The 144,179-nt window shown below is 43.2% G+C and overlaps 1 protein-coding gene and 1 non-coding gene across 2 annotated transcripts; one reads left to right on the top strand and one right to left on the bottom strand.

Annotated features, from left to right (window-relative positions):
* Positions 1-24,156: 24,156 nt before the first annotated feature.
* Positions 24,157-104,894, top strand: kdr (kinase insert domain receptor (a type III receptor tyrosine kinase)). Its single transcript, XM_078547963.1, has 30 exons — positions 24,157-24,485; positions 30,383-30,464; positions 31,966-32,171; positions 34,917-35,041; positions 39,864-40,032; positions 44,257-44,396; positions 45,874-46,045; positions 54,116-54,233; positions 54,915-55,090; positions 56,689-56,845; positions 60,325-60,457; positions 60,758-60,866; positions 64,664-65,014; positions 65,356-65,502; positions 67,040-67,171; positions 75,891-75,997; positions 76,451-76,586; positions 77,176-77,280; positions 79,985-80,098; positions 80,618-80,706; positions 82,241-82,394; positions 82,697-82,794; positions 83,344-83,466; positions 84,518-84,629; positions 84,754-84,853; positions 85,689-85,794; positions 89,450-89,595; positions 90,820-90,913; positions 93,041-93,126; positions 102,165-104,894. The coding sequence occupies exons 1-30, from the start codon at positions 24,422-24,424 to the stop codon at positions 102,361-102,363; spliced, it is 4,050 nt and encodes a 1,349-aa protein (XP_078404089.1). The 5' UTR covers positions 24,157-24,421; the 3' UTR covers positions 102,364-104,894.
* An 11,165-nt stretch (positions 104,895-116,059) lies between these two features.
* On the bottom strand, positions 116,060-116,131 carry trnad-guc (transfer RNA aspartic acid (anticodon GUC)). The gene has a single exon. It is a non-coding gene; the product is annotated as a tRNA-Asp (tRNA).
* Positions 116,132-144,179: the final 28,048 nt, after the last annotated feature.

Raw genomic sequence — 144,179 nt, 5'->3', positions numbered from 1 at the left:
GTATTGGGTCATCCTTGACTCTGCAGACAAGTCTGTCCCGCAGCATATCATTCCAGGCACCCCCAAACTCTCAGTGTTCGGTTAACTCTTTCAGATTTGCCACAAAGGTAGCAATGGACTCTCCTGGGGTACAAACTCTCAAATTAAACTTGAAGTGCTGCATGATCACAGATGGTTTGGGCTGAAAGTGCGATTTCACAAGTTCCGCAAACTCACTGTACGACTTAGAACTGGGCGAGTTCGGCGCAGTCAGGTTATACATTTTGCTTTCACATGCACTCAGCAGGATAGCAATGAAATAGAACCCAAGTCACCCAACATACTGATACTCCAATCTTCAATGTTAGCATCGTATGAATTGATTCTTCCAAACAATGCATGGCAAGTAAGTATTGCTCAACTTCGTTTTACTCACATCAACCACGGTGAACTGCATGGCAGAAGTTGGTTTTATCCACGTCGCCAAATGTAATAACTTGATGGAGCAGCAGGTTTAGTGAAGAAAAAGCTAAACTTTATTTAGGAGACATGTAGAGATGCTTGCACACCAGGAGCGATCACTCCTTTGGAAGCCCCACCCACAGGATCACCCATGCAATAAGCTTATTGGTCGAAACCCCCGTAATTGCATCACATGATGAGTGATTGACGGGAGGGAGGAACAATACATCTAATTACTACAGATATTCATCATAATTTCAAAATATTTGCTCAAAGAGCTGAAGGCAGGCCAGGTCCATATAGTAGGGAATATCTTGGGTTGGAAGCATGAGCAGCAGTTATTCTTTCTCAGTTGCAACCTCCATTTGTTTCTCATCACATTTGATGGGTGCTTCACTTGATTGCTGATGATACCTCTACATGAGCTCATACATCTGTTTAACATGCATAACAAGATCTTTCATGTAGCACATCACACACAAAATGAAGCAAAGGTCCAGATGCTTTAACAGTTGGGATGGCATCCCACAATACAGCTTGATCAAAATCTTACATATTATTGTGGTTTTCTGCTTGCTCCAGAACTTCACAGTACAATGAAGAATTCGCACAGCCTAAAGAAGGATGAATATCAACAAGAAGGAAGTATTCAGGAGGCTGAGTAAGCCAAGGATACATCAAATGAAACACTTTTTACCAACTGTAAGAGCTGTTTGTCAGGTTGTCATCGAGGATAAATATCATTATTAATTCCTCCACCCCTTGTAGAAATGGCTCACCCCACATCTTAGCCCTGCCTTCAACAGATGCCCCTTTACCTACATTTATTTTCACATCCTATTAAACTACCAAACTACCAGTTCTGTAACCTGCTGGTTCAGTATCCAACGCAATAACAAGACCAATTTCTAGGACGCGACAACTACTGCCGTACTTTGTTTTGCCTTTTGTTCTATGTGTTTTACTAGTGTTTTTTGTTGCATATTCTACATACTTCCACCAGGATTGGAATATCTGAGGTTTGTTGTCCATCGTGTGTCTGTGAGGACTGAGGGGGCTCTTGAGCTCTGTTAGCAGAAGTCTTCAATAGTTCAGCGAAGGTTCACCATGGCTGCAGCTATGGAGAGGTGAAAACTTTGCCTCATAAATGTAGTCCTCAGAAGTGGAAGTGAGAAGATCCAGATCATCCTGAGAAACAGCAGCCTCATTGTGCCTATTCCATTCTAGCTTTTCTACTGGACACTGTTTCATCAAACTCACCAAATTTGTGTGACAGCAAATGTGACATGTTAGTCTTGGTTCATTAGTATCACTGTCACATACGAGTCTGAAAGTCATGGTTTCTAGCCTAGCGCCAGAGTCTTGAGTGCAATATCTAGGCTGGCACTTCAGTGCAGTATTGAGGGAATGCTGCACTGTCAACAGTGCTGTCCTTGAGATGAAATATTAAATCGAGGTCCTATCATTTATTACATAAAACCTGGGCAGGGAGGGGTTGTCAACACTATAGCTCCCCTTCCTCTTCATCTTCCTTCACTTCATGTTGCATGTCCTCCTTCTCCTTTTCCTCTTCCTCATATTCCTGCTCCTCAGCTTCTTACCTGATAAGTAGAGGTAACTCATTATGGTGAGGTAGCGCAGTGACTCATTATGGTGAGGTAGTGCAGTGACTCATTATGATGAGGTAGCGCAGTAACTCATTATGGTGAGGTAGCGCAGTAACTCATTATGGTGAGGTAGCGCAGTCAGTCATTATGGTGAGGTAGCGCAGTAACTCATTATGGTGAGGTAGTGCAGTGACTCATTATGGTGAGGTAGCGCAGGAACTCATTATGGTGAGGTAGCACAGGAACTCATTATGGTGAGGTAGTGCAATAACTCATTATGGTGAGGTAGTGCAGTAACTCATTATGGTGAGGTAGCGCAGTCATTCATTATGGTGAGGTAGTGCAGTCACTCATTATGGTGAGGTAGTGCAGTGACTCATTATGGTGAGGTAGTGCAGTCACTCATTATGGTGAGGTAGCACAGTGACTCATTATGGTGAGGTAGCGCAGGAACTCATTATGGTGAGGTAGTGCAGTAACTCATTATGGTGAGGTAGCGCAGGAACTCATTATGGTGAGGTAGTGCAGTAACTCATTATGGTGAGGTAGTGCAGTAACTCATTATGGTGAGGTAGCGCAGGAACTCATTATGGTGAGGTAGTGCAGTAACTCATTATGGTGAGGTAGTGCAGTAACTCATTATGGTGAGGTAACGCAGTAACTCATTATGGTGAGATAGTGCAGTAACTCTATTCAAGAAAGGAGAGAGACAGGAAGCAGGAAACTATAGGCCAATTGGTTGAACATTTGTCATTAGGAAAATGCTAGAATCCATTATTAAGGGGGTAGTAGCAGGACATTCAGAAAAAATCCGGCAGTGTCAACATGGTTTTGTGAAAGGTAAATCACATTTGATAAATTTATTAGAGTTCTTTGAAGACATAACCATCAGGGTGGATAAACTGGTAGCAGTAGATATGGTGTATTTTGGATTTCCAAAAGGCATTTGATAAGGTGCCACACAAAAGGTTACTGCACAAAGTAAGAGCTCATGGTGCTGGGACTGATATATTAGCATGGATAGAGGGTTGGCTAACCAACAGGAAACAGAAAGTTGTGATAAATGGGTCGTTTTCAGGCTGGCAAATTGTAACTAGTTCAGTGTGTCAGTGATCAGTGCTGGGACCTCAATTATTTACAATCTCTTGTTACAATAACTTGGATGAAGGGAGTGACTGTATTGAAGCAAAATTTGGTGACAATACAAAGATAAGTAGGAAAACAAGTTGTGAGGAGGATAGAAAGAGCCTGTAAAGGGAAATAGATAGGTTAAGGACAGGATTTCACATCCCAGGGACACAGGCCCAACCCAATTGGGTATAAAATCATGCGTGAAAACATCAGGCGAGTGTCCAACATCATCGTGCACTCATGTGATCTTTGGTCGGCGGGCATGCGCAAGAGTCGGCAGCGTGCCCGCCGACTATTAAGGCCCTTAAGCAGGTAATTAATCTGTTTTTTTGCTGCCCGTCCAACTGTTCGGTTGGCAGGTGGGCGAATTTGCCAGGTGGTCTTTGGATTTTTTATGAAAGCTCATTCACAGGCAGGATGAGGTTTCCAGAAGTAATTGAAAAAAATTTTAAACATCACTGAGTAACATGTGGGGACATGTTTCTCTCGTTTTTAAAATGTTTGTTTTTGTGTCCACAATTCTTCAGCTCCCTGAGGTAGCTCTGTGCCCTCAGGCAGCTTTCAGCATGCGCTCCCCCACGCATGTGCAGACTTTAGCGCTCACACTCCTCCCGCCCCCACCCAGGGAGCGCTGAGCTTCTCAGAGCACCTCTTATGCTGGCTGGCCGTTAATTGGCCAGCCAGTGTGAAATCGCGGTTGGAGCCTGATCGCGGGTGGCGGACCGTTTCACGGCCGCTTCCGGGCCTGTCCGCCACGCCCACCCAATGACTGGAAAATCCTGCCCTAAGTTTGTGGGCAAAAATTTGGCAAATGGAGCATAATGTGGGAAAATGTGCTTTGCCCACTTTGGCAGGAAGAATAGAAAAGCAGAGTATTATTTAAATGGAGAGAGACTGCAGAATGTTGCAGTACAGAGGGATCTGGGGGTCCTTGTACATGAATCACAAAAAGTTAGCGTGCAGGTACAAATAATTAGGAAGGCAAATGTGGCCTTTGTCATTAGGGGAATCGAGTAAAAAATAGGGAAGTCTTGCTACAACTGTACAGGGCATTGGTGAGACTGCACCTGGAATGCTGTGTACAGTTTTGGTCTCCTTACATAAGGAGCATTATATTTGCATTGGAAGCAGCTCCAGGAACGTTGTCTAGGCTGATTCCTGGAATGAAGGGGTCATCTTATGATGAAAGGTTGAGCAGGTTGGGTCCGTACTCATTGTAGTTTAAAGGAAAGAGATCTTGTTGAAACATAGGCCAGAATTTTACGGCCCCTCCCGCCCGGCAGGATATTATGGTCACACTGAGCTGAATGGAGATTTGCTGCATCTGCTGGGGGTAGCGACGCCGCGGCTGGGCCATAAGATTCTAAGGGGGCTTGACAGGATAGGTACCGAGAGGATGTTTCCTCTTATGGGGAAATCTAGAACTGGGGGGCACCATTTATAAATAAGGGGTCTCCCATTTAAGATGGAGATGAGGAAGCATTTCTTCTCTCAGAGGGTCATTAGTGTTTGCAATTATCTTCTCCGGAGAGCGGTGGAGGCTGGGTCATTGAATATAGTCAAGGCTGTGTTAGACAGATTTTTGTCCTATGAGGGAGTCAAGGATTATGTGCATGACAAACTGGTTAGGGACCAGTAACATTTTGTTTAAAGTAGACAGGTTTGAAATCCCAGTTACCCACTAAGAGAATAAAGCCACAAGATTCCACGGTTTTCAACAAAATAAATTTTACAAAGTCAGAAAAGCAAAACATTTTACAATACCTATCTTATACTCTAACATTCAGAATTAACATGACATAAATATGAATTAACAGGCAAACTGTGGTCGAACACACCACACTGCACATTAAATGGCAGATGCGACCAAGACAGGTCCCATGGATTTCTCAGCAACCCACCCAGGGCCAGAGAGAGAAATCATGTTTCTCCTGTTTCCAGGCCCCTTATTCCCTTCTCCCCCGCCTTAACCCTCCCCCTCAAAAATATCAATCATGATATTTTTCCCCTTTCAAGATTCGTCAATCAATTCACCAAACAATCATAGAAAGGTCCAAGTAAAATGATAATGCCCAGTGTTGTCATCTGGCTAGAAACATTGTTCTAAAATTGTAGCGGTTTCACTTACCATTTTTCAACCAGGAGCAGTCTCAAGTCAGCACTCACCTTCAGGCAGCTTTATAGTTTTCTGGCAGGATTTTAAAAAGAAAATCAGAACCCCAAGGTTGCCTGAAGTTGAGGAGCAGCAGGGCAGCAATTAGTGAAGCTGACCTAACAGGCTGGCTTTTAAAAAAAGGAACTGTCAGGCTGACTGTTCCAAATTTTTTAAAGCCGGTCTTTCAAGCCTGAGTTTCTGGCTGCTCAGGCTGGGTGACTTGAAAACTCCATTTACAACACCAAGTCCAGCAGCCCCTTCTCCTGGGCCCTGAACCCACCCAAAGCGGGTCACTGTGAGTTACAAAATTGCATTAAAACTCTGTCTCCCTCACGAGGGATTTCAACTCTTCACTTTCAGAGATCTAGCCTCTGAGTTCCTTCAAAAGCTGGTCCAAATCGGATTGGCTCAGTGACTGCTCACCTCCTGATGGTTCAATCTGTCCTCCTGAGACTGCGTTCCATGGGATTTACAAAGATGCACTCCTACCTCTAATTTCCAGCACACTTCCAACTCTTTTGCAGACCACTAGCTTCACTAAGCTGGCACTGCCCCTGGGTTTCTCCGAATTCCAGTCTCCCAGCTGCACCAAGCTATACATGGCTCCCAGGGCTTCTCTGAACCCTAACTGCCTAGCACGGAACCAGTGACCTTCCATCACCTTCTCAGCTCCCCAGGACTGCTCTGAGCCCTAACTGCATAAAGCCTGCTAACAGCTCCCAGAGTTTCTCTGTGAGCTGCAAACCACATGAGTTCCAAACTGCAACCAAACTCCCTCACCCAGCAAGCACAGAGATAAATTGAAACCAGAGAACCTTCTGAAGCTCCAACCATCGCCATGACAATGTAGCCTTTCAGGGTTCACTGAATGCTTTTAAACTAATTTAGCTCTAACTCCCAAAGCTAAACATCTCTCTGTACTCCACTTCTTTGCAAGCAGTTTAAACATCCTATCTCCAGTTCTCCAGCTAAGTCAAAATGTTACTTCCATTTCAGCGTGCTATCAGTTTTGCCAATTATCTTTTGTTTGGAACCTCAGCAAATACCTTCTTGTCTACAATCAAGTAAATTGAGCAGAAATCAGTCAAAGTCTCCAGTTTAAAGCAGACAGTATCCACTTTATCCTTGGTCAATAGCAGAGGAATTACTTCCTGTAAGAATGAAGGGAAGCCTCGCACAAAAAAAATATATGAAAGGACAACAACCAGTTGGGTGATTTAAGAAACGGTGAGAATTTGAAAGTATGCCACAAACCAACTGATAATGCAGAATGAGTCCTATTAAATGGCTAGGTAAACAGACCAACACTTAAAACATTGTTCAAGGGAAGAATACGGAACTGAAATCCATTCTATTTAAGGCTCAGCTGTGATGGGCTGGTCATTCTCACAACACCAGGTGGGTGGCTCCCTAAGGTCGAGCTTTACTCCCAGTTGAAAGAAAGAAAGCAGAAATGTCAAGAAGGAAAGTACAAGGTTATTAGGGCACACTGAGGGGAAACATTAACCATTGTAACATCACTTACACCTTATGGGAAAACATCACAAAAAACAACAAAACCATCGTTAGAGAATTGCAACTCCAGGAATCAATTAGTGCCAGTTTCAAAACATCTGAGAATTTTCAGAAGAAGGATGCAAGAGAATGAATCACAACCATGTTATATCTCAAGTTCACACTAGATAACTTTTTCATTTGCTGTATGTGAAGAGTTTACTTCCATGGACAAGCCCACACTCCTAAAGAGTCAAGATGTTACGTGGAAAGTAATCTGGGTAACAGGTCAGCCAATGAACCAATTTATTATTATTGGATAGCATCTAGAAAATTTTATTCATCCTCAGAATATGGGAGTTTCTAGCAAGGCCGTTATTTATTGCCCATTCTTAGATCCCTTTGAGAAAGTCGTGGTGGGCTTTCATCTTGAACTGCTGTCGTCCATGTGAGGCACACTCACAGAGCTGTTAGACAGGGAGTTCCAGGATTTTGATCAGATGACGATGAAGGAACAACAATATAGTACAGGTACAGTGACTTGTTTCAAAAGCTGGATAATATCAGTCATGCTGGGCGCTTTGGCAACAAGCTGAACTATCAAAGTAGGTTTATCTCTTGAGTTATTTATAGAAGAAAGTAATATAAACGAGTTATGAAAAGGAGTCCAAAAACAGAAGTTTGGACCCAGTTCACAGGGGGTTAAAGAGATGATCTACGCTGTTGAATTTCGTTTAAAATTTCCTTGCAGGGTATAGGATAAAACAAATACTTTCACAGAGAGATAGCGATCTGATTCCTTAGCAGACTGATCTAGTGCAGACTTTGCAGGATTGTCTCAGATACATTTAAAGATACGCGTTCCAACTCATCGTGAGATGAAATTGAACTGAAACCCAAAATGTATGGGATTTTTATACTCGCAAAAACTCTTTGAAGCCAGGTACTGATGCTTAATGTAAAAAAACTAGATCTATTTTATAGGCCATTGATATAATCTAATGGCATCTGGATCAAAGCAAGCATCCTCCTGGGTTGGGTAGAGCGATTTTTTTTCTCATTATTTTTGAATCAAAATATTCATATAATGAAGATACCAGACTGGAATTCCTAGCAGTTATGGTAATATCATGGTAGAACATGGATGAAAACTGCCCGAATGGTCTGCGTGCTCCGCTGGTAGTCAAATGTACGGAGATTGAGTGACAGTTGCTGTCAGTTCTAATAAGGGGCAAAATCTCCATCTACCTTTATACAGGCATTCATTGCCCCTTTAAGGAGTTATCACTTTGATTTGTTTATTTGTTAAGTTGCCCATTCGTTAAAGTTGTACTCAAAAAAGTATAAAGAGAGAGGCTGCTAATTTGTTCATGGCCAAAATTTTACGCTGGTTGTGCAGGCGCGTGCCCAACCCGACAGCACGTGAAATCGCGCAAGGAGAGAGTGGGTGCACATCCCAACATCATCACGCACTCACACAATATCTCGCTTGGTGGGTGCGCACAGCAGTCGGAAGCATGCCTGCTGACAATTAAGCGGGCAATTAAGCCCATTAAGGAGGCAATTGAAATTGATTTTACCTGGCCCGCCCACTTTTATGGTTGGTGGATAGGCCAATCAGTCAGGCGGCCTTTACATTTTCACTGAAACCTCGATCCAGGGAGGGGTGAAATATCCAGGGTGAAATATAATTTTAAAAAGATATCCAGGGACTGATAATTTTTGAGCCCTGCTGTCAGGTGCTTGAATGTGCTGCATAGACACAGTTTGCTGCAGTTTTTCTTGTCATTTAATCTGTCCAGATCTCCAGCTACCTGAGGCAGCTCAAAGCAGCTGCCTGCCTTCAGGGGGCTCACTCGAAGCGCCCACCTGCACCCTCACTTTTGTCATGCCTGCCCTGAAGAAGAGTCATACGGACTCGAAACGTTGGTTCTGTCTTTCTCTCCACAGATGTTGTCAGACCTGCTGAGTTTTTCTAGCATTTTTTGTTTTTGTTTCAGATTTCCAGCATCCACAGTATTTTACCTTTATAAACAGAGACCACCTCTTTAAGGGACAATAACTTTAATTTGATTTGTTTATTTGCCAATTTGTTAAAGGCGTACTCAAAACGTATACAGGCACTCATAACAGTGGCGCAATAAACGGGAACCTTAATTTACGTGGATTCCAAGTTCCTAATTTCACAGGAACCTGGTAAAAGGTTGGAACCCAGTAAACCTGAATAGAATAAAAGCAAAAAACTGCGGATGCTGTAAATTCAAAACAAGAACAAAAATACCTGGAAAAACTCAGCAGGTCTGACAGCATCATTTCGAGTCATACGGACGCGAAACGTTAACTGTATTCCTCTCCGCAGATGCTGTCAGACCCGCTGAGTTTTTCCAAACCTGAATAGAAGGCAGGCACCAGCCTCATGAAGGGTGAAAATCAGCCCAAACAAAGGAATACAGACAATCTTTATTACAAGTAATTTTTTTTAATATACTATGTAACTGCAGCCCCTGTGCAAAGGATGCCATTTGAAGGTGAATGTCTGTGTGTCTGGGGAGGCCTCAACATCACCCCACTGGACCTGACATGACTGGCTCCCTGGCAGCTTGGGGCAATAGTGCATGTGCCATCAGCTGGTGTTCTTTCCTGACACTGCATGCTCCAGTGGGGTCAGTGCTGAAAGGCAAATGAAGTCTTGACGTACATAATGGAATCATGGCCAGAATTTTATGTTGAATGAACAGACGCGCGCCCTACACAAAACCACATTAAATAGTGCTAGAGGATGTCAGGCGCATGTCTCGATGTCTTCGTGCTCGCACACAACATTATGGTCGGCGGGCGGGTGCGAGAGTCGGAAGCATGCCCCCCCGACAATTAAATGGGCAACTAAGCCCATTAACAGCCCAATTGATCCAAATTTTATGTTACCCGTGTGCTTTAGCACTCATCGCACAGGCAACACAGGCAGGCAGCCAATCCGGTTTTACTCATTTCTCATCCAAGAATGGGATAAAAGGGGACGTGAGCATTGGCTGTGTGAATTGTTAGGGGTTCAGGTGAGAGTTTTCTGATGCTTAGTGCTGGGATTTCACACATTTTCTGTGGTTTCTGCTGAAGTATTTGCTTTGTTAGCTGTGTTTTGAGGACTCTTTTGTTTTGTTGACTCTCTTGGAAGATTTCTGCCGAGTGCACCCTTCAATGCCCAAGGCAGTATCATCAGCATTTCAGCAGATGGGGGCTGTCTATTCCACTGGTGAGACCTCCTCTAAAGAAGAAGCGAGGGGCAGAAGGGAGAGAAGCCAGATGTCCAGAGGCAGCATCCCAGGGAAAGATCTGTGGGAGGGGAGGCGCAGACACAGTGGGTGCAGGGCCACCAAGGCAGAAGGGGCGACAGAAGCTGCACTGTTCTGCTGCCAGATGTACAGGCAGCGATCCAGCTACCTCAACATGTTTGAGATCCAGTGCCGCAGGAGGCTCCACCTTTCTAGGGACACTGTGACATCCATATGCCAGAAGTTTGGGTCAGAGATCACCTCCAACTGCGTGGGTGGTCACCCAATGCAAGAGGCTCTGAAGGTCACTGTAGCCCTTATTTTTTTCACATCCGGATCTTTCCAGGGGTCAATGGGGGATCTGTGTGGAGTGTCCCAACCAGCTGTCTACAGTTACGTCAAGCTGGTCATTGACGCTCTCTTCATATGGGTCATGACATTCATTCATTACCGGACAGACGAAGCCGGCCAGGCTGAGCGAGCCAGAGGCTTTGCAATGATTTCTGTGTTCCTCCACATCCAGGGTCCATTGACTGCACACACGTGACCATCAAGGTGCCATCATGTCATCCGGGTGCCTTCTTGAACAGAAAGGGCTTCCACTCCATGAACGTGCAGATAGTGTGTGATCACAAGGCACAGATTCTGCAAGTTTATGCAAGGTACCCTGGCAGCTCCCATGATGCATACACCCTGCGATACTCACAGGTGCCAAGGCTGTTCATGGCTCTAGCTCGGCTGGATGGTTGGCTCCTGGGTGACAAAGGATATCGCTTGAAGATGTGGCTCATGACACCGATCCAGCATCCTAGGACAGAAGCGGAAGAGAGGTACAATAGGAGTCATGTCTCCATAAGGGCGGTGGTTGAGAGGACCTTTGGTCTGCTGAAGATGAGGTTCCGCTGCCTGGACCGATCAGGGGGTGCACTGTAATACCCGCCAGAGCGCGTGTTGCTTACAGCCGTATGCTGTGCTCTGCATAATTTGGCACTGGCAAAGGGGGACCAACTGGAGGATGAGGATAGCAAGGCAGCTCCACACGCCTCAGAGGATGACTCTACAGATGGATCTGACGAGCAGCCCGGGCAGGCACAAGGTGAGGACGTGGAGGCAGACTTAAGGAACCTTCAGGGACGCAGGGGCACCAGGGAGGCCTTCATTCAACTAGGCTGCTAAGGCATGGCTTGATCCCATGACAAGGGTGCCGCCTCCTTACCACACATTTCTGAGGAGGCAATCCCATGACCCCAATGTCGCTTCACAACCTCTGTAATAAAGTTTGTTGCCCCTGCCATCTATCATAAGGCACTGATGGGGCCTGCACTTATAGAAAACATGAGGGACACTCAGGGCATTGAAACAAAATTTAGACTTATATCTTTTCCAGTGTTGCAAAAAAGGAATATAGCGTAAGATGGTTGCTACTGTCACGCAAAAACAATACATAAAATTGATTAAATGAAAGAATGTCACCCATGAAAACCCCATCTTGTGCTCACGCTTCCTTAAACTTACGCTTGTGAGTGCTGGGTCCTGGTGCCCTCCCCTCACTGGCAGCAGCATTGGAGGCAGATTGCTGACTCAGTTGTCATGTCGACCCTGATGACCTTGGCAGTTGTCCTCTGGCTGGTGGGGCCTGAGCAGGCTCTGCCTGCAAGGGTGCAACCAGCTAGGCACTCCTCAGTCGTCCTGGTCTCATCAGATGCCAAGGGGTGGAGGAGCTGCCACCCTCATCCGGAGCGCCATGAGAGGAGTCCACAGGGACGACTGACAGCTCATCTGCCTGCATGAGGTGCATTTGCACTGCCTTGCTCACCATTGATGGATGACCACCCAGCAGAGAGACTAGGTGCCTCATCCATCTTTCACACTGGCAGTGACCTCCTGCGGTCACTGCCAGCGTGTGGGAGTGCAGGTCCAAGCACAGCCCCAGGAATCACTGATTCTGTTCCTGGAACTGCCTCTCCACGAGAGTCACCATTCTCACAATGAAGGAGGCATTGCGCTCAGCCATGAAGGTCAACGCAGTGCTCATGCTCCACATGGACTCCTCCACAACAGAGACCATGGCACGCCTACCCTCATGGATCTCTGCCAGGTCTTCCCACGCATTCCACTGGACATCCAACATCTATCGCCTGATGGACGACTCCAGAGCTTTATCATCTGCCTCGGACTCAGCATCGTTCTGGTCTTCAGCAGTCCTCCGTCTGTCGGTGCCTTGGGCTCTGTCTGCCTCTGCCAGCTGCTCATGCAAGTGTGATGTGCCTTCACCAATGTACACTACCAACTTATACAATGAACTAATGCCTACCGTCATGCTTGTATCTGCGCTGGTACCTGGTAGTGAGAGAGGTGGTGATGCTGGTGGATCTGTCTGCGGCCCCTCCTCAGGTGTCAAGGAGGGGCCCTCAGGGTCCCAACAGCCTCTGGAGGATGGCTCATCTGAAGGAGGAAGACAATATGTCAGTATTATCAATCATATCATCACATAGTCAACATGCATGCTAGGTGGGCGGAAGAGACTATGGACAACTGCATCATGGTGGCACCCTGATTGCTGGATCATTGGGGACTCTTGCTTAGAAGTCCTCAATTAAGATGAGACGACCCTACATTATTTACACTCTCCACCAGTCTCGCATCTGCCCACTAGACTCTTACCTTCCTCCGACACACCTGCCTCTTCACGACCTGAAGACCTTGCTCCTCGTTGGCACTCTAGCTCAAGGGCATCCATCTCAAATTTGGTCAATTTGAGCAGGTTGGGCACCCCACCTGCTCGTCTGTGCTCCACAGCATTATGGCTTTTCTTCTCCTGTTTGGAACAAAGTGAATTCAATAGTCCATCTTCTACATTCAACAGCATATCAACCTTGCCACCACCCACCCCACCCACCCCACCCCCCAGAGGACCAGGTTGATGAGCCCATCAAATTTTCATATCTCACCCTTCTATGCCCTCAAGACTAGTGGCCAGATCTCCCAGCCTTGGTATATGTGCCTTTTGTCACTCTGATTCTTACACTCCTGAGCATCACAAAGGTCGACCACCTTTCACGACACCTCCATACAGTATCATGCCAATCTGGTACTCACCCTTGCTGATCTCAGAAGATCATTAAACCATTGAGCACTACGCCTACTGACCTGGTCTGCCACCTCTGACCAGGCTTTCTTTATCTGGTGTGGTGGCCTCCTCTTGCTACCCCACAGCATCAGAATGTCCCACCTGGCACCTACTGCCTCCACTAGAGTGTGCAGGCACTCATCCAAGAACTGGAGAGGGGGCAGTTAGAGTGCTCACCGGCATTGCCCTCCTGCCTTGAGTGCCCAGTGGGTGCTGAGGCCATAACTCCTGCAAATTTCAAAAGTCTCTTCAAGACAGCTCCCTGAGGCTCCCCAAAACCTCCTGGCAGTCTTCCTGGGAGCTACCTCTGCTGTTTTCAAATGCCCCGCCAGGTCCCCATTGGCCTGGCATCCACCATGTTCCTGCGCCTGCTGCCAATGCATCACCAATGTGCAGGCGCATTTCATGTTGACCAGCCCTTAATTGGCCAGCCAATGTGAAATCTCCTTCGGCGCCCAATCGCAAACAGAAGTGAAAATTGCTTCCGTGCCCGCCATTCAAGCACTCTAGCCCATGCCTTGTGGAAATTTGGGCCCAATTTGTTCCCAACACTGAATAGACATCTCCACCATTTAAGCCAATGCATTTGCTATGACAAGGTTAGGTTATCTTGAAAAGGCTGGGGTTGTTCTTCTTGGAGAAAAGAAGATTGAGGGGAAATTTGATAGAGGTGTACAAGGTTATGAAAAACTTAGATGAGGTAGACCAAAAAAAACATTCTTCCCATTAGCTGATTGCTCAAGGACTAAGGGACATAGAGTTAAGGTTCTGAGCAAGAGCAGCAGGGAGAATGTGAGGAAGAATCTTTTTACGCAGCAAGTGGTAATGACCTGGAACCAGAGTGAGGGGGTGGGGGGAGGGGGTGATGATGGGTGTGGAAACAATCAATGATTTTAAAAGGAAATTGGATAGGCACTTGAAGGAAATAAATTTGCAGGGCTACAGGAACCAAGCAGCAGAGTGGGGCTGACTTGATTGCTCCACAGAGAGCTGGCAAGGACTCAATGGGCCAAATGGCCCCTTTCCATGCCGAAAGTGACTCTATGGCCGGGATGCGGCCAGCTGGCCAAAGGTCCATTGACTTGCACGGCATCGGTAAATCCAGCCAGTGGGCAGGACTGGAAGCGCCCATCATATGACTCTATGAATTTCATTTTGACTCTGAAACTAATTTAAACTAAAAGGCACAGTACAGAAAAAGAAACAAAACAAATGCTCAAAAAAATTCAAATTTTGCCACATTACGAAACAGAACACAATCAGCAGAAGGTCAAACACAGCTCTGTGATTTAACTGTTACTTACACTTTGATTGCCAAAGCCACCGATGTCTGAATTTATGAACAGCCAAAATAACCTACATTATGATAATGATGGCCACTAATTTGGGGGTAGTTTAGTGCAACCATTATAGCCATTTCCTGGAAACACATGACTCTGAGTCCAATATTTGCTGTTTCAGCATATCTTTTTCCAATAAAATACAAAGCTAAAACTCCCTGAAATGTGACTTATAGCTTATGCGATTCAGCACAACATTTTTCTTCAGCTATTGCCTCAGAAAAAGAAATCCCACTCAATAACAAGATTCAGATTGGTCATTTCCAGCTGTTTAGCTGGTTAGAAAATGGCACTGTTGACAGTTGGGTGGCAATTACCACATTAATGCTGGAGGAAACATTCTTAACAGCCACAAACAGGATGATGCCACCCATCATTTTTAATGGCTGGATTAATGAATTACAGCTGCTCCCAGATGAATGTATAGATCAACTTGCAGTACACTCCTCAGAGCAGGAAATCAAAATTACTTTGTGCTTGGTCCTGAAACAGGGAAACGGTCGCTCTGATTGATTTATACAGTAAAAGTGTAAACATCTTTTTGTCCCAATGCATTAATGGTATCATTGAATATAGCAACCAGAAAATGTCTTCTCTTCAGAATCTACACCAAAACAACAAACTATTCTCAGGGTCAACTTTCCAGTGTAAGTGCCAGGATGTGCTCATGGTTGGCTTCTGCTCCTGACCTCATGAAAATATTGGGCTCAAATTTATTTACGTGTTGTCAGTGGGCTCTTGTACCACTATGAGTTTATCTTGGGCTCCTGCAGTAGCTTGTGGACAATGTCTGTTCTGGGGCTACCTCCAGAAATGTGCCACAACATGGTTTATAAGTATCTTTGGTGAAACAAATCATTAGAGAGAGGCCAAAAATATGCGGCCCCACCCGGCACACACTGCAAATCCAATGGCTGTGCTGCTTAGTAGGCCAGGATCCAGATATGATGAAGCCCTCCTTCTTCTTCAGTGCCTGTGGAGCTCATTTAAGATCGGGACCTTAACACACCCCAGGTAAGGTCTCATGTGTCAGAGAGGTCATGGCCAAGGGAAGGGGACTTTTAAAGTGGAACTTGTTTTGACCAAACAGCAGTTGCCCCAATGAGAAAAGGCATATTGACTGCTGCAAGGCCCCGTCTTGGCTGATAAAGGGTGCTGATGGGCTAACAGGCATATTCGCTAATTATGGATTGTGGAAGTGACTCTTGATGGGATTCCTTTTCAGTACCTTGGAAGATAAGAACAATTTGTATCAATAATGAAAGGGCCATGTGCACAGATCTATTCTTGCTCTGTTTAATACTAAGTGGCTGACTAACAGATGATTGCAAAGCCATTCAGCACAGCTGCCACAGCTCTTTCAACAACTAAATCTTGGGCATGGAAACAATAAGCAAATTATTCATTGATCTTAAGCTTTGATTTACACATGCATATTCTGGAATGCAATGATTGTTAAAATGGGCAAAAGCACAGATTAACAGTGGTGTTCTACTATTGGGATAACTTGATGCAAGATAGAATTTTTTTTACGATATAGCACAAGCTTGTTGGAACAGGCAGATCTGTTGTTCCAGTTTATCCAAAAGCTGTTTTAACTATATTTATTTTAAATCGAAACCTTGCCTGTCAAACTTCACTTATTTCACAGCAGAATGCAAACAGCAAATCCACAACCTTCCCACCTATGATAATTTATTGATAACCTTTAGCTGTGTGTATTTAATTTATCTTTATGGCTAGATTGACAGATGACTGACTGCACACTTGAATTAAGAGCATCATTCCCCTCACCCCATAATAAGTAGTATGTATTATTTCATAAGTGCCATGGAGAACAAAATTATTTCAGACACGGTAGAACTGCAGCTAATTTGCCAGCATTTCCTATAGCTGCAGCCAATTTAAATAAATAAACATCTGTACAGACCAATTATTGCTCTATTACAAAGAGTGAGACATGCATTACTTTTAATGCATTTGGTTTAGGAAAATTGTGTTTTGTCTAATTTATCCAATTGGCTAGACACAATAAATGATGTAAACAGTAATATAATTTTACCATTAATTTTATCATAAGTTTTTCACATGTCATAACAGTCATCACATTAACTTCAGGGTCCAGATGGTATAGAAGTATCATATCCTTCCTCCCTTCACAGAAATATGAAGTTAATAAAAAATGTTTTTTTATCTTGATTATAGAGATGCCTTTATGTGTATTTTATAGTTATGTAGATATATATCAGACTTGCCTCACTTTATCAAACAAGTATGACTAATAATCATGACATCCTGTACCTCTTGCTGACTCACGGATTCCAGTCCCGCACCAGAAGCTTACAGGATTCTCCAGAATAATTCATGGTGATCATGAATTGTTATTAAATATACTGCCATAATGTTAAGATTTTTAAAATGGCATATTTCCTTTCATGGCCATTTTTATTTGACTCTTTTTCAAATTTCTGTGGTCCATAGCATATTTTGGAGCTGTCAAATTGATCCCTGGGAAGCTTCATGCTGGAACAAGAGAATGACAAGACATAACTTGTAATTGTTGGTTGTTGGTTCTGGTAACATACTGTTGAACTGATCATGGGTGCCTGTCTGTAATAATGATGTAGTGGGCTACAGCGTATGCGTCTGCAATAACAAGGCATTAATTTATTAAACCTGGTGGAAAAGCCGATACCCATTCAGAAAGTCACTAATGTTCTTCACCTACTATTTTATCAACAGGCTTAACTCATTTCCTAAGCATCTTGAGTCAGGCCTATTGCCAGTGCATGCATACATTTAGGAAAATGGAACCAAAGTTGGCAGCAGTAAAAGTTAGTAGCATCCCTAATGACAGTATTAATAGATTGACCTAGCATCAGCATAAACAGACTGGCCCTAGTAGCAGCATCTCTCCTAATTTACTGTACAAAGGATAATCTGGTCTAATTAGAAAAATTCTGATTTACCTGAGTTGATCCTAACCATTCAGAATCATATTGCAATTAATATATTAGATTATTATACTACAATGCAAAAGGCAACCATATGTGCATGCCTGATATATTCCAGGGGCAGAATTTTACACCGGCGGGATTTTATGGTCCCGCTGAAGTCGATAGACTTTTGAACGGATCACCGCATTTTACGGCCCTGCCCCAACCACGACGGGGCCATAGATATGCTGAAACATAGTATGATTATTACATGCCTCAGTATACACAGCACTGTTGCATTATAAAAATAAATTCTGAGGCCACTAATGGAAGTATCAGAGGCATTCCCAATGGTATATAGGTCAAATTTACTGCTTGGTATCATACACACAAGGAAAGTCTGATGCTTAAGCACCAGCTGTGCTGAATTGTTTGGGGATCAATGCAATTTTCAATCAGGGGATCAATGCAATTTTCCTCAGCATGCTAGGCTAAGGAAAGGAAAAGTCAACCAGGGTTTCTGCTTATAATTGCTAACCAGTAATCCCTGTTGAAAAATGCATGCGTAGAAGCTGAACACATATTATTAAGATCATGTGACAATCTCTAAGGTGAAATATTTAATCAACTATTCAATCACTATCCAATTCACTATTTAATCAACCTCATGAGGAATGGGCACTAAGGCGAGGTACCAGAATTTTGCCAGAGTCCAGGAAACTGGTACCTCAGTAAAAAGTCAGTGCTTTCAAGAAAGAAATGAAAGCTGGGGAAGTTGAGGATCGACATCAATACACCAGTAGAAGCTGAACAATTTTATCATGGAACTACCATGTCAAATCTACATTATCTATCAGTTTGACATTTTGTGCCAGTGCTGGGGTGGTTTTAGGATACTGGACAGTTTTTTGAGAGTGTTAACATCTCTGTTGAAAAGTCACTGTGTAAATGTCTATACCTCAAAAACAAAAACCTCAATTTTGACCAAACACACCCAGCAAGAAGTGAGCATGTTTGGCTCAGATGGCTGATTTACATGTCATTCAATTTTTGCCTCCATTGAAGTCAATGCAGCATAAATTTGGGCAGGGTGTAAAACGGACTTGAGACCCCAATGTGCCCTAATCTTGCCTGGCATGTTAGGTTGAAATCAGGGCTTAAATGTCTTCTGTGTTGAAATTAGTTTACTTTTTAAACTTTGGGAGCTCAGCTCTTTTGTCCATGTTTGAACCAAGGCTGTAATGAGGTCAGGAACTGAATGGCCCTGGCGGAACCCAAACTGGGCATCAGTGAGCAGATTTTTGCTATGCAAGTACCACTTGATAGCACTGTTGATGACCCCTTCCATTACTTTACTGATGATCGAGAGTAGACTGATGGGACAGTAATTGGCCAGGTTGGATTTGTCCTGCTTTTTGTGTACAGGACATCCCTGGGCAATTTTCCACATCACCGGGGAGATGCTAGTGTTGTAGCTGTACTGGAACAGCTTGGCTAGGAGCATGGCAAGTTCTGGAGCACAAGTCTTCAGTACTATTGCCGGAATATTGTCAGAGCCCATAGCCTTTGCACTATCCAGTGCCTTCAGCCATTTCTTGATATCATATGGAGTGAATTGAATTGGCTGAAGACTGGCATCTGTGATGCTGGAGACCTCCAGAGGAGGCCAAAATGGATCATCCACTCGGCACTTCTGGCTGAAGATTGTAGAAAATGCTTCAGCCTTATATTTGCACTGATATGCTGGGCTCCTCCATCATTGAGGATGGGGTATTTGTGGAGCCTCCTCCTCCAGTGAGTTGTTTAATTGTCCACCATCATTCACGACTGGATGTGGCAGCATTGCAGAGCTTAGACCTGATCCATTGGTTGTGGGATCGCTTAGCTCTGTCTATCACTTGCTGCTTATTCTGTTTGGCATGCAAGTAGTCCTGTGTCATAGGATCACAAGGTTGACACCTCATTTTTAGGTATGTCTGGAGCTGCTCCTGGCATGCCCTCCTGCACTCTTCATTGAACCAGGGTTGATCCCCTGGCTTGATAGCAATGGTAGGGTGAGGGATATGCTGGGCCATGAAGTTACAGATTGGGTTCGAGTACAATTCTGCTGCTGCTGATGGCCCACAGAGCCTCATGGATGCCCAACCTTGAGTTGCTAGATCTGCTCGAAATCTATCCCATTTAGCACGGTGGTAGTGCCACACAACATGACGGAAGGTATCCTTAATGTGAAGGAGGGACTTCGTCTTCACAACAACCGTGCAGTGGTCACTCCTACTGACCCTGTCATAGACAGGTGCATCTGCAGCAGGCAGGTTAGTGAGGATGAGGTCAAGTATGTATTTCCTTCCTTTTGGTTCCCTCATCACTTGCCGCAGACCCAGTCTAGCAGCTATGTCATTTCGGACTCGGCCAGCTCGGTGAGTAGTGGTTCTACCGAGCCACTCTTGAAGTTCCCCAACCAGAATACATTCTGCACCCTTGCCACCCTCAGTGCTCCTCCAAGTGGTGTTCAACATGGAGGAGCACTGATTCATCAGCTATGGGAGGGCGGTAGATGGTAATCAACAGGAGCTTTCCTTGCCCATGTTTAACCTGATGCAATGAGACTTCACGGGGTCCGGAGTTGATGTTGAGGACTCCCAAGGCAACTCCCTCCCAACTGTAGACCACTGTGCACCACCTCTGCAGGGCCTGCCCTGCCAGTGGGATAGGACATACCCAGGGGTGGTGATGGTGGTTTCTGGGACATTATCTATCTGTGAGAGCCCTTGTTCAGCCAGATATTCTGTTCAATTTTTAAGCTAGCCATTTAAATTGTACCGAAAGAGCACAGTGCAGGCCTGAAGTGTATGTTGACTTTTCAGGGTCATGCTGCTCATGATTTTCCAAAAAAAAAATAAATTTACAGAAAATCGTGTGGAGCCTGATCGAATTTACAATATGCATTTTCACTAAGTAAGGCTACTCGTTGTCAAAGTCCGGAAAGGAGCCCTTATTATTCACCATAGGGAGATTAGGCAGGCACTTAGATTAACCCCTGGACTGTGTACTGTGAGCTCTCTTGTAATACTGCCACCTTGGCCTTCACGTGAACTAAAAGTTTATTGTTTTTTTATGTTGATAAGAGCCAGGCCAGAATGAGTAGGGTACATGGACGATATACAGCGCGCCTCATGCTTATCTCATAGAAAGCCAGAAACCCAACAAGTCTTTTTTTCCTAAACTGGAAATCGTGACAGAAACTGGTCAGGCGTGACTGCAGGACATCATCTGCAAGGCGAAAAAAACATTCCTGCGAGCAGGAAGTTTTCTCCCATTGTGGAAAGAAAGCACTTAAGGGAATGCAGCTTTTTTTCCGATGTGCCACAATAGCTCGTTTTACCTTATGTGGAACAGTTAGATCCTGTGTAAACCATAGCGCAACATGTGAACCTCACCGTCACAGACAGAACCTCCTCCTGTTCGCTCTGAAGTGTAGTGTTGTTGACAAGTCAGCAAACCGGCAATATGTGACTTGACAAACAGGCCTGTGAGGGACTCTGGTGATTAATGGTTTCTGTGATATTTCATAATTGCGAGAATTGATTGGGACATCATTTCATAAAGATATTAGTCTTTCACTGAGCAAATCATAACACGGATGATGTTATGTCACCCAAGGCACATTGATGGACATTCAGCTGCCTGAGTCCAGTTTGTGGTGTGCTGGGGCTGTGTCGCCTTGAGTGACAGAGACCCCTCAGAACTCGATAAGGACAGGCAGCGCCTTTACCAGCATTAATCTTCAGTGTTTGCCCACATCAACTCGGAGCAGCTTCCATTGAGTTAGTTGTTGGGAGTGTTATACAGATAAGCACAGCACAAATACTGCATCAGGCGGGCCACTTCTCCGGTTTCAAAGGTAACGGGTAAAGCTCATTGCCTGAAGGTCCTGAAAATAAAAGCCCTTCCCTGGTGGTCATTACCACGACCTTCAAGTTTAAGGGGAGCTCACACAATGTTAAAAACTTGCTGAATGAAACATAGCATCGGTACGTGGCAGGGGCAGTCCTGAATACCGAGCCGCAACAATGTAACTGGACAACGGCAGCCACCGTGTAACTCTGAAACACAAACAAAAAATGCTGGAAATACTCAGCAGGTCAGGCAGCAGCCGGGGGTGCAGGGACAGGGTTAACACTTCACTTCGCTGGACTCCCTACAGAAGGTCATCGGCCTGGACTTTGTTAGCTCTGTGTGGAGATAACACTTGACAACTTTTACTTTCTCCTGAGATTGTTATGCATTTGGGTACATTTTAATACCCTCTGGATTTTGATTTTCTGATTGCGGCTGTTTTTCTGCTTGATTTTATTTCCACACTCCACTCCTGAATATGGTGATTCATGCTGGGTCATAACTCCACATGGATCATGCCCATGTGATTAATTTTCATGTATAATCGAGGGCAGTGACTATCCTATCATAGGGCAAAACATGGCCAACTTAATTCGGATATTACCACAGAAATAGTATGCTTCGATCACCTTTAGAGATTTGTGGTTTACAGTATCACAGAGATCCGAAATAAATCATTTTTTTGTCGATTTTAATGGAAAATGTGCTCTTACTGGAAGTTCCAAAGGACTCTCAATGTTCAGAGTTCTTAAATGACTGTAAACAGGATCGAGTAAAGTGCTTGAGATAAGACTTCGTCGGTCGGAAGCAATGTCTGCAACAGCTGACTTTTAAACATAGGGTAACATGCATGGAAGTGTTTGTCTCGAAAGGAGTTGAGTCGTTTCGAAAGTGTCAGAATGAAGTTTGAGTCATTTATTTATATAGTCACCTAAAGCCAAAAGGTGTTTACACACAGCTGTAAATGTTTAAAATAATCCACAGTAGTTTAGTAGTAGTGTACGCCGCAAGGCTGAAAAAAGTCAGCATTTTCGCCCACCAGCATGACTCAGATCAGGAGCCCGGTATTGCAGAGACTCGCAGTTGTCAATCACATCGCCGACGGCTCGAAAGGCTGTCTTCCGAACGTTTTTTTTGTGCATCGCGTGTTCATCAATGCGAGAAATAACAATGCAAGACTGTTGTGCGGGGCAGAATGGTCGTGGTGGAAATGAAACGTTCTCCTAAGGCACTCGGTATTAGTAGAAACACTTGCAAGTCACTCAGCCTTTACCATACCAATTTTCTTCCCCCAGTTTTTCCACCAATTACATCGAATGAGGCTGTCAGTTAGTGCCGATTGGTGCCAAATTAAAGATCGTTCTGTTCTCTTCATCGCATCTGAAATGATGCCCTTGCCTGTCTCAGTGGATTCATTGCAGTCATCGCATCCGACTCACGGGTCAAAGATTAGGGAGTGAGGAGAGGAACTTAGATGTGTATTTGGTCGTGAACTTGCAATTGAAATGAGTTCCAAGGGGTGCCGATACAATAATTCATCAAGGAAGGGCAGCAGGAAGGGAACAAGTCACCAACATGGCAAAGTTTTTGTAAAATATGACGGGAAAGCATCAGTGAGTCACAGGCGTTCATGATTGTGCATATAAAATAACACAATGGTAACGTTTTAAATAAAATCTAAAAAGTGCTGTCTGGAGATAGCAGATGTATTGAAAATAAATGCGTGTAGTCTAATTTATTGTATTTGCTTGTGGTCCTTATGTTCATTAAGGGAAAGGTGCCTCTGTTGGTGAATAGGACACTTACATTAAATGCACCCAATGTGAGGATTAGCGATTCATTATCAGATGAAACACAGGAAAATGCAGAGTGAAGCTCCCTCATTGTACGCCCAATTTTTTTTTTGGAAAGATCTCCCACTGCAGCACTGACATTCCGTGGCTTTCGTGAGCTACCAGTTTGATCCAAAATTTAGCAGCTTTGTGCTGCTGATTCACACCCTCCAGGAAGTGGACTGAGACTGCTCGAAAATGTATTTCACACAGGACCATTAAAAACTGTTCAAGGGATGCAGGTAAATCATCAGACTGTGATAGACTAGAGTTCACTGCGGAACTCAGCAGCGAAGAGATCTGACGGCACATGTTACTGGCAATGTTAAGAAAGCTGTGAGTAATTTAACCTACACATTCAAATCGCTGGGTAGTAATAGGTGCTCATTGTAACAAGGTGGACTAATTTCTCTTTTAATTCTCATTGTTTGATTTGTGGCAAATAATTGGAAATAATAATAGGTCCAGATAAAACGTTAATGCACATTCCACTTCGTACAATTAATTATGTTTTTTTAAAAAAGTACATGTGTTCTTGGACTGGACCAACAAAACTCCTTTTCATTTCCTAATAATATTAAAGGGGCGCCATGCTACATCATTTCAACATTAAGAAATGTTTACTTACGCATTTTAGAACTGTTAGGTTTAAATATGATCTTATTTTCAACGTTATGTGCGAATGTTGTTTCTATACATATTTCAAGATGCGTTTTTAGCGTTTTTATGTGGGTGATCTTACACCCACATATACTTACTGCACTTTTTGTAGTCAACCGTGATTACCTTCCCTTTCTAGATTGTTTGGGGTCTTTTTCCCTTTTTAAGGATACACTACACTCTCACGTCGCGTGATGGGTGGATCAACGTTTGGTTTGGAACCTCCTCCTGTATATAATCAGCAAATTGCCATGTCCACTTGACACTCATCCAACTGAACCCAACGTGAAACATCTTCCCTTACTGGATTATCGCTTTAGCGACGTTTGCAGAATTCCCTTCCTTCTCCAATAAATGAAAGGTGACTTTAGTATGTTTCGCGATCCGATCGACAATAAGAGAATAAGACTGTGAGGCTGGAAAGCATCCAATACCTATTTGAGAAAACAGGCGTTTCGGAGCAGCGGCGGCGCGAATCATCTACTGGAGATCACGTCAATCTGGATCCCGGGGTTCCCATTGTGACATGTCGAAAACATGGGTTTTCGCGCTGTTGGTGTGGCTGCGGATGGGATTTTCTGATGCAACGGGTGAGGGCTATTTGCAAGCTAACAATGTTGTTGTTGTGTAATAGTTAATGGCACCAAATTCAACCCGAGGAATTAAGAGCACAATTCAAGTTGTAGGAAACCCAGCAATATAGAAACCGTTTCGTAATGTAACGTTGAATTAGTTTTACAAATTAGTGAAAACATTCTGCAATTGAGTTTTATCTTGAAGAGGAATTTAAACCTGTGTGAGATTTAATTTCGTTTGAAGCTAAACCCTGAGTATAAAGTGTACAGATTAAACACCGACTACAAAAGGTAGCTTGTTGAGTTTATATCACTTGATTGTGTGAAACATATGTTATATCCAGAAGCGGTGGTTAATTTGAGCTGTCATAATGCAACGCTGCCGACTCCTTTAAACAGCCACATACTCTGCCAAGCAGGTAGATGACAGCGAATTGTAGGATCACTTTATGAAGGTAAAAAGCAAGGGGGTGGACTAGAAATACTGGATATCTATGTTCATGATCGAAATGATTATACTTGGGCTCCCTGGTCAGGGAAATTTTAACAATAGTTAATTGTTTACAAAGGATTGAGGATTTAAAACAAAATTTTGTAATGACCTTTAATTTGCAATACAGCTCGACACCGGGCTACTCGCCGTGTACATTGCATGAAGTCTTTCTCATTGTCCCGCTAACTGGTGGGACCCAAGGGTTGTGGAAAATTGAGCAGGGAGTCGACAGTTTTGGTACAACATTCATTTATGTTAATACTGGAGAAAAAAATACGTCGACTCTTCTTTGGGCTGGTGGCGTGGGGATCTATAGGCAGCGCCCAGTCATCAACCCAAGTGGAACATAGGACTGAGGAACAGGTGTAGGCCCTTCGGCCCTTCCAGTCTGCTCCGCATTCAATAAGATCATGGCTGATCTGGTTGTGGTCTCAGCTCCACTTTCCTGTCTGCCGCCACCTCCCAGTCCCCCCCCCCCCCCCAATTCTTGACTCCTTTGTCGATCTGTGTAGCTCAGCCGTGAACAAATTCAATGACCCAGATCCACTGCTCTCTGGGGAAGAGGATTCCTGCAGATTAGTGATGGAGATTCAGCGAAATCAGTTCAGGGAAAACTGGGAAACGCAGTACTGTAGCTGGAATCTGTCGGGTTACTGTGTGCGAAACCCGCCTCCCGCAGTTGCTCAGCTTCAACACTGTGGAGCATATAGCGAGTATCTGATGCGAGAGAGAGCAGATCGTCCAAGCCACCGGGGCAAGGGTGCTGGCGATTTCAGTTATCTGAAGTTCAGAAAGTCTGAAATGAACAACAGATGTCCCAATGTCCAAGTATTCGTACCTTGCAGCTTTGTTTTCGAAGCAATGTGTGCTAAAGTTGGTGCAGGCTTCGGCTGCCCATTGAGGATATTCTCCAGGATCTGGAGAGGCGGGTGTTCGTGTTACCGATGTGAGGTCTCATTTAGTGATCGCACTCCACTCTAAGATCTGTATAAGCAGCCCGCCAAACAACCAATAACGTTCAAAAAAGAACAGAACAGATACCAGCGGAGAAGCTGTATCGATAAATGGGTCCGAGCTTCATTCCCATCTAAATAAATAACTCCAGGCAGGAACAAATCCACTATTTGTGATCCAATTTAGACACACCTTCTTCAAAGTTAAACCTAGCTGCTCTCTCCCTCTCTCTCTCTATATATAAAGTTTCCAGTTTTCTGAATTTCATAAATACATTTCGATTTCATCGCGTGGATTGGGCACCTCTCATTTTAAATCATGGTGCACATAACTTGGCCTCCGGAGGAAAAGAAACAGAACCAAATAATCTGATTAAAACCGCCAGTTTTCCCACGTAAAGGAAAATTAAAAAGGCCGAGGAGCAGAGAGGCTTTGAAACTCTCTGGTCGTTATTCGCTTTTACAAGGTTATGAAAAACCAGTGCGGTGAATTAAATCACTGTAGTTCCCTAGTAGCTGATTAAAGGTGAGCTGGTAAATAGTGTATGTGTGTGTGTGTGTGGGTGTGGGTTGGGAGGGGGGGGGGGGGGTAGTGGCAATCGAATCGCTGAAGTCTGCTGTCAACGCGGATTGTCTTGCTGAAGTAGCTCATGACAGACGGGCAGGAGATGTGGGAGTAGTTACTGATCAGAGGAAATCTGTTACACAATAAGTGCAAGTACGCGAGAACAGACAGTGGTCTTTCTAATGAGGTGAATCTGTGCCCATTTTAAACTGAATTTAATTCTGGATTTGGACCCAGAATTGTTTGTTCCTCCTGCACCCCTCCGAGATGGATGTCTATACTGCAATATCTTAGACTATTTGTATCAGTCACATTTCTCAAACTGTCACTGCGATTAATTGTCATAACAATAATCGTGATGTTAGATGGACATAAGGAAGTTATATAAAGATTGCAGTCCACCCATAGAAAGAAAGAGAGAATTTGTATACGGTTCATTGCACAAAGTCCAAAACATTTCGTAATGGACTTAATTATTCAATACTTATTTAATTTCTTTATTGATCCTGCAATTTGAGGAAAGAAATGTTTAGAGAAAACTTTGATATTCCCCAAAGGGTGAAATCATCTGCTGATTGTCCACTTCATTCCAATATTTCACATCCTTTGTAAGTCCTTGAAATTGGGCAACATCAGAAAATCAGAACTCTGCCCACAGTTCGTGAGGCTTCAATGAATCAACTAATGTTTGACCATCTGCTCTTCACCCTGTTATGATATAGACTGCAGAGCACCACACTGTGATTTGAAGATATAGTACTCTCTTTATCAACCAATATTTCAGAACTATTGCACCACAAAACAAAATACTCTGGATGTCCCATCAGTACATTCCTACCATTGTTAAAGTGTTCATCTAGTTATTAAAACATTTCCTTTTGAATGTTGTGTTTCTGTGAATCACATGAAGTACACTGCTTGCCGTTCACAGTCACTGTATCATGTTTGGCTTTCTTGAGATAGCTAAGCATAGAAATAAACAATATTGTGCATTTTTCACTTTTCTGATGTATCAACTTGAAACATTTTGTGGATTAGTAGAATGTGTATTGTGTCACATAAAATCACAAGATACTTATAGAGGAAGAAACCCATTAGGCCCATTCTAATTCACCTGTTCAGAACAATGTAACACTCCCCCATATACAGAGTTATAGAATCATAGCTCCTAATTGTTTATTTAATTATTCCAGGGCCTTTGCTTCCACCAATCCCATGGTGGCCCATTTTAAATAATTAGCATGAATATATTATAATATTTGTCAATGTGTTCAAATGCAACAATGCATGTAACACATATGCACACATCACATATACTAAAGAGCTTTCTGGTCTTTGTCATCTTTCAGTTTTCCCTTAAAATTCAAAATGCCAAGTTGGACATAAATTATTACTATTTTTCAAAAGCTACACTATAGGAAGCATAGCAGAAGTCTAACCTACAGCTGGTGAAAGTCAAAAGTTAAGCTTAAATGCTCTGAATTAACTACAATTTAGAGAAGCAACATATTTACTAATAAGGCTAATAATATTATGCCTAGTAGCCATAGTTGCCAAATGCATAAAGTGAAGGTTAGCTGTACTATCAGTTTTTGGGGCAGGTAGGCCTTCTCTGCGCCTGTTGTATGCACCATGGGGGTAATGCAATGGGAAATCATCAGTGTCACTGAGGGCCAGCATACCAGTATTGCGCTAGTTATTGCTACCCCAAAAAATATTTAAGAACCTTGCTTTATGACATAGTTTTGGTCCCTGACAGCACTGCTGGATCTCAGCACCCATAAGAAATAGGTACCTTTTAATTGGCCCCTCAGCCATGTTGACTCTAGTTCTTTAAATGTCTCTATTAGGCAGATGTAAAATCTTGATGCAGCAATTTTGTTATTTATTCATGGATTTTGCTATTGTTCCTAAGTTGGGCCTCATTTGTCATCAGTTAGGCAAGGGGACTATAATTGAGCTCAGCCTAATGAAGAGCTATGGGTATTCTACTGCTAGTTCTAAAAGAGGAAGGACAGGATCAGAGGAAGCAAGTAATACGGGTTGACCTTGGTGTTGGGGATGATTGATATCTGGTGGGCCTTACACAACCTCAGCAATCAAAGGAATACAATAAGAAATGAAGTTCCCTCAATCAGTCACAGGCATCACCTAATATACCTGATGCTCAGTGATTGTTCCTAACATATCTCATTGCTACACTGAAATGGCAGTAGAGAGTGCAGTGCTAAAAACACGCATGCCTGTTTATTTGGAAAATAAGTAAGGGAATGTGCCATGGATTCTTGCTCTGTGATGTGTCACCAGACTTACAATAACAGCTTTTAAGATTCATTGCTAAGCAACACTGTATAATTAAGCAAAGCCTAAACATGTTTATGCTGGCAACATTTCAGAGAGCAGCAACTTTCTTCCCCACCTGTTCCAGCACCTGGCCATTGTTGAGATACATTCATACTTTGTGCTACCTCCATCCACCTACCCTTGTGCTAGTCTTCAGAGAAGGTATCCCCTGCTCCAGAAAGGACTGCCCTTCTCTTCAGCACTACTTTGCAACAGGACCTCCAAAGGTCCCTCCTGGAAGAGTGTTGTTCATTGCCATGGGCCTGATGCAGCCATTTCCTTTTTAGCAGCAGTACAGTTTTAACTTTAGCTTGCAAGAGCTCTGGACAGCATTTCATGTGCCTCTGTGCTTCATGTGCTGTGTGCTGATAACACCACAATGTTATGTAAAGGAGCTGACCTCACATTGTAATATGAGCTCAGCTCATAGAATTAAAAGTGCAGGCAGCACATCACTCTCATTACTACAGCACTGTGACTTGTGTGAATGAAAAATCATCAAGCTGCAATATTTTGTCGATATGTCATTAAAGGAGTTAAATAGTTAAAAATATATTTTTTAAACATGCCTGGCTCCTTTTGCAGCCATCAATGGCATTCCCTAAAAATGGCTTCTGTGTCACTATGCTGGCTCCTAAATTAAGTTTGTCATGTAGTCAACCCTCTTCTGGAATGTTTTTTATATAATAGGTTCTGCTAAACAAATGTTTGCTAATTAGGTCACCATATTTTCCATTAATCAAATTGATAATTTGCTTCATTTTCCTAAATGAGACATTATGTATCTACATAACTTTTGGTAGAGTCAGGCTTTATTTATTGAAGATAAAGCTAAAGTACAGTACATGTTTAATAAAATAAAACTTGCATGCAAATTAATATGAGATTTGTAGCCAACATAGTGTATGCAATATAGATGCACATTTGCATTGTTTATTGAAGAATTTGTGATTTAATGTCAAGATAGAAAGGTTTGTCATAACAACTTCATGCAGAAAATTTACTGTGATTTATTAAAAACAACACCAATGCAATCGGTTAATTTTCAGGTATATGTTGGACTTCCACTACCTCATCCTCATTGTTTTATTACAACCTCCAATCTTTGGCTGGATCCTCAAATATTGCAGCAGGCATGGTCTCAAGTTCAGGAAAATACATATTTGAAAATATAGTTTTGCAAAGTTCCTCAGGGGAAACAGTCCCTGGACCCTCCCTAGAAGAATTTCCTTCCTATCTCCCTCCAACAGTAGTTACATATTTTCTAGTCCTTCCTGGCTACACCCTTGTACTATGCATAATGCAATGTCAATTGACGGCTGATACATGGACAGGTTTCCATTCAATAACACTAATAAAACAGTGAGGTAGCAAACAAGTGTTGTAAAACAAGGACAACGTGTTTTGTTCTCACAAAAATCGTGTGAGCATTTGGATTTTTCAGCCTTCAAACTCACTTCAGCATATCTATAAATAGCCAACTAATATGCATGAGTGTATTCACTCTCGTTTTTACAGATGTTTCTCTTTAAAATTAATCAGATATTTTAATTTGCAGGCTCCTACTCTTCCCCACACCTAAGCATCCAGAATAAAGACCATGTAATTAATGCTAATGATACGTTAATAATTACTTGCAGGTAAGAGAAGATTTTGCATTTTACCTGACATGTATCACATAATCTTGTACTTTGTATATTTGTGTGTGTATATATATATATATATATATATATAAGTGTTATATATGTGTTTATATATACATCTTTAAGTAAATATATGCATATTTCTGTGCATCTATTCAATCCATCCATTCATCTATCCATCCATACATCTATTCTACCTACTCTACTCTATCTATTCTATCTATTCAATCTATCTACCTAATTATCCTTACGCATACCAACTATGACCTAAAATTGCTACTGGCAATATCAGTGGACATACGCTTAGTGTATTTGTATAAGATTCTATTAACCTTGCATAAATGAGGACCATTTGAGATAAACAAGTTAACACGTGTTACTGTACTGTTTAAAATTTACAGCTTGAGCATTAAGTTCATCCTATGTCTGAAAACAGACAGCTGTCCTCCATTTCAGGTTGTTCTGTATTAAAACATATTGGCTAGCTACGACTTTGAAAGAAAAAGCAAGACTTATAAAATCTGCTATAGAAGTTTCACAATTACCTCTAATTATCTTTCACTGCAGTCAAATAGAAAAATATGATGTTGTCATTCACAGCCCATTGTTCGTGTTACATTTCTGTCAACAAAAGTGGCATGTGGACAACGCTTTGAGTTCATATAATTTCTCCCACAAACTCTCACTTGGAAACTTTCAAAATATCTTAAAATGTATATTTAATGTAAACATTGAATTTGACACCAATTTTTTTAGAAACTGAAATGTTTTCATTTTCTGCATAATGTTTTTACCGTTATTGGATTGATTCAAATATTTCAAAAAGAATATCCAGTTGCTGTGAAAATTTCTTCCCTGGCTTTTCCCTTTGTACCGCCTGTTACCAATTCATCTCACTAAGCTGAATATCCCAGTATATGTTGATGCACCTAAGGCAAAGAGCTGTCAGTAGCAGAATGCACACTGAAGGCTCCTCACCAGGGAAAGCTGCTGGTTTTAGCATTACTCCATGAAGGCAAAATAGTTCTACAATATGTAATGCTCTGGAGCTGCTTTTCTTTGCAATTTTCATTTTTAAACAGTAGTGAAATTGCAGCAAATGTGTATTACAGCAGTCTCTAATTTATTAATTATGGGACTTAAACTTTCATGAAATAATCTCACTGTGCACCACTCTGACCTATGTAATATATTCTAAATAATTGCTCATTATTTCTATTAAATGATCATTGCAATCCCCACCCCGAAGAACATCAATCTATAAATTGTATAATAAATCTGTTTAAATAATATGTAATTTGTATCCTGGTCTTTATTCCTTTGTGGAAACAAAATGGAGAAAAAAATGAGTGACATCGTAGTTCAACACTTCATCTCTTCATTTTGTTAAATGAGATTTTATCATTATTTGTGGTTAAGAAAGCAACTAAATAAAAAGAACTTTATGCAGCTCTGCATTTCTAATTGAGAACATGTTGCTTCTGAATGATTGCTGTAGCGGACGTGAGCCATTGGAATGGTCATGGCCCAGAAATCACAGTAACATGGAGCACAGGATATCATTGAGTGACTGCACCAATGGGACTTCATTTTGCAAAACTCTCATTCTGACAAAAACCATTGCAAATGATACGGGAACATACCGGTGCTTCTACAAACACTCCACGGTGCAAGTAGCTGCAAGTATCTATGTCTTTGTTCAGGGTAAGAGAACTTTCCTTAAAAAATCATTATGGCCCTTGGAAAGAAATTTGTTGCGTATGTTCCAATAAACAGCAAAACATGTCCACTTCACCTGATTACTCCCCTCGATGTCACTTCTTCTCTGTTTAGTATATAAATATTCCAATGTTGAAATTTAAAAAGACAATAATAAAGGAAAAAATTAGAACCAACTTTTTTTAACCTAACATTATAAGTGAGAGCAGCAGCAATAGCAAACGATTTCAATGCTAGCATATGGAAATAAATACAAACAGAGCTCAATTTCAATTGGTTACAATTTCTCCAGTAGGTAGCATTTCAATTTAAAACTTGTATTTCCTGCAGCATGCGGATTCATTCTGTTTTGCTCTTTGATCTCACAGTAATGCTTCTTTTGTGGGAACAGATACAGATTCTTATCAGACGCTGTACAAATGATCACCTTTGCTTCGACTGGAATAGTGTACCCACAATAAAGCCCACCACATGCTGAGGTTAACCTCCATAGGGTTCCTGTTCTCTGACTTCCAAAGCAATGTGGTTAAATGCAGATTGCCTGCAGCACTTCCTTCTGTCTTACCGATCAGACAAAGTTATAATGAGAAAACAGACCAATTTCCTGATTGGTGTCCTTGACGCCCTGCATTTTATGTCAGTCATGCTATTATACTTCATACAATTGCGAATCAACCTCAAACAGCAATTTTTATAATAAAAGATTGCAATTCTCCTAGAGCTATAATGCTTAACAAAATTTCACTTTTGAAGATCACCTTGTAAATTTATTGGGAAAGAATGCCATGAGCTCTATTTAAAGTTAGTTGGCCCAAGGATCTTATTAATACCTGATGCAACTCAATTACTCAAATATTTTATAAGATAGTTTATTTTAAGATGAAACATGCAGCAAATCCATCAGTGTCATGTAAATAAGGAAAGCATCTGTAATGAGCATAAACAGTCTGAGAGAAAGCTCAAACTTTGGTCTCAGCATAGGATGACATTCTTTTAGTTTGTACCTTAGTTACATGCCCAATATCTATTTTTATAGATGATGAGTTTCTAATGAAATTGTTTCTAAGATCACTAACATCACATTTTGATCCATTTCTAAGCGCCCTCCAGCTTTAGAATTTTTGGTGTGTCATTGAATTTTCGTGAGGTTGCAATAAAATACATTGATTTACAATTGTTAATGTGGCTGTAGGTGTTCAGGCTGATACAAAGTTCCCTCAGAGACCTGTAAGTCTATTTTGCTACAAAGTTTTATTCATTGAATGGACAGACAGTCTCTTACAAGCCTTTGGAAACTTTTTACTCCAATACTGACATTTTTGTTTACCTATAGTTTATTTTAAACGTGTCTCAAAATTGGAAGGAGGCAGGTAAACATTTGTCAAATGTGAATGACAAATTGCCTCATTGTTCTCACTGAATTTTAGATGTGGCTCAATTAACTTGCAATTTAGTTGATGAATACTTCATATGAAAATTGTTTCAATAAAACTGCAGCCGAAAGAAAAAAATGAATCAAAAGATTTCGGCCCAGCCCATAGAGGTTCATCTGCCTTCCATCCTAATCCTGATGAGAGTCCGGCTGATCCCACCATAAAACAAAATTGACCTGGTTGTTTGGCAACCTCCATTTCTGGAATTTCCCAAAAAGCCTTGTAAGGTGCGGAATTATTCCCCACCCCATCCAAGGCCAGCAATGTCAGGAGGATCCCACTAGGATTATTAGGTATGGTGTGGGAGAGTGGGGGCCTCCTTATCCTAGAATTTTGTGTTTTCCTGGCTTAGCCGAGACCTAACTGGAGGCCAGTGTATCAAAAGAGATGAGGATACCAGATCCAGATATGCCAAAATAGGCCCCACAATACAGGTCAGGGAAATAACCAGGATGACCAAATAATGGAATTTAGGCAAAATAGTAGATATGGATTGGACCTTTTCACAGCGAGCTGTGGGATTGCTTAATCGAGTCTGCAGAGAACCAGGAAAATGCCCATCCCCCTTCACAAAGGTGGACAGGGAACAGATTTTCTGGCTGAATGGGGCAGGCAAATGTTGGTGTTATGCCTGTAGTGATGTAGGTGCTCCCTAGCTCAATGCAAATTAGGTGGGCTCCCATTGACTCTGTGTGGTCAGCGTACTCCGCTATAACTGCAAATTTGCGGGCCCTTAAACCTGTTTTCTTTTTCAATACTCCTGAAGTTAGGGCACCCTCCTTCAAGAAGAGGGAAATAGGGATTTTCTGAGTGATGGATCTTTTGCCCACTGTGACCAGTATTTCATTCAACCCATGCATACTTTGCAATGCCAGAATTACTGAATTTTCCTTTCCAATATGAACTGAGCTATTATCTTGAGATGCTCATAGCAAAATTGCACTTTAAATTGGTAAACTTGTGAAGGCTGGCATGCAATCCCAGATCTTAAGAATGGGAAATCAGTTGTCTACCAGTAGAGCAATGAAAGAACAATACACCTGGCACCTTACCATTTAACCTTAGTTTCAGTAAGTCAAGTGTCTCTTAAGCCCAACCAGAAACTATAGGCATTGTTTCAAATGAGTCCTCCAAGTAAGCCAAAGTCTTAAAGGACTTTGCAATTATATTGCTCCAAGGATTTAATTGAAGTCATTAGCATCTGTTGATATCCTAAAAATATGCTTTAGAAGCATCTGCCAGTTATAACAACTTACTCTACCTTTGGAGCTAAACAGATATGTTATTTGCATTTTAGACTATCAAATTCCCTTTGTGAATTCCTATCCTGGGAACCCAGAAGCACTGTACATAATGGAGACCAAGACACTAGTCATTCCATGCAAGGTCTCCATGCCGGATCTTAATGTGACCCTACAGACGGTAAATAAAATTGCTTATGTTACATTATGTAATTGTTTTAAAATACAATATACCTTATAACAGCCATGCTATTCAAATATAAATGCATGCATACATCTAATGTAATGTTGTTAGTAGTGTGACCACATTCAGAATAATTTGATTTTTTTTTGTCTGCATCATTTTAGAATGTTGGCGGCCTCTCTGAAATGGGAACGATCTTAATCCTCTGTTAAATTAATCATTTTAGTATACTGTAAAGCACTATATTATAGAACAATGATATGGAGAGGGCAGGCATTGAGGTCCTACAGTTAGACTTTCAGGAACTATGGAGCAAGTTAAAAAGTAGGACCTCTAAATGTAGCAATCTCCAGACTACTCCTATTGCCACGCACCAGCGAGAGTAGGAATAGGAAGATAGGGAGGATCAATGTATGTCTTGAGGCATGGTGCAGGTGGGAGGGTTTCAGATTCTTGGGTCATTAGGACCAGTTCTCAGGCAGGAGGCACCTATTTAAAAGGGAAAAGTTGTACTTCATCAGGACTGGGTCCAATGTCCTCATGGGGAGTTTCATTAGTATATTTGGGAAGTATTTAAACTAAATTGGCAGGCGGATGGGCACCAGCATATATAAGGAAAAAAGAAGAATAAAGTGCATAAAGCGATGAAAATGTTGGATAGTAGTAGAGGAAGTAGTACCATATCAGATAGGAGCAGACTAAGGGGAGCTACACAGTATACAAAGACAGGTTTAGAATGAGCGCATGCAAATACACAAAGGGCCAGATTTTTGCAGTCATGGAGACCACATGGAACTTTAAAAATGATGGGTGGGACCTGAATTTGGAAGCTCCACCTCAATTTCCAATAGATCCCATTTTCACCATTAGGGGATAGGGAGTGAGGTGCAACTCACACATGAGGGAAACCTGAACTTAACAGGTCCATTTGCTGAGTTCAAACAGACCCAATTTTCACTGTCGCAAGGACCTTAACCTGCAGTGTGGGAGACACAAGTTTTTACAGTAGACGTAAATGCCCGTGAAGGGTGGATAAGGTCTGTAGAAACTGTCCAACCGTGAAATTATTTCATCCGCAACCCTTTAAAATAAAAAAAACGTAGGGCAGGATTCTTACCTCATCGGCCGGGTGGGCCCAGGAGTGATCGCGAAACTGACCGCTGCCTGTGATCAGGCCCCAACCGCGATTTGACTCTGGCTGGCTAATTAATGGCCAGCCAGCGTGAATTGTGTGCTGCAATGCTGAGCGCTGCCGGAGTGGGGGCGGGAGTAGGACAAGCGTGGAATATGCGCATGTGCGTGGGTGCGCGCACTGAAAGTTCCCTGAAGGCACAGAGCTGCCTCAGGGAGCTGAAGAATTTAAAAATAAATAAATTGAAAATGTGAACAACATGTCCCCTCATTTGGCTCTGTCACATGAGCAGGGGCATGTTATAAATGAGATTTCAGCATTTTCATTTTATTTTTAATTCCTCTTGGAAGCCTCATCCCACCCATGGACGAGGTTTCATAAAAAAATCCAAATCCACCAGGCGAGCAGCGAAAAATTGCATTTAATTATTACTTTAATGGCCTTAATAGGCCTGTTAATTGTTGGCGGGCATGTGCAGAAGTCGGCAGCGCGCCCGCCGACCAAAATATTGCGTGAGTGCACCATAATGTCAGGACACTTACCTGATGTCATCGCGCATCATTTTATGCTCAAGCGCTCGACGAAAAATTCTGGCCGTAGACTGCCTGTGTCAGTGTGAGTTGAATAAAGCTGTTCTATCAGTTACAAAAGCTGTTCTATCGGTTATAATAGCTATTTATTGACATTGTTAATGTCAATGTGGGCTATCATTATTAATGCTTGACTGTTTTTCACAACCTATCTCAGCAGGGGTATCCTAGTTCACAGTTTTATTGACAGCTCAAGGAAGTTATAAAAGGATTAGCTGTTTTTGATGTGGGGAATGAATACAAGTCTGTGTGTTTTATAAGGGATTAAGTGTTTGAGGATATTTAATAGTTTTGAATGGGCTTTCATGAATGGGATTACTTTTTACTATAGTAAAGGCTATAGTAAGTATTTGGAGCTTTATTTTATTTCATTTCAACATGGCTCCTAAGGTCTGCCCATTGATGCTGGGTATGTTAGCATGGAGGGCACAAGGGTGGTGGGTGGAGGGGCCATGATTTTGCATGAATTTTCATTAAGTTTATGGGGGCTTTAAGGGGCCTTGGGAGGGGGATGGGGGCATGTGTTGGCATGAGTTAGCAATAAGTTGGCATGGGAGCTTTAAGGGGTCATGGGGATGGCTGAGGGGCATGGGTTGGCATAAGCTGGCATGGGGGCATGATGTAGCATGCAGAGTGGGTTAGGGGTGATGGGGTGCGAGGGATGAGGGTTAGAGGGCCTAAAATTTAAGGAAATAACTGGTATGAAGTGCCAGAGAACTAAGGTGGGTTGTTTAAACAGCCCGTCTTGCCACTCAGGAGTCCTTGTGGCTGCCTCCAATCTGTGTTCAGGGTTGGCATGTCCAACCCCACTCTGCGCCTCACCACCACCCTTCTGGAGTAAAAATCAGGTCTAATGGAGCACCTTGTCACAAGGCTGGTGCAGTGAGCCAGGAAATTTCCCAACTCACATTGTCTGCCTTGAGAGAGAAAATCTGGCCCAAAGTGTGGTAAATAAGATTGGTGATCTGCAAACACAAATAGCCAAATATTGCTTGGGATAATGTTAAGGGTTAAAGCATAGAGTTAGGAGGCTTGCATTCCAAGTTGCTAAGGGAGTTAGGAGTGGAAATAGCAGAAGGGTTTGTCATAATCTTCTAAACTTCCCTTGATACGAGCAAAGTCCCAGAAGATTGGAAAATGGCAATATTTTCAAAATTCATTGACGGGATGTGGCCCTCGCTAGCTGGGCCAGCATTTATTGCCCATCCCTAGTTGCCCTTGAGAAGGTGGTGGTGAGCTGCCTTCTTGAACCGCTGCAGTCCATGTGTTGTAGGTACACCAACAGTGCTGTTAGGAAGGGAGTTCCAGGATTTTGACCCAGCGACAATGAAGCAGTGGTGATATATTTCTAAGTCAGGATGGTGAGTGATTTGGAGGGGAACTTCCAGTTGGTGGTGTTCCCATGTGCCTGTTGCCTTTGTCCTTCTAGATGGTAGTGATCATGGGTTTGGAAGGTGCTGTCTAAGGAGCTTTGGTGAATTCCTGCAGTGCATCTTGTAGGTGGTACACAGTGCTGCCACTGTGCGTCAGTGGTGGAGGGAGTGAATGTTTGTGGATATGGCACCAATCAAGCGGACTGCTTTGTTCTGGACGGCGTCAAGCTTTTTGAGTGTTGTGGGAGCTGCACTCATCCAGGCAAGTGGGGAGTATTCCATCATACTCCTGACACCCTTGTAGAAGAAAGTGTGTAAGGAAATTCTTAATAACTATAGGCTGGTCAGTTTAATATTAGTGGTGGGTAAAGTTTTGAAAACAATAATCAAGGAAATAATTAACAAGCACTTAGAAAAGTATGAGTTAACTAAGGAGAGCCAGCATGGATTTGTAAAAGGTAAATCATCTTTGATTTGAATTAAATCATCTAATTGAATTTTTTGAAGTGACAGTGAAGGTTGTTGAGGGGAATGCAATGGAAGTTGTCTGTATGAATTTTTAAAAAAGCATTTGACAAAGTATCACATAAAAGGCTGGTTATCAAAATTTAGGCTCAGGGAATATGATAATCTCAACTTGGATTAAAAAAATTGGCGTCAGGGCTAGAACCACGGCTTTTTGATACATATAAATGACTTCTATATTGGAATATGGAGTAAAATTTTAAAATTTGATGATGCCAAACTTGGACATTTGGCAAACTGTGGGGATGATACCAATTGACTGCAACAGGACATAGACTGGCAGAACGGACGGATAAGTGGCAGATGGAATTTAATACAGAGAAGTGTGGGGTGATGTATTTTGGCAGAAGGGATACAGAGAGGAAATGTACATTGACTGGCACAGTTCTAAAAAGCCGAGACTGAGGGATGTGGTGGTTCATGTGCATAGATCTTGGAAAGTGCCAGGACATAATGAAAGAGTGATTAGCAAATGGGATCTTGGGCTTTACATATTGAGGTATTGAATACAATAGCAGATATATTATGCTGAACCTTTACAAACCTCTGGTTAGGTCACAACTAGAATATTGTGTCCTGTACTGGTCACCACATTTTAGGAAGGATGTGAGGACCCTTGAGAGGGTACAGTGGAGAATCAGGGATGAGGGATTTTAGCTATAGGGTTAGGTTGGAAAAAACAGAGGTTGTTCAACCTGGAGCCAAGGAGATTGAGAGGAGATTTGACGGAGTTGGACAGGTTTAGATAAGATAGACAAAGAAAAGCTGTTCTCATTAGCTGGTAGTGCAAATACAAGAGGGCAAAGATTTAAGGCTTTGGGCAAGAGATACAGGGGGGATATGAGGAAGAATTTCTTTACGCAGTGTGTGCTAATGACTTGGAACTCTGCCTCCGAGGGTGGTGGAAGTGGAGACAATCAAGGATTTTAAAAGAAAATTGGAGGTCACTTGAGGGAAATAAACTTGCAGGGCTACAGGGACAGAGCAGGCCAATGAGACTGACTGGATTGCTCTACAGACAGCCAGCATGGACTCGATGGATGAATGGCCTCCTTCTGTTCTGTTATACCTTATGACTCTATGACATATTTTACAACATTAAGTAATCATTGCATGTAATCTTAACCAAAGTTAGCAATTATATTTTAATATTACATTTTTTTAGTCCACGAAATAATCCCTGTTTAATTTTTGAACAGAAATATCCGGAAAAATACATTGTTCCTGATGGAATGACAACTTTCTGGGACAATCAGAAAGGGTTCACTATTTTGAGTCACAAGATAAGAGATGTAGGAATGGTCACGTGTCAGACAACAATAAATGGAAGAGTCTTTCGTTCCAACATGTATGTGGTGGTAGTTTTAGGTAAGGTGCATTTTGTATATTTATACTGAAGAGGCTAAATTTTAAATTTCATGTCTAACTTCCACTACAGAATTAATTTTGAAATATACATATGGCGCAGATATGGGACATTTGCTTGCCAGCACAAAGGTTTTGTCATGGGACCCAAGCCAATTTTTGGCGAGACCTCATGCAGTTTATTTTGGTGAGTTGCCAGCCCAGAATGCATTCCTTTTAGGCAGCTCACTGATCTGATGGTGGGATATTCAGCAGGGCCGTTGGATTTCAAATTCCTGTTGCAGCACCATAAAGAAGAGTTGGAAGCATTGGGAGCGATATGGAGAAACTAGTTTTGAGGAGCAGACAAAAGCTTACAGCATTTATAATGGAAAGGGCAACAATAGTGGAAACCTTTCAACCTCAATGTGAACAAGCAAGTGGCATGAAAAAAAAAAGGTCAAGCTAGCATTCAGGTTTCCCTGATTGACATTGAGAATTCCTTTACTGTGCATTCAAATAGCTGACTCAATTTCTACCACCGATATTTGGTAGATGGGGGCCAGGAACTGGTGGTAATCTGTTGGGCAGAGATAGCAAAAAAATGGCTTTGGTGGTCAGATCTAAATCATCTGATCTTGCCTGTTCCTGGAGGAAACTTTAGCTTTCTAGCTTAGGTCTATCTGAAAATGAGAGCAGGCGGGAACCGATCTTCAACCAGCCACACTTTTATGATCTTGCAACCGCCCTGTTTTGAAGTGCAAATGGTGCGGTAACGACATGAAAATCATTATAGTTTCTTTCTACTCTTCCCACTCAAGATATAATTACGGCATAATAGTGGGAGCACAGTTCAATGACTGGGGAAGGCATTCTAATGCATGGTCTAAATAGTTTTCTGATGAAAATAATATGGATGTTTATCAGCTTATAACCTGAAACATCTGTAGCGTGGCCCTTATGTATCTCACTTTAAAAATACTACAATGCAATCTGTAAACTGAGATAACAGATAATCGGAACTGGCCAGTTTATACTACTTCTCACAGTGGGGCTGCACTGCTGGCTGATAACCCTCGGCACAGCTACAGACGGTAGGATGTCATTTCATGCTTATTGCCTGCTGGGATAGAGGTTCAGGTTGGGAGATCGTTTATACTATTGTGTCTCCGGTTTTATCAACAGGAAACCTAGTTCTCCTCCAGTAAACAATGTGATTGCTTTTACAGAGCAAATTCTTTTGAGAATCTGGACCTTACCAAGTTCATTAGGCCTGAGATTGATATTGCAATTGGTTGGAGCTACACCCAAGTGTCTCTCTTATTTCCTAAGGCGTTTCATTTGTTTTCACCACATTTCTTTATGCCACAGTTGGTCACCTGACTGGCGAGGATAGAATGTCATCATCGCCCTAAAGCTTGCTGCAGCAAGCTAATGAGCTTAGCTTTCCTTTGATTTTCTTTCATTCTCTGCCTTGCATCTAAAAATACTGGCATGTCTACCAGTGAAAGTTGACTATCTGAGTCATTGTCTCCCTGAGACCCTTAGGCGTGTAGCAATATACTGGACCATAACCTTCGAGCTCCCCAGCATTGGATTTGGGGGGGGTACCCTAAGGATGCACTAGGGAATCCCTCTGGGAAGTTCCCAGGTGAGGGTTTGCATGGCAATTGCCCAGAAATGCACATTTCTTATGGACAATTATGCTGCATCAGGAACCATCCAAAAATGCAGTTTAAATAGCAAACTTCGGGTGGTTCTGTCAGGGTTACAATAGCTACTCAGGAAAAGTTAGAAGAATTGAAACCTCTTTTAACTTCTGGGTGACTATTGTAAACATCCAGACCGACTCCCAAGGCACTTCCCCCACCCCCCCGACCTCTGACCCCACACACCCGCAATCTCCGGCACCCCCACCCCTTGACTTCTGACCTCCAACCCCACCCCCGACCTCTGACACACCCCACTCCCCGACCTCTGACCTCCCAACACTCTTCCCCCACCCCCAACCTCTGACCCATCCAACACCCAGCCCCTGACCTCCGATGTCCCCCCACTCCCCCAGCCCCCTGGGCCTCCAACCTCTGACCCCTCAACACCCCACCCTCTTGACTTCCGCCACCCGGCAAACACCAACCCCCAGCCTCTGGCACCGCCCACCCACCTCCCCCGGACCTCTAATCTCCCCTACCACCTGACCTCTGTCCACCCCCAGCCCTCCATCTTCCTGTCCTCCATCCCCTCAAACACCCACCCACCTGCCCTCTGACCACCCCAACCCCAATCACCCCAGAGCTCCGACTCCCCCATCCCCTCCAAACCTCTGAACCCATCCCCCACACCAATCCCCATGGTGAACTCCGACCTCCCCACCCGAACCATGCCCGCCGTCCGATCCGCTTCCACCCGCCAAATTCTATCCACTTACCTTAGACACTTACCTTCTCCCTGGCCTGTCAATTTCCTGGGCCCTTTAAACTTACCTACTTTACGGCAGCTAGTGCCTCCTTAAATCTGCTGGAGCTGCACTTCGCTGGGGCCTGCGAGAAGTTTTTTGATGCAGGCCCCAAGCAGCTCCAGTGAATAGAAGTGTCAGCGTGATTTTCAAGGGCAGATAAGTATGTATTAATTTCTACAAATTCTTGCTGGCCATCTCTTTCCGATGCTAGTTGGAATTTATGGCCCACTGTGCTGTGCTGCTGCACTGCATCACAAAAGTGCTGAACCCCTTTTGGAGATTATTTCCCAAAGGACACTGGGACTCACTCCACTGAAATAACGGAGATTTAATTAGTGGGTTCAAATTATGCCCACAGTGCTCAAAGGAATGGGCATTTGGCATGTTTGAAAAGAAATGGTTGAAGCAGAACTTACCAAGAATTTAATACCCTCTCCCGAGGTAGGTTTCCTGGTAGGGGATATTTAACTGAGCATGCAGGTGGCGGGTGGGGACCCTGCCCACCAATTAATGCCCACTTAAGAGCCTTATCCTGCTGCTACCTATATTCACCCTGTCAGGGTTGCTTGACAGCTCTTGGGTGGAGGAGGGGGTGGGAAGGGGGGCGGGGTTCCGTCGTTCAAAGTCACTCAGTGCCTGATTGAGGGACCCAGATTCAGGAAGAGGGAAGCCCATTGAGAACCACCCCCCTGGGACCTTAATGCACCCCAGTTTCGCATCCTTGGAAACCCACACTGCGACCCTCGCCTGCCCCCATCTCCCCATTACTCACCTGTGGCCTGGATCCCTTGGTGAGTGCATTATCAGCAGTTGCCACCGTTCCCACTGGCACTGCCGAGCAATGCACAGCTGCTGGCCTCTGATTTGCCAGCAGCTCTTGGGGGCAGGATTTCCGGCCCTGAAGTCCTTGATCCTGGGAAAGGCCCACCGCTACCCAGTTAAGTGCCTGATGTACACTTGATTTGGTGGGCCTTCCCGAAAGGAGGTGCCGCAGGGATCTTGCCGGCTCTCCAGCCCCGTTGCCTCCATTAAGTACAACCCTCTCATGTCATAATTTAAGAGTAGGCTAGGCAAGTCATTGAAGGAAAGTGGGGAAAAGGGATATGGGAATTGAGTGGCCATCTGCTCATGTGGAGAAGAACTATCAACAGGGAGTGTTTAGGCCAAATATTGGTGTTATAATTTCTGTGTAATTCTATGCCAGGTCATCAAAAAGAAGCAACTAACGTGTCTATTTTATATAGTGGACCATATTGATTAAAGTCTTTTACTACAAGCTAGCCAAAAGTTGCTGTATTATTTGTCAGTAAAACATTCTCTGCTTGAAATTTGGTACAGTTTTAACTCAAAACAAACTCTTGTTGCCCTATGATATAAAGCTACCATGGTGAGTCCTGGTTGCCAAAATGATAGGGCTAAGCAAGTTTTGGCAGTACTGGCAGAAGTTAGAACACTAAGAGCAAAACTTGGAAAGCTCATAAATGGAAAACACGGAAGAACGTATATGTGTCACCAAAAATACAGAATTCTAGATCTGTGTACAACACTCTGACATAGTCAGGGATTTAGATGGTATTTGTTAATACAGGGAGATTTCCTTCCTATGTTTGGTGTAGAGAAATTGTAAACGTGCTCTTTATAAATAGGTTTAAACTTTTTCACACTTAGTGCACAAAGCAAAACATCTCTACAAATTGTTTTATCTTAACGCTTGTCATGACTCAAAACTTATTTCTATTATTATTGTGCTATCAAAAAAGGGATAATTGTATAATTTATCCTCCCTACAGGAACCAAGATTCAGGAGCTTACATTGAACCCTCAGTCGCAAGTGGAATTAGCAGTAGGGGAACGCTTGATACTTAACTGCACTGCCAAAACTGAGCTCAACGTACGGCTAAACTTTGATTGGAAGTATCCTGGAATGAAGGTATATCACATGAAAGCCTTGTGGCTTTGCTTAGTTAGTAAAAAACAAATTTAAATATCACAATGGAGCAAATCCACAGGGAGGAGGAAGATTCTGTGTTCAATCTCTGATACTTCAAGCGTGAGGTCAGTCCTTTCAATAGGGGAGGGGAAAGAAGACAAGAACATGGTATAAAGGGTTAACAGATGGGATATGCTAATGAATGACATAGATGGTGATGTACCACTGACACCAGTCAGTCATGTGTTAGGCTCTCTGTAGAGAGAGGTTGGAATGATGCAAAAATAACATATTATGGGCTTTTACTTGATTACCTCAGGAAAACTTTGCCTGAAGAAATGAATTGGGTCTGTTGGAGTCAGGCAGATCATTTGTGAGCTGAGAATGAATGTGCTTGATAGTTTGAATAACAATTTCCCATTTCATGTTTTCCTGGAGATCATTTTAATTTTGGGCAGTTGGATAAAATAGGTCATATCGAACTGACTGTTCAACATATTCTTCACCAATCTTCCGTTCCATCTATGCCAATGGAAGACAAGTTGCCATGAATAATGGGCAGCTAATTTAATATCTTCTTTTACTTCATCACCCAAACTTAATATTTTACTTCTTATTTTTCTATGAGATGGATTACCACACAGATATTTCCACATTAGTGCCTGGCCTTCAGTCATTAACTTGGAAGTAAGTTTGACCAGTACAGAAAAGAACCATTCTTCTCTTCCTGAATGACAATCATATCGACTAGCCTCCAAAAGAAAACCTTAGCTTGAGTATTAGTTGCAATTTCAAGTTGTGAATAGCATTATCTGAAGCTAGCAAGATATGCCATGGGAGTATAATATTTTCATTGCTATCATAAATATTTCATTCAAATTAATTTTGATTTTCTGCACATAGCCCAAAAAGTCAGACCTGATTATTGCACTATTCTCAATTTGAAAGAAAGAACTCAAATTCATATAGCATGATGTCATGCCCCAATACACACAATGAATTACTTTTGAAGCATAATCACTTGCTATGAAGGTAATATGACAGTCAGTTTACATGTAATCAAATTCCACATATAGCAATTTAGATAAATGACTAATTAACCTGTTTTCACGGAGGAAGGAATGTTGGTCAGGATATCAGGAGAACATCCTAAATTTTGTCATGGGACCTTTTAGCTTCATTTTAACAGGGCAGACAGGCCTTCAATTTAATGTTCAACACAAAGGCAGCATCTTTGATGAGGCAGAACTTTCTTAGCATTTTACCAAAGCAATGTACGTTTAAGCCCCAGAATGGGGCTTGAAATCTTTTACTTCAAAGAATACTGCCAAATGGGCCAAACTGGCGCATAAGTAGCATTCATATTATTTAGAGGATCCGCATCCCCATAATGTTATCCACTTCAGAATATATCCAGTAGATTTTGAAACACAATTTACTGCATCTTTTACATTGCATGACTTTTTGTTAATTACAGCACAATCCACACCTATTCTTCAAAACAATTAAACAAGTAGCATCTAAAGGACTGGAACTCTCAAGCATTCTGATCATAGATAATGTGACAAAAAGAGATGAAGGAACATATTTCTGCAGCGCTTCCAGTGGAGTCATGACAAAGGAGAACAATACTGACGTCATCATCTATGGTGAGGTCTTCTGTTTAATGTGCTGTAAAAATACATGAACACAACTCTGGAGGAATTCTTGCAAAACATTGTTAAAGCACACCATTGTTAACAATTAAAAGAAGAGATAGGCATTCATTGATGACCATCATTGATAATGCAATTTTGGACAGGATTTTACCGTCGGCGAGCGGGGGCGGGGCCTGCTCGCCGACGGGTAAAATGACCCGGGATGCCGTTGGGCGGAACCGCCCACCTGTCAATGGCCAATTGAGGTCATTGATAGGTCAATTAAAGTAATTAGTGTACCTGCCCGTCCAACCTTAAGGTTGGCAGGCAGGCCAGGAGCCCTAGCGGGAAGTGGAAAAAACATGAAGCCTCATCCACAGGCGAGATGAGGTTTCATGTAGGGTTTTAAAAATTTTAATAAAGTTTTGTTGGAAATTATGAACATGTCCCAACTCATGTGATATTGTCACATGAGGGGACATGTAAGGGAATTTTTTTTTCTCTATTTTCATTATTTTTGCACGTAAAGCCAATCTCCCTGAGGCTGCACTTAGCCTCAGGGAAATGAGTGCGCTCTTTCGTGCACATGCGCAAAAGAGCGCACTCTCGACTTTAGGCATTCCCCCGCCTGCACAGGGAGTGCATAGTGCTTCCCTGCGGACGTCACGCTGGGTGGGCCTTAATTGGCCTGTCCACGTAAAATGGCGCAGTGCCTCCGATCGGGGGCGCCGATCGGAAGCGCACCTGCAGGTGCCCGCCCATCAATTTCCCCCCCAACGGGGGGAAAATTCAGCCCTCAGAATTGCAAGTTCCTACATCAAAACAACTGGCCAGTTAAAGTGTGAAGAATACATTTATCATTTCAAATTTCAACTTGTTCACTTGTTGAAAGGAATGGACTGGGTTTGTTTTTGTTTGTACTTTCATAGGATGTGGGCATCACAGGCTAGGCCAGCATTTATTGCGCACCCCATTGCCCTTAAGTAGGTGGTGATGAGCTACCTTCTTCAACCACTGCAGTCTATGTAGGTACACGCACAATGCTATTAGGAAGGGAGTTCCAGGATTTCAGCGGTATATTTCCAATTGAGGATGGTGTGTGGCTTGGAGGGGAACTTGCAGGTGATGGTGTTCCCATGCAACTGCTGCTGTTGCCTTTCTAGATGGAAGAGGTCGTGGGTTTGGAAGGTGCTGCTTATCAATTGACAATTTGAATTCAGCATAATCCACAGTGTTATGGATAAGCACTTGTTCTAAGGTTTATAGCAAATGCATCTTAATTTTACGTTAGCGATGGGAATGGAATGCTTCCCAATTTTATCAACATCAACATCAGCACCCTCAGCTCAGTTATAGACAGATACGAAATAAAGCTCACACAACTTGAACCCATTGCTAAACCTAAACAGCATCCTCTAATGCAGCAGAATAACAGTTTTTTTTTCCCCCATTTTCCTCAGTAGCCTTTCTCTGGCCACTCTGACTGTCAAAGGTGAAATAGGGAATGGTAGCAGAGTGGTTATGTCACTGGACTAGTAATCCAGAGCCCTGAACTATTGCCTCTCAGCCTCAGCTCTTGACTTTGATGAGCAGGCACATGGTACTTGCCAATTTTGTAGTTCAGCACAAGGACTGCAGGGTAGATGAGTATACTGACCATGGCACCGGGCTACAGGATGCTATTCAAGGGAGAGTCATGAAAAGGAATGTGGTAGTGATAGGGAACAGTATGGTCAAGAGGACAGATACTGTCTCTGTGGCCGTGACTGGGAGTTCCGAAGGTTGTGTTACCTGCCTGATACCAGGGTTGAGGACATTGCCTTGTGGCTGGAGATGAATTTAGAGTGGAAGGTGGAAGATCCAGTTGGTATGGTCAACGTAAGGACCAATGATAAAGATTGAACTAAGAATGATGTTCTGCTGAGAGAGTTTGAAGAGTTAGTGTCCAAATTAAAACACAGAAAATTAAAGATAATAATTTCTGGATTGCTACCAAGAACCACATGGCAATTGGTTCTAAGACAGATGTGGGAGGAAGGGAATTTGATTCATGGGGTACTGGCAACAGTGCTTGGACTCACTGAACAAGATGACTATTCCAGAAGAAGGGAGGAACTCAAGTTGGTGGTGCCTTTGCTGCTACGATACCAGGGACTGAATAATTGTCTACATTGTTGCTCCTCACATCTCCGAGATAATCTCTCTGGGAGCTTTCACCTTCCTACCACCTCTCCCAGCCCTCTTACCAAGAAGAGTTTGACTGTGTATTGTCTGTGTACCTAGAGATAAGATAGTGCTGCATCACGGCAACATGGGATTTAACATTGCTCATTGTTTGTGATGTAGTTTCCTTTTCATTGTTAGTTATTTGTTTGTGTGTGATTTAAAATGAACAAGCAGTGTGCCTGAGGTGAATTTCTGAATGGACAACAATATTTGAATTGAATTGAAAAGGGGGAGCTGTTCCTTTGGGATGGGCTCCACTTAACCTGGAGAACATCTAGAAATTAGGGGCAGAATTTTCTGCCTGTCGGGCGGGTGGGCCCGATCCAATCTCCGTCGGGCGGGGAGACGATCCCCGCCGGAGAAGCGGGCCCCGCCACCATTTTACATGAGCGGGCCAATTAAGGCCCACCAAGCGTGACGTCTGCTGGGAAGTGCTAGGCGCTCCCTGTGCGGGCTGGGGGGGGGGTTCCCCAAAAGCGAGAGTGCTCTCTTTCGCGCATGTGCACGAAAGAGTGCACATCTCCCTGAGGCTAGTGCTGCCTCAGGGAGATCGCTTCCACTTTGAAAAATATTAAAAATAGAAAACAATGTCACATAAAATGGGGCATGTTCATAATTAACATAATAAGTTTATTAAAAATTTAAAAACCCTACATGAAACCTCATCCCGCCTGTGGATGAGGTTTCATGTTTTTTCTAGCTGCCGTCAGGGCTCCTGGCCTGCCTGCCAACCTTAAAGTTGGATGGGCAGGTACACTAAGTACTTTAACTGATCTGTCAATAGCTTCAATTGGCCATTGACAGGTCAGCAGGCCCGCAGCTGATTTTGCTGCCCCCCTGCCTTCCTGAAAATGTAAATGGACCGGGATGACGTCGGGGGTTCCTCCCGACGTCATCCCACTTCATTTTACGCATCGGCGAGTGGGCTCCGCCCCCTGCTCGCCGACAGCAAAATTCCGCGCTAAAAATATAATAATGTATAGCCAGCCTGGATTTCAAAAGGGAAAATCCTGCTTGACCAGCCTTATGGAATTTTTTGAGGAGATAACAGAGAGACTAGATAATGGTAATGCAGCCAATATAATTTAATTGAATTTTCAGAAGGCCTTTGATAAAGTGCCCCATAATAGACTAATGACTAAAGTCAGAGAATATGGTGTTCGGGGACAAGAGCCAGAAAGCAGAGAGTGAGAGTAAAGGGTAGTTATTCAGAGTGGCAGATGGTGGGCAGTAGTGTCACACAAGGATCAGTGCTAAGACCGCTGCTATTTACAATTTACATTAATGATTTAGACTTTGGAATCAAAACCACAATTTCTAAGTTTCTGGACAACACCAAATTGGGAGTGCAGTTAATACTGAGGAGAATGGCAACAAATTACAAGAGGACATTAATAAACTTGTAAATGGGCAAATAATTGGCAAATGAAGTTAGCACAAATAAATGTGAGCTAGTACATTTTGGTCGGAAGACTAGGGAGTTAACTTATTACTTGGAAGATGCAAGGCTAGGTGAGGTAGAGAAACAAAGAGATCTCGGAATACTAAGACATCAATCGTTAAAATGTGTGCCATGGCCATAAGAAAAGCTAACTGAGTACTTGGTTTTACTTCTAGATGAATAGAATTGAAAAGTAGGGAAGTTATGCTAAACCTGTATCAAACATTGAGGTGAGACCACACATACATTACTGCATAAAGGATTTAGAGGTGCGGGAGAGGCTGCAGAGAAGATTTTCAAGGCTGATACAGAAATGTGTGGGTATACTTATCAGGAAAGGAGTGATAGGTTGGGTCTCTTCTCTCTTGAAAATGGAAGGCTGAGGGGTGACCTGATAGATGTCCTTAAAGTTATAAAATTCTGAGTGGATACAGGGAAAATGTTTCCTCTGGTGCTGAAGAGCATAACTAGAGGCCATTAATAGAAGATAGTCATCTAAAAATCCAATAGGGATTTCAGAAGAATCTTCTTTACCTATAGAGGAAACTAGACAAGCATATGAGCGAAAAGGGAATAAAGCATTATCATGCCTTTACCTAAATTGCTGCACCGTACTATTGTCTCAGCTTTTCTCTTTAGATTTCTAATTTTCCCTTCATTTGAACCCTCTGCACACCCCACCATCGCCCCCACCTTTCAGTTTAAAACCCAGTCCACAGCCCTTTATACAATGTGCCAGTACCTTCATCCTAGCCCAGTTTACATAGGATACACAGGGTATGCAGCCTGGACAGGCCATTCAGTTCAACCAGTCCATGCCAGTGTTTATGTTAACTCAAGCTTCCTCCCATCTTTTCTCATCTAAATCTATCATCATAATCCTCTATAATTTCCCTTAATGCGTCTATACTTTCTGCTTCAAACACTCCCTGTGCTAGCAAGTTCCATATTCTCACCAGTCACCATTGAATGTAACCCCCAAGTTTATACTTCTCCTTTACCCTCCCCCTGCCCTCTCAGACCTGGTCCCCAGCCCCCTCACCCACTTTGCTGGGGCCTGCGAGCCTGGCCCAGGTGATGCCCTGGACTTAAAGTGCAGGCTCCTCTTCCTTGTGACTGCCTGTAGTCCCAGCAGCGACCACCGGTTCTGCCTGGCACTGCTGGGACTACAGGGCTGATGGCCATCTGATTGGCCAGCAGCTCTCTAGGCTGGGACTTTCTCCTGGGATAGGAACAGACATTTCGCCACAGAGCAATTAATGCTGCTCCCAGCATGAATTGCTGTGGAGCAGCTGTTGGCTTTTTAGCTGGGGGCGTGTGGGTGGGGTGGTTAGGAACCACAATGCTACGTAAAATCTAGCCAATGATTACAAGGTGACCAAGATTGGGAAATACATATTCACAACATTTCAAAAAGTTGGACAAGTTGGAATAGGAGGAAGAGTGGCCCTGATAATAAAGGATGATGTAAGGACAGTAGTAAGTAGTGATCTTCTTGCTCAGAAGATCAGGAAGTAGATTAGGAATTAGGAATAGCAAGAGTCAGAAAACATAGGTGGGAGTAGATTATAGGCCTTCTAATAGGACCAGAGCATTATGCAAGAAATAATTGGAGCTTAGAACAATTGGAATTGAAACAAATGCAATGTAAAAATTGTGGAGGACTTTAATTGTTATATGTACTGGGCAAGAAAATTGGCAAAGGTGGCCTAGAAGTTGAATTTGTAGAATGCTTTTGTGACAGCTTTCTGCAACAATACATTATGGGACAAATTAACAATAAAACTTTAGATCTAGTATTGCACAATAAGGCAGGGTTAGTTAGTAATCTCACAGTAAAAGATCCGTTGGAAAAAGGTGAACATAATACGATTGAATTCCATATTACTTGAGTTCAAAACATGAATCTTAATTTTAAACAAAGCCAGTTACATAGGTATGAGGGGAGAGCTGACTCTGTGACAGTCCTGTGACATCAAGTCATGACTGGTGGTGGACAACTCAACAACTAACAGGAGTAGGAGGTTCCATGAGCACCCCCACCCTCAGTGATGACAGAACCCAGCAAATTAGTGCAAAAAACAAAGCCAAAGAATTTGCAATCATCTTCGGCCAGAAGTGCTGAGCAGATCATCCAACTTTGCCTCCTCTTGAGGTCTGCGCATCGCAGATGCCAGCCTTCAGCCAATTTAATTCACTCACAACACATGATATCAAGGATTTGCTGAGTGCGATACTTAGAGCAAAAGCTATGGGCCCTAATAACAACAACCCAGTAGTAGGACTGAAGACTTGTGCTCTAGAGGTAGCAGTGCCTCTAGCAATGCTGTTCCAGTAGACCTACTCCACTGGCACCCACTTGAGAAAGTGAAAAACTGCCCACAAAAAGCAGGACAAATCCAATTCAACACATTCACCCTCCCATCTGTATATTTTCAATTATCAGTAAAGCGATGGAAGGGGTCAGACAGTGCTATCAAATGGCATTTACTCACCAATAATCTGCTCACTCATGCTCAGTTTGCTTTCTGTCAGGACTGCTCAGCTTCAGACCTCATTACATTCTTTAGTTGTGGATTTAAAAGGTGAATTCCATAGTTGAAGTGAGAGTGACTGTTTTGACATCAAGACAGCATTTGGCTGAGTGTGGCATTAAGGAACCCTGGTAAAGTTGCAGTCAGTGGTAATTGGGGCAAATCTCTCCATTGACTGGAGTCATACCTTGAACAAGGTAGCTGGTTCTAGTTGTTGGAGGCTAATCTTTCAGCCCCAGGGCATCGCTGAAGGAGTTCCTCAGGGCTTAGAGATCTTAGGCCCAACCATCTTCAGCACCCCATCAATAGCCTTCTCTCCATCATAAGGACAGAAGTGGGGGAGTTTGCTGATGACTGCACCATGTTTAGCTCCATTCAGAACTTCTCAGATAATGAAGCAGTCTGTGCCCACATGCAGCATGACTTGGACAGCATTCAGCCTGGGCTGATAAGTGGCATGTATGATTTGTACCACATAAGTGTCAGGTAATGGCCATTTCCAACAAGGGAGAAATTAACCACTTCACCCGACATTCAACAGTGTTACCATCGCTGAAACCCCCACCATGAACATCCTGGGGGCTATTGTTAACATGGATCCTAATTGGACAAGCCATACAAGTAATGTAGCTCCTAGAACAGGTCACAGGCTGGGAATTCTGTGGTCAGTAACTCATCTCATGCCTCCCAAAACCCTTTCCACTATCTACAAGAAACAAGTCAGGAGTGTGATGGAATACTCTCCACTTGCCAGAGTGAGAGCAGTTTCAACATCACTCAACATCATCCAGAAAAGAACAGCCCACTTGATCAGCACCCTATTCACTACATTAAACATTCAATTCCCCCACCGCTGGTGCACCATGGCCTATAAGATACAGTGCAACAACTCTCTGTGGTTCCTTCAACAGCTCCTTCTAAACTCGCAACCTCTCCCACCTATCAGAACCAAGGCAGCAGACGCATGGGAACATCACCACTTATAAGCGCCCCTCCAAGTCACACATCATCCTAACGTGTAACTATAATGCAGCTCCTTCACGTTCACTGGGTCAAAATCCTGGAACTCCCTACTTAACAGCACTGTGGGTGTGCCTACACCATATGGACTGCAGTAGTTCAACAAGGCGACTCACCACTATCTTCTCAAGGGCAATTCAGGAAGGACAATAAATGTTAGCAATGGCCACATTCCATGAATGAATAATAAAAGTAGTCTATTGGTCATGGTGCTGGAGTAGGAACCCAGTAATTATGAATTCAAATCCCAGCCTTTCATATTGTGAAACTTGGATTGGAATTGTCAATGATATACCCACCAAAAAAACTTATGGATGCTCCCATTTTACACTCACAAATGAAAAATGACTATTTGAGTGAGGGACATGAAGGGGATTGGCACCCATATACCTGTTCCCTGACAGGGTGTGTCATCAGGAGAGGGGAAAAGATGAGGCGGAATTAACAGAAAAATCAGGAAATACCCTAGTCTGGAACTCAATTTTACCTCAACTAAAGACAGGGCAATAAAGAGAATGAGCTAATGCTGTTTTAATGTCAGCTGAAAAATTGACTTTTTAGCATTAAGGAAGGGCTCCAGTGCTTGTTTGGAGAATGAAATTCCTGGCAAAATAAATGTTCCTTATAATGATGACTTAGCATTCTTCATACCATTTTGACAATGCTGGATGCCTAATTTTCACACACTTTTGCTGAACGTTAAGATTTGTTTTCCCAACTTGCTCATACAAATATAATGAAGAATGCTGCCTTACACAAACAGTGTCAGTTCTTCTGGTGCTCAGAGATTTCCAAACCTCGTGTTTTCAATAAGAACACTAGCTTTTAGGATCTGACTTTGTTTTCATTATGTGCTTTCAGACAGACCCTTCATCTTCATAGATCACAAAGCCGGGTCGATAGTCGAGGCAGTGCTGAAAGAAAGGAATGTCAAAATTCCAGTGAAGGTTTCAGCCTATCCCCAACCAGAAATGAAATGGTAATTACTAAATAAATGATACAAAGAAACAAAGAGTTACTTTTTAGGAATACCTTATCATAATTTCAGTTATATAAAGTAGAGCATTACTAACATTTATTCTACTACATATAATTGTCAATTTTATGATTAATATTGGCATATTTACATTCAATAGTGGTTGTCTTTGAGTAATTACTGTGCTGAAACAGAGTGCATTAAATTGAACAGTGAACTCCTGAACTGGTTTTCAAGACTTGAACATTTTTGGCAGAGTCCACCAATAATATGCAAAAAAGAATCAAGAATAATTTTTGTAAGAATTTCAGAGATTTTAAAATGTGATATTAGATCAGTAACTTCTGAATCTATTATAAATATGCATTATTGCTGCTTGTTAGATAATTTAAATAATTACATTGCCTCTTTATGTGTGGTAAACAATTTCATGGTAAAACGTACATTCTTAAAATCACCAATATTAGAAAAAAGCAAGTAATAAAACCGTACAAATAATTCCAATATATTTTGTGCTTAATCAAATCATCAATTGCTTATTCAATGATAAACACACTGCATTGTTTATTATTGCCATAATGCTGCACACATTTTTTAGCCATTTTCTAATGGCTGCTCTATTAATGCTTAAAAGGCCTTACTGCAGTATGCTTCACAAATGTTTCTAATGGTTTGTTTTTTTAGGACCAAGAATGGAAGGCCAATTAGTAAGGATCAAGCGCACTATAGGATAAAGCAAGTTGGATATACATTGTTGATCAGTGATGTGACTGAGAAAGATGCTGGGAATTACACAATTATACTTAGGAATCCAATGACAAAAGAGGAGCAGCGTCACACAATCCAACTCATAGTAAATGGTAAGAAATGCAAAATTCTGTAATCACAGGCATTTTTTTTTTAATTGAAGGATTTCAGGCGAAAGGCCAAAGTCATTAGTGTAAGGGCACCACCAAGATAGGAGAAAAGATAAGGTAAATCAGGACCTTTTTTTAGTTTTTAAAGCAAATAGATTATAGGAGGAAGGAAAGACTAAAAGAGGTTAGAGGCTTTGCAGTTTTGACAAGTATTGGAGCTGAAGATGGTTTGTATGCAAAAGCTATACTGAGATTTTTGTCAGTATTGGAACTCATTGCAAAGACACTTGTCCATGAGGTTTCACCATGCCATTTCAATATGGAATAAAGGCTTTACTATTAAATTCATACTGCATGCAATCAATACTTTCTTTCTGGTATATAAATTTACATATGCAGGAAAAGAAATGGCTAGGTCTCCTTGTGGCAGGAAACTTGACAAGGATATTCATTTAAGTTATGAAAGTGTGAATGCATCTTTAATTGTAAATTTGATAGGCTGTCTTGAATTTATGGCTCGGTTCAATGCTTATGGGCTTATGTTTTTATTCCACAAAGCACCAGATATAAAATGGCGATGGAATTCAATTTTGATTTGGACACCTAAGGGTGGTGGCAGATCGGCTGCCTTTCTACAATCTCACATCTGCCAGTCAGTTTAAACTGGGGAGATGATGGTGTAGTGTTAACCTCAGTGAACTATTAATCCAGAGACCCAAGCTAATGCTCTGGGCACATGGGCCCAAATCCCACCACTGAATCTAGTGCAATTTAAATTGAATTAATTTAAAAGAAATCTGGAACTGAAGGTCAAGTCTTAGTGATGATGACCATGAAACTATAATCAATAGTTGTAAAAATTCATCTGGTTCATGAATATTCTTTAGGGAAGGAAATCTGCCATATTCGTCTGGCCTGGCCTACATGTGACTCCAGACCCACAGTAATGTGGTTGACTTTTAACTGCACTCAGAAATGGCGTAACAAGCCACTCAGTTCAAGATTGGGATGGGCAACAAATATTGTCTTTGCCAGTGATGTCAACCTCCCATTAAAGAGAAAAAAAACTATTTTAAGACCTTTTTTTATTTAATCTTGTGCTTTGAGCAACACCAGCAAGACAGTATTAATTGCACAACCCTAGTTGTCCTGAGGTCATTAAAAATAAATAGCATAATGTGGGATCATGTAAAGATCAGAGCAGTTAGGAATGGCATGGTCCCTTCCCTGAAACACATTAGTGAACCAGTTGGGTGTTCATAGCAATTCAGCAGTTTTCACGGTATTTTTTCTGGTATTAGCCCAGATATAGCCCAAATATTAAAGCATTTATTGAATTCAATTTCATAATTTCCTGAAGAAAGTCATGCAGACTCGAAACATTAACTCTGTTTCTCTCTCCACTGATGCTGATAGACCTGCTGAGTTTTTCTAGCATTTTCTGTCTTTATTTTATACTTTCCAATGGTAGAATTTGCACTGAGGACTTTTGAGTTGCTTATCCAGTACCATACCCAATAGGCCGCTGTATTCAACATATTGAATGTTTATTCGCAAGATCAAGTAATTTCTGAAAATGTGTTTTTAATGTTTTTTTGCAGTTCCGCCAAAGATTCATGAAAAAGCTGTAGCTACACACACTGACTTTTACAGCTATGGAAGCAGGCAGACTCTAACTTGCACTGTCTATGGCATTCCTGCTCCCAACAGGATTATGTGGGAATGGCAGCCTGCAGAGAACTGTAGCTTCCTCCACCAGTAAGTAATTAATAATATATTGTCATTAATAATTGATCCACTTATGAAGATTAAAAAATACATGCTAATTTATTGTTCTCGATTTATTGTGCATCCCAAGACTAGGTGGTGGTGATCATACATTTTCCATTTATCAACTTATTGAATACGTTGTTTGTGAAATATTTCTAAAGTGAAGCATTAAGGTGCATCTATATGTGTGATACATATACATTTATACATATAAAATATATATATCATAAGTAGGGCAATGGGAAATAAATAAGGAGCAGGTTCAACAGACTTATTGATGTAATAAAACCTAATAAATGATTTGTGAACTGAGGTGCTACAGACCCTTTAGTACTTCACAAGACACACACCCAGTATTTCAATAGCCACCAACTTGTAAAATCGTAACTTGTACTATGCAGCAATTGAACTCATAAACAAAATCTGACTCTGTGTGTCTATGCAAGATGCATTCATTCTAGAGGAAGTATGTTGATTGATGCTCAGAATGAATGACAGCCTCCCACACTAGGCCCAAGAGGCCTCTCTTATCTTGGCTCAGCAGAAGGTCCGGTAGACTTCCTGCATGACAATCCTGGGCAATCTGCTTTCCTGTTGTTTGTTTGGCCACTAACTTCCACTAGCTCTTTCCTCCACCACCCCCATTGTTTTCCCTTTCCAATCACGGATGCAAGAATCTTACTGAGGACTGCAGAGGTTTCTCTGTCTCCTTATCTTCCTCAGAAGTTGAATTATCTCTGGCAACAAGCTTCATTTATCAAAGCCTTGCTTCCAAAAATAGTTATTTCCTTCTATACATCCTAATTGGAAATCACTTAAGGAGGTTGAATAATATTTTGAGATTATTTCTATATTTGTTATTGCTATATATATAACATATTATATATGTATTAAAGGTCATTTGTTTTTAAGAAAAACTGTTTTGCAAGCCTTTCTTTTTTTGGTTGGGAAAAGACATGCTAGAAGAGATGGACTTCAATTTCATTGAAATAACGATACTTGCAAGTGACCCAGTAATGGATTCCAATTTGAATTACATTACTTCCTTGTTTGTTTGGCAAAGCCTTATTTCAAATGTTTACAGAATCTTTAACATGAAGGTGGCACGCTCTGTCAATGTCATAGTAAAGTCAGCTAACAAGTCAACATTCTGTCCTGACTAGTTCAATGTAAGAGAGATATTTTCAAATACTGTCTAATTACATTAGCCAAATACACTTTTATTAACTTGCTCAGTACAAAACACTTTCTCATTTCTCCAAGAGCTTAGCTTCTTTTGGGTAACACCTCTCACATGGTAACATTCCATTTGTGAGGCCAGAGTGAGTGCCAACAAGCTATTCAACTGCTGGCGTTAAAGGGGTATCACAATCCTCACCACCTTTGACATCCACATAGTTATCAAGAAGGCAATCCTGGTTATTCCACAGGAATATCGAGGCCAGTTATAAAATTCGCATTGCTTGCCTATCTGAGATCTGCTAAAAGTGCAGACCCAGGATAGAGATAAGGGCTTCACTGATCTGCATATTCCAGTTTCACACCAGGCAGTACATTGACTCACTGAGGTAGTAGAAGAACAGACACATTGGACTGAATAATATGGGGATGGGGGATGGGGAGTAGTGGCTGGCGGTGGGTAATTGGCGTGAGTGTGAATGTGCATGAATCCCAAAGAGCTAATACAAGTTCAACAGGGAATAGGGAAGGTAAATGGAATGTTGGCCTTTATTTCAAAGGGAATGGACTATAAAAATAGGGAAATCTTGTTAAAACTATACAAGGCACTAGTCAAACCACACCTAGAAACTGTGAACAGTTTTGGTCCCCTTATCTAAGGACAGATATACTGGCATTGGAGGCAGTCCAGAGAAGGTTCACTAGGTTGATCCCAGGCATGGAGGGATTTTCTTATGAGGTGAAGTTGAGTAGGTTGGGCCTGTACTCATTGGAGTTTAGAAGAATAAGGGGTGAACTAATTGAAACATATAAGATTCTTAGGGGGCTTGACAGGGTAGATGCTGAGAGGTTGTTTCCCCTTATGGGAGAGTGTAGGACCAGAGGTCATAATCTCAGAGTAAGGGGTCGCCCATTTAAGACAGAGATGAGGAGGAATTTCTCCTTTTAGAGGGTAGTGAATCTGTGGAATTCTTTACCGCAGAGGGCTGTAGAAGTTGCGTCGTTAAGTATATTCAAGGCTGAGATAGACAGATTTTTAATCAGTAAGGGAATCAAGGGTTATGAGGAAAAGGCAGGAAAGTGGAGTTGAGGATTATCAGATCAGGCATGATCTCATTGAATGGCAGAGCAGACTCAATGGGCCAAATGGCCTACTTCTGCTCCTACGGCTTATGGTCTTATGGTCTTATGGCATCACACCCCGCCCCCAATTAAGGCCATTGACAGGAGCAGGCCAGGAGCCCCAACGGGCAATAGAAAAAACATAAAACCTCATCCACTGGCGGGATGAGGTTTCATGTCCGCTTTAAAAATGTTGAATAAATTTTATGTGATATTTATTAACATGTCCCATCTCGTGTGACATTGTCACATGAGGGGGAAATGTTAATAATTTTTTTATTTTTCTATTTTTTAAGTTTGTAAAACTTTCATTGATCTCCTTGAGACAGGACTTAGTATCAGGGAAGCAGTGCGTTCTTTCGCACACATGCATGAAAGAGCACCCTCCCCCCACCGCACAGGAAGTGCATAGCGCTTCCCGTTGGGCAGGCCGCTGGGCGGGCCTTAATTGGCCCGCCCACTCAAAATGGCAGTGGGGCCCACTTCAGCGGCAGAGTTTGGCTGCCCGCCCGCCAACCTAGGGCAAAATTCTGCCCTTAGGATCCCTGAAGAAGATAAATCCTGGGTCTTGGGCCTGGAGGGTTTGGGAATGTTAGGGATGGGGCGATGAGTGGGAAAGGGTGGATTTAGGAGAGGGAGCAGGTAGGGAGAAAGGGGGCATTCATTCTAAGAGAGGCCACCCTGTGATCGACAAAAGGAAGCCCCTGAAGAGTGCCCCCCTTTCTTTCCCGCACTTCAATATTTCAGGTTAAAAATCAGGCTTTCCGCTCCCACCTTGCCGCTCATGCCAAACATTTTATAGCAGCGTATTATTAGAGTCAATAGGCTTGATAACAAGCCTAATTCACCCTTAAATGGTCATTTTATCGTGGCAGATGGGCTTTCAGCACATGTCTGCACCACCCCCTCACCCACCCACCACCCCCCCCACCCCTACTCCCCACCCCGTATCATGGGGATGAGCTCCAGGGTGTGAGGGGAGGTGGTGGGATGGGCCCCCATCCCATCTTACGTGCCCCCCCCCGCCCACGGGAAACACATCTGCTGAGGGCACATAAAATTCAGCCTATGATTCGCTAGAAACGCACATATTTTTCATACACATTTTTTTAAATTTGGAGGCATGATCTAATAAAGATGCATTGATGTCAATTCCTTTCCGATAGCTCACAAGGAGAATTGGGAACCTCCTCTAAGTCACATGAAAATAAAAACTGGAAGAACATTTCGGACAGTGATGGCAACAACAAGATTGAAATTATGGAGCCTCGGATCATGTTTCTTGAAGGGAAGCATAAGGTGAATTAACTATTAAAAAATAGCTGATTAAAGACAATCAATTTTATATACCACTAATTTAATAAATATATTAAGTTAACCAGCAATATTTACTCAGTAGTCTTTAAAAAAAGCTAAATAGTGCAACCTAATGTTTAGCTAGAATTAATTATTAGTGTTTCAAGTCTTATATTTTAATTTATTGCTTTTAAGTATTCCTTTTAGTATGCACTCCTTTGGTTGGAAGGTATACTGATAACTGAGCTCACTTCTGTGAATTTGTTATTGATATGGTATCATTTTTCTGATGTTTCCTACTAGATGGTCAGTACCCTTGTGATTCAGGCAGCAAATGTCTGTGCTATGTACAGATGTCGGGCTATTAACAAAGTGGGACAAGATGAGAGGGTTATCTTCTTTCATGTAACCAGTAAGTACGGCATGTCTACTGCAGCATCTCAGTAGAACAAATCCCATGGAGAGATTAAAGGGTCTGCTCAGAATTGAACTTTGAGATTTGACAACTAAATGATCGAAAACAGAAAACTTGTATGGTATACAGTAAAGCTGGAGAGGCTGTTGTTTATGCATCAAGGATTAAGTTGTACAGTGAATAAGCTCATTGTTACAAATAACTTTACAATAGATAACTCAAATTGTGAATGTGTCATTTTCATCTATTCAAGCTCACTTTAATAAGTCAAAGTAAGAAAGGGCAGATTTCACAAATTAGCAGTCCTAACATGACAATTATTGCAGGCCCATGGTTCTGCAGAATTTTTACCCATTACAGTTAATGAATGGAAGGTCATATGGGTTGCGCTTATCTCTGTACCTGAAGCCCTGCATTGGAAGTGTAAATCCCTAAAATCTACTTAAAAATTTTAAACAAAGGGATTGAAATGAGATAAGGGTCACCATTCCAATCTTAAAAGATATTGAAAGGTGGGGTTGTGGGGATGGAGTGAGGTGGTGGTGCAGGCAGTGGGGATTGATGTTCATACCAAGATTGTAAAGAACACTGTATTGTTTTTACCTTAAAAAATAAGCATGTGTTGTACTTTCAGTCTAGTGGAGAATACTGAAAGCAATTGTTGGCTTCTTTTAAAAATCTTTTAACTCCTTTTAAAAAAATAGCATGGGCAGAATTTCTCGGTTATTGGGTGGGCGTACGTCCGACCCGAACGAGTGTAAAATGACACGCGATGATGTCGGGTGAGCGTCCCGATGTCATCACGCACTCGCACGATATTTCAGTCGGCGGGCGCACACGGGAGTCGGCAGTGCAGCCGCCGACAATTAAAAGGCCTATTAAGGCCATTAACAATCCAATTGATTTAAACTTTTCGCTGCTCGTCCAACCTTACAGTTGGCAGGCAGGCGAAAGGGCCAGGCGGCCTTTGCATTTTTTGCGAAACCTCATCCACAGGTGGGATGAGGTTTCACTCCATCATTAAAAATAAAATTTTCATACTTATTTCTAACATGCCGCTGCTCATGTGCCAGAGTCACAGCTCTGTGCCTCCGGGAGCTTTTCCAGCGTGTGCATGCGCGAAGTTCACACTCGCTCTCCTACCCCTCCCCCCCACACAGGCAGTGCTGAGCGCTGCAGCACGTGTTTCACACTGGGTGGGCCTTAATTGGCCTGCCAGTGTGAAATCACAGACTGGTCCCGATCGTGGGCAGAGGTCGAGCCCGCCCGACGAGGGCAAAATTCTGCCCCATTTATTTGTAAAAGTAGACCTGTAGCCCATCTGATCTCACCTCCGTCTTGTTATTGTTAGGTGGATTGGCACTTGCAATAATGATTGAAGGGAGTCTGTCACTTTCCCACTTGTAGTCTGGGAGACAAGAATAGGTTGCGGGTGAGCAGAAACTTACAGGCAGAATTTTGCCCTTGGCGTGCGGACCCGGCAGAGGTGGGCGGGGGCAGTCGGGAAGTTGACCGCCGCCCATGATCGGGCCCGGAAGGCAATTTCACACTGGCGGGCCAGTTAAGACCCGCCCAGCATGAAATGTGAGCGAGCAGCACTGAGCGCTGCGTGTGTGGTACGGAGTGATGAGGGCAAGCGGGCCGAGCGCGAACTTGGTGCATGCACATGAATGCGCACTACATAATATCAGAGAGCAGAGAGCTACCTCAGGGAGATGATGATAGATGAAAAAATATAATTTTTAAAAATGTAATGCAACGTCCCCTCATGTGCCTCTGTCACATGAGCAGGGACATGTTATTAATGAAAAAATAAAGTTTCTATTTGATTTTTATTTGCTTTTGGAAACCTCATCCCACCTGTGGATGAGGTTTCCAAAAAATTCAAAGACGGCTTGGCCTTTTCGTCTGCCCGCCAACCATAAGGTTGGATGGGCAGCGAAAAATTTCTTTTAATTAACATTTAATGGCTTTATTGGCCTTTTAATTGTCGGTGGGCATGCTGCCAGATATCTGACCCAAATATCGCGTGAGTGCACGATGACATCAGGACGCATGCCCGACGTCATCACGCATCATTTTATGTTTGGTCGGGTTGAGCACACGCCCGCCCGCCGAGCTAAAAACTTTACCCATAATCTACTCACCCACCTACATTGAAAAGCATGGTCTAGAAATTGGGATTGCACCCAAATCAGAATGCAATCCAAATGCAGTGCATTTGCCTAATGAGGCTTGTAGCAGGACCACAGCAAATTGGCCTGTTAGCCTCATTAGGATAGCAGAGACAAATAAGCTGCAGGCATCATTCGCTGTCCTAGAGACAGCTTGATGAGAACACTGATTGGCAATAATTATTAGCAACGTGAAACCCATACTAACCCAGTAACACACCATGTTCTGCTAACTGCCATGGCCTTCTGAAACAACTGAAAAGTTAAAAACTGACTTCTTCAAAAGAGATAGGTACAAATGTGATTTGTTTTGTAAAATATTTTTTACTGCCTTCGTTTCAATTCAAGAATGTTAATCACTTTTTGTAAAAATTCTGATTAATAAGTTAATTCTTTTCATAGTCGCGCTGGAGAGTTGAGCTAGTTTTTATTTAAAAAAGTTCTTCTGTCAAACTGCAACATGTGAACTGTTTGGGAAGCTCTTTAGCTCCTGCATAGAAAACAATTTCATGTGACCTCATTGGGCTACAGAAACCGGTCCTTGCTGAAGAAGCAGTGACATTTTACTAAAGTTTTACTAAAGTAGCAGATATATATGTGAGCAGGTCTGCTTTTACAGTACTGCTTAGATTAATGTACAATCCCTTTACAAACCTTGTGTTCATAAAATGTTGCAGTTACAATTGCATGAAAATAGTGGGAAAAGGGTTTTGATTTAGCTGATTTAAAAAAACGCTTAATTGAATGATAATTAAAAGACTAAGTGTAGATGCCTTTTAATATTTGAAGACCGCCAGGTGCAAAATATTGTTTTCATCCCTTGGCTACAGGTTTGTATATTTATTATATACTGCCATTGTAATGCTTGGCCCATAAATAGTGTTGGCTAGAGTGACCAGACCAAGCAGAATGTCTTCTAATTAAAGCCTCTTAATGCTGTGCAGGGGGAGGCGGCCGCAACATGGTATTGTCACTGGACTAGTATTCCAAAGACCCAGCGTAATGTTCTGGGACCCGGGTTTGAATCTTAGCATGGCAGCTGGAGGAATTTGAATTCAATAAAAACCCGCAACTAAAAGTCTGATAACGACCATGAAACCATTGTCGATTGTTGTAAAAACCTTATAGCTTCATTAATGTCCTTTAGGGAAGGAACTCTGCCATCCTATCAGGTCTGGTCTACATGTGACTCCAGACCCACAGTAATTTGATTGACTCTTAAATGCCCTCTGAACAAGGGCAATTAGGGGTGGGCAATAAATGCTGGTCTAGCCAGTGATACGCACATCCCATGAACAAAGTAAAAAAAAATCAAATTATATGAGTGACTGAATCTAAATAAGGGAAATAATTTTATAATTAAGGTGGTAATTAGTTTAATATTTGAGCATTAAAGTATATCTTGAGTGCCTTATGCTTGTTAACATTAATTATATATGTGCATTTCAAAAGAAAAACAAAATTATTAAGGCTTTCATTAGAAAAACAAACAAAAAATGGTTACTAGAATTCAGGAAGAGACTGCAAATTTCAGTTCCTTTAATATTATTTTAGTTGGTGTTTTACAGAATTTCTGTAGAAAAAGAACAACTGATGGGATTAATATTCTTGATTTTTCAGAGGGTCTTGAAATTAATTTGCAGCCTACTGGCCACCCCATTGAAAAGGATAATGTAACTCTTCAGTGCAAAGCTGACAGATTTACGTATGAGAACCTAAAATGGTACAAGATCCACCCCACAATTCTCCAAAGCTGCCGTGGCAACCTTGCCATCCTCCCATGTGAAGACCTCAAACGCGATGCACAAGAGATGGCCTGGAGGATGATTTCTGGTCACAAGACTGGAAATGTCACCATCGAGTTATGCTTCGGCAATGTATCTCTTCAAGATCAAGGAGTCTATCTTTGTGAAGCCCAGAATAAAAAGACAGGTGAAAGGCACTGCATGATGAAGACTCTTTCTGTCGAAGGTGAGAAAGAATGCCATGAATTGATGGGTTGTATCATATGTAACCCGTGTGCCACTATTTTTTGGTGAATACTTGTGCTTATTACAGTGAGGAATACTGACATTGTGAAATGAAGCATTTCCTGATTTTGGGCAGCCACTGGCAGCATCTCCATTTAGTATCAAATAGAGATTTTGCACATAAACAGATTTCAGGCTTAGTTTAAAGAAGTAATCACCTGCCTCAATTCAATTTTCAGTTCTATTCATGTCATGCTATCATTTTACAGTTCTAAACTTATGTGTGTTTGACAACTCACAAAGACATTGACTGAGTAAAGTTTCTTCTGATATTTATTGCAGCTCAACAGGCTCCATTGGTGCTTCAGAATCTGACAGACCAAACAGTGAATATGAGCTCTTCCATAGAGATGAAGTGTGATGTGGTTGGGGCACCAAGCCCATACGTTATATGGTATAAAAATGATAAGCAGCTTCTGGAAATGTCAGGTAAGTTGTTTACAGTCACCCAATATTATAATGTTGTTGAAATATGTGTAAAGTAATAGTTCTGTTTCAGAAGACAAAATCTCTAAACTAGGCATATAAAATGTGATGGAAATTATTGGGTGTAATGTTGACTTTGGATGATGGTGTTAATACAGGTGATACTGAACTCGCTACCGGTTATCCATATATCCTGATCTTCATTTCATTCAATGAGAAGTAAAACAGGCAGCTGAGTTGATATTTGTGTATGTGAATATATATACATACTTGTCATTTATTGCAAGGGGAATGGAATATAAAGTAAGGATGTTTTGCTACAATTGTACTGAGGGTTGGTGAGTCTGGAGTATGTGTATAGTTTTGGTCTCCTTATTTAAGAAAGAATATAATTGCATTAGAAGCAGTTCAGAGAAGATTCATTCAACTGATTCCTGGGATGAGGGGGCTGTCTTATAAGGAAAGGTTGGACAGGTTGGGCCTGAATCCATTGGAGTATTGAAGAATGAGAGGTGTTCTTATTGAAACATATAGGATCCTGAGGTTACATGACAAGGTGGATGCCGAAAAGATATTTTGCCGTGGGAGAGACTAGAACGAGGGGGTCACTGTTTAAAAATAAGGGGTCTCCTTAAGACTGAGGAGAGATTTTTTTTTCTCAGTGAATCTTTGGAAAACTCTTCACGAGAGCAGTGGAGGCAGGGTCATTGAATATTTTTAAGGCAGAGGTGGATAGATTCTTGACTAACAAGGGGGTGAAAGGGTATAGGGGGTAGGTGTGATTGTGGAGTTGTGGTCACAGTCAGACCAGCCGTGATCTTATTGAATGGCAGAGCAGGCTCGAAGGACCTAATGGTCTACTTGTGCTCCTAATTCATATGTTCGTATGATAGCACCCATTTTACATTATATTCAAAGACAAAATCACCATCCTGTCAGTGCCTTTAAGGAGGTAGTTTAATTAATTCAAACTCTTCCTAATCTAAAAAAGAGTCACACTTCCTGTTTTTGATCACTGCTTGTCGATTCCCAGTAAAAAGTGCATAACATTAGGTAAGGGTGGTATTTGGCTCTTCTGATGTGGTCAAATAGCAAGCTCACTGTCTCAGGCAGCAAGGATGTTCACTCCTTTGGAGCTACTGGAGGATGGCAATTACTGTGCAGATATACCTAATATTATCTTCAGCGGGGGTGAGGTGAGGGGGGTGGGGGGGCGGGTGGGGGGGGGGGGGTGGGAAATTAGATTGGAGGAAAGTGAAAAAATAAGAATGATACCAATTGAATCTAATAGCAAATGCTCATTGCTTCACAGTATACAAAGAAAGCACGTAAATTTGTAAAAGTTTTCAAACGTTATAAAATAAATAATAAGCATTGTATAAAAAAAGCGTATTTGGCAGTGTGATTACTATTATTCTTTTATATTGCCTTATTATTCAGTGTATCCGGTCATTTCTGTTCGCACTGTGAATTGTAACATTGTGACTGGTGCAGGAAATGGTGTCTCACTGACCTAATGTCGTGTGTCTGTGTCCTGCAGGCATTGTTCTAGATGAGCTGAACAGGACCTTGACCATCCAGAGATTGAAGAAGGAAGATGAAGGGATGTACAAGTGTGAGGCTTGTAACATACAGGGCTGTGCAGAGACTTCTGCAATGATTGCTGTAGAAGGTTAGGAAGTTAAGAAAAATAAAACTGATTGTCAGGCAAAATAACACCTGGGTGGTTTTGAACTGAAATGTGCTAATTGTGCTCAGTCTAAGAGGCAATATTTCTTATTGTTTGCCCATAATGTAAGGCTTTAATGACACAAGTTATCTGATACTTGCTATTAATGTTTGAAATAATGCAGATGCTATAAATGATCAATGGACATGAATTTACAATTTGTTTGATACCACAACACAATTGTTGCTTTCTCTATACTATAAAATGCAGAACAGCCAAAATATAGGGACCCATATTTTTTAGTAGGAATAAGGGTGAGGCTATCAGCGCACGCATGAAGGAAATGTCAGACGGCAACTTCCAGCAATTGCACGTGCACAGTTAAATGCAGAAATCAGAACTGAGTTCCCCAGCCCCCCAGAAACTTAGCTCTAACATCATCTCACCCAAAGAGCGGAATTTTCTGTGCCCACTGGCGGCAGGCGTGATGGATGACGTGAGCGGACAATATGGCGCGATTGGCTTCATGACGGCAGGAAGGCAGGTCGCAATTGTCTGATCAGCCCGCTGATGGTGGGCTGCTTTTCCCACCATCGGTCGTCGGGAACCTCATTGTAATATATCATTATCAGGCCATCCTGCCAGTCTCTTGCACCCCTGCTGGATTGTCCGACAAAGTCGGTAGGAAAGCACGCCGATGTGTTTCACAACAGCACAGAGGCGATGTGCACTTGGCGGCCTGCACTTTGAGTGAACTGGAGGTGAGTGCACAGCAGAGCTCGTCAGGGTCGCCTGTTGCTTTGCAGGCTTCAGGGGTGCCGGGGGTTTGGGGTTAAGTGCTACCCTGTCCGACTGGTGGCGTGGGGTGGTGGGGGGGATCAGGGGGCAAGTGCAGCCCTGCCTCTGAGGCGACCTTTGAGGGTGAGGATGAGCACTGTGACAGGACTTCAGGGAGGGTGCCTCCAGATTCCTCTTCAGAGATTTCTTTGGGGCTTGATTGAAGGCCCTGGGTCATGGACTCCATCAGCTGTTTCCCAGAATGTGCCTGCGAAAGCAAAGAAGAGATAATTAGTGTATGGCAGTGGCCTGTGAAAGAGGACACATCACTCACAGCATGGTTATTTGATGGATGTTGCACTGATGGATCCTCACTTGGTAGAGCAGCATCGACCTCACTGGTCCAGATCCTCACCGGCCAGCTGGATGGCTCCGTTTTCAAAGTCCATGAGGACCTTGATTTCGGGCATTCCACCACCGGCCTACGACCTCTTTCTCTTGCTGTGCGCCAGCTCGTCCTGCATGGATAGAGATGGAGAAAGTGTAAGCAGGACGCCTGCCAGACCAGATGACAAGTATGCCAGGTATATGTGGGTGTTGAGTTGTCCCATGGATGGGACAAGGACAGTGACGGTGTGTCTGAGAGAGTGAATGGTGATGTCCCTTGAACTGGCAGCGAGTGAGGGCCCTGTGGATGTGTGATAGGTTTGTGAACATGTGAGTTGGATGATGAGATGAGTGGCTTACCCTGGTGGAACAGAAGAGATCATTCATACTCTTGCTTCACTGGTTGGCTGTGCTCTTTTGCAGGGCATTGGCACTGACCACTGTTGCCACCGCCTCCCAAGCTGGGTTAGTGCTGTTGCTGCCTATCCTGCGGCCAGAGCAGGGGTAGAGGACATCCTGATGGGCCTCCAAGGCATCCAAAAATCGCTCGGGAGATGCATCGCTGAGCCTGGGGGCTGCAGTTTTCTTCAGTTTCAGGGCCATGTCTTCGTGCAGCAGTGGTGAGCTGGAAACACTGAGATGTGTGCTTGCGGCTGGACTTTAAACATGGCACCCGGCGTGATGCAGCGGCGGGGTGATGGCAGGCAGACAAATGAGAGACCACCCACCGTGGAAACTGTGTGTTTCCCAGGAGTGCATAAATAATTAGGTGGGTTCGAGACGATATGGCTTGAAAACCCGCTATCGCGGCCGGTGGATTAAATGTCGTTTTGCCTGCCGACTACTGCATATCCTGATAAGCCACCATCTCCTTCCATCTTTCCCAGAGGAAGGTTCATAGTGAATTCGGGGAAGCCCCACTTCTGAGGTGGAAAGCCAATTGAAGTTAAGAAAGCAATCAATAGGGATTTTGTGCACGGATTCCCTTTTCCCTAACAGTGGAATAGCCTCACACTGTGTTTCTAATCTGTTGGAGATGGCAAGCCCACGGTGAGAAGGATTTCATCAGGGAAACTGAAAGGCTGTGAAGACTTTGATCAGTCGCACTGAAGAGCCATGATCTGGGCCTGAATTTTTCCCACATCAGGTGGGCTTGGTGGGAGTGGCCGGGGGCGGTCAGGGAGCCGCCCACCGCCCGCAATCGGCTCTGCACCGCGATTTCACGCGGGTGGGCCAATTAAGGTCCACCCTGCATGGATGGCGAGCAGTGGCTGAGCGCTACCTGTGCAGGCGGGGAGAGGAGGGAGAGTTTGCGCATGCGCGCGAAAGAGCACTACAATCTCTCTGAGGCACAGAGCTGCCTCAGGGGGCTTGAAGAGCTTTTTACAAAAATAAATAAAGACAATAAAAATTTAATGAAACATATCCCCTCATGTGTCACATGAGATGAGACAGGTTTTTATTTTCAAAATAAAGGTTTTATTTAATTAATATTAGCTTTAGGAAACCTCACCCTGCTCGTGGATGAAGTTTCCTAAAAAATGTAAAGGCCGCTTTGCCTTTTCACCTGCCCGCCAACCGTGCACCCGCCGAACGAAATATCATGCGAGTGCACAATGACGTTGGGATGCGCGCCCGAGGTCATTGCGTGTCATATACATTCTGGTGTGTCGGGTACATGTCCGCACGCCGAAGGTAAAATGCAGGCCAAGGAACCTATGCAAAACATTCCAAGAGTGTTTTCACTGCTTGAAGGGTGATTTGTTTGGAAGATACTTCACATGGCCAAGCACTTCACCCACCTCCAGCTGCACTTCCTTGCTCCCAGACTTCAGAATGGCACGAGCGTAGATAATGCACCATTGAGGGTCAAGGGGGGGGCTTACCACTTCTAAATACTCCAGCAGCAGCAACATCAACAGCAGCACCAGCAGCCTTCTCAGCCATATACCCCTCCATAGGGCACAGGGGATGGACACCAAAATACAGCTGGAAAGAGGCAAGACCCCTATCAGAGGGTTTACAGGCAGAGGCTCAACTCACTCAACATGCGTGAGTACCAATGCCTCAGGAGACTCAGGCTCTTATGTCAGGTTGCTGCTAACATCTACATCCTTATGGTCTGCCTTCTCAGTGGACTAGGTGGGTACACATGGCTGATAAGGCCTCTGTCATTTTTAACCACTTCCTTAATCTGCCCCGCCACCTTCAATGATTTGTGCACATATACACCAGGTCTCTCTGTTCCTGCATGCCCCTCAGAACTGCACCCTTTATTTTAAATTGCCTCTCATACCAAACTTAGAGGTGTGGCAAACAGTGAATGCTGGTCTTCCCAGCAACACCTGTATCCCATGAAAGGATAAAAAAAGAACTTTGAGTCATATTCAACTCAAAGCATTAACTCTCTTTCTCTCTCCACAGACACTACCAGACTTGTGGAGTATTTCCAGCACTTTCTGTTTTTGTTATCTGCCATACACATCATTTTATCTTACTCTCTGCCTCTTTTGCCACCCAGGGAGCTCTGACTTGTTGGTCATACCTCTCCCCTCATGGGAATGTACCTTGACTGTATCCAGACCAACTTCTCTTCAGAGGCAGCCCAATATCTGTCACAGTTTTGCCTGCCAACCTTTGATTCCAATTTACCTAGGCCAGATCTATTCTCACCATAATGAAATTGGCCCTCATCTAATTAAGTATTTTTACTCCAGGTTTCTCCTTGTCCTTTTCCATAGTTAACCTAAGCCTTATGATATTACGATCACTGTACTCTACATACGTCCCTACAGACACTTGATCCACTTGACCAACCTCTTTCCTCAGAACCAGATCCAGCAATACCTCCTTCCTCGTTGGATGGAAATATACTAATTAAGAAAATGCTCCTGAAAACATTTGAAAAAAACTTTCATCCTCTTTGCACTTTATGACTACTGAGTTTATATTAGGATAATTAAAATTTCCCATTATCACTACCCTATAGATCGGGATTTCCTGGCCCCATTGTAGTGGGACTTGCCACGGGAGATGTGGTAGCTCAGCCAAAAGTCCATTGACTTTCGGTGGGACTGGACGATCCTGGCGGTGGGTGGGGCCAGAAAATCCTGCCCATAGCTTTTGCACATCTTTGTAAATTCTCCGCAAATTTGTTCCTCTATGGCTTTCCTACTATTTGGTGGTATATAGAATACATCTAGTAGTATAATGGTACCTCTATTGTTTTTGAACTGTAACCAAACAGATTCCATCCTTGACCCCACAAGGACATTCTCTCTCTGTTTGGTTGAAGACACGTACTGTTGTCTGCCCTGTTCACTCAGGTGTCAGATGCCTTGTAGTGGATGCTATGCCTTATCAGAATCATGATCGCTATAACTGAATTGCCTTGTCAACACCCATGAAAAGTCTGTAGATAGCTGTGAGCAAAATGAATGGTGAACTTCCTTCATTCACCAGTGACAGTAAAATCCAGGCGATTGCTAGCATTATGCAGTGATGGTCACTTTACATGATCCACCCTAAATACAGTGAAACTAAATAACCCCACTGTACTGATCCTGCACTTTCCATCCCTTTGATTTTTGTCTATCTTTGCACTTGATTTAATTTGAGGATCCATTTCTGCTAGTCTCTGCATCTCTTGAACTCTTCAATTCTGCATACAAGAGACTCAACCTGTTCTTGAATGTTGCCAAAACAAAACTCATGTACCAACCCACACCTGGTTTTCCAAATACTCTACTTCCCCTATATATTGAAGGAGAGACTCTGGAAAATGTTGAGCACTTCCCATACCTTGGCAGTCACCTCTCTCAAAAGGCTATCATTGATGAGGAGATCCAACACCAGATCAGCTATATCAGCTCAGCCTTCTACAAACTATGTCAGTGAGTGTTTGACAACAAAGACCTCTGTAAATCAACAATAGTCCTATTGTACAGAGTAGTCGACGTCACCACAGTCCTGTACTGCAGTTAGACCTGGACTGTGTATCAGCGACACATAAGTGCACTAAAGGAATTCCACCAGCAATGCCTCTGCTGCATCCTCTAGATTCAATGAGAGGACTGTTGAACAAATGCTAGTGTCCTCCTTGAAGCCAGCTCCACAAGCATTCAGGCAAAACTCCTACAAAATTAACTTCAATGGACTGGACATTGTGTCCGGATGGCTGAAAAGTGTCTCCCCTGCCTGGTCCTGTTTTCTCAATTCACAAATGGCCAACATTCCTGGTGAGGACAAAGAAATGCTTCAAAGACACTCTGAAGCTCTCCTTGAAGTGCGGCAGCATTGACATTAATGACTGGGAGGAGTTTGCTACCAAACATTCAAAATGGTGACAACTTGTGCATCAAGTTGCATCACGTTTTGAGTCCAAACTCCTTAATGACGAGGCAAGGCAGTGGCAGAAAAGGAAAGAAAAGGAAGCAAATCCTGCACCCTGGATCCCATTATCCCATGGGACATCCTGCCTGTTCGGTCACATAAAGACCTATGGCAGAACTTAACGACCTTGAGTAGATGCCATCCTTGAATCAAGGGACAGCCAATGATGACTGTGAGACTCAACAACCCCACTGTACTGATCCTGTACTCTCCATTCCTTTTATTTTGTCTATCCCTGCACTGATTTAATTCGAGGACACATTTCTGCCAGTCTCTCTGCATATGCCTGCCCACTCTCTTTGCTGGTTAAGCAAATCTTGATGCTCACAAACTATAGTTATTATTTTTGTGTAGAAATAAAGGGTTTTTACACACTGATGTACAAAAGCTTAAAATTTTAATATTCAAATCTTAGCCCTTGTTATTCACATTACAATTTTTCTAATATCCACATCCCAAACAATTAGCTTCCACATACCAAGTAGCATACATCATTTTGCTCTTTTTCTGATCTGTCCCTTCAGGCGTAAACCTTGCTGGGGTGCCCAGTTTTCTCGGGCAACAGCACAGCCTGGATGTTGGGCAGAACCCCACTCTGGGCGATGGTGACCCCTCCCAGTAGCTTGTTGAGCTCCTCTTCATTGTGGATGGCGAGCTGCAGGTGGCTGGGGATGATACGGGTCTCTTTGTTGTCCCTGGCCTCATTGCCAGCCAGCTCGAGGATCTCAGCCATCAGGTACTCAAGGACCGCGGCCAGGTAGATGGGGGCTCTGGCCCCGACACACTCGGCATTGTGACCCTTGCGCAGTAGCCAGTGGATAGGGCTGATGGGGAACTGGAGACCAGTTTTGGAGGAATGAGTCTTGACCTTGGTGCATCCTTTGCCTCCAGTTTTACTAAGACCAGAGACCTTGTTGTTGCCCTTGCTGAAAATCTTCACCAGTGTGGTAGTACCCTATTTAGAAAGCAACAATTGTGCATTGTTACCAAATAAATTGTAATATCATGTGCATTTATAACTCAATTACTGACAATTAAGTTAATTGGTGACAATATAATAATTAAGGTGTTGACTGAATCTAATGGTGATTACTAATTGAACATAATTAAGTACTCTCTGTATTTAGTAAGTTTTCTGATCATTTTATTTATTGACTAAATATAAAAAACCTATACACCTAGTGCGCTCATACATCAGCAATTTAAAAAAAAGAAAATGATAGAAATCTTGAATGAAAGCAGAAGTTGTTGGAAATATGCATCAAGCCCTTCACCACTGAGATAGGATGTGTAAGTTTATATTTAGGATAAAGATCCATTCTGATGAGGCAACTAAAGATGAAATGACAACCCGTCTTTTCATTTTTCAGATGTTGATAGACTTGCAATGTATTCCAGCATTTCCTGTCTTTTTTAATTATAAGTCAATGAGTTGCTTATTTCAATTAATAATTAAATTATTTAATAAACTAATTCATTTACAACATGACTTACACTTATTACCTACCCTTGATGATCTACATCGGCTGCAAGTCCACCAACAGTTCCAATTTAAAATTCTTATCCTCATTTAAATCACTCTCTATTTCTGCAACCTCCTCCATCACTACAACTCCCTTCCCAAAACTCAGAGGGCTTGATCTTACACCCCCATGCTGGCAGGTTTGAAGGCAGGGGGATTTGTAAAATCCAGTGTTTTGCCTTCCCGCTGCCTACCTGCCCACCCCAACCTGTGTGAAATTTTACAGGGGCGGTGGGGTCATTAAGCAGCCCACCATCCTTGTGCTTATTGAGAACTTTAAGTGGCCAATTAATGGCCACTTAAGGTCCTCATCCTGCTCCCACTGCTATGTTACCCACAGCAGGGGGAGGCCCATGCCAAGTAGGTAGCTTGGCAGCTTTAGCTGCGCAGCTGATTTCAGGCAAGGCAGGCCCCTTCTGCCCTTTGGAGGCACCCCCCCAAAGATCACCCCATCACCCACACCCCTTTACACCTTCCTCACCCTCCCTTGCTGGGGCCTGACTCCGGCAAGATTTTCACCCTGCCCCCACCTTTTCCTGGTGTCCAGCTCCAGTGACGATCTCTGCTGGGGACTGCCTGTAATTTCAACAGTGGCCATCACTCCTTCCTGGTGCTGCTGAGATGATATTGGATGGCTGGCAGCTCTTTGAGCTGGGACTTCCTGTCCCTGAGGGCGGAAATCCTGCCTCCAGCCTATTAATGGGTCAATTGGCTGTTAAGTGATAACCGGGCAGTGTTCTTTCTGTTGGCAGGAACCCCACTTACCTTTTAGCTGAGGTGGGGATGGGGTTGGTGGTTGGGGACTAGGGAGTGCTGCAAATCCAGCCCAGTGTTCCTTGAACTCATTTCTTGCATTTCCTCCTCTCCTCTTTCTTCCACCATTGACAGACCATGCCTTCAATCATTCAGGCCCTACACTCTGGATTTAACCCCTCAGCTCATTGAACTCTCCACCTCTGTCCACCTTTAAGACCCTCCTTATAACCATCCTCTTTGGTGATAAGCTTCTGGTCAGCCTTCCAAGTATCTCTTTCTTTGGCTCAGCATCCAGCTTTCATCTGATCACATCTCTGTGAATCACCTTGGGACATTTTTCTGCACTAAAGATACTACATAAGTACAACTAGTAATGAATAGATGGAAGAGCAATGTAAAATTTTAAAAATATCTCATTTTGGGTCCCAAGACTTGCACCAAATGACTTGAAAATAAGTTGAAGGAGCTTCTGCAAACATACTCCCCCACACCACCCACAATGCATGCACAAGCATACAGCAGAATACATTAATACAGTCCTGAAAATTACTTATGTGCAACACACAGGCGATTTGTTTGTGCTTTATTACATTGCATGTAATACATTACTTTGGACATATGTACTGCTTGTTCTCTGTAATATAAAGCGATCTGTATTTCTGCAAGGTAGTAAATCATGTTGTACTGTGATACTTTGTTTTTTACTTAAAATTATTTGTATAATATAAGCTTATCTTGTTCATTTTATTTTCCAGCTGGTTTAATACATATGTAGGGTTTCATCTGTGTATTTACGGTTAATTTATCTATTCCTGTATAAATTTCCACCTCTCTATGATCACATGCATCTCCGCAAAACTGAAATGATTTTTTTTTCTTCTGTACCAGGAGTTGAAGACAAGGCAAACCTCGAGTTGATCATCCTCGTTGGCACTGGAGTGATCGCCTTGTTTTTCTGGTTGCTTCTAATAATCATCTTGCGAACAGTAAAGCGGGTAATAAAACAATCCCAGCATTGTCCCATGGGAACATACATTGCCCGACAAATGAAAACTGACTGTAGCCCTTTTATGTGGATCTTTTCTTTGTGTTTAAAACAACACACACATTTTTTTCTTTCTTTCTGTAATGCTGCTGCATGATTTAATGAAGGATTGACTAATGTGTGTTAATTAGAATTGCCATTCATGAAGGAGAAAAAGCCTTGTTGCTCAATGCTGCTGCTTAGGATGGCCCTTGTGTATTACAATGAAATCTGAAGTAATTGCGAGCTAGGCATGCATGTTCAGTTCAGCTGGTGTGATGTATGCTTTTGTTTGTTTGGCAACATTTAATTCTGGATCATTGACTGCTCTGTGTCTTTACTCAACAGTTACTAAAGTGAGCATGACCACTCTGTGAACACAAAGCTGGCAGCTAAAGTAACTTGACTTGTCACTTTTTTCCAGCCCAGTGATGCAGAACTGAAGACAGGCTACTTGTCAATCATCATGGACCCTGATGAAATACCTATGGATGAACAGTGTAAACAGCTGTCGTATGATGCCAGTAAATGGGAGTTTCCTAGGGATCGACTTAAATTAGGTGACATGTTGCTGTCATATATATTCCTCCCTTTAGAATAAAACCTACATACATAGTCTCTGAATCAACCATTAATCCATACGATGCTTATCTTTGACATGATACTAAGATATACTTTGTTCTGTATTAGTAACTCTAAATCCTTTAGTCTGCAAGTTTTGTTAAGGATTTTAACATCTGTAACTGAGAGTTACAAAGCATATGATTGGGATAAAGTCAGATATCATTGTGCTGTACATTTTCTTATTTATCAAATTTCAGAGCGAGCAACAGCCCTAGTCAATAGACTTTACTAAAACCTGTTCTTCAGTAAATGACATGCTGCTGCAGTTGTTTTGTATTTTTGTATCCACCTATGGACAGTCATATTGACCTGTTCCTCAGCACACAGCTGCTTCATTAACAATACCAGAGCTGTTGGGTTTTCCTCAGCAAAACCTTTTCTCTTTAATATTGTGCACCACTGTCTGAAAAAGCCCATTTTGTATTCCCTGTAGTGTGGGATTTGCCAGGAACATTCAAAGAGACGGATTTATTGTTTCATATAATTTTCATGATGGAAAGACACTTCTTTTATTTCTTTAACCAGGCAAACCATTGGGTTGTGGAGCTTTTGGCAAAGTGGTTGAAGCAGCTGCGTTTAATATTGAAAAAGTCTCTACTTGCAAAACTGTTGCTGTCAAGATGTTGAAAGGTAAATGACAGTTGGAAAGATTTCTGTCCCAAATTATAATCGTAAGGTTGTTGAACCGCTGAAGGCTGTTTTTCCAGACCAGGTGCAATCAATTTATTGATTGTAAATCTCAATCAATACACAGCATTTTAGAGCAGCCACTGGGTGAAAATCAATTATTTTTGGATTAAGTTAAATCCTCTATCTAACATAGGGTTGGATTTTACAGGTCATCCGCCAGTGAGAAAGCTGGTGGGTGGATATTTAAAATAGGCTGCCATGCCATCTGTGGTGTGCCCACCACCTGCCTGCCTGACACACCCCCACTGCAATTTTACAAGTGTTGGGGGAGGGGTTGGGAGGATCACCCACCCATGGGTCAATTGAGGCCCTTAAGTTGGCAATTAATGCCCATCCTGCTGCCACTCTAATTTAATGGGCAGCTGGGAGAAGCCTGTGCCCAATATGCAGCCTGGCAGGTTTGGCCCTGCAGGCTGGTGGCCTGTCAAGGGGGAAGGGCGCTCCTCTTTTCAAAGCCCCAGGTGCCAATTGGAGGCCCCCCTCCCACGGTTTTCCCTCCCTGCATCTACCTTCCTCCCCTGCCCTGTTCAACATATGCCACTCACCCCCATTTGCTGGGGCCAGGATGGCAGGCCCCAGCGAGATTCCGAACTTATCTTTAGGTTTGGGTCCATCATTGAACAGCTCCTCAATAAATTTGGTGCAGTACCGGAAGTGGCCACAGCTCCCAGTGACGCTGACAGTACTGCAGGGCTGCTGGCCTTTGATTGGCTGACAGCTCTCTGAGGTGGGACTTACTTGAGGGGCAGATGTTCCACTCCACTCTATAATTGGCCATTAAATGGCTGCAGGGCAGCCATTCCTCAGCTGGACAGCTCCCCACCCCATAACATTTAATTTGTGGGGTGGAGAGGGCTGAATGATGTACCCCTGCTCCTATTTTCTATGTTTTCATATTTCTAAGATTCTACAGGATTTTCAGCCCATTAAAATAGTGCCAGCTGACCTATATTCTTGACTTACATTCTGAATGCATAGATCTCTGCATCAAGAGTGGAAATTCATAAAATCTATCTTAAAAAAAACTGAAGGATGGCTGAAATTCTATTGGCAACATTATTAATGGAGAGATCATAAGCTGACATCAACTTTGAAGGTATATCCTCAACGTTTTGCACATTTCAATGTTATGCCCTTTCCCCTCTCCCGATCGCTGGCAGCCCATTTACAAAGATCCCTTTTACTTCTGATGCCACTTCCCAGCTTTGTGGTGGGAAGAAACTCTTCCCTCAGAAGACTATTTTTGAAAATTTACTGCAAGGGAACTCAGGAAATACCTTGATGCAGCCTTGAATTTTTGTGGCCTCTGTTATTTTTAAATTAAGCGTTTGGGTTAGAAATTTAGTTCAAATAGCATTTTCCCATAAACAATTCAGATGATTAATTTTTGTCTGCATATAAATATTCTTGGGATATAACTGTAATTCAGTCACAGCAAAGAATTTAATCATGGAGCACTAAGAAATGTGCCACTTACGCGATTACTAGTTCTTTTAGCTTGGATCGTCAAAAATGGTGATTTCCTGCACCCTGGACTTAATCCTTCACTTAGGCTTGTCAAGATGAAATACGATGTTATATTCATTTTGCTTTTTACCAGTCAAATCTAGCATATAACTAATATCCATTAATGTATAAGCACATTTAATCATCCAACTATACACTTAAGACCGTCACTTCAAAAGATGGAACTGCAGCATATGATATGAATTCTTTTAACTGAATGTAACATTTACCAAGTTATTTAAATTCATAATCTCAAAATTTGCATAATAATAGAGCAATGTACTCCAAAATAAAGTGAACTCTTAAAGTCTATGCAAACATTGAAAGTTTTTGGTGGCATGGTTAAATTTCTGCACATGCTCCATGCACGTGTCTGTACCTTCACAGCATTATGTACAGATACTATTACATACCTGTATTTATGCATGGGCAGAATATTCCCCCCCGTCGGGAGGGTTGTGTGGGGGCTGGCGGGAGCGGGCACGAACCTGATCAGTGCCCCCTATCGGGTCCGGGCCTTACAGTGACGCACACCCCGAAGTGCTGAGTGCTCACTGTGTGGGTGGGTGGGGTGGGAGTCCCTGAGTCGGGGCCTGCGCTCTTTTGCGCGCATGTGAAAGAGCGCAGAAATCTCCTTGAGGCACGGAGGTGAAGAAAATATTTTAAGACATGTCCCCTCATGTGACACTGTTACATGAGCTGGGACATGTCAAGGAACGCTAATGATAAACTTAATTTAGTTTGTAAAAACTTCATGAAACCTCATCCCACCTGTGGATGAGGTTTCATGAAAAGTGCGAAGGCCGCCTGGGCTCTTCGCCTGCCTGCCAACCTTAAGGTTGGACGGGCAGCTCGTTTGACTATTTTAATTAGTTTTTAACAAGTCTTAATAGGCCTTTGACAGTTCGACGGGCGCGCAGCTGAGTCGGATGCGCGCCCGCTGAACTGGAAATCTAAATGACGCGCGGTGATGTCGGGACGCACGCCCAACATCATCGCATGTCATTTTACGTGTCGGCGAGTGGGCCCCGTCCCCGCTCACCGACCTGAAAATTCTGCCCCATGGGTACACATCCTCTGTATTTACCTTCTTTGCAACAGAAAGGTTCATATTCATTTATCTGATTGCTATTTTCAGATGGAGCAACATCCAGTGAACAAAGAGCATTGATGTCGGAACTGAAGATTCTCATTCACATTGGCCATCACCTCAATGTGGTGAACCTGCTGGGAGCCTGCACAAAAGCAGGAGGTGAGCCCATACAATCTCTTCCCTAATTTGGCCACTTTTAGGACAACAGTTTTTTTACTGCCTTTTTCTGTGAAAAAATATAGCAAATAATTCATGGTGGCAGCTACTTTGTCCATCTTCCAAAAGATTTTGGTGATATATGCGTTACCCAGTTAATCTCAACATCTTTACATTTCTGCACCCCTCCATTCTTCTTTAGATCCCAAGCCATTTAAAATAGAATGGTGAACCAGTGGCCTTTCTCATTAAACTAATACAGTATCCAATGAGTTGTTTGTGTTTTTTTGAATGCTTATTAGCTGCAATGATAAACTATTCCTAGACAAATCTGAAATACTACAAAAGAATAATCCCCTGGGTTTTCATTGATGAGATTATGGCATTCATTTCATTGATAATTTGTGTAAACAACAAACAAAATTTAATATAAAAGAATATAGAAGAGAAGAATAGATGTACATTGTAGCGGCACATTTCTGGAAGTTATTAATACTGCTAACCCTGCTGTTCTAACTTCAGGTCCATTGATGGTGATTGTTGAGTTTTGCAAGTATGGGAACCTGTCAAACTACTTGAGAAGCAAGCGAAACATCTATGTTCCCTACAAGGTGATCTATGTTGCTTTGCATTACATGTTACATAAGGTTTTCTAAGCGGCACAGATTCAATAGCTCACAGAGGTCCTCCAACTCTCGGCTAATTGAATGCAAGAACTTCCATTTTGCCTTTTATAACCTCAAAATGACCAAACGTCCTTCATAGGCAATGAATTACTTTTGCAGTGTAGCCACTGGTATCATGTGAAGAAACACAGCTAATCTACACAGCATAGTCCCAAAAACAGGAATGAAATGGTAACCAGTTAATCTGTTTTTAATGATGTAGCCATGGGATTTTTTATGTATACCTGAGAGGGCAGACAGGACCTTGGTTTAACATGTCACCTAAAGATAGCATCTCTTACATTATAGTATACTTTAAGTACTGTATGAAACTAAAATGCCAACCTGGATTATGTGCACAACTCTCTGAAGTAGGACTTGAAGCCATAACCTTCCCACTCAGGTAAGATTGCTACCAACTGACCTAATGCTGGCACCTTTGCACAACTACCTAAATCTCACAGATTGGTTAGACAGTAGACCGTTATTAAGTAAATAGCATTCATCTCTTGATACTGTCTATGTGTATTAAGATTAATTTTACCTTCTAATTTTACTCAGGGATTTCTCCACATTTCCAAATGTTACCTCTCATGTATTCCTAATTTTTTTTGCTATACCATTGGCAGCTGCACTTCAGATGCCTAGGCCCTAAGTTTGTGGAATTTGCTTCCTAAACCTCTTCTGCCTGACCCCTTCTATCTTCTGCTTTAAGTCACTCCTTGAAATCTATCTCTTTGACCAATCTATACAATGTTAAAATTGCTATATAAATGCAAGTTGTTATTGTTAAGCAAATGTTATTATTGTATCATTCAATAATTTTATAAGGACAAATTAGTTTAAAAATAGAAATAGAGCTTTTTGTTTGTCAATCTAACAAATTGTATGTGACAGTTAAAACAACCCAGTTGGCATTTCCCCATTGAAAACAATGTAATCAGAGCACAGAAGAACTGTTTTTCCAGAGTACCCCTCTGTTTGTTGCCCTTTTATGATCCCATTGTCTTCAGTGAAATGAAAAAACTGCCAACAGAATTCCTATGTGACTGAGTCATATCAAAAGGTAGGATTGAAATGACCAGACTACAGACACATAACAACAGTGGCAAACCTTTAGCACCACATAAAAGTTAACAGCAATTTCTGTAAGTACTCAGTAATTATAATCAATTATGGTTCTTTGTGAGACAACCTGGGCCTGAGAGTGGATCACAGGCAGCAGAGCATGTCCATGACCTGTTCAATGCTTCCTCACACAGCATAGGACCAGAGTGCTGAGAATAGATCATCAGGTCCATCAATGTTCATCTTATCTGCTCAATGCCCACCCACTTCAACTGACATCTAGTTTGCTAGGTTATGATATTTTTGTACACATTATATAATACTTTTTTGTATATACCAAGTTAAAAGGTTCTGTTTACTTACTTATAATTTGCATTCTTGTTACCCACCCCTCCCCCCACCCTTGTTACAGAGTAAAGCACTGAAGTCAGGGCAGATAAAAGAAAAGGATCCTGCTGAGATGGAGAATGAGTTTAAACGGCGTTTGGACAGCATCGCTAGTGAGAGCTCCACCAGTTCTGGTTTTGCAGAAGAGAAATCACTGAGTGACGTGGAAGAGGAGGAAGGTAAAGTGATGATACACCTCATTCCAAATTTCCATAAGTCTACCTTTGATGGGGTATTATTATTTAATTTCTGAAATTGTGATGAAGCAAAGAAACCCCACACATGAAAGGATGCTCATTTCGTATTTAAAAGCTTCTTGCTGAAGTGCTGGATGAATCACTTTGCAAATGGAAGTTTATATTGATAAAACATAATTGGAAGTTTATCAGTTGGCATCAAAAGATGCACATAAATGTGCCTTAAAATAGAAGCAGCTTTTTTTTGACCCAGCTCCACCAACTCATACTTCTCTTTTTTACAGCTGCAGATGACCTTTACAAGAAATGGTTGACAATGGAGGACCTTATCTCTTACAGCTTCCAGGTAGCCAGGGGGATGGAGTTCCTGGCATCACGAAAGGTAGGACACCATAATATGCCCTCGCTTTTCACTAATTTCCCATACACATCATTTCCATATAACATGGAGAGTGATGAACCTTCATCAATTGCACTGCCTTTTTGTAAATTCACTAAGTTTATGTCAATGGTCACTGCCTTCTTTTAAATGACTTGGGGTAGATGTTGATTTTGTGCGATGAGTGATAGCAAGCGGCCTGCCTGTCTTTCACCTGCTCTCAATGGAAATAAAAACCGGGAGAAAGGTAAAACAGACTGATTTGCCAACACCCATTGCACAAAATCAAGATCTACATATTTCTCTATAACCATGTGCTCTGACTTCTTTTAAAAGCAATGATAATTCCTTTTCCTGCAATGAAAATATATCTTTCAGCGATTCTTGTAGACATTTCTCCATCAGGTTCAACAAGATGGCTGGCTGCTCCTGGTGTAGTGAATAAACAAGTGGTGAAGTGATCATAACTGCCTCATGAGAATGACAGAGAGAGAGAGAGAGAGAGAAACAGAAAATGGGACAACACCAATAAGTTTCTATTCTCTATTTCAGTGCATTCATAGGGACCTGGCTGCTCGCAATATACTCTTGTCAGAAAACAATGTGGTGAAGATTTGTGACTTTGGATTGGCTCGAGATGTTTATAAAGACCCAGATTATGTTAGAAAAGGAGATGTAAGTATATGAAAATTAAACTCTGCAAGTACAGATTGTCTTTAAGCAGTAGCTCAGTAATCTGAACTGAGAGAGCCTTGACATGCATATTAAAAAATTATGGGTAGGATTTTTAGCTCGTTGGATAGGTGCGCACCCGGCCTGACTGAGCGTGAAATGACGCGCGATGATGGCCTAGCGTGCTGACGTCAATGCACAGTAGCGTGATAGTTTGGTTGGCGGGCGCGCACTGGAGCTGGCAGCGTGCCTGCCGACAATTAAAAGACCTATTAAGGCCATTAAGTTATCAGTTGTGCTGAATTTTTCCTAATGGTTAACGTGTGAAAAGGTCAAACGGCCTTTGCAATTTTTGGAAACCTCATCCATGGGCAGGACGAGGTTCCCAAAATCAAATACAAAGGAAATAAAAACTTTAATTTTTAATTTAAAACATGTCCCTGCTCATGTTTCATTAATTTTTTCTGCTCTTTATTATTGTTAAAAATATCTCTTCATCTTCCTGAGGCAGCTCCGTGCCTCAGGGAGATTATTCAGTGCTCTCTCGCGCACATGCGAGAAGTTCATGCTAGGCCTAGGATTGGAAATTGAACTGGTTTTATCAGGGATGATTGATCCACTTAATTACCACCTGTGCACTGAAAAATAAAATTGATCTTGTTGAATGGCAGTGACCAGCACTGTTGAACCCAAGCATTTAAACCCATTTAAAACAGATCCAAAATTTGTAACATTTTATGAAGCCTTGGTTCCACAGCACAGCACATGAGAGTTGTGCCCCTAAATCTATCATGTGCCATTCCTATAGCCAGCAGCGCAATTTCTTAAAATTGCCCCTTGCAATTGAAGCCTTTAATGAAGAGCTTCTGCTGCATATAGGTCAATAAGACAAAATTGATAGGTACAATTCTAATACATTTACTGATTACTGACATGTATCCTACTTAAACATTATGATTATACTTTATGATATAAAAGAATGTATCCTTAATTCATCCTTTGGAATATTTAGATAAGAATTTATATTGTAAACTAATATTGTGTTCTTTTCTAGGTACGGCTACCTCTTAAATGGATGGCCCCAGAAACCATCTTCGACAAAGTTTATACAACACAGAGTGACGTGTGGTCTTATGGGGTTCTACTGTGGGAAATATTCTCATTGGGTGAGTGCATCCAGTTATGTTTTCTTCACATTGAATAATCAGGAAAATGTTTCTGAGGAAGATGTTAAAAAAATGATTTTCCCAGCAAAACTGGCATGTCTTACTCTTACTAATCACTCCTCAGGTGCTTCTCCATACCCTGGTGTTCAGATTGATGAAGAATTTTGTCAAAGACTCAAAGAAGGCACACGAATGCGATGTCCTGAATATGCATCTGCAGAAATGTAAGTCCATGCCATTATTTCCATGACATTTTTGTTCTATAGATTCTCACTAATAGGGCTATGGTATTTGAAATGCATTTGGCCAAAATTTATTCAATCACACAGTTCTCTAATCCAGTACGTAAGAAGAATACCCACAGGAGTGTTTATTCTCCTAAGAACATGTTGTTTTTGTAGAGTCTTATAGGAGAGAAGGCCTTTGGCTCATCATTCCTGTACTGGCTATCCAATTAGTCCCTCCCTCCTCCTCTTTCCTGACAGTATTGTAGTTTCTTTTCTCTTTTCAAGTATTCATACAATTTCCTTTTGACATGTGAAAACTGGCAAGTTTTTGGATGATTTTGCCGTGGGGCAGCAAGTGGATGAAAAATTGGAGGGGGCCAAGGATAGATTCTTCGGGGACACCAGGGCTAATATCCCAGGAAGAAAAAAACATTGTTGGTTATTCTCTGGCTACAATTAGAGAAGGAAGAATGCAGTGAGGCAAGTACAGTCTAACTGGCTGATGGTGGAGAGGTGTTGGAGGAGAATGGTATAGTTGATCATGACAGAGGCTGCAGACAGGTTGAGAAGGACGAGGAGGGAAAGTTTACCTTTGTTACAGTCTCATAGGATGTCATTTGTACCTTGATAAAAACTGTTTTGGTACAGTGGCCAAGGTAGAAACTTGACTGGAGGGATTCAAACATGGAGTTCCGTCAACAATTGCCATGATTTGGCAGGCTGCAATACATTGCAAGACTCACACATATGACATGAACAGGGCCCTTTGAATGAGTTATTTCATGTAGTATCCAAATAAATGTTGAACATCCTGATTGTTCTGTCCTATCAGCTATCAGACAATGTTGGACTGTTGGCATGGGGACTACAAAGCAAGGCCTGTCTTTTCTGAACTAGTGGAGCACCTAGGAAACCTACTGCAGGCAAATGCTCAACAGGTAAGTGTGTCTTTGTAACAATGAATACACATTGCAAAGTAATTCCAGTTGATTTTCTACAGGTATAATAATTCAATATCTGAACCACATAGTTCCACATTATGGCCTAGATATTCGCCACAACGGAGAGCCTCTCTCTCATGGTGGAATCAGCAAACGAGCCCGGAGATCCTAATTCCACTACCACCCTCCCCCAACCAAACATGATACTTGCTATTTTTGCGGGGCAGGACAAGAGTCAGGCTAGGGTTCGCACATGTGCAGTTTAGGGAGGCAGCCAGCCATTTAAATCATCAGCCAGCTCCACTGAAGTGGGATTTTGGTAGGCAAGGAGTGTGAGAGTGTGCAGATCAGACCAGGTAAGAGCTTGTGCAAACTTGATGGATTAGATAGCCAGAGTACCCCTTTGGAGAGGTAAGGTATTCCTTTGGATATGGTCCCAGGACATCTTCGGGGGAGGATGAGCATCTTTTAGGAAAGGTAAGGTGCCCTTTGGAATAGGTAAGGCACCTTTTGGGAGAGGTAAGGCATCCTCTGCGATTGTTAAAAATAAACATGATTATGTGTAAAAAGTGCATAAACTCATTGGAACTTTCAGAGCTGTCAAAGAACTTTCAAAGGATACTATGCGAGTTGGCATGAAGGGGGTAATGGCAAAGGCTAGTGGGTGGGAGCATGGGTTGGCATGAGTTGGCACAAAGTTGGCGTAGGGGCTATAAAGGGCCATGGGGATGTGGGGAGCATAGGGGTGTGAGTGGTCATGGGGGTGGGTGGGTGGAATGAGGTGGCATAGATTGGCATGGATGGGGAATGGAGAGTGTGTGGATGGTGGAGGGGGAGTGATGAGGGCTGGAAAGCTGTTTTTTGTTTCAATAATTTTTTCATTTACTTCAACAAAATGCCAGAGCACAGAGGCAGGCCTTCTGCCCAGCCTACCTCTGCACCCAGCAGCCTCCACATTCATTCTGGGTGTGGTGGACCCGGTTTGTAACACAGCCTGCGCCCTTGAAACGAAAATCAGAACTGCGGGTGGCCATTTTTAATGGTCAGGTTCGCAGAGCCGGGAATTCTCTCATCTCTGTATCCGTCACTAAATGTGGGACAGTTTTCCTTCAGCAGGCCTCTTGCATGATTTTCCAGGCCCACCTGCCATCCTGCCCACCCCAGCGGGCTCCATTAAATTCTGCCCTAGGAATTCTAGAGTAACTCACTTCCTGAGTCCGGAAAGCCTGGCACAAGTCAGGAGTGTGATGGAACACTCTGCGCTTGCCAGGATGAGTGCAGCTCCCACAACACTCAAGAAGCTTGACACCATCCAGCATAAAGCAGTCCATTTGATTAGCACCCCATCCACCACCTTGAACATTCATTCCTTTCATCACCAGTATACAGTGGTAGCAGTGTGCACCATCTACAAGATGCACTGTAGCAACTCACCAAGGCTCTTTTGACAGCACCTTTCAAACCCATGACCTCTACTACCTAGGAGAACAAGGGCAGGAGGCACATGAATACCACCACCTCAAGTTCCCCTCCAAGTCACACACCATCCTGACTTGGAACTGTATTGTCATTCCTTCACTGTCGCTGGCTCAAAATCTAGAAATCCCTCCTTAACAACACTGTGGGTGTACCTACACCCCACGGACTGCAACGGTTCAGGAAGGCAGCTCAGCACCACCTTCCCGAGGGCCATGAGGGACCGGTAATATATTTTGACCTTGCCAGGGATGCCCAATTCCCATGAACAAATAAAATAAAAGCAAAGGTCCATAACCACCCACGGCATTCAGGGAGCAATTCTCCTACCTCACCTTCAGCAAGAGTTACTTGCGGGGAGGTGGTGGTGTAGTGATATTGTCATTGGACTTGTAATCCAGAGACCCAGGGTCCTCTGGGGACCAAATCCCACCATGGCAGATGGTGAAATTTGAATTCAATAAAAATCTGGGATTAAAAGTCTAATGATGACCATGAAATCATTGTTGTAAAATCCCATCTGGTTCACTAATGTCCTTTAGAGAAGGAAATCTGGCCTACATGTGACTCCAGACCCCTCAGCAATATGATTGACTCTTAAGTGCCCTCTGAACAAGGGCAATTAGGGATGGGTCATAAATACTGGCCTAGCCAGTGACACTCACATCTCATGTACAAATTTAAATAATAGAAACATATGTCAATAAAGACATCTTCACAGAAATCAATCACTTACTGCAGCCTCAGAGCAGAATGAAGACTGTATTACCTGCTGAGTTTTTCCAGGTATTTTTGTTTTTGTAATGTATTACCAGTGATTGACTGTGTCTGGCACCTTCCAGCCTGTAGCAGGTGATATTTGTCATCCGCTGTTGCATAAGGGAAGTCACTGAAGCTCTCTATGTGAAGATGGTGGTGGATGGGGTGTCAATCAAATGGGCTGCTTTGTCCTGCATATACTTCATTTTCTCTTGCCAGAGAGAAGCAGATGGAGCCAGCATCAGCCCTCACCAGGATAGCCAGCTTCCCTATGATGCAGGATGTCATTGGCTGCCTGCATGTCACTATGCAAACGCTGCATGTCAACTCAGAAATGTATCACAACTAGAAGGGATTTCACTCTCTTAACATCCAGCTGGTGTGTGACATACACAGTGCATCATGCAGGTCAATGCCTGTTATCCTGGCAGCAGTGACAATGCCTTCATTCTGCATCAGTCAGCTGCCCAATCTGCATTTAAACCACTATGACAATCCAGAGAGTGACCACTATGCAAACGTGAGGCTTGTAGCAGTGCTAAGTGTGTGAGTGTGCAATGAAGCAATGATTGTTCATTTCCTGATTGATGTTGGTAGGTGAGTTATGGGAGTGTGGTGAATTAAACAGTGTGCGGGGCTGATAGTACAGTTGGCAGGAAGTGGTGTCTGCAGGTATTTTCACTGATCATGACCACTTGCGTGAGGATATTGAACTTTTTGCAGCATTGATTCCAGATCTTCAGGCTAGACTGTTGGCATTGATCATGTTGGCTCTATAGCCCCATTGCTTTCATAATGTCTATCTAGGGGACCCCCTGGCTCCCTGTGGATAGAGGACCTCTCCACCTCCTGCACCAAGGCCTCTGGTCAGATAGTCTTCCCTAGCCTCTTCCAGCACTTGGCTGGATGGCTCTAAGTAGTGCAGGCTCGCTTTAAGTGGTACTAACCTCGCGCCAATGTGGGCTTTCTGCTGAGGCATGCAGCTACCTAACAGTGCATTTAGCCAGCAGCTCTTAAAGGGGTGGTGTATTCTGGCTAGAAAAAGAGCTGTAAGTGCTAAATAATTGTTTTTTTTTATAGAGTCTTCTTCATGTGAATGCTCTTAGCAATATTAAATTTTGCCTTTGTGTTTTGTTTTTCCTGAAGGACACTTTATCCATTAATTGCAATTATGTACCTAAATTCATTTCATGCAGTTCACACATGTTGCAGGAGTCTGATTTATTGATAAATAAATGATGCAGATATCAGCTCATTTGGGAATCGAAGACAACATTGGAATGTAGCTTATTCAACCCTTCATATCGGTTTGAATCAGAAAGCAGACAATAGCTGTTTCAGTATTTTAAATTCTGCACTTTTTTCTGCAAGCAATGTCTACAACAATCATGAAAATGTCTCTCCCTGAAATATTTAGGATGGAAAGGATTATATTCCGCTCAACATGTCACTGACTATAGAAGATGATTCCGGGCTCTCTCTGCCAACTTCACCTGCTTCCTGTACAGAGGAACAGGAAGGGTGTGATCCAAAATTCCACTACGACAACACAGCAGGAATACGGTAATTACCTGATGGACATCCTATCATTCCTGAAGGCAGCCTTTATGTGTCTGTGAACAGAAGGAAAATAAACGGAAACAGTGTTGAGCCATTTCATTTAATTTGTAGGTCAGCTCAAAGGATTAGACTTAAAAGTTGTGTGATGTAACACCAAACAATGAATGGAAAAATTTATGGAAACATTCCAACAATACCAACAATAGATAAAATCCAAAGTGTTAAAATAGTAGTGATAAAACAATGTATCAGTTGATGAGGCCACTACTATAAATTACAATGGATAATAAAATAATTTGCTGATAGCTCATAGTGAGTAAGATGTATGCTTTCAGTATGACAAGATGGCTGTTAGCAATGATAATAGGTAATATTTGGTGCAGTTACCTTCAGATATCACAGGATGAAAATCCCTGGCCCTTCTTTGCTAGTGGAAGAGCAGCAGAGTGGGCACATGTTATTTCTGCTTCTGACTCCACGAGTATCTGGGGTTAGAGTTGGGGTAATTTAGTTGAATGGCCTACTGCTGCTCCTATTTCTTATGTTTTGAATACTGTTGGCAGGTTCCCACGGGACTGTGAACTCTTCTTGAGATGAGGGGTAGCAGGAACTGGGTCCACTGATGGCTGCTTTGCGAGGGCAGCTGATATGCTCCCAGCCTAAGTGTTGACACACAGGTGGATCAGACCCCTATAGAGGAGAGAGTTTCTGGGATTTTCATGCAGGCTGATCAACTGTGAGGAAATAAACTAAGGGACACTTTGAAGTGGGGGTTTTGTGGGGTGGGGTGGTTGATGTGGTGTTGCAGCAGAGACCAGAGACCGGGGTGGGAGAGGATGCGTGGTTCTGCTGGCAAGAACTGAGAGCTGGGGGGATGGGAGAAAAGTGCTGTTACAAATTTATTGGTCTGTGAAACCCACAGGATCATCGGGTGATTCTGTGATTCTGTACTCCCTTTGGGGACCAGTGCTCACAGGGAGTGAATATTGGGAAATTTGAGGCCCTTTAGTTCATAAATTGCAGGCACTATTCTGAGATGCACTCCCGTGAGTTCCAGCCTGTGCTGGGAGTGCTGGGTTGCAGAATCGCTCCTTACATAAGTTTATTTATAGAATTGTACCTGCTATTTGATAACATTGCTACATTGGAAAATAAATCCTTTCTAGCATTTTGGAACATGTGATTTTAGCACTGTATACCATGGACTATCTTGTTTCCTTTTTCTAGATACCTGAATGGGAGTAAAAAGCGAAGCAGGCCTGAGAGCGTTAGAACATTTGATGAGGTACCAGTGGAACAAACAACTATCATTGTGCAAGAGGTACATATAGGGGAGAATTTCACCCTTGCCGGCGGGCTTGGCGGGGGTGGGTGGGGGCGGTCAGGATACCGACTGCCGCCTGCAAACGGGGCCAGAAGGTGATTTCGCGCTGGCGGGCCAGTGTGAAACGCGAATGGCAGTGCTCAGCACTGCCTGTGTGGATGGGGGGCGGAAGGCAAGCGGGGTGAGCACGAATTTTACGCATGCGCGTGAGTGAGCGCTTGAAAATCTCCCTGAGGCACAGTGCTGCCTCAGGGAGATGAAGAGTTTAAAAAAAAATTAAAGAAATTAAAAATGTTATAAAACATGTCCCCTCAAGTGACTCTGTCACATAAGCAGGGACTTGTTATTAATTAAATTTTAAACTTTTTATTTTATTTTTATTTGCTTTAGGAAACCTCATCCTGCCCGGGAAGGCCCGCTTGGCCTTTTCACCTGCCCCTCAACCGTAAGGTTGGGTGGGCAGCAAAAAATGTAAGTTAATTGATCCTTCAATGGCCTTAACAGGCCTTTTAATTGTCGACGGGCACGCTGCTGAGTCCGGCGCACGCCCACCGAACGGAACATTGTGTGACTGCACGTTGGCATTGGGACGCTTGCCTGACATCAACGCACATCATTTTACACTTGAGGGGTTCGGGCACATGCCCGCCGAGCTAAAGGTTTTGCCCATAGATACACAAAACAAACTCTTAGGGCAGAATTTTGCCCTCGGATGGCGGGTGGGCCCCACCGGCTCGGTGGCGGGCAGGCAGCCGAACCCCGCCGCTGAAACGAGGCCCGCCGCCATTTCGAGTGGGCGGGCCAATTAAGGCCCGCCCAGCGGCCTGCCCGACAGGAAGCGCTATGCACTTCGTGTGCGGGTGGGGGGGAGGGAATCCCCATCTGTCAAAGTGCACTCTTTCACGCATGCGCGCAAAAGAGCGCACTGCTCCCTGAGGCAAAGTCCTGTCTCAGGGAGATTAGTGAAAGGTAAGTAAACTCTAAAAATAGAGAAATATTAAAATTATTAACATGTGACAATGTCACACAAGATGGGACATGTTAATAATAAACTCATAAAATTTATTAACTTTTTAAAAAACATACATGAAACTTCATCCCACCAATGGATGAAGTTTCATTAATAATCTACAGGCCGCTGGGGCTCCTGGCCTGCCCGCCAGCCTTAAGGTTGGCCGGGCAGGGCATTTAATTATCTTAATGAGCCTGTCAATGGCCTCAATTGGCAGGTCGGTCGGCGGACAGCGAAATCCCATCTTCCTTAAGATTTAAGTGGCCTGGGATGACATCAGGGATTTCTCCCAACGTCATCCCGCGTCATTTTCCCCTCGGCGAGCCGGCCCCGCCCCCAAATCGCCGAGGTGGAAATCCTGGCCTTACTTTTCCGAGTAGAAATCACAGATTTGCCTTCTTATTTATTTCTTAATGATAAGATAAATCGAGGCATACATAACGCAGTTGTTTGCAGGCAATTTGAGTTAGAGCTACAGGCTCAGAATAAACAAGCCTAATACCATTGTAGGGGCATTGTTAGCACCAGCATGGCAGCAGTTCAAGGAGAGAACCCATCCTCATCTTCTAAGGGTAACAGGGAATGGGCAAAAAATGAGGCTCTGCCACTGTTGTCCTCATCATGAGAACAAAAGAATAGTGAATCTAGAGGTTGGGAGAAATTCAGTGCACATGTGGGTATAGAAAAGATTGCCAGAGTTTGAATCAGTTCATTACTTACAAAAGCAGAGAAATAAATATCTATCTCAAATAAGGTTGGCTGTAGAGACAACAATATGTGTGCTGATAAGATCAAATATTCAAGAGGATATAATAGGTCTTGAGCTACGAAGGAAGGAATGGAGAGTGGCAACTGGAGATGTGGTTTATTTGTAGGATAACAGGTTGGGATTTGATGTATGAATATTCTGTGGTTTTGCTCAGCTGCCCCTGGGAATCAGGATGCATTTTTCAGAGAACTTTTTTCTCAGGGGATCAAATGAGTGAAGTAGAGCCCATGATAGGTTATGGCCTGTGGAAGGAGCAGACTTGGTGAGATGATTGCCCCTTTCTTATTCCATGCTTTCTTATGAAGAGTTTACTTGTCTTCACTGAGTGCTTTTTCCTAACTAGGATAACCAGACTGACAGTGGCATGATACTTTCATCAGAGGAACTTCAAACACTGGGAACAAGGCAGAGTCAGAGTTTGGCATTTAGGTAAGCTTTCATAACCCACAGTGGTTTATAGTAATTGCCTTCATAAGAAAATATTTTCTTTGGGGAGTGATAAGGTATTCAGTAGAACCGCGCATCATTTTTAGTTAAGAGAATAATGTGAAACACCAGCTTGTTTGGCACCTTATCAGATTTTCTTTTCCAGAGCGGGTGTCTCTCTGCTAATAGCATTGATGAGTGTCATAGATTTCAGGGAAATATGGAAACATTTTGCAAGGTGCACCCCTCTCCCCAACATTGTGAACTTTCAGGGACACCTCCAGCCCTAACATGAAGCTCTTCCATGTTTTCATCCCAGGGTGTCTTCAGTGGTTTACCTGAATTGTCCCTTCATAATTTTTCCCTGCAGGAGGATGGAATGCTTCAGCTATTACTAGCAATGGAGTTTGGAATAATGGAGTAAAACTGAAAAATGTGATTTATTTTGGCAGCTTAGTTTTGTGTTAAGGAAATTGTTTTCTGATGAGCCAAAAATCTCTAATATCAGATATACTTCCCAATGGGATTAGAACATGTTGTGCTTGGAGTCAATATCACCTTTAGTTGGTTAATATCAAATGGATTTTTAAATCCTAAAATATTAAAACAGCACAATGTTATTCTGCTGTCTCTCAGAGGAACCATTAAGGCTTTATCACAAATTATTTGTTATCAAATGATGGAAAATTCCATTTGATTGCCAGATCAAGGTTTCTCTTCAACAGGCTGGAAGAAATTACTAGTTAAGAACAGGCAGGCTTTTGCTAAAGCTATTGGCCATACATATTGAAGATCTTAGTGTTTGCCTTTAAGATCAATAGGGTCTTGATGAATCGGTGACCTGTTTTTCATCAACCGGATTTCCATCTCCGTGAGATGCAAAACGGGCTGTCAACTGACAGTCGCCAGTTTTGTGCGATTGCCAAAGAACAGTTTCACTCCCTGTATTCCACTGGCTTACTAAATGTATTGGGACCAGAAATTTTATAATATTAACATGTTGATGGTTAGTGCCTTAATCTTATTCCTGATATTTTTTTCATTCATTCACGGGATGTGGACTTCGCTGGCTGGGCCAGCATTTATTGCCCACCACTAGTTGCCCTTGAGTAGGTCGTGTTGAGCTACCTTCTTGAACTGCTGCAGTCCGTATGGTGTGGGTACACCCACAGTGCTGTAAGGGAGGGAGTTCCAGGATTTTGACCCAGCGACAGTGAAGGAATAGTGATATATTTCCAAGTCAGGATGGTGAGTGATTTGGAGGGGAACTTCCAGGTGGTGGTCCCATCCATCTGCTGCACTTGCCCAGCTAGATGTTAGTGGTCGTGGGTTTGGAAGGTGCTGCCGAAGAAGCTTTGGTGAATTCCTGTTGTGCATCTTGTAGATGGTGCACACTGCTGCTACTGTGCGTCAGTGGTGGAGGGAGTGAATGTTTGTGGATGTGGTGCCAATCAAGCGGACTGCTTTGTCCTGGATGGTGTCAAGCTTCTTCAGTGTTGTTGGAGCTGCACTCATCCAGGCAAGTGGGGAGTATTCCGTCACATTCCTGACTTGTGCCTTGTAGGTGGTGTGCAGGCTTTGGGGAGTCAGGAGGCGGGTTACCCATCGCACTATTCCTAGCCTGTGATCTGCTCTTGTAGCTACAGTATTTATATGGATAATCGATACAGTTTCTGGTCAATGGTAACCCCCAGGATGTTGATAGTGGAGGATTCAGTGATGGTAATACCATTGTACATCAAAGGGCGATGGTTGGACACTCTCTTGTTAGAGATGGTCATTCCCTGACATTTGTGTGGTGCGAATGTTACTTGCTACTTGTCAGCCCAAGCCTGGATATTGTCCAGGTCTTGCTGCATTAGGACATGGACTGCTGCAGTGTCTGAGGAGTCGTGAATGGTGCTGAACATTATGCAATCATCAGCGAACATCCCCTTATGACTTTATGATGGAAGGAAGGCCATTGATGAAGCAGCTGAAGATGGTTGGGCCAAGGACACAACCCTGAGGAACTCCTGCAGTGATGTCCTGGAGCTGAGATAACTGACCTCCAACAACCACAGCCATCTTCAGAGTTTTCCCCTGATTCCCATTGACGCGAGTTTTGCTAGGGCTCCTTCATGCCACTCTCAGTCAAATGCAGCCTTGATGTCAAAGGCAGTCACTCTCACCTCACCTCGGGAGTTCAACTCTTTTGTCCATGTTTGAACCAAGGCTGTAATGAGGTCAGGAGCTGAGTAGCCCTGGCAGAACCCAAATTGGGCGTCAGTGAGCAGGTTATTGCTAAGCAAGTGCCACTTGATAGCACTGTTGATGACCCCTTCCATTACTTTACTGCTGATGGAGAGTAGACTGATGGGGCGGTAATTGGCTGGGTCGGATTTGTCCTGCTCTTTGTGTACAGGACATATCTGGGCAATTTTCCACATAGCTGGGTAAATGCCAGTGTTGTAGTTCAACTGGATCAGCTTGGCTAGGGGCATGGCAAGTTCTGGAGCACAAGTCTTTAGTACTATTGCCAGAATATTGTCAGGGCCCATAGCCTTTGCACTATCCAGTGCCTTCAACCGTTTCTTGATATCACGTGGAGTGCATCAAATTGGCTGAAGACTGGCATCTGTGATGCTGGGGTCTTCCAGAGGAGGCCGAGATGGATCATCCACTTGGCACTTCTGGCTGAAGATTGTAGCAAATGCTTCAGCCTTATCTTTTGCACTGATGTGCAGGGCTCCTCCGTCATTGAGGATGGGGATATTTGTGGAGCCACCTCCTCCAGTGAGTTGTTTAATTGTCCACCACCATTCACAAATGGATACGGCAGGACTGCAGAGCTCAGATCTGATCCGTTGATAGTGGGATTGCTTAGCTTTGTTTTTCACTTGCTGCTTATGCTGTTTGGCACACAAGTAGTACTGTGTTATAGCTTCACCAAGCTGACACCTCATTTTTAGGTATGCCTATTGTATCATAAATAGTTATAGAAAGTGTTGGAAAATAATTTTCTTCTCTGTCTGTTCTGACATACTACTGGCATAACAATTAGGAATATGCTGGACAAGCTGGAAAGTAAGCTGGGGTAGGGGTTCCATTCTCATGCCATAGTTTCCCTAGTGGTTTCTTGGGGTTGTAAACTCTGTCGTTCACAAATATATCCATCAATTTATGAAGTGGCAGAATTTGGCATAGGTGAGGACTCTGAATGTCAAAGTTCCAGCTGTCTGGCCTTCACTGGGTGTGCAGTTGGCAGGGATATATCTGGTAACACCAGACAGGGGTAGAAATGAGGCTCACCTGTGGGTTCAGGCTGGGATCAAGGCTTGAAACCATGAAGAAAGAAGACACTTCTAAAGATGACAAATTTTAAAGCTGTGTTGGATTTGGAGACACCTACATTAGATTCTCTAGTTTCTTTTATATGATAGGTAGCCTAGATACATTCTTAGTAGGATAGGCACTGACAACTTGCATGTTAATTAAAATCCTCCTACTGGCACTAGAATATCATTTGGGAACAATGTCAGAGGTTCCTGGCAAGCACAATCCTAGCGTAAGTGCTAGGATCACTGGCCGACTGATTTTCAAAGTCTCAATCCTTTGAGATTGATTTATATCTTAAGGAGGTTTCATTAAGAGTTTACTATTCATTCATACTGACTCTAATATAATGAGGGGAGGCAGTGGCGTATTGATATTGTTGTTGGACTAGTAATCCAAAGACCCAAGTAATGTTCCGAGGACCTGGGTTTGAATCCCACCATGATGGTGAAATTTGAGTTAAAAAAAATCTGAAATTAAAAGTCTATTGTCGACCATTGTAAAAACCCACCTAGTTCACTAATTCCCCTTTTGGGAAGGAAATCTGCCATCTTTACCTGGTCTGGCCTACATGTGACTCCAGGCCCACACCAATGTGTAAAAATGCCCTCTGATACACTCAGCTGTATCAAACCACTAAAAAGTCTCAAAGCAATGAAACTGGTTGGACCACCTGGCATCGACCTAGGCACCGGAAATGACAATGGCAAACTCAGCCCTGTCGACCCTGCAAAGTCCTTCTTACTAACAGTTGGGGGCTTGTGCCAAAATTGGGAGAACTGTCTCACAGACTAGTCAAGCAAAAGCCTGACATAGTCATCCTCACGGAATCATGCCTTACAATATCCTAGACACCGTATTGACCATCTCTGGGTATGTCCTGTCCCATTGGCAGGGCAGACCCAGCAGAGGTGGAGGTACAGTGGCATAGAGTCAGGACAGAGTTGCCCTGGGGGTCCTCAACATTGACTCCAGACCCCATGGAGTCTCATGGCACAAGGTCAAACATGGGCAAAGAAACCTCCTGCTGATTACCCCACCCCCTCAGCTGATGAAATAGTACTGACCACTGAGGGTTGCAAGGGTGCAAAATGTACTCTGGCTGGGGGACCTCAATGCCCATCACCAAGATTGGCTCAGTAGCACTACTGACCGAGTTGACCGAGTCCTAAATGACATAGCTGCTAGACTGGGTCTGTGGCAGGTGGTGAGGGAACCAACAAAAGGGAAAAACACACTTGACCTCATCCTCAAAAACCTGCCTGTCGCAGATGCATCTGTCCATGACAGTACCGGTAGGAATGACCATCTCACAGTCCTTGTGGAGACAAAGTCCCTTCTTCACACTGAGGATACCCTCCATCATGTTCTGTAGCAATACCATCATGCTAAATGGGATAGATTTCGAACAGATCTAGCAACTCAAGACTGGGCAACCATGAGGCGTTGTGAGCCATCAGCAGCAGCAGAATGTATTCAACCACAATCTGTAACCTCATGGCCTGGCATATCCCCCACTCTACCATTGCCACCAAGCTAGGGGACCAACTCTGGTTCAATGAAGAGTACAGGAGGGCATGCCAAGAGCAGCACCTGGCATACTAAAAATGAGATGTCAGCCTGGTGAAGCTACAACACAGGATTACTTGTATGCCAAACAGCATAAGCAGCAAGTGATAGGCAGAACTAAGTGATTCCACAACCAACGGATCAGATCTAATCTCTGCAGTCCTGCCATATCCAGTTGTGAATGGTGGTGGACATTTAAACAACTCACTGGAGAATGGGGCTCCACAAATATCCCCATCTTCAATGATGGGGGAGCCCAGCACATCAGTGCAGAAAATAAGGCTGAAGCATTTGCTACAATCTTCAGCCATAAATGTCGAGTGGATAATCCATCCCGGCCTCCTCTGGAGGTCCCCAGCATCACAGATGCCAGCATTCAACCAATTAGATTCACTCCACGTGATATAAGGGACCGGCTGAAGGCACTGGATGCTGCAAAGGCTTTGGGCCCTGATAATATTCCGGCAATAGTACTGAAGACTTGTGCCCCAGAACTTGCCACACCCCTAGCCAAGCTGTTCTAGTACATATACAACACTGGCATCTACCCGGCTATGTGGAAAATTGCCCAGGCATGTCCTGTACACAAAAAGCAGGACAAATCCAACCTGGCCAATTACCGCCCCATCGGTCTACTCCCGATCATCAGTAAAGTGATGGAAGGGTCATCAACCGTGTTTTCAAGTGGTACTTGCTTAGCAATAACCTAACGCTCAGTTTGTGTTCTGCCAGGGCCACTCAGCTGCTGACCTCATTAAAGCCTTGGTTCAAATATGGACAAAAGAGCTGAACTCCCGTGGTGAGGTCAGAGTGGCTGCCCTTGACATCAAGGATGCATTTGACCAAGTGTGGCATCAAGGAGCCCTAGCAAAATTGAAGTCAATGGGAATCAGGGAAAAAAACTCTCTGCTGGTTGTAATCATATCTCGCAGAAGGGAAGATGGTTGTGGTTGTTGGAGGTCAGTCATCTCAGCTCCAGGACATCACTGCAGGAGTTCCACAGGATAGTGTTCTCAGCCTAACCATCTTCAGTTGCCTTATCAATGACCTTCCCTCCATCATAAGGTCAGAAGTGGGGATGATGCTGATGATTGCACAATGTTCAGCACCATTCGTGACTCCTCAGGTACTGAAGCAGTCATTGTCCAAATGCAGCCAGACCTGGACAACATCCAGGCTTAGGCTGACAAGTGGCAAGTAACAATCGCACCACACAAGTGTCAGGCAATGACCATCTCCAGCAAGAGAGAATCTAACCGTTGCCCCTTGACATTAAAAGCCATTACCATTGCTGAATCCCCTACTATCAACATCCTAGGGGTTATCATTGACCAGAAACTGAACTGGACTAGCCATCTAAATACTGTGGGTCCATGAGCAGTCCAGAGGCTAGGAATCCTGCGGTGAATAACTCACCTCCTGACTCTCCAAAGCCTGTCCACCATCTACAAGGCACAAGTCAGGAGTGTGATGAAATACTCACCGCTTGCTTGGATGAGTGCAGCTCCACCAACACTGAAGAAGCTTGACACCATCCGGGACAAAGCAGTCCGCTTGATTGGCACCACATCCACAAACATTCACTCCCTCCACCACCGATGCACAATAGCAGCAGTGTGTACCATCTACAAGATGCACTGCAGAAACTCACCAAGACCCCTTTGACAGCATCTTCCAAACCCATGACCACTACCATCTAAAAGGACAAGGGTAGCATATACATGGGAATACCACCACCCGGAAGTTCCCCTCCAGGCCATTAGCACCCTGACTTGGAAATATAGCGCCGTTCCTTCACTGTCACTCGACCAAAATCCTGGAACTTCCTCCCTAACAGCACAGTGAGGATACCTACATCACATGGACGGCAGCAGTTCATGAAGGCTGATTACCATCACCTTCTCAAGGGCAATTAGGGATGGGCAATATATGTTGGCCGAGCCCAGCGAAGCCCACATCCCATGAATAGATTTTAAAAATGAAATCTTGTTTTTGGGAATGATGACATTTGTGCTCACAGAGATGCAAGATATAATTTCTGAGAACCTGAATACTTTCACAGTTCAGGAACAGTATGAAGCACTGCCTTGTTAGGTGCAGTGCAGCCAGGCATAAAAAAAACACTTACCTCTTGCTCAGAGAAGTAATCCTCTTGCAACAATCAGCAAAGTGATGGGAGGGGTCGTCAACAATTCTATCAAGGTGAACTTACTCACCAATAACTTGCTCACTGATGCTCAGTTTGGGTTCTGCCAGGGCCACTCAGCTCCTGTCCTCGTTACAGCCTTAGTTCAAACATGGGCAAAAGAGCTGAACTCCCGAGGTGAGGTGAGAGTGACTGCCCTTCACATCAAGGCAGCATTTGGCCGAGTGTGGCGTCAAGGAGCCCTAGCAAAACTGGAGTCAATGGGAATCAGGGGAAAATTCTCCACTGGTTGGAGTCATACCTAGCACAATCGAAGATGGTTATGGTTGTTGGAAGTCAGTTATCTTAGTCCGAGGGCATCACTACAGGAGTTCCTCAGGGTAGTGCCCTCAAACCAACCATCTTCAGCTGCTTCATCAATGACCTTCCTTCCATCATAAGGTCAGAAGTGGGGATGTTCGCTGATGATTGCACGACATTCAGCACCATTCGCGACTCCTCAGATACTGAAGCAGTCTGTACCCATATGCAGCAAGACCTGGACAACATTCAGGCTTGGGCTTACAAGTGGCAAGTAACATTCACACCACACAAGTGCCAGGCAATGAGCATCTCCAACAAGAGGGAATCTAACCATCTCCCCTTGACATTCAATAGCATTACCATCGCTGAACCCACACCCACCCCCCCCCCCCACCTATAAACATCCTGGGGTTACCATTGACTAGAAACTGAACTGGACTAACCATATAAATACTGTGGCTACAAGAGCAGATCAGAGGCTAGGAATAGTGCGATGGGTAACCCACCTCCTGACTCCCCAAAGCCTGTTCACCATCTACAAGGCACAGGTCAGGAGTGTGGAATACCCTGCACTTGCCTGAATGAGTGCAGCTCCAACAACACTCAAGAAACTCAGCACCATCCAGGAAAAAGCAGCCTGGTTGATTGGCATCCCATCCAGCACCTTCAACGTTCACTCCCTCCACTACTGATGCAGTGACAGCAGTGCATATCATCTACAAGATGCAATGGAGCAACTCACCAAAGCTCCTTAGACAGCACCTTCCAAACTTGTGACCACTACCACTTAGAAGGACAAGGGTAGCAGATACATGGGAACACCACCACCTGCAATTTTCCCTCCAAACCACTCACCATCCTGACTTGGAAATGTATCACCATTCCTTCACTGTTGCTGGGTCAAAATCCGGAACTCACTCCCTAACAGCACTGTAGGTGTATCTATATCACATGGACTGCAGTGATTCAAGAAGGCAGCGCACCACCACCTTCTCAAGGGCAATTAGGGATGGGCAATAAAAGCTGACCTAGCCAGTGAACCCCACATCCCACGCATGAATTAAAGAAAAACAATCCTTGTACGAAAGAATGACAATTTAGGAACTGCAGTTCTGGTTTTATACACCACGAGATGCACAGGGGGAAATAATCAGGGCATAGGCCTTGTGTCCAGTTGGCACTTGGTTTTTCCACTGGCCCTATGCTAGGAGTGCAGGGCGAACCTTATTGGGCGTTAATTTTCTTTCATTCATGGATACATTGCTGCCACAAAATTCCTGATGTGTCATGCCATCGGTACACTGTCAAACTGCATCTTTGAGTTCTGCATATTGCTACCAGTACACAGCTACCAGAAATACTCTTAAAACTAGTGTGTCTGATATTTTGAAGTTATTCAGCAGTCGTGCTTTTGGGACTTTTTTTTGCTTACACGTTTAGATGCTTGTTCTGTTGTTTTTTTTGGCTTGTACCTTTAACTTGTTGCCCTTTTATTGGTTTGAATTTTCATGTCACTCCATTCACCATTAAGACAGTTTGCCTGAGATGGACACTAGCGCCCTGTGGAAATCATTTTCATCCAACCAGTTTGGTCTGAGTTCAAAACCAACTCAGAAATGAAAGGAGACTTCCTCAATTGTATTTTTGTGTCCACACCATTTCTAAATGATGTATATAAATGGTAACATTCATTTTCTTTTATCTACAGTGCTTTAACTCCAAGCAAAAGTAAAGAATCTGTGACATCTGATGCCTCCAACCAAACGAGTGGCTACCAGTCAGGATACCATTCCGACGACACTGACACAGCTCCTTACGCCAATGAAGAAGCAAAAACAAAGGAGAATTACTGCACCTTACCAGCTGATTACAACCTTGTGATTCGATACAGTGCGCCACCTGTTTAAGAATTCACTGCAAAACTCAGAGGATGCCATCTTGTCGCAAATTCACCTATGCCTTAAATGAATAAAGTTACCGCATATGTTATCTAGAATATTGTCAAAATATGGACTTTGTTCTAAACAATAGAACTATTATTACTATTGACACTAGATATCTTTATATAGCAGATAATGGCAGTGGAGTAACTTGCAGTCAATAATATATCTACTGTTTAGCTGAGCAATTCATCAGGCCAAGCTAAGTCCAGTCTGTTCAGCTCTTGGTTGTCCAATACATAAACTCCATCACACAAAATACAAGAAGTAAACAAGGCTGTCAGAATTGCTCTCTGGAAAATGTGGTAAACATTGACTATTATGTTGGCGCCCAACATCACTTCACAATAAGGCACTGCATCAAGTTGACTATTAAAACTTCAAGTGATTCTAGGCTGAGGAGATGCAACTATTGAATGAAACACTGCACAATTGAAAGTTACCTGGTAACTAAGGCTGGGTTCCTAATAGACATTGAAACTGTCTGAATGTATAAGTCCGATATTGCCATATTTCATCCCTGTTTGATGGATAGCTCTCCAGATAGACATTTGAGTGTGTGCGGAGAGAGTGTGAGAGAGGAAGTATAGATAGGCACCTATTTATAGCAGCTGAGTGTTGAATGTCTGCATATTCACGAATAAATGTAATATATTGAACAAAGATAATAAGATTTTCATTGAATGAGCATGTTGTATTCAGGACACATTCTTACTGCTATGTTTCAAGGAATGTTGGATTGATAAGGGCAAATAGTCAAACCAAGAAAGGTTTCTCTGGTGGTACATACATTCTTTTCATTGAATGGTAATCAAAATAAAATGCTTCCAAGTAAACATATATAAGCGTCGAACTGGAAGTGAGAAACGATTGTGCTGTGTATAATATATATTGATCAAAATACAGCTCTTTTACTACTTTTGAATGTGAATATTTGGAGCCTTCATTATGGTTTGCACAATCACCATAGAAAAGGCCCAATGTATTAATGATCAATGCATTGTTTCATAAATGAAAGATTCTTTATTACAAAATTACTTTATATAAAGAGAATATTTGAGCAGCTACTCATTTTACTTTTCTAGTTCTCTGTCTTTTGTCTTCCAAAGTGAAATATTTCAAAAGACATGCAGTGTTACAGATGAATATACATCTGCTCAAGGCAATTCATGCTATTGTAAAATACATGTATTATGTTTTTGCAATTTCTTAGATTTGACTTCAGTTTGTCAACAATAATGTTATAGAAAATCAGTGTTTTATAGTAGAAGCATTTGGTAACTCTAAAGGAAATTGATTGTTACGTTAATGTAAATTTGCTTGCTGGGCAGACATTTAAATTCAGAGAAGACCAAACAATTAATTCTACCATTTTGTCTACCCCTCTCCCAGATAGCTTGTTCTGATTTTGGACAATGCACTTGGAGCATATAGACGATGGCAAGAGCTTACTTCTAATGTTAATCTGTCAATTATTGACCTGAATGCACTGAATTGCAACCAATTAACTTAGTACTTGTGATTCTCACACATCCTTATGGAAGTTTGCAGGACAAGCAGCTCTATTATCAAATAGGTGAGATAATAAAAGCCATGTGTCTTCTAAAAGTGCCAGTATAACCTAAGTCAATTAAAAAGGAATATGTTTTAACAAGAGAATTACATCTAATCCAATTCATTTTTTAATGTAAAACAACTTGGTTTCCATATGAATATCCCAACAAATTGGATTAAAACCAACCACATTCAAAGTAATCAACTCTTGCACAGAGACTTTGGATGATTTTGCTAGGCAACAAATGTTTAAAGATTAAACTCATTTCATGAGGAACAAACCAGGAAAAAAGTTTTCCTTAAAAACATTGACATCAAATTAACTGATACTTAATGATTTTTTTAAATTCCTTTCGTTGAATTAATGCAATCATATACAATCATAGGGTCTGTTATATGTCCCACAGTTAGGTGATGAAAATTGTGGTCAAGGCAAATTGGGCCTCATGCATGATGAGAAGTTGGTCCACTATCAACAGTTTTCTAGAGGTGTCAGCTGTGGCTCAGTTCATAGCACCCTCGCCTTTGAATCAGAGGGTTGTGGGTTTATGTCCCACTCCTGGAAAAACCAAGAACTGTGATTGTACTAGACAGAGTTGCAATCTGTGACTGTTGATAACTCAAAAGAGGATCAACAGTTTTCTGCACGACAATGAAAGTACCAATCTATTCCCCCAGGTTTCATTGGCTCATTTATTACCAGCGCATCTCTGGTCCATGATAATTTGTTGAACTCAGCCATGGTTAAAACTGGGAATTTAATGTTCACAAGGCTGTTTAAAGTTTTAAACTAAATACAACTCAAATCTCAAAAGTGAATGTGTGTTGAATGTAAAGAAACAATTTTGTCTATACATATTTTGTTTTAGAGTTCTTTGGAATTGAACAATGTGTAAAAGGTTCACTTCTGAAATTTTTTTAATAAACATTTTTCATATATTTGATACATTTTGTGGATACGTTCTTCTCCATGCTTTTTAGATTTTGGATTTATGTTAAAGAAATTAACCTCGTATACATTCTAAGTATTCTCACAGAGACATGATAACCGGACAGCCCAAGCTGCCAGATTAGAAATTGTATGTGTCTTTTTCCCTGCCATGGGAATAGACATTTTATGAAGTTTCACAGGAGCTTCAAATGTTCCACTCAAATGTCCAACTTTTTATCTTGCACAGCTGTTTGCATATTTGGAATGAGTTTCAGAAATACTCTACATTATTATAATGCAGACTCCCCCAGTTTTACAGTAACCTTCAGACTACAAAAACCTGATATCAAAGCAGTGATGCCAATCATCAAAACTACCCTCATTCGTTATTAAGCTAACATAATTCAATGGATAAAAAATGAAATACATGAAAGTCTTAAAAAGATAAAAACAGGGGATGGGAGGCATTTTGGTTCATCATATTTATTTTTCTCTAAAAATCTATGATACTTGGTTCACAGCGCCATACATCTCCTTGAATGATTCCAGAGTTATTTCCACTATCCTACTCTACCTATAAGATCACTTTATGAATTATTCCACATGAAAGGCTTACCATGCCTTCATCCAGTTTATGTCTCGGTCCCATTATCCTGCAGCTATGATTTGGAGAGTGCAAGAAGAGGACCCTGGGACAGGCAGTCAGCAGCACCTAGAGGAGAGTGCGAGAGGAGGACCCTGGGATAGGCAGTCAGCAGCACCTAGAGGAGAGTGCAAGAGGCGGACCCTGGGACAGGCAGTCAGCAGCACCTAGAGGAGAGTGCGAGAGGAGGATCCTGGAACAGGTAGTCAGTAGCACCTAGCACCTAGCATCACAGGAGAAACATAAGTTCATTTGTTGGTGAGAAACTGCTGTTAGGGAGTGTCATCAAGTAGATGAGAATTAGAAAAGCACCTTTTTAAAATAAGAGGCTACTTATATTTAAATAAGAAATACAAGCAAAAGGAAAATAAATTTAAGTTGTGCTCAGGTAAAATAAAGTTGCATAAGTAAACCAATATAAAATAAAGTTAATGCAAGGAAAGTAAATTGAAGCCACGGCAGGACAGTTCGGTCATGTGGAATGTCCTGTAATATGTGGGAAGTTGTGGACGCTACCAGTGTCCTAGATGACCACGTGTGCAGGAAGTGTCACCAGCTGCAGGACCTTGAGCTCTGGGTTTTGGAGCTTGAGCAGCAGCTGGATTCATTGTGGTGCATCAGCAAGGCTGAGAGCTACGTGGATAGCATGTTCAGAGAGGGGGTCAGCTTAGGAGCCTGGAGGCAGAGAGGGAATGGGTGACCACCAGACAGTCCAAGAAAATTAGACAGGTAATGCAGGAGTCCCCTGGGGTCCCATTTACCAATCGGTTTTCTGTTTAGGATACCAGTGAAGGCTTTGGTTCCTCAGAGGAGTGCAGTCAGAGCCAAGCTTGTGACATCATCAGCAGCTCTGCTGTACAGGAGGGGAGAAAGTAGAGGGGAAGAGCACAGTAGCAATAGGGGATTTGATAGTTAGGGGAACAGACAGGCAGTTCTGTGGCCGTAGACATGACTCCAGGATAGCATGTTGCCTCCCTGTTGCCAGGGTTAAGGATGTCATGGAGCGGCTGCAGGACATCCTTCTGGGGAAGGGTGACTAGCCAGAGATCATGGTCCATGTTGGTACCAATGGCTTAGGTAGGAAAAGGGATGAGGTCCTGAAAGTAGACTTTAAGGTGCGAAGAAGAAGATTGAAAAGCTGGACCTCTAAAGCAGTAATCTCAGGGTTGCTCCCAGTCCCACATGCAAGTGAGTATAGGAATAGAAGAATTGAGCGAATAAACACAAGGCTGGAAAGCTGGTGTAGGAGGGAGAGCATCAGATTTCTGAGGTATTGGGACCGGCTCTGGGGAAGGTGGGACCTGTACAAGCCAAATGGTCTACACCTGAACAGGACTGGGACAAATATCCTCATAGGGAGGTTTGCTAGTGTGGTTTACGGGGGTTTCAACTAGATTGGTAGGGGGTTGGGAACCTGAGGGCAAATTCAGAGCAGGGAATAGGAGATGGAGAACTAATGAGTGACTCTGAAAGACAGGAGTAGCACAGATTAAAAATTGTACAGCACAGAGATTTGGCAGTGTTAAAAAGTATATATGTAAATGCAAGGAGCAAATAAAGCCAGCTGAGGGCACAGATAGACACATGGCAGTATGATATCATTGTTATAATGGCTTAAGGGGGGGCAAATATGGCAGCTCAACATCCCTGGATATAGAGTTTTCAGGCAGCATAGGGAGGGGGATAAAAAATGTGGCGGTGTAGCATTATTGGTTAAAGAATCAATTACAGGTGTGAGGAGGGATGATATACTAAATGAAGCATCAAATGAGGCCATATGGATTGAGCTCAGAAATAAAAAAGGGGCAGCCACACTGCTAGGAGTGTACTATAGACCCCCAAATGGTGGAAGGGAGTTAGAAGAGCAAATATGTAGACAGATTTCTGAATGCAAGAAGAATAGGGCAGCAATCGTTGAGGACTTCAACTACCCTAATATCAATTGGGATATGAACAGTGTGAAGGGCACCGAGGGCACAAAATTCTTGAACTGCATTCAAAAGAACTTTTTTAGTCAGCACGTAACAAGCCCAATGAGAGAGGGCGCAATTCTAGATTTAGTCTTAGGAAATGAAGCTGGGCAAGTGGATAAAGTAGCAGTGGGGGACCATTTTGGAGATACTGACCATAATATAGTTAGATTTAGCATCTTTATGGAAAAGGACAAAAATAGAACAGGAGTAAAAGTTCTAAACTAGGGGAAGACAAATTTTACAAAGCTGAGAAGTGAGCTGGTGAGAGTGGACTGGATATAGCTATAAAAAGAAAAACTGTGTCAAATCAATGGAGGCATTCAATGGCGAGATTCTATGAGTACAGTGCAGACATGTCCTCACAAAGAAAAAGGGTGGCATTGACAAATAAGAACATAAGAAATAGAAACAGAAGTAGACCATTCGGCCCCTTGAGCCTGCTCCACCATTCAATAACATCATGGCTGATCTTCTTGTGTTTTGATTTCCACATTCCCATCTAACTCCGATAACCTTTGATTCCCTTGCCTAACAAGAATCTGCCTTAAAAATATTCAATGACTCCGTTTCCACCACCTTCTGAGGAAGAGAGTTCCAAAGTCGCACAACGCTCTGAGAGAAAAAATTTCTCCTCATCTCTGTCCTAAAAGGCAACCCCTAATTTTAAAACTGTGCCCCTTAGTTCTGGACTTACCCACAAGAGGAAACATCCTTTTGACGTCCACCTTGTCAAGGCCGTTCAGGATCTTGTATACTTCAATCAAATCACCCCTCACTCTTCTAAACTCCAGTGGAAACAAGCCCAGTATCCAACCTTTCCTCATAAGACAACCCACTCATTCCAGGTATCAATCTACTAAACCTCCTCTGAATGGCCTCCAATGCATTTACATCCTTCTGAGACCAAAACTGCATGCAGTATTCAAGGTGCGGTCTCACCAATGCCCTGTATAATTGAAGCATAACATCCTTACTTTTATGTTCAACCCCTCTCATAATAAAGGATAGCATTCAATTAGCTTTCTTAATTACTTGCTGTACCTGCATACTAACTTTTTGTGACTCATGTACTAGAAAGCCTAGATCCCTCTGCAACTCAGAATTATGCAGCCATTTTCCATTTAAGTAATACTCTGCTATTTTATTCTTCCTGCCAAAGTAAGCAATTCACATTTTCCCATATTAAACTCCATTTGCCAGATCTTTGCCCACTCACTCACTCCATCTATCTATATTCATCTGCAAACATCTCATGTCCTCTTCAGTACATACTTTCCTACCTATCTTTGAATCATCTGCAAATTTAGCCACCATGTCTTTGCTCCCCTCATCTAAGTCATTGATGTAACTTGTAAAAAGTTGAGGGCCCAGAACAGACCCCTGTGGGACTTCACTTGTCACAACCCACCAATCCAAAAAGATCCATTTATGCATACTCTCTGCTTTCTGCCAGCCAGCTAATATTCTATCCATGCTAATATGTTACCCACCACACCAGCGCTTTTATTTTCCGTGATAATCTTTGATGTGGCACCTTATCAAATGCCTTCTGGAAATCCAAGTACAGTTTGTCTACAGGCTCCCCTTTATTCACTGGACCTGTTACTCCTTCAAAAAACTCCAATAAATTGGTTAAACATGATTTTCTTTTCACAAAACCATGTTGACTCTTCCCGATTGCTTTGAACTCTTCTAACTGCCCAGCTATAACCTCCTTAATGATCGATTCTAACATCTTCCCCGTGACAGACATCAAGTTAACTGGCCTATAGTTTCCTGTTTTCTTCCTCCCTCCCTATAGGGGCTATATTTGCTGCTTTCCAATTTGATGGAACCTTTCCAGAATCTAGTGAATTTTGGAAAAGTAAAAGTAAAGTAAAAGTAAAAGTAAAAGTAAAAGAAAAGTGCATCGACTACCTCATTAGCCACTTCTTTTAAGACCCTAGGATGCAGTCCACCAGGACCCAGAGACTTGCCAGCCCTCAGCTCCATCATTTTGCTCAGTTTCCCTAGTGATTTCAATTTCACCTAGTTCCTCTCTCCATTTCACCTCCTGATTTGCAGTTATTACTGGAATGTTTTTTGTATCCCCTATAGTGAACACAGAAGCAAAATATTTGTTCATTTCTTCCGCCATTTCCTTATTATCTACTATTAACTCCCCACTGTCACTCTCTAAAGGACCTAGACTCACTTTACTTACTCTTTTCCTTTTTAAATACCTGTAGAAACTCTTGCTGTCCGCTTTTACAATTCTAGCTAGCTTCCTCTCATACTCCAGTTTCTTTCTCCTGGTAAACCTTATATTCATTCTCTGCCGTTCTTTATATTTTGACCAATCATCTGTCCTGCCACTCATCTTTGCGGAGTTATATGCTTTTTCTTTAAGTTTGATGCTTTCCTTAACTTCTTTAGTTAACCAAGGATGATGGATCCTCCCATTAGAATTTTTCTTTATAATAGGAATGTACTTATTCTGAATACTCTGAAATATCCCCTTAAATATCTGCCACTGCTTCCCTATAGATCTCTCCTCTAGCCTAGTTTCCCAGTTCACTTCAGCTAACTCAACTTTCATCCCCACATAGTTGCCCTCATTTAAGTTTAAGACACAAGTCTTAGATCCACTCTCCTCCCTTTCAAACTGGATGGAAAATGCTATCATATTGTAATCGCTGCTACATAGGGGTGCCTTTACTCTGAGGTCATTAATTAATCCTGAACATCAAACAATACCAAATCTAATATAACCTGCTTTCTGGTTGGTTCCGGAACGTGCTGCTCTAAGAAACTATCTCAAAAGTATTCTAAGAACTCCTCGCCCAGGCTACTACTGCCAATCTGATTTTTCTAGTTTATATGTAGATTAAAATTACCCATGATTATTACTATCCCTTTATCACAAGCACACAATATCTTCTCTTGAATACTCTGTCTTACACTGTGGCTACTGTTAGGTGGCCACTAATGACTTTTCTCCCTCTACTATCTTCATCCAAACCGATTCTACATCCTTATCTCCTGAACCAAGGTAATCTCTAACTATTGCAGCAATGCCCTCTTTGATTAACAGTCCAACCCCTCCATCTTTACCTAGCTTCTTATTCTTCCTGAATGTCATGTACCCCTCAATATTAAGGAATCTTTGTCATCCTGCAGCCATCTGTTATCAGGTCACATTTATTTACTTCAATGTGGGCCATAAATTCATTTACTTTGATATGAATGCTACACGCATTCAGATAGAGAGCCTTCAGTTTTGTCTTTTTGTTACCTTTGTAATATCTAGTCTTGACTGTTGATGTTTTCTTGGATTTTTTTCTCCCTGTCCCTTCCTGCCATTCTCTGACCCTCATTTCTCATATTATTATTTTGCTCTCCTGTCTTGACTCTACACCTTGAATGTGACCTCTACCCAAGCTTGATCCCTCACCCCTCCTGTTAAGTTTAAAGCCCTCTCTACTTCCCTGGTTATGCAATTTGCAAGGACACTTGTCCCAGCACGGTTCAGGTGTAAACCGTCCCAACGGTACAGCCCCCACTTTCCCCAGTACTGGTGCCAGTGCCCCGCAAACTGGAACCCACTTCTCCCACACCAATCTTTGAGCCATGCATTCATCTCTCTAATGCCAATTTGCATGTGGCTCAGGTAATAATCCAGAGATTATCACCTTTGAGGTTCTGCTTCTTAATTTGGTACCTGGCTCCTCATGCTGACTTTGCAGAACCTCTTTCCTAGTTCTATCTATGTCAACAACTGGATCCTCCCCCTCCCCCTGCAAGTACCTCTCCAGCCATGAACAGATGTTCCGAGCCCTGGCACCAGGCAGGCAACATAGCCATTTGGACTCTCGCTCTTTGCTAGGGCCCCTGGTTATGCAGAAGCATACAGACCGGGGTAAAGCAGGAAAAAAAAAGCTTATGGCGGCCACAAAAGCCTAGAGGAGTATAGAAAGTACAGGGGTGAGGTAAAAAAAGAAATTAGGAAAGCAAAGAAAGATATGAAAAAATATTGATAGGTAAAATCAAAGAAAACCCTAAGATGTTTTACCAATACATGAGGAGCAATAGAATAACTAAGGAAAAGGTAGGACCTATCAGAGATGTACATGGTAACTTGGGGTTGATGCAGAAGATGTGAGCAGGGTTCTCAAAGAGTACTTTGTCTCTGCCTTCACTAAGGAGAGGGATGATGTAGACATTCCTGTTAAAGAGGGGGAGTGTGAAATATTAGATACAAGGAGCATAGTGAGAGAGGAAGTACTAGGGGAACTGGCATCCTTGATGGTGGATAAATCACCAGGGCCAGATGGATTGTATCCCAGGCTGTTGAAAGAAGCCAGGGAGGAAATGGCAGATGCTCTGGGGATCATTTTCCAATCCGCAAGAGATCCAGAGGATTGGAGGTCTGCAAACGTTGTACCATTATTTAAAAAGGGTGTGAGCGATAGACTGATAGACTCATAGACGTTTATAGCACAGAAGGAGGCAATTCGGTCCATCACGTCCATGCCGGTCAACAAAGATCTGACTACACTAATCCCATTTTCCAGCGCATGTCACATAGCCCTGGAGGCTATGGCAATGCAAACGAATATCTAAATACTTCTTAAATGTTACGGGAGTTTCTGAATCAACCACCCTTTCGGACAGTGAGTTCCAAACTTCCACCACCCTCTGGGTGAAAAATTTCTCCTCAACTCCCCTCTTAGCCTTCTACCTCTTACCTTAAATCTATGCCTCCTGGTTATTGACCCCTCTACTAATGGAAAAATTGCCTTCCTATCCACCCTATCTATGTCCCTCATAATTTTATACACCTCTATCATGTCTCCTCTCAACCTTCGCTGCTCCAAGGAAAACAGCCCCAGTCTATTCAATCTTTCCTCATAGTTTACCAGGCAGCATCCTGGTAAATTTCCTGTGCACCCTCTCCAGTGCAATCACATCCTTCCTACAATGTGGTGACTAGAACTGCATGCAGTACTCCAGTTGTGGCCTAACCAGCATTTTATACAGTTCCAGCATAACCTCCCTGCTCTTGTATTCTATGCCTCAGCTAATAAAGGCAAGTATCCCAGATGCCTTCTTGACCACCTTATGCACTTGCCCTGCTACCTTCCGGGATCTGTGGATAGGCACACCAAAGTCCTTCTGATCTTCAGTACTTTCCAGGGTCCTACCATTCATAGTGTAATCCCTTGCCTTGTTAGCCCTCTCCAAGTGCAATACCTCACACTTTTCCGCGTTGAATTCCATTTGCCACTGCTCTGCCCACCTGACCAGTCCATTGATATCCTCCTGCAGTTTACGGCTATCCTCCTCATTATTTACTACCCTACCAATTTTCGTGACATCCATGAATTTCTTGATCATACCCCTACATTTAAATCCAAATCATTTACGTACACCACAAACAGAAAGGGCCCCAGCACTGAGCCCTGTGGAACCCCACTGGAAACAGACTTCCAGTCACAGAAACATCCCTCCACCATCATCCTCTGCTTCCTGCCTCTCAGCCAATTTTGGATCCAACGTGTCACTTTGCCTTGGATCCCATGGGCTCTTACTTTCTTGACCAGTCTGCCATGAGGGTCCTTATCAAAATCCTTGCTAAAGTCCATGTAAACCACATCAAATGCATTACCCTCATCAACACTCCTGGTTACCTCCTCAAAACGTTCGATTAAATTTGTCAAACACAGCTATCCCTCAATAAATCCATGCTGACTATCCCTGATTAATCCGTGTCTCTCCAAGCGCAAATATATTCTATCCCTCAGAATTCTTTCTAGTAACTTCCCCACCACCGAGGTTAGACCGACTGGCCTGTAATTTCCTGGTCTATCCCTTCCTCCCTTTTTTAATAATGGGACAACATTAGCAGTCCTCCAGTCCTCTGGCACCTCATCTGTGGCCAGAGAGGATTTGAAAATTACTGCCAGGGCCCTTGATATCTCTTCCTTTGCCTCCCTCAACAGTCTGGGATACATCTCATCCAGGCCTAAGGATTTATCCACTTTTAAGGCCGCTAAACCCGCCAGTGTCTCCTCTCTCTCTATGTTAATTTCCTCTAATATTTCACAGTCCTTCACTCTGATGTCTATACCCGCATCGTCCTTTTCCATTGTGAAGACCAATGCAAAGTACTCATTAAGGACTGCACCCATGTCTTCCAGGTCCACTCACATATTACCTCTACCACCCCTAATTGGCCCTACTCTTTCCCTAGTTATTTTCTTGCTCTTTATATATTTATAAAACCCCTTTGTGTTTTCCTTTATTTTACCCACCAATGCTTTCTCATGCACTCTCTTAGCTTTCCTAATTTCCTCTTTAAGTTCCCCTCTGCACTTTTTATACTCCTCTAGGGACTCTGCTATATTGAGGCCTTGGTATCTACCATAAGCTTCTCTTTTTTTCTTAATCCTAACCTTTATGCCCCTTGACATCCAGGGTCCTCCGGACTTGGTCCCCCACTTTGTCCTTATGGGAATATATTTGCCCTGTACCCTCCCTATTTTCTCCTTGAATGCCTCCCACTGCTCTGACACAGTTTTATCTGCAAGTAGCTGCTCCTAGTCCACTTGGGCCAAATCATATCGCATCTTAGTAAAATTAGCCTTTCCCCAGTTTAGAACTTTTTTTCCCAGCCCAACCTTATCCTTTTCCATAACTATCCTAAATCTAACTGAGTTATGGTCACTGTCTCCAAAATGTTCCCCTACTGATACGCCTTCCACCTGCCCGGGCTCATTTCTGAATATTAGGTCCAGAACTGCTCCCTCCCTTGTTGGGCTTTCTACATACTGGCTAAAAACGTTCTCCTGGATGCAACTTAAGAATTTTGCTCCCTCCCTACCTTGCACACTAAAACTACCCCAGTTAATAGTTGGGTAGTTAAAATCCTCTACTATTACTGCCCTATTATTCTTATACTTCTCTGAAATTTGATTACATATTTGATCATCTATCTCTCCCTGACTGTTTGTCTCCAACGTTGTGTTTGCCCCTTTTGTGTTTTTTACTTCTACCCATATGGCCTCATTTGATGATCCTTCCAAGATATCAACCCTCATCACTGCTGTAATTGATTCCTTGATCAATATTGTGACCCCCCACTCCTCTTCTATCCCCCTCTCTATCTCATCTGAATACCCTACAACCAGAAATGTTGAGCTGCCAATCCTGCCCTTCTTTTAGCCAAGTCTCAGTCATAGCTCTGCTATCATACTCCCACGTGCCTATCTGAGCTCTCAGCTCATCTGTCTTATTCCTCACACTCCTTGCATTAAAAGGTATTCCATTTAGCCTTGCTAAACTCACTTCTTTCTTATCTAGTCTATGTTTCCTCTGCCTTCCAGACACACTGACGAGCATTTTAACTTTTAATTACATCTCAGCTTCTCTCTGCTCTGAACTATTTTTCAGGATCCCATCTTCCTGGCAATTTAGTTTAAATCCGCCCCAACAGCATTAGCAAACCTCCCCATGAGGATGTTGGTCCCGTTCCTGTTAAGACATAACCAGTCCAACTTGTACAGGTCCCACTTTGCCCAGAAACGGTGCCAATGCCCCAGGAATCTAAAACCCTCCCTCCTGCATCATCTCTCCTGTCACGCATTCATCTGCTCTATCCTTCTGTTCCTATACTCATTGCTGTGTGGCACCGGGAGTAATCCGGAGATTACTACCTTTGAAGCCCTGCTTTTCAATTTCCTACCTAATTCCCGAAAGTCTGCTTGCAGGGCCTCATTTCTCTTTCTTCCTATGTCATTGGTCCCAACATGGACCATGACCTCTGGCTGTACATCCTCCCTCTTCAGAATGCCCTGTAGCCATTCTGTGACATCCTTAACCCTGGCACCCAGGAGGCAACATACCATCCTGGAGTCACATCCATGGCCACAGAAGCACCTATCTACTCCTCTCACTAACAAATCCCACATCACTTCTGTCCTTCCACACTCCTTTCTCCCCACCTGAGCAGCTGGACCACCCAGGGTGCCATGGCCTTGGCTCTGGTTGGCCTCCACAGAGGAACCGTCACTCTCACTGCTTATCAAGGCCGAAAAACAGTTTGTGAGCATAATGCACTCAGGGGATACCCTCACTCCCTGCCTGGCTCCCTTCTCCAGTCTGGCTGACACCCATTCCATCTCTGCTTGCACTTCCTTAAGATACGCCCTGACCACGTCCTAAAACATGCTATCCATGAACCTCTCAGCCTCATGAATGCACCGTAGTGCCCCCAGCTGCCGCTCAAGCTCCAAAACCCAGAGCTCGAGTTGCTCCAGTAGGAGGCACCGCCTGTACATTTGGTCATCCAGACTGCCAGGAGCATTTAGGATTTCTCACATAGCGCAGGATGTGAAAATCACTGGACAGATCTCCCCAGACATATCTTAACCAAATAGAATATGGACCCTTGCTTTTACTTTGCCTTTACTCCTGCTTGAGTGTAGACTTGATGTTAGATCTCTAGATAGATTAGATCCTCTAGGTGCTCAAGACAAGACATTTCCAATTTCGTGTGCGTCCTCTTATAAAGGACAACGCTTACTCCCCGTCGGGGAATTGAACCCCGGTCTCCCGCGTGACAGGCGGGGATACTAACCACTATACTAACGAGGCTGCTGGCTGCCTGTCCCAGGGTCCTCCTCTCGCACTATCCTTTGTGCACTGCTGACTGACTGTTCCGGGGTCCTCCTCTTGCACTCTCCTCTAGGTGCTGCTGACTGCCTGTCCCCAGGTCCTCCTCTCTAGGAGGATAGGCCAGAACATTATAGGCTGGTCAGTCTGACTTCAGTGGTCGGCAAATTATTGGAAACAATTCTGAGAGACAGGATAAACTGTCATTAGAAATGCACTGAGTGATCAGGGATAGTTAGCATGGTTTTGTTTAGGGGAAGGTCATGCCTTATTAACTTAATGGAATTTTTTGTGGAAGTAAAAAAGGGGATTGATGAGGGTAGTGCAGTGGATGTTTTCTACATGGATTTCAGTAAGGCATTTGATAAGGCTCCACGTGGCAGACTGGTCAGAAAAGAGAGATCTCATGGGTTACAGGGGAAGGTGACAGGTTGGATCCAAAATTAGCTCATTGACGGGAAACAAAGTGTAATGGTCGATGGATGTTTTTGCAAATGGAAAACTGTTTCCAGTGGTGTTTCACAGGGCTCAGTGTTGGGGCCCTTGCTGTTTGTTGTATATATTCATGATTTAGACTTAAAAGTGGGAGGCTTGATTGGGAAATTTGCAGATGATAGTGAAGAGGATAACTGTTGACTGCAGAATGATATCAATGATTTGGTTGAGTGGGCAGAGAAGTGGCAAATGGAATTCAATCAGGAAAAGTGTGAGGTAATGCATTTGGGGAGGGCAAACAAAGCAAGGGAATACTCAATAAACGGGAAGTTATTGAGAGGGGTTGAAGAAGTGAGAGACCTTGGAGTGTATGTCCCCAGGTCCTTGAAGGTGGCAGGGCAGGTGCTCAAGGTGGTCAAGAAAGCATATGGAATGTTTTCCTTTATTGGGCAAGGTATTGAATGTAAAAGCAAGGATGTAATGATGGAACTGTAAAAAACACTGGTTAGGTCACAGCTGGAATTTTGTGTACAGTTCTGGTCACCATATTACAGGAAGGACATAATTTCTCTGGAGACAGTGCAGAGGAGATTTACAATAATGTTGCCAGAGCTTAAAAATGAGGAGAGATTGGATAGGCTAGGGTTGTTTTCCTTAGAACAGAGGGAGCTAAGGGGTGACCTAATTGATGTGTACAAAATTATGAGTGGCCTAAATAGAGTAGACAGGAAAGGTTTGTTTCCCCTAGCTGAGGGGCCAATTACCAAGGGGCATAGATTTAAGGTGATTGGTAGAAGGATTAGAGGGTACATGAGGAAAAACTGTTTCACCCAGAGGGTGGTGGGTGTCTGGAATTCAGTGCCTAAGTAGGTGGTTGAGGCTGAACCGCTCAATTCATTTAAAAGGTATCTGGATCTGGATCTGAAGTGCTGTAGCCTGCAAGGCTATGTACTAGGTGCTGGAAAGTGGGATTAAAATGAGCAGCTAGTTTCTTTTTTCTCTTTTTGGCCGGTGCAGACATGATGGGCCGAATGGCCTCTTTCTACACCGTCACTTTTATATGGTTCTATGGTTCTATTTGACTTGGCATTTTAGTCATAGAGTCATAGAGTATTAGAGCACAGAAACAGGTCTTCGTGAACTGCTGCAGTCCATGTGGTGTGGATAAACCCATAGAGCAACATTCCCGTTGGGGGGGATGTGCGGGAGCAGGTGCAGGCGAGCGGGCAGGTTCCCGATCGGTGCCCCCAGTTGGGGGCGTGCAACCATTTTATCTGGGCGGGCCAATGTGACGTCTGCTTGGAAGCGCTATGCGCTCCCTGTGCAGGTTGGAGGGGGGGATTCCCTGAGCCAGGAGTGTGCTCTTTCGCGCATGTGTGTAAAAGAGCACACAGATCTTCCTGGGGCTAAGTGCCACCTCAGGGAGATCAGTGGAAGTTAAAAACAGTTTTTGAAGGGTGGAAAAAATTTTCCTGACATGTCCACTCATGTGACACTGTCACGTGAGCTGGGACATGTCAATTTCTTTTATTTAAACATTTTATAAAAATGTTAATACTGTCATGAAACTTCATCCCGCCCGTGGATGAGGTTTCATGTTTTTTCCGAAGCCCACCTGGGCTCCCGGCCTGCCCGCCAACCTTAAGGTTGGACGGGCAGGTCCATTAATCATCTTAATTACTTTTTTAATGGCCTTAATAGGCCTTTGACAGTTCAGCGGGCATGCAGCCGATTTGGCTGCGCGCCCGCAGAACTGAAAATCTAAATGACGCGGGGTGATGTCGGGATGCATGCTTGGCATCACCCCACGTCATTTTACGTGTCGGCGAGTGGGACCCGCCCCCCCGCTTGCCGACCGGAAGGTGCAGCCCATAGTACTGTTAGGAAAGGGGTTTCAGGATTTTGACCCAGTGACAGTGATAGAACGGCAGTATATTTCCAAGTCAGGATGGTGAGTGACTTGGAAGAAAACTTCCAGGTGATGGTGTTCCAATTTATCTGCCCTTGTCCTTCTAGGTGGTAGTGGTCGTGGGTTTGGAAGGTGCTGTCGAAGGAGCCTTGGTTAATTCCTGCAGTGCATCTTGTAGATGGTAAACACTGCTGCTACTGTGCGTTGGTGGTGGAGGGCGTGAATGTTTGTGGATGGGGTGCCAATCAAGCGGGCTGCTTTGTCCTGGATGGTGTCAAGCTTCTTGAGTGTTGTGGGAGCTGCACTCATCCAGGCAAGTGGGGAATATTCCATCATACTCATGACTTGTGCCTTGTAGATGGTGGACAGGCTTTGGCGAGTCAGAGGTGAGCAACTGTCGCAGGATTCCTAGCCTCTGACCTGCTCTTGTAGCCACAGTATTTATATGGCTAGTCCAGTTCAGTTTCTGATCAATGGTAACCCCCAGGATGTTGATAGTGGGGGATTCAGTGATGGTAATGCCATTGGACATCAAAGGGCGATGGTTGGATTCTCAAACTGGGCATCAGTGAGCAGGTTATTGCTATGCAAGTGACACTTGATAGCACTGTTGATGACCCCTTGCATTAATTTACTGATCAGTGAGAGTAGGCTGATGGGGCGGTAATTGGCTGGGTTGGATTTGCCCTGCTTTTTGTGTACAGGACACACCTGGGCAATTTTCCAAATAGTCAGGAAGATGCCAGTGTTGCAGTTGCACTGGAACAGCTTGGCTAGGGACACAGCAAGTTCTGGAGCACAAATCTTCAGTACTATTGCAGGAAGATTGGCAGGGTCCATTGTCTTTGCCAGTATTCAGTGCCTTCAGCTGTTTATTGATCTCACATGGAGTGAAGCGAATTGGCTGAAGACTGGCATCTGTGATGCTGGGGACCTCCGGAGGAGACCGAGATGGATCTTCCACTCGGCACTTCTGGCTGAAGATTATAGCAAATGCTTCAGCCTTATCTTTTGCACTGATGTGCTGGGCTACTCCATCATTGAGGATGGGATTATTTATGGAGCCTCCTCCTCCAGTGAGTTGTTTAATTGTCCACCACCATTCACGAATGGATGTGGCAGGACTGCAGAGCTTAGATCTGATCCGTTGGATGTGGAATTGCTTAGCTCTGTCTATCACTTGCTGCTTATGCTGTTTGGCATGCAAGTAGTCCTGTTTTATAGCTTCACAGGTTGACACCACATTTCTAGGTGTGCCTGGTGCTGCTCTTGGCATGCCCTCCTGCACTCTTCATTGAATGAGGGTTGTTCCCCTGGCTTGGCAGTAATGGTAGAGTGGGGGTTATGCCAGGCTATGAGGTTACAGATTGTGTTTGAGTGCAATTCTGCTGCTGCTAACGACCCACAGTGCCTCATGGATGCCCAGTCTTGAGCTGCCAGGTCTATTCGAAATCTATGTCATTTAGCAGAGTGGTAGTGCCACACAACATGAATGTGAAGCTGGGACATCGTCTCCATAACTACTGTGCGGTGGTCACTCTTACCGATACTGTCATGGGCAGATGAATCTGTGGCAGGCAGCTTGATGAAGATGAAGTCAAGTATGTTTTTCCCTCACCACCTGCCGCAGGCCCAGTCTAGAAGTTACGTTCTTTGGGACTCGGCCAGCTGGGTCAGTAGTGACACTACCGAGCCACTCTTGGTGATGGACATTGAAGTCCCCTACCCAGAGTACAATCTGTGCCTTTGCTACACTCAGTGCTTTCTCCAAGTGATGTTCAACATGGTGGAGCACTGATTCATCAGCTGAGGGAGGACGGTACGTGGTAATCAGCAGGAGCTTTCCTTGCCCATGTTTTACCTGATGCCATGAGATTTCATGGGGCCCGGAGTCGATGTTGAGGACTCCCAGAGCAACTCCCTCCCAGCAATATACTGCTGTTGCAGGACATAACCAGGGATGGTGGTGGTGGTGTCTGGGACTTTATCTGTAAGGTATGAATCCGTGAGGATGCGCTCCACATTTTGGCACTAGCCCCCAGCTGTTAGTAAGGAGGACTTTGCAGGGTAAACAGGACTGAATTTGCCATTGTCATTTCCAGTGCCTAGGTCAAAGCCAGGTGGTCCAACCAGTTTCATTCCTTTTTTGTGACTTTGTAGCGATTTGCTACAACTGAGTGTCTTGCTTGGCCATGTCAGAGTCAACCACATTGCAACAACAGATTTTCTTCCCTAAAGGGGATTAGTGAGCCAGATGGGCTTTTACAACAGGCAACAAAGACTTCATGGACTTTTGATTCCAGATTTTTATTGAATTCAAATTCCACCATCTGCCATGGTGGGATTCAGACTCAGGTCCCCAGAGCATAACCCTGGACCTCTGGATCACTAGTCCAGCGACAATACCACCATACCTTCGCCTCTCCACAAGTGCTCATCTAAATACTTCTTCAATGTTGTGAGGGTTCCTGCCTCTACCGCCCCCTCAGGCAGTATGTTCCAGATTCCAACCACCCTAGCATTCGCAGAATTGCTGGAGGCCAGGAATTTGCTGAGTCCGAGTCAGATAACAAGCCGCTGGACTCAGTCATACCTTGGGAACATCAGGAAGGGATGTCCGTTGCATTCCTTAGATTGCAAAGCACGATGGAAGAGTCCATCTGCCTTCAGGCTCAACTCCATCGCAGATGCCATAGTTGGCCTCCAACAGTGTGTACGTGAGAGGGGTGCAGGGCAGCTCAATCTCACTCCAGGTTCCCCTTCTCCTCAAGGAGTCAGCCAGAGACCCTTGGGCAACCATAGGGAGGAGGATCAGCAGATGCACACCCCAGTCTCATCCACCCAGGTGACTCTGGAAGAATCCAGCCCATCCGAATCCCCTCTTCCTGTGACCTCAGCAGCTTCAGCTCCTTAACCTGAGGAGGGTGCCACTACCACACAGCAGGATCTTGAAAGCAGGCTGAGGCCTTCCAAGTCTCGGCCCTCCAGAGGATGCCCGCCAAGGTCATCACAGACAGGGTGTAGCAGTCAGCAGGCTGCCTCCACCTCTGTCCTGGGAGCAACAAGATGTAGTAGCAGGGTTGGGAAGGTTAAGAAGATATAGTTGCACAGCCTGGACATGGATGTTAAACACTTGTACATACTGTTCACTATTGTAAATAAACTCCCAAGAAGTCCAGGGTTATGCTCTGGGGAACCAGGTTCGAATCCCGCTTATTGCTCCTTGTTCTGATGAGCAGTGCTCGTGTCACTCAGATATGAAACCTTTCTGCACAAGATAAAGTCCCAGCCCAGGGCCTCTTCTCTGTGCTTTGTGCAGCCTTCAGACCAAAGTGATGGTCCAGCCTCACACTCACTGGACACATTACTGATGCCTGCACCTCAATGGCATTTGTCATTGCTGCCAGAATGTCATGGGCAGGTGTCACAAAGTTCTCTCATTCGCTCTGTGTGCCCTCAGCACCTTTAGGGTGGGGCTGACTGCCATCTCTTCAGCATCTGTGACAGTGATGCTGTGCTCCAGCTCCTGAAGGGGACAGGTACTGAAGGCTGACAAAGGATCAAATGTTTTTAATTTTTCATGGCTGTGTCTCTATGATATGACTCTAATTGCAGTGTGCAAGTGAGCTGCTATTGACCAGACAGGAATCAGACATTCACAGGGTCTATATGAATATCTATGTGTCCTCACTGCATGTCTTCATCATCCTCCTGGAATCGAGTGACTATTAGGGCCCCCACTGTGTCTCCATGATATGAGCCTTATCACAGAGGGCATTTGCGCTGCCTTAAGCCAGACTAGAGTCAAAAATTCATAAGCACAATGTGAGGATCTATGGTGTCTCCTCACTGCATGTCGTCATCATCCTCCATAAATCTAGCAGCTATAAGGGCCTTCTGAGCACGCTTGCCTTGTCTGGCCAGTGCGAGGGCCTCATCCCCATCATCATCGTCTTCAAGAGCCTCTTCACCCTCAACCCCATTGATACCCTCCTCATCAGAGGAGACCTCCACATCCTCCATCTCTCCTCAGTCAGCACCTTTGCCCGTTGCAGCACCAGGTTGTAAAGGGTGCAGCAGGAGACAATGATGCGTGACACCCTCTGTGGACTGTATTGCAGGGTTCCATCAGACCGGTCCAGGCACCGGAACCTCATTTTCATCATCTCGATGGTTTGCTCCACTAAGTTGCGAGTTGTAGCATGAGCCATTGCAGTCTGAGGCCGCTGCATGGGTGTCATCAGCCACGCCCTCTGTGGGTAGCCTTTGCTCCCATGGAGCCAACTCTGCAACCTCTGTGGACCCTGGAAGATGTCCGGGGTCTGTGACCAACTGAGAATGTAGGAATCGTGCTCATTCCCTGGAAACCATGTGCTGACCTGCAGGATGCATTTGAGGTCGTCACACACCAGCTGCACATACAGCGAATGGAAGACCTTTCAGTTGACGTAGCCCACCATGTGTTGCAATGGAGATCTGAGCGCCAGGTGAGTGTAGTCGACGGCACCCTGCACCTCTGGGAAACCTGAGACCTGAGCAAATCCAATTGCTCTTGCATCCTGGCTTTCCTGGTCCCAGGCAAAATGCACCAAGTTGTGTGTCTTCGCGAAGGTAGCATCCATGACCTCATGGATGCATTTATGGGGGGAGGCTTGTGATATCCCACAGCAGTCACCTGTGGAGCCCTGAAAAGAACCACTGGTGTAAAAATTGAGCGCTGCGGTCACTTTCACCACCACTGGCAGTGGATGCCCTCCATGTTCCCATGGCATCAAATGCTGCGGCAGCTGGCAAATGTGACCGACCTGTTCCCTGTACAGCTAGGTCACCAGGCACCATACTCCTAATGTACTCCTCCTGCAGGAAAGAGAGAGACCCGTGGGTTAGCTTGGGTATTCTAAGAACCTCTCTTGGTTAAGTTGAAGGCCACCACTTGGATGGCCAGGATTTAGTGTGTTGCATGGCTGCCTGAAACCCCACCTAGCTCAGCCTCACTCCACTTGACCATTTGGTGGCAGCTTTGGCCATTGGACTGCATGCTGTGCTCTCAGCTCAGGCACAGGCATTCTCCTAACCCACACTGCAAGGCTGCACTGTTAGCTCGAGCCATGGGGGAGACTGGTCCAAACCAGGATGATAACATTGCAAGGGGCTGTGAGCACTTCCATCAGTTACTGCTCCATGGCCAGCTTTAGCGAGGAGATTGTACAATGTGCCCAGTCGTCCAACTGTTCTGCAGTCCACTAAAATGCTTGTTAGTTTGCAGTCTGTGCCCGAGGGCTTAGAAGCTCTGGAACACTTGGTGACACTTTCATGCCACTTGAGTAGTCAGATAATCTAGAGGCCCAACTCCACACGTCAATGTGGCTGTGTCTGAACAGTCTCAGCTGCAGGGGAATGGTCAATTTATACAAGGTGTCTCTAATGCGTGACCGCTTCCCTCTCCCCAACTCCGCAAGTGCTTTTACACTATCTTCAACTGCAGGGCAGCCCTTGCCCTCAATCCCAGTCGCCTTAACCACATGAACTATGGAAATTATTCAGTTGTGTTCAATTAAGCCTTGTCCTAACACCTTTGAATAGCTTTCCTCCTTCTGAATGACCCTGCACATGACAGTAGTGTGACACATTTTGGATATAAAGCATAAGCAATAGGGATCCATACAATATCAATGATATGTGTGTGTTTGTGTGTGAGAAGGATGGTAACAATGCATTCATCATTAACACTCATGAGGAGTCTCTGGTTTCTATTGTGCATAGAAACATGTGACAGACAGGAAAATAACAATTGGTTCATCAAACCTGTCCCAAAAGCTAGCAAGGAGTCAACTTTGTCCTTAATAATAATAATTAGCTAATGACTATCCTGTTTGGGTGGGGCAGGAGGCAAGTAAATGACCATTCCATAATCAAGATAACTTCAAGATGAAATGCCTGACTGTGATCATGGTGCCCTATGCCTCCTTTTCCTTCTCAACCCTTCTGCAGCACTTCACTCTATCGACCATTTCTTCCCCAACACCACCCTCCCATTGTGCAGGTTATTGGGTCTTCTCTCATTTGATTCCATTCTTAAAAATACAATCATAGCCAGAGCACCAACAATGAATAATCATTCAATTATCTATCTTTATTCCTTTCCCTTCTTCATCTATATATTGCCCTGAGTGACATTGTCCAAAATTGGGTCAGGTGTCATACGCATGCTGACAATTATCACCCAGGAAAGAGGTCATAGGCTTCCATAGTACATTGTTAATCATCATAGACTGTAATAATTAATTTAGTATGTAATGTACCTTTAAGAATAATACTTGTTAGGAGAGATCACATGACCTGTAGTAACCAGTAGGTGAGTAGCATGGGCTACCTCAGCAGTCAGTGTAGAGATGGAGTTGGAGTTGAAAGCACACTGGTAGTTGCTACTGAGCGCATTGTAAATGAACTTAAAGTTTCCACCCAAGAAGTCTCTGCAGATCAACTCTATCATTAGTAGCACAATTTGGCCACCTTACAACAAACTGGTGATGAGGATGGGATAGGATTGAACAGAAGAAATCTCGTTAGAAAGAAATCGGCACTGTACCTCACCCAGTGATTGTAAGTAGCAAGCTCCGTTAGAATTGAAGAAGCTATCCTCTCTAAAAATGCCGCAATCTGGGAGAATTGATCCTTTTGAACCAGCCACCGATGATTGGCCTCAATACACAGAACGCGTCACGTTCTTTTTTCAAGCAAACGAGATTACAGAGATAGAGAAGAGGTGAGAGATCCTCTTGAGTGCTTATGGGAGCAAAAACTATGGTTTGATTTGAAGTTTGATGGCACCCAGTGCCTCAGATTCAAAGAATTTTGATGAATTGGTGAATCTCGTAAAGGGTCACTTTCAACGCCAGCCCTCAGTCATGATGCAGAGGTTCAGGTTTAATTCACAAAATAGAGCCCCGGGTGAGATAATTGCATGCTACGTGGCAAATTTGAAGCAGCTAATGGAACATTGTGAGTTCGTATGACTCTGAAGGACATACTCAGAGATCGTTTAATGTGTGGTGTGAAAGAGGCCACTATTTAGTAAAGATTATTGTCTGAAGTAAATCTGGATTTTAAGAAGGCACTAGAGATAGTGCTGGCCATGGAAAGCACTATAAAAGATTAAAAAGCAATACAGGGTACGCAAAATGGTGCCGTCCTCCACATCGGGTGGGAAACCTCAGCCGAAAGAGGTGCGAAAAAGCAAGACTCTGCCGAGAGCAGAAACAGCCGCCGCTAGCTGAAGAATAAAGAAAAATAACTTAGCAGCGAAATCAAAGAGCAACTTAAATAGAGGTGGAAACAAGCAGCCTTTTAGCGACTGGCAGTTTAAAAAAAATTGAATGCTCCCATTGTTACAGAAATGGAGATATAATGAGTCAGTGCAATGAAAGATTCAAGCTGGCTTTTAAACAAAAGAAGCCCAATGAAATCTACAATGTAGAAAAGCCTAAAACAACATATTCTGACATTTACTCATTGTTTAATCTGAAAGTTGGAAAGGCAGAACCAATATTTGTCACAATTAAAGAAAATGGCAAACCTGTCAGAATGGAAGTAGACACTGGAGTTTCTACTACAGTTATTGGGGAACATACCTTCAGACATTTGAATAATGATGAACATCAATTAAGTTTAGAAGAAACAGACACCAAACTAAAAACATATATGGGTGAAGTCATTCAAGTAAAAGGCATAAGCAGAGTAGCTGTCCATTATGGAAGCCAATCGACACAGCTGCTCTTGATGGTGGTAGCAGATGAAGGGCCAAGCCTCCTGGTGTGAAATTGGTTAAAGAAGATTAAGTTAGAATGGTCTGAAATTTTCCAGTTGAGAGCAGGTGGGCTAGCAGAGCTACTTAGAAAGTACGCCATTGTCTTCAAGGATGAACTGGGGAAAATCCAGGGCCTGTAGGCTAAGATTCATGTGACTGGGAAGCTACCGCTCCCTTCATGAAGGCGAGACCAGTGCCATATGCCCCGCGAGAAAAAGTCAACACTGAGCTGAAAGGCTAGAGAAACTGGGCATTATACAACATTCAGTTCTCAGAATGGGCAGCACCCATAGTCCCTGTCCTTAAACCCGACCAAAGCAGATGAATCTGTGGGACTACAAACTGTTGGTTGATAAAGTAGCCAAGCTAGACAGGCACTTCATTCCAAAAGTTGAAGACCTGCATGCCAAGCTGGCAGGAGGGACAACGTACACAAAGCTTGACATGAGTCATGCTTATCAACAACTAGAATTGGATACTGCCTCCCGGGAATTTGTCACAATTAATACTCAAAAAGGGTTGTAGCAATCTACACAATTGCCTTTCAGTGTCTCCCTGCTTGAGCCATCTTTCAGGGAAAAATGGAAAGCTTACTGCAGGGACTGCCCCAAGTTTTAGTCTATTTAGACACTATTGGTGACAGGATTCACTGAAAAAGAGCATTTGGAAAACTTAGAAGAAGTCTCTCAAGTCTTGCAAGCTGGAGTGCATTTAAAAAAAGAAAAGTGCACGGTTCCAAGCGAAGGAAGTAAACTATTTGGGTCACCGGATAGATTCACAGGGTCTCCACACAATTGAGGAGAAAGTGAGATCCATAAGAGAGGCACCTGTGCCAAAGAATGCCTCAGAGCTCAAATCATTCCTAGGAATGATCAACTATTATGGGTGGTTCTTACCCAATTTGCCTACGGTGCTGGTCCGTCTGCATTCTCTGCTCAAAAAGAACCAACATTGGTCTTGGAAGGCGCCCCAGAAAGAAGCTTTGATAAAGGTGAAACAATTGTTGCACTTGCCCAATCTATTAGTACATTATGACCAGACGAAAGAATTGGTGCTGAAATGTAACACATCTCCCTATGGAGTGGGAGCAGTGCTCTCTCATCGGATGGACGACGGCTCAGAACGGCCAATGTATCAAGAACACTCACCACAGTGGAAAAGGGATACTCACAGATAGAAAAAGAAGGCCTGTCCATCACCTTTGGTGTCAAGAAATTTCACCAGTATGTACACAGCCACCATTTTACAATCGTAGAAACATAGAGGCAAAGAGCAGGAATAGGCCATTCGGCCCTTCGAGCCATTCAATATGTTCATGGCTGATCCTCTATCTCAACGCCATTTCTCCATACCCCTTGATGTCCCTAATATCCAAAAATCTATCAATTTCTTTCTTGAATATACTCAGTGACCTGGCCTCCACAGCCTTCTGTGATAGAGAATTCCACAGGTTGCCCACCCTCTGAGTGAAGAAATTTTCCTCATCTTACTCCTAAATGGCCTGCCCCATATCCTGAGACTGTGGCCCCGGTTCTAGACTCCTCAACCAGGGAAAACATCCTTCCTGCATCTAGCCTGTCTAGCCCTGTTAGAATTTTATATGTTTCAATCAGATCCCTTTTTATTCTTCTAAAGGTTCACTAGGCTAATACCGGGGATGGCAGGAGTGTCGTATGAGGAGAGATTAGTTCGACTGGGCCTATATTTAATACAGTTTAGAAGAATGAAAAGGGATCTGATTGAAACGTATAAAATTCCGTCTATGGCAAGTATATTCTTTCTTAGGTAGGGAGACCAAAACTGCACGCAATGCTCCAGAAGTGGTCTCACCAAGGCCCTGTATAACTGCAGTAAGACACCCCTACTTCTGAATGCAAATCCTCTTGCAATGAAGGCCAACATACCATTTACCTTCCTAATTGCTTGCTGCACCTGTCTATTTACTTTCATTGACTGGTGTACAAGGACACCCAGGTCCCTCTGTACATCCACATTTCCCAATATGTCACCATTTAAATAATACTCTGCTTTCTGTTTGTCACACCGAAGTGTATAACTACACGTTTATCCACATTATACTGCATCTACCATACATTTGCCCACACACACAACTTGTCTAAATCATCCTGAAGCCTCCTTGAACCCTCCTCAGAACTCACAACCCCACCCAGTTTTGTGTCATCAGCAAACTTGGAAATATTGCATTTGGTTTCCTCATCCAAGTCATTCATATGTATCGTCTAATCCCGTTAATGTTTTCCAAGTGTTCTGTTACCATGTCTTTTATAATAGACTCCAGCATTTTCCCCACTACTGATGTTAGGCTAACTGGTCTGTAATTTTCTGTTTTTTCTCTCCCTCCTTTTTTAAATAGTGGGGTTACATTTGCCATCCTCCAATCTGTAGGAACTGCTCCAGAGTCTATAGAATTTGAATTAGGAAAATCCAATATTTCCAGGGCCACTTCCTTTAGTACTCTGGGATGTAGATTATCAGGCCCTAGGGATTTTTCAGTCTTTAACCCCATTAATTTCTCTAGCACCACTTTTTTTATTAATACAGATTTTCTTCAAAACCTCCCTCTCACTAGACCTTTGGTTCCCTAACATTCCTGGGAAATTATTTGTGTCCTCTTTTGTGAAGACAGAACCAAAATATGTGTTCATTTTTTCTGCCATTTCTTTGCTCCCCATTATAATTTTTCTTGTTTGTGACTGTAAGGGACCTACATTTGTCTTCGCTACTCTTTTTCTCTTCACATATTTATGGAAGTTTTTACAGTCAGTTTTTATTTTCCCTGCAAGTTTACTCTCATGCTCTGTTTTCCCCTTCTTCATCAACCTTTTTGTTCATTTTTGCTGAATTCTAACTTCTCCCAATCCTCAGGTTTGCTGCTTTTTCTGGCAATTTTATATGTTTCCTCTTTGGATCTAATACTATCCCTAATATTTTTTGTAAGCCAAGATGCACTGAAAGAACTCATCAAGGCTCCTTTGACAGCACCTTCCAAACCCACGACCACCACCATCTAGAAGGACAAGAGCAGCAGATACATGGGAACACCACCACCTGGAATTTTGCCTCCAAGTCACTCACCATCCTGACTTGGAAATATATCACCGTTCCTTCACTGGTGCTGGGTCAAAATCCTGGAACTTCCTTCCTAACAGCATTGTGGGTGTACCTACACCACATGGACTGCAGCAGTTCAAGAAGGCAGCTCACCACCACCTTCTCAAGGACAACTAGAAATGGGCAATAAATGCTGGCCCAGCTAGCGAAGCCCACATCCCGTGGATGAATTTTTAAAAGTTGTTTCTGATAATGGCATGGCACTGTGTGATTCTGTGATTCTATGATTTACGAGTGCTGTGTCTCAACGGTATCACTCATGTCAAAACTGTACCGTACCACCCTTCCTCAAACGGACTGGCTGAAAGGGCGGTTCAAATGTTCAAGGCAGGCATGAAAAAGCTAATTGCCAATTCCTTGGCAACCGAGCCAGCATGCTTTCTTTTTCATTACGGGACTACCCCTCACACAACAACAGGTGTCACACCTGCGGAGTTATTGATGAAACACCATCTCAGGACAAGATTGAGCTTAATAATGCCGAATTTAGAGGGGAAGGTGGAAAGGAGTGATGGAAGCAAGAAAAATAGACATGACTGGCATAGTCGCAAGAGGAAATTTACTGTGGGAGAGCTGGTATATGTGAAAAATTTCATGGAAGAATCAAGTGATTACCAGGTGAAATAAGTGCGGTGACTGGATCTCTATCTTATCACATGGAGGTGGAAGGCCGGATCATCCGTAAACATGTGGACCATTTAAGGAAGAGAGAGACAAATCACCAAGATTTGGTTCCACCAGTGACCATGACCGGGTCTGCGTTTCCTGTTCAGGATGCTCAACACAGGACTGACATGCCTGATGTTACTGTAAGAATTGAGGATGCAGAACTGCAAGTGCCCACACCGAAGCACCTGATGTTCAGGCAACTCTGGAAAAGCAGAGAAAGAATCTGAAAAAGGATCTGAAGTTGTGGAGCTGCGATGTTCCACACGTATCAGGAAACCACCTGAAAGACTGAACTTGTAAATTCTTTACCCAGTGTAAGTATTATGTTGTCTTGAAAAATATGTACTCGTAAATATATTTATAGCTGAGTTAAAGGGGGAGGAATGTAATAATTACGGTTTTATTTAGTGTGTAATGTACCTTTAAGTATAATACTTGTTAGGAGAGGTTGCATGACCTGTTGTAACCAATAGGAGAGTAGTGCAGGCCACCTCATGAGTCATGGAAACAGGGTTACAGTTGAAAGCACACGTGTAGTTGCTGCTGAGTATATTGTAAATAAACTTAATGTTTCCACCCAAGAAGTGTCTGCAGATCAAATCTATCATTAATAGTACAGCTTGGCCACCCTGCAACATAGACCAATTGTGTGCGCGCAGGAACACACAGGCATGCAATCTAAACTTGGGGAAATTCTGCTCTCTCTGTGAACCCCAGAGCACTATTTTGCTGCTTCAGATATGTCGATGGGGTAAATGTGTTTGCTCCAGCAGACAGGGCACCAGTTGTCCCTCCAGTGATTGCAGATTGCCTGATGCAACCGATATTCCTTATAGTGAGTCTGGAAGAAGCCAGAGCAAAAATGCTCAGTTCTGTAGTAATCAAAACTGTAACAGGCAGCACTGTGTTTGTGCAGGCTGCAGGTCATTTGCATGATGTGACACTATATTGTTAGCACTTCTCTGGAGATTTTAGATACATTTTCCTGGGCCCTCAGTTGGGAGGATAAGGACGACCTTCTTGGTTTTGGTCCTCCAGCAGCAGCTCGGTTTTTGGGCTCATTCAAGATTTGATGCGGTGGTGGATGTATTTTATTCTGGCTGGATGAGTTAAGATGGCCGAGTGGCCTCCCTCATCTCCATCCACCTTGTATCCTTGTCAGCTTAATTTCTGTTAACCAGTTGTGCAAACATTTGTGATAACATTTTACTTGATCCCACAGGAGATATACAATCAAATTTATTTTCAGGTGACAAAATGCTCCAGTCATTGTCAAAGGAAGCAATAGCCTTTGTCTGACAACTGTTTAAAACATAAAAAGATGATTAAGCATCAAGACATTATTCCCTTAGATACTTTTGCTGTTATTGCACATTAGCAACAATCCTATGACCAGCTGCCAGGTGGAACAGGAGACATTAGCCAATAAAGCATAATGACTAAAAGCATACAACCATGCAAAATGGATTTCAGTTAAAAGTATATCAATTTTCAGAGATGACAAATTATACATAGAATACACGCAGTTCCCATTAAGTAACAGACAATAGAATTCTGGACAGCAGATATATCAATAGCAATATCTATTTTATTTTTAAAAATACCACTATCAATGACAATAACTCAGGAAACTTCAGGTACTGATTGATTGCTTGTCTTTGTTCGTTCTATTGCGCTATTCTGTCCAGAAAACAATAAAATAACTTTAAACATAGATATCAACAGGCAAGGTAGCCTTTCTAAGAATTTTAATGAGAACTGGACTGCAACAAAATATGCTATAATCCAGTTTTTCAACATTTTTGAATCTCATAAAGAATATTGCAGCCTACTTCTTATAGCGATTGGCACGGTTTTATCTTTTGTAAAGTTATTTATTTTTGCGCCTTTTTTTTATTCATTCAAGGGATGTGGGCTTCACTGGCTGGGCCAGGATTTATTGCCCAACCCTAGTTGCCTTTGAAAAGATGGTGGTGAGCAGCCTTCTTGAACTGCTCCAGTTCATACAGTGTAGGTACACCCACAGTGCTGTTAGAAAGGGAGTTCCGGGATTTTGACCCAGTGACAGTGAAGGAACGGTGATATATTTCCAAGTCAGGGTGGTGAGTGACTTGGAGGGGAACTTCCAGTTGGTGGTGTTCCCATCTATCTGCTGCCCTTGCCCTTCTAAGTGGTAGTGGTTGTGGGTTTGGAAGGTGCTGTCGAAGGAGACTTCGACTTCCACCCTGCAGTGCATCTTGTAGATGGTAAACACTGCTGCTACAGTGCGTCCATGGTGGGGGGCGTGAATGTTTGTGGATGTGGTGCCATTCAAGCGGGCTGCTTTGTCCTGGATGGTGTCAAGCTTCTTGCGTGTTGTGGGAGCTGCACTCATCCAGGCAAGTGGGGAGTATTCCATCACACTCCTGACTTGTGCCTTGTAGATGGTGGATAGGCTTTGGGGAGTCAGGAGGTGAGTTACTTGTCACACGACTCCTAGCCTTGACCTGACCTTGTGGCCGCGATATTTATATGGCTAGCCCAGTTCAGTTTCTGTTTAATGGTAACCCTCAGGATGTAGATAGTGGGAAATTCAGTGATGGTATTGCCATTGAACATCAAGGGGCAATGGCTGGATTCTCTCTTGTTGGAGATGGTCATTGCCTGGCACTTGTGTGGCGCAAATGTTACTTGCCACTTGTCAGCCCAAGCCTGAATATTGTTGCATTTGGACATGGACTGCTTCAGTATTTGAGAAGTTGCATATGCTGCTAAACATTGTGCAATCATCAGCGAACATCCCCACTTCTGACCTTATGATGGAAGGAAGGTTATTGATGAAGCAGCTGAAGATGGTTAGGCCCAGGATACTACCCTGAGGAACTCTTGCGGTGATGTCCTGGAGCTGAGACGACTGACCTCCAACAACCACAAACACCTTTCTTTGTGCTAGGTATGACTCCAACCAGCGGAGGGTTTTCCCCCTGATTCCCATTGACTCCAGTTTTGCTAGGGCTCCTTGATGTCACAATCTGTCAAATGGGGCCTTGATGTCAAGGGCAGTCACTCTCACCTCACCTTGGGAGTTCAGCTCTTTTGTCCGTGTTTGAACCAAGGCTCTTATTCATCTTCCTTGCATATTAAAAGTGGACAATTGATCTAGTTCAATGTTCTTCCAATATTGTTCTATAGTCAGCCTGAGGTGGGCTAGAATGTCCTGAGGTACCTTTGCCTTTGATTTTATTTACCTGCTGTTGGAATATTATCTGGCCACTATTCATCCCTTAATGACATTTCTGAGGTCAAAATTTCAGAGAGTAAGCAATAACAGACAACTCCAATTCCCACCACTAAGTAGTACAATACATTTGAGCAATGAGGTGTCAGACCACCGCATTGAGCATTAAGCCAATGCACAAGCTTGGAAATTCCTCAGATCCACTTTGAATCTGCTGCCGTTCCTTAGCCGGAAGTGTGGCAAACAAGATTCATTAGGAAAGGCTTTATGTGGAGGATCTTGGGGAGATGTAAAACAGATGGCTTTGGTCTTCACAATGTTTAACTGAAAAACATTGCTGCTCAGCCAGGACAAGCTATAAAACAAGTGGCCTGACAACACAGAGGTGGTACATCGGTTGAGATTGTTGGTGAAAATGTAGAGCTGTATATCATCTGTTTTCATGTAGAACCTGACCCCAACCATTGCTGGAGAAGCTCTGGTTATGATTGGATAGGTAAGAGTGGAACCAAGGAAGGGTGTTCAACTCAGCCGGGTAACAGTGAAATGGCATTGGAGGAAGACGGGGTAACTGAACATGTTAAAGGCCACAGAGTGCTCAAGAAAGATGAGAAGAGATAGTGCATCATGGCCAGTCACACAGGCTGTGATTTGTGACTTTGCTTGAGCCTGTTTCAGTGCAGTCACAGAGGTGAAAAGTTAGATGGAGAGATTCAAACATAGAGTTATGGGAAAGATGTCCTTGGGTGGTGACAACAAAATTAAAGAGGAATGCAGCAGAGGCAATAGAATTAATGCTCTCAACTTTAGGAACGTGGACTCCATGCGATTCTTTTGATGTAGTATATGATTAACTGATATAATTCGCAAACTGGTTTTTATAGAAATCCTGTTTCAAGCAGAACATTTAGAACTATATCTCAGCTCCAGGACATCACTGCAGGAGTTCCTCAGCGTAGTGACCTTGGCCGAACCATCTTCAGCTGTTTTGTCAATGACCATCCCTCCATCATAAGGTAAAAAGTGGGGATTTTCGCTGATGATTGCACAATGTTTAGCACCATTCGCGACTCAACAAATACTGAAGCAGTCGGTGTCTATATGCAGCGAGAGCTAAACAATATTCAGGCTTGAATTAATAAGTGGCAAATAACATTCATGCCACACAAGTGTCAGGTAATGACTATCTCCAATAACAGAGAATCTAACCATCTCCCCTTGACATTCAATGGCATTACCATAGCTGAATCCCACACTATCAACATCCTGGGTGTTACCATTGACCAGAAACTGAGCTGGATTATCCATATAGATCATGTGGCTACAAGAGCAGGTCAGAAGCTGGGAATTCTACAGAGAGTAACTCACCACCTGACTCCCCAAAGCCTGTCCATCATCTACAAGGCACAAGTCAGGAGTGTGATGGAATACTCTCCACTTGCCTGGATGAGTGCAGCTCCAACATCACTCAAGAAGCTCGACACAATCCACTACAAATGAGCCCACTTAATTGCCACCCCATCCACCACCTTCAACACTCACTCCCTCCACCACCAATGCACAGTGACAGCAGTGTGTACCATCTACAAGGTGCACTACAGCAACTCACCAACACTCCTTCGACAGTACCTTGCAAACCTGCAACCTCTACCACCTAGAAAGACAAGCGCAGCAGATGCATGGGAACACCACCACTTGCAACTTCCCCTCCAAGCCACTCACCATCCTGACTTGGAAATATACCACCATTCCTTCACTGTTGCTGGGTCCAAATCCTGGAACTCTCTCCCGAACAGCACAGTAGGTCTACCTATGCCACATGAACTGCAGTGGTTCAAGAAGACGGCTCACCACCACTTTCTTAAGCGCAATTAGGGATAAGCAATAAATGCTGGCCTTGTCAGTGATGCCCACCCCTCATGAACAAATAAAAGAAAGGATGAAATAGTTTCTGCCTCAACTATCTACTGTGGGAATGGTTGATATGCTCCCACAATGCTTGAAATGTAGAAATCTCTCCAATTCTCTCTCCTAACTCTCAATACTGGTTTTAAATTGAAGATGCTTTATGACTGATGCGCAACTAAGGGAAATAGTTTTTCATTATCCATCCTATCAAAACCTTTCTGTTTAATTTCCCTTAGCCTTCACTGTTGCAGTGCAGATAGATCCAGTATTTCAAGAGTCTACTCATAACTTGTTCCTTCTGCCACCCTGGTGAATCTGCTTTTTATTCCATGGCTTTAATTTCCTTTCTGTAGTGGGATGCCCAAATCTGCACAAAATATTCCATGTTGTGTTCTTAGGTACTCGCAACCCTGCTAAGGCTGCATTTATTCCACATTTCAGTTGCCCTGAGGGATGGTGGGCATTCTCCTTGAATTCCTACAGACCTTGTTACTCCAACAATGGTGTTGTGGGGAATTCCAAGATACTGATCCAGTGACAATGAGAGAATAACAAGTAGCAGGGTGTGTGATTTGGAAGGAAGCTTGGTTTTCTCATGAAAAATTAAAAATCGTACATTCTTATCTCATTCTTGTAACTTAAGGCCCAATTTTTCAAACCCAAAAATACTGCTGACTTTTTATGACTTTAACTCCCCACGTGCATACTTTCAAGGAATTATGTATTTACGCTCCACGATATCTTTGCTTCTTCTCACCCTTCAGCATCTTTACTTTGTTATGATCCCCAGTGAGACCGATAGCTTTTAAAAAGAGAAATTAATTTTCCAATGGCCGGCACAAAGGATTGCACAATTAGAATTCCTGCTTTAAGACTTTTACTGTAATAAACAAACTAAAATCAGCATCAACTACACATTACTTAGTAGGCAACTAATGCACTAAGCTACAGAAAATGTATTCCCGATTAAGTCCTTAAAACAAACAAAATCCCCATGCCATATTTATACATTGCACCACAGTCTCAATAGAAATGTCTTGTGTATAAAGTTCCCAACTCCTCTCAGCTTTAACAGGATCTCTTCTCCCTGCCCACCAGGATGAATCTTCTACTGCCCTTTTAAACAAAGTTCCTTTCACTCAATCTTGTAAGCATCATCAAATAGACTTCCAGTAGCAAGGCATCCTCTGGCAATTCCTGTGCTTTAATTTTTTCAAACATTCTCACCAACACTCTGCTTGGTGATTAACCTGAAAGCAGCTCATTTCCCAGCTCAGCTTAGCAGCACTTGTTGTGGGTTTTCTTCCACCATGGTCTGACTGCCTCTGAGAGTTTTTGAGTCTGAATTCAGCAAGAACAGCTGCCTTCCCTTTTATGTCCAGGTGTTAAAGCTTACATCTTCTTTTCAATGAGTTTCAACCTGCACCCCTGTCCTCATGGCAACTTGGTCACATGGGCAGATATTATAGGAGGTTACATTTCCCCTACTCCTAACTACTCCATTTTACCATGAATTAAAGCAGGCAGTTTAAAACATCACGTTTTTATAATGTCCAGCAATCATAGCATTGTTCACTAAGTACTCCCACTCACTGAGGTTAATTTTAAACTTACCACTTAGTGAGTAAACTGGATCTGATCAGCCACCCATTTTATTACTCTCTAAACTAGAGAAAGTAAAAGTAAAGGGAGTAATTTAAGGGTAAGTCATGGCAAGGCAGCTCAGCCAAGTGGAATGCTCCTCCTGTGCGATGTGGGAAGTTAGGGACACTTCCAGTGTCCAGGGCAGCCACATGTGTAGGAAGTGTCTCCATTGCAGCTACACAAAATCCGCTTTTCAAAGCTAGAGCTGCAACTGGAATCACTGTGAAGCACCTGCGAGGATGATATCTTCGTGGTTAGCATGTATAGTGAAGTAGTCACAATGCAGCTAAAGAGTGCACAGGCAGAAAGGGAATGGGTGACTGCCAGACAGAGTAAAAGCACTAGACAGGTAATGCAGGAGTTCATTGGGCCCATTTTCCTCTCTAACAGACTTCCTGTCTTGGATGCTGCTGGGGGAGATGGTTTATCAGGGGAATGCAGCAAGAGGCAGCTCTGTGGCATCACGAGTGGTTCAGCTTCACGAGGCAGGAGGGGGGAAGACAAAAGAGTGGGAGAGAAATAGTGATAGTGGATTCTATTGTAAGAGAAATAGATAGACACTTTTGCAGCCGTAAATGTGATAGCAGGATGGCATATTGCCTCCCTGGTGCCAGGGTCAAGGGTGTCACTGAGCAGCTGCAGGTCATTCTGAAGGAGGAGGGTGAACAGCCAGAGGCCATGGTGCACATTGGGACTAATGACATAGGTGAAGAGAGGGATGAGGCCCAGAAAGCAGAATAAAGAGAGCTAGGAAATAAATTAAAAAGCAGAACCTCAAAAGGTAGTAATCTCAGGGTTACTCCCAGTGCCATGTGCTAGTGAAATCAGGAATAGGAGAATAGACCAGATGAATGCTTGGCTGGAGGGATGGTGTAGGGGGGAGGAATTTAAATTCCTGAGGCATTGAGACCGATTCTGGGAAAGATGGGGCCTGTACAAGCTGGCAGGTTGCACCCCAGCAGGATCGGGGCCAATAACCCCATAGGGGTATTTGCTAGCACTGTGGGGGAGGGCTTAAACTAGAGTGGCAGGGGGATGGGAACCTAAGCTGGGAGACACATGAGAGGGAAACAAAGGCAGGAATGAAAGACAGAAAAGTAAAAAGCAAAAGTGGAAGACAGAGGAAACAAGGGCTATCAGCAAATAGGACCATAGTACAAAAAATGTGTAAAATTGTTAAAAAGACAAGTCTAAAGGCACTGTATCTGAATTGCTTGGAGCATTCGCAATAGGATAGATGAATTAACAGATGTAAATAGATGTAAATGAGTATGATATAATTGCGATTACGGAGACATGGCTGCAGGGTGACCAAGGCAGGGAACTGACTATCCAAGGGTACCCAATATTTAGGAAGGACAGGCAAAAAGGAAAATGAGGTGGTGTGGCATTGTTAGTTAAGGTTGAAATCAGTGAGCAATAGTGAGAGAGGATATTGGCTCAGAAAATCTAGATGTAGAATCAGTCTGGGTGGGGCTAAGATGCAACAAGGGGTGGAAAACATTAGTAGGAGTTGTCTATTGGCACGTAACAAGGGGGCTACAATAATCATGAGTAATCATGGTACCACTATTCAAGGAGGCTAGTAGGGATAAACCAAGTAATTACAGGCCAGTGAGTCTAACATCAGTGGTAGGGAAACTATTGGAAAAAATTCTGAGGGACAGGATTAATCTCCACTTGGAGAGGCAGGGATTAATCAGGGATCATCAGCATGGCTTGTCAGGGGGAGATCATGTCTAACAAATTTGGTTGAATTTTTCAAGGAGGTGACTAGTTGTGTAGATGAGGGTAGTGTAATTTATGTAGTCTATATGGAATTCAGTAAGGCTTTTGACAAGGTTCCGTATGGGAGAATGGTCAAGAAGGTAAGAGCCCATGGGATCCAGGGCAATTTGGCAAATTGAATCCAAAATTGGCTTAGTGGCAAGAGGCAGAGGGTGATGGTCGTAGGTTGTTTTTCTGATTGGAAGTCTGTGAAGAGTCCGCAGGGATCAGTGCTGGGACCTTTGCTGTTTGTAGCATAGATTAATGAGTTAGATATGAATATAGAAGGTATGATCAATAAGTTCGCAGATGACATGAAAATTAGTAGTGTCATAAATAATGAGGAGGAAAGCCTTAGATTACAGGACGATATAGGTGGGCTGGTAAAATGGGCAGAGCAGTGGCAAATGGAATTTAATCCCGAGAAGTGTGAGGTGATGCATTTTGGGAGGACTAACACAGCAAAGGGATACATAATGAATGGTAGGACCTAGAAAGTACAGAGGATCAGAGGGGCTTTGGTGTATATGCCCATAGATCCCTGAAGGCAGCACCACAGGTAGATAAGGTGGTTAAGAAGGCATATAGGATACTTGTCTTTATTAGCCGAGGCATAAAACATAAGAGCAGGGAGGTTATGTTGGAGCTGTATAAAACTCTTGTTAGGCCACAGCTGGAGTACTGTGTGTAGTTCTGGTCACTGCACTACAGGAAGGATGTGATTGCACTGGAGAGGATGCAGAGGAGATTCACCAGGATGTTGCCTGGGCTGGAGTGTTTCAACTATGAAGAGAGACTGGATATGCTAGAGTTGTTTTCCTTAGAGCAGAGAAGGCTGAGGGGGGACCTGATAGAGGCATACAAAATTATAAGGGGCATAGATAAGGGAGATAGGAAGAAACTTTTCCCCTTGGCGGAGGTGTCAATATCCAGGAGGCTGAGATTTAAGGTAAGGAGTAGGAGATTCAGAGGGGATTTGAGGAAAACCTTTTTCACCCAGAGGGTGGTTGGAATCTGGAAGTCACTGCCTGAAAGGGTGGTAGAGGCAGGAACCCTCAGAACATTTAAGAAGTATTTAGATGAGCACTTGAAACGCCATAGCATACAGGGCTACGGGCCAAGTGCTGGAAAATGGGATTACAATAGATAGGTGCCTGATTGCTGGCACAGACACAATGGGCCGAAGGGCCTGTTTCTGTGCTGTATAACTCTATGACTCCACTACTAATCTACATTTAGACTGGGCAAACCAAATTAGCAATAATACTGTGGCAGATGAATTCCTGGAGTGTGTACGACATGGCTTTTAGACCAATACGTTAAGGAACCAACCACGGAACAAGCTATCCTAGATTTGGTGTTGTGCAATGAGAAGGGGTTAATTAATAATCATATTGTATGGGGTCCTTTAGGGAACAGTGACCATAACATGATAGAATACTTCATTAGGATGGAAAGTCCAATCCGAAATTAGGGTCCTAAATCTAAACAAATGAAACTATGAAAGTATGAGGTGTGAGTTGGCTAAGATAGAATGGGAACTTCATTAAAAGGTGGATAGGCAATGGCTAATATTTAAGGAATGAATGTAAGCATTGCAACAGTTATACATTTATTTCTGACACAAAAACACAACAGGAAAAGCGGCCCAAACATGGCTAAGCAAATAAATTAAGGATAGTATTAGATCCAAAGAGGAGTCATATAAAGTTGCTAGAAAAGTAAGCAAGCCTGAGGATTGGGAACAGTTTAAAATTCAGCAAAGGAGGACCAAGAGAGTGAATAAGAAGGGAAAAATAGAGTATGAGAGTAAACTTGCAAGGAACATAAAAGCAGACTGTAAAAGTTTCTATAAGTATGTTAAAAGAAAAAGATTAGTGAAGGCAATTGTACGTTCCTGACAGTCCAAAATGGGAGAATTTACAATAGAAAACAAGGAAATGGCAGAGCGATTAAACAATTATTTAATTCTGTCTTCACAGAGGAAGACACAAATAACTTCCCAGAAATGCAAGCAAGCCAAGGGTCTAGTGAGAAGGAGGAATTGAAGGAAATTAGTATTACTATTGCTGGAGAAATTAATGGGACTGAAAGCTGATTAATCCTCAGGGCCTGATAATCTACATCCCAGGGTAATAAAAGTGGCAGCCATGGAAATAGTGAATGCATTGGTTGTCATCTTCCAAAATTCAGTAGATTCTGGAACAATCCCGGCAGATTGGAGAGTGGCAAATGTAACCACACTATTTAAAAAAGGAGAGAGAGAGAAAGCAGGAAATTACAGACCAGTTAGCCTAACATCAGTAGTAGGGAAAATGCTAGAGTCTATTATAAAGGATGTGATAAGTGGACACTTCGAAAATATCAACCGGGTTCGACAAAGTCAACATGGATTTATGAAAGGGAGATCATGTTTGACAAACCTACTGGAGTTTTTTGAGGACGTAACTAGCAGGATAGATAAGGGAGAACCAGTGGATGTGGTGTATTTGGATTTTCAGAAAGCTTTTGATAATGTCCCACAAAAGAGGTTAGTGTACAAATTTAATCAAATGGGATTAGGGGTAATAAATTGGCTTGGATTGAGAATTGGTCAGCAGACAAGAAACAGAGAGTAGGAATTAATGGGTCTTTTTCAAGAGTGGCAGGCAGTGACAAGTGGGGTACCACAGGGATCAGTGCTTGGGTCCTGATATTCACAATATATGTCAATGATTTGGATGAGGGAACCAAATGTAATATTTCCAACTTTGCTGATGACACGAAACTTGGTGGGAATGTGAGCAGCGAGGATGGTGTTAAGAGGCTTCACGGCGATTTAGACAGGTAGAGTGAGTGGGCAAATACATGGCAGGTGCAGTATAACATGGATAAGTGAGAAGTTATCAACTTTGGTAGGAAAAACAGAATGGCAGAGTATTATTTAAAAATTGATAGATTGGGAAATGTTGACATACAAAGGGACCTGGGTGTCCTTGTACACCAATCACTGAAAGCAAGCATGCAGGTGCAGAAAGCAATTAGTAAGGCAAATGGTATGTTGGCCTTCATTGTGAGAGGACTAGAGTACAGGAGCAAGGATGTCCTACTGCAGCTGTACAGGGCCTTAGTGAGACCACATCTGGAGCATTGTGTACAGTTTTGGTCTCCTTACCTAATTAAGGATGTACTTTTCATAGAGGAAGTGCAGCGAAGGTTTACCAGACTGATTCCTGGGATGACAGGATTGTCATATAAAGAGAGATTGGGCCAACTAGGCCTGTATTCACTGGAGTTTAGAAGAATGAGAGGGGATCTCATTGAAACGTATAAGGGATGGACAGACTGGATGCAGGGATGATGTTTCCTCTGTTTGGGGTCTAGAGCAAGAGGACACACTCTCAGGATATGGGGTAGACCATTTAGGACAGAGATGAGGAGAAGCCTCTTCATTCAGATGGTTGTGAACCTGTGGAATTCTCTACCTCAGAGGGCTGTGGAGGCCAAGTCACTGAATATATTTAAGAAGGAAATAGATAGATTTCTGGACTCTAAAAGCATCAAAGGGAGAGAGCAGGAATATGGCATTGAGATAGAGGATCCTCCATGATCATATTGAATGGCTGAGCAGACTCGAAGGGCCGAATGACCTACTCCTGCTCCTATTTTCTATGTTTCTATGTTTTCTATGTTTACACCCCTCTTGATTTCACTTTCCATTGAAGTTGTCTTTACACTGTCAAGGTGACATGTGCCGCTCTGAACTTGCAGGCCCCCAACAGCTTTTCTATTTTGTGCCCTTACAGGCATGAACCAGTCTCCCCAGCATGAAAATGGCCATTCCTGTACTTTCACAACTCAATTTCCTCGTCATCCCCATGTGATCCTACTCACAGACCCATCAATAAAATATTTAAATCCAACTCCCACAATAGGTTTGGGAACCTGATTTAAATTTTACACATGCTCTGCGGGCTTCCAAGAGCTTAGGAAACATGATACTGAAAGGGTAGCATGACCTCCAGGCTCAAGAGGGTAAATGCCTTTTCCAGCACTACTTGTGGCCCAGAAGGTGCAAGGTGTAAGGTTTTGGTAGGGGTGGGAGGGTTCAGAGAGAACATCATGGGAGCTGGGAGGTCACTGGTCACAGCTGAGTGGAGGGAGAGGCCATGTTCTGCTGAGGGGAGGCTTCCTTGAGGGATTGAAGGAACCATTGCTTAGATCTCCTGGCCCACAAGGAGTGCTGAAAAAGGCATTTACCCTCCTGAGTCTGGAGGTCTCGCCTCCCTGAAACCAGGTTTCCCAAGTCCGAAGAAACCAACAGCACATCCAGAAAATTTAAATCGGGTTCCCAACTGTCTGATTTAAGTACATTATTGAAATGTTCTATCTGTCCATGGCAGGACAGTCAAGCACCATGAAACTTGCCAGTGTGTTGGGGTCATGTTCCCTGTGTATGTTATCTTTTTACACTCACAATTAGACTTACCTGTCCATCATGGGGGGGTGGTGGAGTGGTGGAGGTGGGGGCAGGAGGTGGTGTTTAACATTGAGGCCAGAGTCTCCCAATGTGGATCCATTAACATGTTTGTTGACGTTTCTACCTCTTCCCCCACCCCACCCCTATCAATTTGAACCTGATCCTTTCTTATCTCACTGAATATTGCCTTTTTCCAATGCAGTCGATTTTCACATTGAACAAACTTATATTATGGTCATTATTTACAACCGTTCTTCTGCTCTCACAGTGACCATTGTTATTTGTCCCATTTCATTCCCCAGAACAAGGTTAAGCTAAGAGATTGAACTGTACAGAAATTATTGGAACATTATTTTGAATGTTGGTTTTGTAACTTCACTGTTTTGAACTACATCTAAAAGACATATTGTTCAAATTGAAATAAAGTAATTAGTTTCTGGCGTGATAAAACTGAGATCTGAAGATAATTGGGAATGAGGGAAAAAGCTGTGCTTTTTAATATAAACTCAGATAATATTCAGAGAATCATAGAATATTGGTGTGAACATTAGTGGAGAAACGATGGGCCCAACTTTTTTTTCAGGCCTAAATCATTTCTAAATGTTTAAGTACTGCAAACCCTAGCTGAAAGGTCAAGTCCATGAACACCTGGACCAATGGACAGGGGCCAACTGCCTGCAGGTCAGTTGAAGACAAAATAATTATTTTCCTGCTTTCAATTACCCTCCCTTTGGGGATTTAAATTTTGACACCCCACCTCCAGCATTTCTTGCATCCAGCGTTGTTAATGACAGGAAACGTGTTTTAAAGTATTATTTGAATATGCATGTGCGCATTTGGGCAGACGTGTCCAGCATCTGCAGTCACTTCAAGTGGCGCATCCCCGAAGTGAAGGCAAGTTGTGGGAAGCCAGCAGAATGGCTTCCTGTCTAAATTTCCAGTCCTTACCAAGGAGCAGAAGATCAGCCAAGATTTTCTTTTACCAGAAATGACTATCGAGACAGGGATTGCTGGGCTGAAATTCCTTGTGACTTGGCCCGTGGTGGTATAGCGGTAATGTCACTGGATGCCTAATCTAGAGGC

Source organism: Cetorhinus maximus, chromosome 1 (assembly GCF_964194155.1).
Source record: "Cetorhinus maximus chromosome 1, sCetMax3.hap1.1, whole genome shotgun sequence".
Taxonomy (NCBI): domain Eukaryota; kingdom Metazoa; phylum Chordata; class Chondrichthyes; order Lamniformes; family Cetorhinidae; genus Cetorhinus; species Cetorhinus maximus.
The sequence above is the reverse complement of the archived record's forward strand: the minus strand, read 5'-3'. Positions and strand labels throughout refer to the sequence as shown.

Coding starts and splice junctions, on each gene's coding strand:
- kdr (XM_078547963.1), top strand. CDS start 24,422: ATGTCGAAAACATGGGTTTTCGCGCTGTTGGTGTGGCTGCGGATGGGA. Junction 44,397..45,873: donor GGAAGTATCCTGGAATGAAG/GTATATCACATG, acceptor TGTTAATTACAG/CACAATCCACACCTATTCTT. Junction 80,707..82,240: donor ACATCTATGTTCCCTACAAG/GTGATCTATGTT, acceptor CCCTTGTTACAG/AGTAAAGCACTGAAGTCAGG.